The sequence below is a fragment of the Callithrix jacchus genome, chromosome 12 (genome assembly GCF_049354715.1).
Source record: "Callithrix jacchus isolate 240 chromosome 12, calJac240_pri, whole genome shotgun sequence".
In the NCBI taxonomy this organism is placed as follows: Eukaryota; Metazoa; Chordata; class Mammalia; order Primates; family Cebidae; genus Callithrix; species Callithrix jacchus.
Genome location: NC_133513.1, coordinates 110902655 through 111046833, shown reverse-complemented (window position 1 = coordinate 111046833; position 144179 = coordinate 110902655). Strand labels below are relative to the sequence as shown.

General features: G+C 37.4%; 1 protein-coding gene across 3 annotated transcripts; it reads left to right on the top strand.

The window, feature by feature from the left end:
* The first annotated feature begins 62125 nt into the window (after window positions 1–62125).
* On the top strand, window positions 62126–104040 carry RAB11FIP2 (RAB11 family interacting protein 2). 3 transcript variants are annotated; one of them, XR_008475697.2, is made up of 5 exons: window positions 62126–63260; window positions 68482–68924; window positions 69603–70071; window positions 71203–73395; window positions 74105–74515. XR_008475697.2 is itself a non-coding variant. In XM_002756631.7 (5 exons), exons 1-5 carry the CDS (start codon window positions 62908–62910, stop codon window positions 99846–99848), a joined length of 1539 nt encoding a protein of 512 aa, XP_002756677.1. In that variant the 5' UTR covers window positions 62126–62907; the 3' UTR covers window positions 99849–104040. The 3 variants fall into 3 exon arrangements, 2 of the variants coding, with proteins under 2 accessions (XP_002756677.1, XP_054099324.1); XM_002756631.7 differs by lacking the exons at window positions 71203–73395; window positions 74105–74515 and adding exons at window positions 93878–93923; window positions 99621–104040; XM_054243349.2 differs by lacking the exons at window positions 71203–73395; window positions 74105–74515 and adding an exon at window positions 88947–91416.
* Window positions 104041–144179: the final 40139 nt, after the last annotated feature.

Sequence of the window (144179 nt, the reverse complement as noted above, 5' to 3'; positions counted from 1 at the left end):
ATTCTTTGTAGCCTTCACCGTTGAAACAAGCCTTACATCTTATCAGGAAGATATGTTTTTTTTTTTCTTCACTCCTACAGTAATGTAGAATGTAAAGATAAATCAGATGTATAATGAAGCATTCATTATTATAATCATATAGTATTGCCTGCTATATATAATATACATCATAACAATACAGCATTAGTACTGGCCAAAATAGGTGGGCTCTTGAGTGTTTGAAAGTTCTTTATAATCTGGCAAAACTATCATGAAATTCACTTAGAGCATTTTATTTAACAGACCACATCTGTGCCCTAAATGAATAGTAATTAAAACTCACAGCAGCATTCTCATTAGGTGATGGAGAGTTATTACACACGCTCTCTAAAACAGGTAGGCTTTAGACCACGTAGTCTGCCCTTCTATATGGATGTCAAATGCAGGAGGAAACTGAGACTTAATTTGAATTTTTCCATTTTTAGAGGACTAGATATTTTTTTCCAAGTAAATGTTAAGTCTGAGAATCAAAATTCTGATTTGATCATTTTCCAATATAGCATGGAATGGTGGACAAGTACGAGTGGTAGATTCTAGTTCTGGTTCGTTAACTAAGTGGTTGTACGATTGGCCTCTGGTAGGACATCTGTCCTCTTGACCCTTGGTTCCTCATATGCAAGATAGGATGGATTAAATCCTGTGCAAGATCATGTTTGGCTCTAGTAAGCAGTGAAATTCTCCCACCCCAATACTCCTGGCCTCAGCCCCAGGGTATAGTGGTATTTGCTTTAGGTTCTGAGCCTCTCATCCTCACATATCTTGCTTGGCCTGTGGCTCCTGACTCTTCACTGGACAATGGATCCTCAACTGCCTCTGTCATCAATGTCTTCTGGGCCCAATCTGCTGTTGATTGGCAGCTCTGACCTACAACTTGCAATGAATTTCTTGGCTCTGGTGAGACTTCATGGGTCTGAACACTTTATCTTCCTCGTCCTTTCTTTAGTTCCTGTGGTCCCTGGTTCTACCCCTACAGGATGTTCCATTTCCCAAGATGACCATGATTCCCTCAGCAAGGGACATCTTGTTCTGCTTCCTCCAGACACTGACTTTGAGACAAGGGCTCTAATGTAAGTAGTTTATTTGGGAGGTGAAGGAAACAGGAGAAGGGAAGTAGAAAAAACAGACAGGGAGGTGATTTAACCAAAAACAGGGAGCATTATCAAGCAGGCTACTATGACTATGGTGAATACCTGGACCTTAATGCCAAAGAGAACTCTGGAAGCCAGTGGAGAGCATGTGCTCAGCATTACGGCCCTGATGGGTGAGGGAGCTGGGATATTTATGTACCAACTCATATCATTATCCAGTGAAAGAGAGGATTTTTCATTCTCAGGCTCTTTCTACCCATCCATGCTTAGGCAGAGTGGGTTTTGCCCACTGGAGAAGACCCTCAGGTAGAGAGGTCCCAGAGTTGACAATGAAGAGCCCGAAGGTCAATGGTGAGATAGAAGGGATCTGTCCAGGCTCCCCCAGCACACCTGGGGTCAGATAAAGCACCTGGGAGGCCATTGCTTTAAGGATTCTAACCATGATGTAAAAGAACTCAGTGATGAAACCCATCTGTCCGACTCTTCTGCACCAGCTGTGCCCCAGCTTGGCCTCCCTTCCTTTCTCCCAGCCTCTCATTCTTTTAGTTATCTTTCCTTCTCGTGACCTTGTTCTTTCAGCTGCCAACTTCCCTCTTTTCTCAGTAAATGACCAGCCTTTATCGCAGGGCTGAGTTTTCGGCTCCAAATATCTGGCATTTCACTATCATTTCTGTTTTGGTTCTCTCTGAACTGTCCTATGAAAAATCCAGTGGTTTAGGAATTGAAGCACTCCAATATTTCCCCGACTTTTCCTAGTTTGGCCTCAGATGGTCAGGAGTAAGGCCAAAGGGGTCTGACCATGTAATATCTCTTATTTGTACAGCACTTTACAGTTTGTAAAGGAATCTCATGGCACCTTTACAATGGAGGTTAGAATCAAAAGCATTGCACTTGCACCCTGGTTCTTGCAGGTACTAACTCCTCCCAGTAATGTTAGACAAGCCATTTCTCCATGCTGTGTTGCTTTTCTTATCTATAAAATTGGAATAATCATGGTGATACCTGTTGTTCTCACTTCCCAGGGGTTGTTGCCAGGTTTAGCATGGCCATGCGCCCCAGAGAACCATCCAGAACTTACTCTGTACCTCAGTTATCTAATTTTTCACAATTTTAATGTTCACAGAAGCCTTGGGAGAAGGTGGGCAAGACTGTTTTCCTTGTTTTAAGGTTAAGGAAACAGAGAAGGTCTTCTGAGTCAACTGCCAAAATCTGTAGTTCTCAAATGCATGCAAAGAATTTGATGTAGTTTCACATCAAATCATATTTAAAAGACATTTGTAATGTTACATTCTTGAAGAGAAAAGCAAATGCATGACATTCTTTGAATAAGTACAGTCACAAATCTGAGATCTTGGAACAACTGAGAGAGAATGATACTTGGGTCATTTAGAAAAAGTTTTACTCTCCGTCTTAAAATTAGCCACATAGTTAACAGGATCAGTCATTTGAGATTCTAAAAGTACTAATAGGGCTGGCTGAGAAAACAAGAACTATGTACTTATCTGTTATTGCTCTTTTAAAAAAAATCTCTCCAATGATTTTTAATTTCCTAGACAGGGAGCAGCCAGCCTTTTGAAGTAACTAATTTACTTCAGCATCACTCTGAGTTCCTGATGTAAACGTCTTTAGGGGCTGATTTGGAGGAAGTAGGACAAGATATACAAGACATTTCCACTATTGCCTGAAGGCAATTTGCATCTCTTAACGATGAAGAGGCAGAGGTTAAACATAAGCTGAAACTCATCATGACTTATATACCATGAGATTTTTTTATATATCATTTCACACAAATCCATTTTTAAAAGTTGAATGTGTAATTTTTAAAGTCAAATAACTGAAAAGGAAATTGGACTGACCCGAAACTGCCTTCGGTGTTTAATGGTAAGGATGTTGTGAAATCTGAAGCAATTTTGTTTTCCATGCACACATTCTTTTTTAGGAAGAAAATCTTTCTTTGCTCCACATTCCTCTTTGTGCCCACAGAAATGCTTGATTTGGTTTGGTATGAGTCAAACAAACTATTCTCATCACAAGTGGAGCAAAGAAAAAAAAGAGCTTTTCATTCAAGTTATGGGTTCTGGAAAAAAACTGTGTAAAAGCGGGCTATGTAACTGTAGTTGTTGGTCACTCTTTTGTGAACTATCTGTCGAATAGTTATTTTTCCTGCACCCAACAGAAAATAATGGGGCACAAAAAATTCAGCCTATTATAGATTAGGGAATATAGAAAAGTGCTTATAGAACTCCTTTTTCCCCCCATCCTATGAACGTTCATGCATGTCTACGGAGAATTCTTTCCCTTCTCTTTCCATGCTTCCCCCAAGATTGTGCCCTGTCAGCCTAGCAAGTTTAATAGGTGCACTACAAGACAGGAACCATATCTAGTGCTGAATTTCATGTGATGGCATGCACTGCCTATTAAATCACATCTACCACTTGTGCTGTGATTTGGTTAACACATTGTATAGGAATAATTATGATTCTTAGATCATAATATTTAATGGTAGACATTTAATAAGAAGGAAGTTAAGATGAGCCAAAGATAGATGTGACATGGTTAGCTATTCCCTTTACTGCAGAAAGCTTCTTAGCAAATAAAAAGAAAAGAAAAAATACCATCACTAATCACAGGGAAATCAAACTAAAACCTCCACAAATTCTCATAGAGGTTGTTAAATCCAATCATCCCGGATAACAATTTGGAGATAATGGAATAACTTCTCCAGGCACTAGGACAAAACTACAGTCAACTCTGAAGCTTTTAAAACATTGAGCATAGTGGGCAAAACTGAGATGTGAAAATTAGAGCTTAAATAGGCCCGGAGATTGGAATACCGGGGAAGAGTCTCATGGTTTCATTGATGGTGGAGTTGGAAGGCCAAGGGAGCTTCGTGAGTTCCAGAAAAGGACTTGGGAAAATCTCTGAGGATCCTAAATCCAGGAAGCAACTGAAAATGCCATTCCATCTACCCACCTGCCTCCAAGCAAGACCACACTAAAACTTTTTAAAAATCCCATTAAGAATCCACACTGCAATTTAGTAGCATTGTTGTATTAAAAACCTTGAGAAAAATCTTCCCTTCTGATAAACCAACATCGACCTAAAAAGAATTAGTTAATAGCTCTAAAATCATCATTATCTCAGATCAAACATTGTGCAGAAGGGCCATGAACCATCATTCACAACGTCTCCCACCTTTCAAATAAGCTTCAGAAATAAGTCATGGATGTTTTGTCATACTGGTCTGGGATCTTGTTGGTAGAAAACACCAACAAGTAAATGTCAAAAGATGAAAAAAGTTTTCCACTATGTTCTGTTTTTCATCAAAAATATACATTTAATAAGTTTCTAAAGGAGAACAGGATGGCCACACTAGAACACTGCCAAACTTATAAGCTTCGACAGTCCCACATACTGAGATGAACAGGAAAATGCATTTCACAAGAAATAAAATACATTTTTCGTCTTCTGGGTTTGTTGTTGAAGAAGAAAAAAACCCCATCTGTCCCAAATTTCTTTGAAGAAACTGAATGCCATTCAGTTTTCCTAACCCAGCAGGCTTACCCTTTCTACTGGGTTACCGTAGATGACTTTGTAAAAATAACTTTAATGCTATAATCCAACAAAATCAAGGAGACAAATTGAAAAATCTTCGTCTCTAACATCTCAGGAATGGAAATAACATTTTTCTCAGATGTAGGAAGAACATCAATACAGGTAATTAAATTTTTATAGGGTTATTCACCACAGGGTTGCATAAAATAAATAATTATAGCATTTTATGCCTTTAGAGCATCATTTTAAAAATGGGGATAATCATAGCCATTTCATAGTTCTTGTGAATATCATGTAAATTAACGTGTATAGCTATACAAATGTAAAGTGCATTTATTGATATTCAGTTTTATATTAGATTATGGCAGCATAAAGAAATGAGTAACAGCATAGACTCCTGAGCAATACGCCTAGGGTTCAAAGCTCTGTTTCTCACTGCTTACTTAACCTTGGGCAGGTTTCTAAACCTGCTGTGCCTCTGTTTGCTCATTTGAAAAATGGGGATAATAAGAAATCTACCTCATCTGATTATTATAAAAATTAAGTGAGTTAATATGGGTAAGCACTCAGTGCCTGGCCCATGGTAAGCATGCTATAAATTATTTCTAGTTCTACTATTGTTGCTTCTGCTTCTGCTGCTCCTGTTGTTATTGTTGGTGTTGTTTATGTCATTGTTCCATTATAACTGTTCTCTCTGGGGACAAGCTGCAGCAACCTAATTGGCCAATGTTACAGACGAGGGTGTCTGAAAGTAAATCCCAGGGCTCACATTCTCTGGATTTCTAAGTTGGAGATGAAATGAATGGAACTGGGGTTATCAAGTCCAAAGGAGAGAGGAAAAGAAAAGCTATGATTTGAGTCCAGGAAGTATAGGGAAGCCCATGGGAAGGCCCAGTCTGGAAGTGATTCCTGTAGCATGTGGACCAGCAGTGCTTGTGCTTTGTACCTGTCCTGAGGCTGCTGTCCAGGGGGTGCCCTGAAGACCTAAGGGCAAGACGCTGAGAACAGATAAAACCCATCACTTGACCTCCTTCTGAAGGATTTGTTGCTACAAAACAGGAAGTAACTCTCTTAAATGGCAAGGAAGTCAGAATTTGCTGTTCAGACAAATAATGCTTTTTGTGGGTGTAGATACAGGAGTCTTTCCAGATAAGACACACCTTCTGCTCTTCCAAGAGACTATGTCAGTGAAGCTAAGAGTGCTGATTCTGTAGAGTCTCCAAACCATGTTTATGAAGAATTGGATCTATGTCTGCTTAGCTAATTCAGTAAATGTCGTAGGGAAAAGTAAATAAAATAATTGAAGACAACAGTAAAACAAAGGGGCAGTTGGCTTTATGTAGACAAAAGATCTGAGGTGTTCGTTTTCAACCACTATCTGTTTTCTTCATGGATAAACAGAATATACTTTTCTTGTGCTTGAATGTAGGGCTTTTCTTCTTTTAGGAGAAAATCATTTGAAACTTAATGGTACTGCTTATTTTTACTTTTACTTTTCTTCTGAGAAAAAGAGTTAGGGAAAAATTTCCCTTGGATAGTGCCTCTCAAACTTTAGCCAGCTTTAGAAATGTCATAGTCACTGGTCATCAGAGAGATGCAAATCAAAACCACATTGAGATACCATCTCACGCCAGTTAGAATGGCAATCATTAAAAAATCTGGAGACAACAGATGTTGGAGAGGATGTGGAGAGAAAGGAACACTTTTACACTGTTGGTGGGAGTGTAAATTAGTCCAACCATTGTGGAAGACAGTGTGGTGATTCCTCAAGGCCTTAGAAATAGAAATTCCATTTGACCCAGCAATCCCATTACTGGGTATATACCCAAAGGACTATAAATCATTCTACTATAAGGACACATGCACAGGAATGTTCATTGCAGCACTGTTTACAATAGCAAAGACCTGGAATCAACCCAAATGCCCATTGATGATAGACTGGATTGGGAAAATGTGGCACATATACACCATGGAATACTATGCAGCAATCAGAAATGATGAGTTTGTGTCGTTTGTAGGGACATGGATGAATCTGGAGAACATCATTCTCAGCAAACTGACACAAGAACAGAAAATGAAACACCGCATATTCTCACTCATAGGCGGGTGATGAAAAATGAGAACACCTGGACACAGAAAGGGGAGTACTAAACACTGGGGTCTATTGGGGGGAAAAGGGGAGGGCCAGTGGGAGGGGGAGGAGGGGAGGGATAGCCTGGGGAGAAACGCCAAATGTGGGTGAAGGGGTGAAAGCAAACAGAACACACTGCCATGTGTGTACCTATGCAACTGTATTGCATGCTCTGCACATGTACCCCAAAACCTAAAATGCAATAAAAAAATAAGGAAAAAAAAAATGTCCAGGGCGCTTGTTTTAAAATGCAGATTTCTGGGCCCCACACTAAGAATGAATCAACATCTTTCTTCTGTGGGGGAAAGGCAAAAAGGCACATAAAAACATTAGGATAAGAAATGTCTTTCAGAAAAATTAATGATATGTGGACTACACCTCTTCATTTACAAAGTTAGAAAAGGAGTCATGGTGAAATATATTCTGGATTTTTTGATATAACTATCTCCAAATCTAGTTCCAAAATCTTACTCCACATCAGTCTTCTTTATTATATTTTATTATATCTTTGATTATATGTTTTGTTTTTTCTATACCCTAGACTTGATTTGTTTCTAAAGAAGGGCATAGTTTTATGGTAGCCAGTTTGTTTGGAATTAATCCATATATAAATAAAGGAATAAATGACTAGGAAAAAGTTACAAGAAGTATGAGCAGAAAAACATTAACTGGAGACAGGATTTTCCCTCCTTTTTTAATATATATGTTTTACATAACAGGAAATCCCCTAGTTTATTTTTAAAGGGATGTAACATACATGCTTAAAGAAATAACCATAATCTGCTCTTTCATGAGAATAAAGATAAGACCTACTGAAATTCCTAAATACTTCATTTTCTGGAAAGTTCCCAGTAATCACAAAGATGGCCTAGTATGAATAAAACTAACACCATCAGAGAAGAGCTACCATGATTTTTAAATTCATAATCCCCATGTATTCTATTATTTGAGGTGAAGCTTCTAAAGAGTAGGGTATTTCCTGCATGAGAACGGCCCTTCTCTTCTACCTTCGATAAATAAATCCAACCTAATGTTTGCCCAAGGATGATAGTTTCTGTGTACCCAGGCACTCTCCTTTAGATTTTTGGCACCTGTTCTCTCTCCCTCAAGTATATATCTGAGTTTTGAGGATGATCTCCCTCCCTTTCCTTCCTCTATTATTCCCCAGCCATTAACCCCTTCTCAGCTCTCTGTCTGACTGAGGAAATTTGAGCATGGTTACATTCGCAATTACTGATGTACTCCTTTATTTGATAAAAATGGATGTAAATGTGCTTTGTTTCTGCAAAGAAAATTGAATACTTGGATAATATGGTTAAATAGAAATGACACTAGTATGTCATTCTGTTTGAAAACAGAGCTAGGTTAACTATTACTATATTAAAAAGTCATTATTCTCTTCTTACAAAAGAATCCACAAGAAAAGTCTTTCCAGATATCATGTATATTACATTCTAAACACTGCATATTGGTATCACTATTACCCAAGAAACAATGAGAGCCACAATCTGACTGATGCAAAGGATGTTTACTTAGATATATCCAAAACCAGAGATAGACAGAGAGGACCAATTATTGAACTGAATGTCTGTGTCTTTATTGATCCATAAACTCATAAGAAGGCTAATTAATTTATTAGTAAACCTCATGTCATCTGAGGTCATGATTTCCATGTCCACTGTTCATAGATTTGAGACTACATAGCGAGGAAAAAAAAGCTTTTAGGAGGTCTAAGTCCTAATTATGACTTTATGACCAATTAGTTCTATAGTATCCGGCAACTAATTAAGTTCTGTTGGATTCAATTTCCCCTTTGCAAAACAAATGGATTGTATTAAAGAATCCCTAAAGTCACTTCTGGTGTTAGTACTTTAAAATGAGCATGAGTGTGTGTGTGTGTGTGTGTGTGTGTGTGCATAAAATTAAGACATCCTCATTTCCTTCTATACAAAAATTCCATATAAAAGCCTTTTCTCCATGACTAACAATAAAACTAACAATAAATAGCTGAGTAACCAATGACATTTTTCAAATTGTCAATTTGAATTCATTTGAATTATAAACAAAACACTATGCAGACCTTATTGTTTCAGAGAAGCCTTCAGTTTGTAGGGTACAGAAATGAACAGCAGAAAAAGTGAGATATCTATCTCTCAGTCAAACCAAAGCTATCGACAAAATTAGGTTGACATAAATGATAAGGACCTCGGAGCTTCCTTAAAAAATCTCTGGCAGGAAGAAGTGGGAGCTGTGCACTTTCCTCAGAAGGTCCTTTGCAACCAAAATGGACAGTTTGCCTTGAAAAATTACTTTTATACTTCCAAAGTCGTTTATATAACCAAGTAAAAATATACAGAAGTGCTCTAGCTACAGAAAGAAACTAAATGAATAATGGAGGCAATTTTCCAGATATGGGGACAGGGTAACAGAAATAGTGGATGTTTGACTCACTCAGATTGGCATTCAAACTGAGTAATCCATACACTCAATTCCTTATTGCAAAAGAAGATCCTTGTGTTCTTTAGGGCCTTAGACAAAGTAAAGAGAACCATGCCAGCCAAGAAGCACTTTAAAGTGCAACAGATTTTCCTTTTGAACTAAATGTACATAAGACCTTGTGTGGTGGACACAGATATGCTACTGCCGTATAATTTCTGTTAAATGCCCTAAAAATGATGCAATGTGCTTCTTACATAAAGAAATGCTTAAAGTTTATCCGTCATCCTTATTCTTTTCTTTTTTCTGTAACCTCTAACACAACTAGGCTGTTGAAGGCCTCAGAAGCTTTCACTTCAATGCGTCAGTTGGAAGGTACCAGATTAACCCTAGGATTAATGAACTCTAGTCAACACCCATATATACTTCCCTCCTTCAGAGGCATGGTCAATCTCTCGAGGCACCTTCAAGAATTCATTGACCTATTACTGTGTTAGATAGGGAAGTATCAGGTAGGGGGAGGGATGAGGGAAGAGGGAGGGCAGTTTGGAAACATTGCCTTCACCAGAGGCATTGCCATGCAAGTAGGTGGTCTAGGTGGTCACATCCTCCTCCAAGATGAGGAGTAAGTTCTCAAACTCAGGGAATGACACCCAGCCTATCAGTGCATGGAGTCTTTGGAGTCTTATTTTTATCTGATGAGGGAGCTGGAGGCAATGTGTTCCATTTTTTATATAAATGCAGCTCTGTGGGGCATGTAAGCTGACTTTGTATTTCTGAACCACACCAAAGCTGAGATAGTCCCTGAGCCAAAATAAATACAACTAGGGGCTTCTGGAAAATGGCTTAGAAGTTAGAGAAGCTTGGATTTTCTCTTTTATTTTAAAAACAACTGCCTTTTAAAAAAACATTTAGATTATCCTTATTAAAGTCCAATAATTAGTATCCTAAGAAATTGTTAGCACAGGTAATATGAAGAAATGAAAAATTTGGTTATTTAGGAAAATATTATCCTGGGTGCGATATGTAAAAAGATGCACTTCTCTAAGTAGTAGGCTACTTTGTCCGATTTATTCATCCTACATTATCTTTTCAGTCAGAAAGTGGAAAGAATTGTTTTAGAAGCTTGACATCTTTGTAACTGGTAGTTGGACAACAGTTTTGGTATGTGCCAAGATATAATTTCTCCAAGTCTTATTCTACTTACTTTTCTTTGACAGTTCAGACAGTTAACTGTTATATAATGAAGTGTATAAAAAGTTCTGTATAAAAAGTAGTTTTGTAAAAAAATTATTCAACATGGGACAACTAATCCTTGCCCTTGACAGATAGCCTGAAAATGCTTGTCTTCCACCCTTTGCTTAAGCTGTTTCTTCCACCCAGACTGCCGTGTTGATGATATTCATGGATGCATAATCAAATCACATTATTAATTCTATCATTTACTCATTTTCTATCATTATTCATACATACAAATATTTATTGAAAGTATACTATGTACAAGGTACAGTTCTAGATGGCGGGCAATGAACAAGACAGATAAGTATCCCTACCCTCATGGAGCTTATATTCTATTGGAAAGAGATGAATAATATCAGCTTTAAATGCCAGTAGCTAGATAAGCTTAGGTGAGAGGAAGTCTGTGTTATTTTTCCCCTGTTGAAGATCCATCTTTGCCATCATGTCCTCTCTCCTTCCTCTCCTGACATCCCACTTTCATTGACCCATTGTATCAGCACCAGGTAGCTAAGGAAGGGGATGGCCTGGAAACCCCAGGACAGGAACCAATAGAAGGAAGACATGGTTAGCTTGTGCACGGGGAAAGCTAGCTGAACTCTATACGTAACAGTTCCCCAGAGCAATTGCTGGAGTAAGAAGTGGGGCCCAGATAATTTGAAGTAATGTACAAAATATATCTGATAAAGCTACAGAAGACAGTGTTTTAAGGAACAGGAAACAATTGCATCCAATGCTGCTAATAAAACGAGGACTGTCAACAACATTGGAGGTCATGGAGACCTTGACAACCTCATTTCTGTAGTGATGGGAGCCAAAGGTTGATTCATCCACCTAGTCTCAATCTTCCTCCAAATGGCTATGGAAATATAAAACACAAGATAGTTTATGCCACATAACCTTCAAATCTACTTTGGCAATCGTCCTTGGCTTTTCCCTTTGGTTTGAAGGGAGGAGGCAGTTTTCTTCCTAAGGATCTAAGGGTTATCCTGCCCCTTCCCAGCTTCTCAGAATCTTCAACCTCTTCAGTATTCACTTTTCCACCTAGGTACTCGATATGTCCTTCTCTGTTGAGCTTTTCCCATCCTGAAGCTGCCAGAGAGTCTGTCACAGACTGCCTTCCCAACAAGCATAGGAAGCATTTCAACATGCTCAGGTCTTCCCTAGCTCCACGTTCCCTTCTAGCCAAAACTTTATTTTCCATCCCCTTCTTAGCTTGAAAAAGCTTCCAACTTCACCATCTCTATATTCTTACCTCCCCGTCACCCCCTTGTTGTGTATCCTCTACCCCCACCATCACACTGCAACTGCTCTTGCCAAGTTCATCAATGATGTTGTTGCTGCTCCTCCCAAATAATCTTTCCTTCCTTCTCTTTCTATATCTCTTTGTGGCACAAGATTCCTTTGACAGTTTCTTTCTTCCTGACACACTTTCTCCATTTGCTTCTTTACCAATGAGTTCTTCTCTGCCCCCCTTTTCTCACTTCTTTGAAGCCTCTTCTTCTTCTGCTCATGCATCAAAGGCTGGTGTTTTTATCCGTGGCCTTCTTTACTCCTCACTCTGTGGTTTTCCTCTGGTGTACTCATTCACTTTCCTGGATTTTATTACCTATCCGCATGCTGATGATGCCCAAATCCATATAGGTCTGAAACATTCCCTTTTTTGAGACAGGGTCTCACTCTGTTGCCCAGGCTTCTGGAGTGCAGTGGTGTGATGATAGCTCACTACAGCCTGGACCTCCTGGGCTCTGGTGATCCTCTCACATCAGCTTCCCAAGTAGCTGGGACTATGGTTGTGTGCCATGACACCCAGCTAATTTTTAAATTTTTTGTAAAGATGGGATTTTGCCATGTTGCCAATGCCAGGCTCAAGTGATCTGCTGGCCTTGGCCTCCCAAAGTGCTGGGATTACAGGCATGAGCCACTGCACTTGGCCTGAACCACCCCTTGAATTCAGCTTGACCCAAACTGAACTTGAAACTTTGCCCACCTCCTATCGGCAGACCTACCTGTCCTGCTGAGCTCCTAAGTAATAAGGCAATCTATAAACAAATCTTGCCCACTGTAATCTCTAAATTGTTCTAGGACCTGTTTCAGTCCTTCCCAAGTATACAAGCAGATTACATTCTGTGGTCGTGTGCAAGTACAATAGTTGTTGGAGCCAGCATCCATTTTGATTGGCCAGTGACCCAAGAGAACTGATTGCTCAATATTATTAATATTACCTCTGTATACCACGTCTTTCTCAGTAACAGGGGCCACCAGGTATCACTTGGATTGGAGCAACATACCCTGTGCTACTTGCCTTGAGTCACTAATTCATTCACTACTCATTGACCAGAGTCATGTTTCTGAAATGCAAATTTGTTTATATCTTTGTCCTATATAAAACCTGTTGGTGGCTCCTTATATTCTAGATACCTATAAAACTCTCTTCCTATTTTTTTTTTTTTTTTTGACTAAAATGGGACTTGGCCTTCAGGTCTCAATTCACATGTCAGTTCTCCTGAAATCTTTTCTTGCTCCCTCCCCCACCCAAATTTCAGTTGCCCCCATCTTCTCTCACAGAATGCTGTACTCCTTGATTGAGATGTCCTTTCTGGCACTCTGTCTTACTTGACTGCATATTCTATCCGTAATCCATGTTGCTACGCCTTTTAGCCCCACCATGCCAGTGACACCACACATGTCAAGGCCACCATATTACCAAACTCAGTGATGAGTCTACTGTTCTCATGTTCCCGGACTTCTCAGCAACATCTGACACTGTCGGTCGCAAATTCTGCCTTGAAATGCTATGGCTTCCAGGACCACAACGCTGTCTTAATTTTCTTTCTGTCTCCTTTTTAGGTGGCTTCTGCTCTTTTACAAGACCTCTTGGACTTACTATGCCAGTAGTGGATTGAGTTGATATGAGTCACCAAATGATATGTCCATGTCCTAACCCTCAGAACCTATGATCATTAACTTATTTGGAAAAAATGCTTTTTCATCATCTGCCCTGCTAAACTAATTTACTTTTTTTGCAGCATTAATGATCTAAAATTGCATTATGATGTATTTACTTGCTTGTTTATTATCTTCCCTACTAGAATGTGAGCTCCTTGAGAGGAAGTACTTCGTCTATTCATCAAACAACCCCCATTGTCTAGAACAAAGCTTGTCATGCAGTAGACCTTCAATATATATTGTTTGAATGATCAAATGAATGCATTTTAACAGCCTGCTTACCGTCTTCTTCACTGTTTTCTATTCAGTGTTTACCATAGTCCCTAACTATGTATATGTGATAAATCAATAGGCATATGAATGAGTGAGCATTTTCTTGATCACTCCAGCTGGAAGGAATCTCTCTTGCTTCTGAACATATATATGCTATTGCTTTATATGTCGACACATGATTGTGCCTTCATGTCAACTCACTTATCTATGCCATCTCTCTTTCTCACTATAAAGTCCTTTATTTAACTCAAGATCATGATCTCTCTCATCTTTATTTCTCACACAACAAATTTTGCCATATGTTACTGAGAGCGACACTTCAATAGGTATTTGGTGACTGACTGAATGAATAAATAAGTAAATGAATGATTACAAAGGACACAGTCTGGCAACTTGTAAACTTCTGCATGCTTAAGACTGTTCAATTCATTCCTACTTGTCCCAGATTCTCTATAGCTCTCCACCAAATCCACCACTTGAGATATCAGAGGATCAAAAACTTCACTTCTTCCCTTTGAGCAGTGAATACAAGAGGCAGCAAGTAGCGAAAACACTCATGATACCCATGGGTCTATTGGATTCTTTTTTGGCCACTAACTCACTTAATTTGGTGTAGTTTAGCACATTACAAGATTGTTCAAGAGTACAATAAATGATGTCAGACACCATCAGAAACCACTTCAGAAAATCATTGCCTGTAGCCGGATCAAAAGGTGAACACCTGGAAACTAGCAATGCTAGGAAAACAGAATAAATCATGTTTTCTTCTCTACCTCACAGAATTTGCACCTTTTTGCCCTGAAGGATGTCCATATTTTTAAAAACTTTTAGGCTACTATATGTATAAGTCATTTGTACAATAATAAAACATTTGGGTACCTGATTGAAGAGGAATTATTCTGGCTTCTCTTGCTTCTCTTTGCAATTATTCTGGGCTACTTTCAAGTCATTTTATTTATTCTGGTCATTTATTCCAGTTATTTTAATGTGGTACTACTTTCAACAAGTTAATCAAACAAAGACAGTCATATGTATCCAAATAAATAGATAATAATAATGACATTCGAATTTTCAATAGATTGTTGAACTTAAAATATTTTAAATTGACTTTAAAAAGCAATATGGTAGTGTTTAACTGCTCTAAACACACTGGTTTAGGCAAAATGCAGGGCTCAGAACAGTAATACCTTTCTATCTCAGAGCAAGTTGTAAAAATGGGTTGATTAGACAGTCCTTGTGTGAATGATAGTTAATGCACCCCAATTTTAAACCAATCTTTTATTTCTTTGAGTGTTCCATCACTCACTAATGCCTACTTTGTGCCTCACAAAATGATAAATGTGGTCAAAATGACTCCACCAGGAAAAGATAACTTAAACTAAATTATGAATGGACTCAGCCATTGGGCAACAGTGTGTGTCTCCACAGCAGCAACCCTGTCCAGAGAGACAGCAAAGCTGAGCTTCCTAAAAGTAGTGGGAAAAAGAAACGAGATGTGGGAAAAAGAAACGAGATGTGGGAAAAATTAAGACTTTTGAGGGGGGGTCATTTTTATAGCTTGGACGTGGTTTGTCTGAAATTTTGTGAACTTGATATGCTATTGTGTTCAAGACTGCAGAGTTCAAAAAGAGATGGTTTGTTTGAAATTATGGCACCAAAATGTGTTTCCACTTAGGATTTTACAAAACAAATGCTTTAGAGATTCAGTGAAGGGGACAGCATGGGAAGAAAGACCTTTCCAATTTTATTTTAACATTCAGTTTTTGGTACCCAGAGTTCTTTAGTCTCAATACACTATGACAATCACATCTGTCAAGCACCTCTTGGATTTATCTCAGTCTTGAATGGAACAAACAAAAATGCCCAGAAGGATTTTGTTCTTTGAGAAAATGAACCTGCTCTGCTTTGAGGACACTTCTTAAAAGACTGTTACTTCCTTCAGCTGTTCCTAGACTGAAAATATTGTGTTCAAAAAGTGTAAAACTACAGAATTAATCAAGTAAACAAAAATGTCACTAGGTAGACAGTTTTGTCTCAAGATTTTTTTTTTTCTGCTATACTGAATGGCCTGCAATATAGTGGATAAAGAAACTCTGTGTGTGTGTGTGTGTGTGTGTGTGTGTGTGTGTGTGTGTGTGTGTGTGTGTGTGTGTATGTGTTTGTGGTGTAGTACATGTGGATTGGGGGCTGCTTTGTTGCGGCTGGTTCCCCCTCCCTTCTTTGGACCTGAATGAACTAGGAATGCCTAACCATAGTTGTTCTCAGCTGTTTCCTTTGCCTCCACACCATGCACAGTCAGAGGAAGCAGGGGAGGGAATAGAGACCTGTCAAAATGTGTCAGTGGGGAGGTGAGCCTGAGCACGTGTACTTTGAAAAAGTCAGTTCTGGCAAGAATTCACCCTCATCCTTTTCAGGATCACTCCCTTAAACCAGTAAACTTTAAAAAGCTGAAAGTTAAACCTACAAACAGAAGCTCTTCTTAGAGATAGATATACTTCCTAAATTTACCATTCACATATGATCTTCATGATTTTAGACATATTCAAGGATCACTACCTATGAGTTATTTAATCCTTCTTAGCAAATTTGACTCTTTAAAAAAATCTAAATTTATTTATTTTGTTAAGGGGAAATTTCTTTCACTATCATACATAGATGTGCTGGTTACATATATATTTTTATTTTTATTTTTAAGATATATTTATATCATGTATATGTTATATATTATGAAGTGTGAATATATAAAATATATGCATATTATATGTATGATTATTACATTTCTATAACATACATATTTTCTGAAACAGTATATATTAAGTGCATACAGATATATATTTTTTTATTTTTATTTTATTTTTGAGATGGAGTCTTGCTTCGTTGACCAGGCTAGAGTACAGTGGCATGATCTCAACTCATTGCAACTTCCGTCTCCCAGGTTCAAGCGATTCTCTTGCCTCAGTCTCCCAAGCAGCTAGGATTACAGGCATGAGCCACCATACCTGCTTATTTTTGTACTTTTAGTAGAGATAGGGTTTCACCATGTTGGGCACCCTGGTTTCGAACTCCTGACCTCAGCTGATCCGCCTGCCTTGGCCTCCCAAAGTGCTGGGATTACAGGTGTGAGCCACTGCACCTGGCCTGTTTTTTTTTTCTTTGAGACAGAGTCTTGCTCTGTCATCTAGGTTGGAGTGCAGTGGTGAGACCTCAGGTCACTGCAACCCCCACCTCCCGTTTCAAGTGATTCTCCTGCCTCAGCCTCCTGAGTAGCTGGGATTGCAGGTGTGAGCCAAGATAAATATTTAGAAAAATATTTGCCACCTAAAAGCCACTCACTTTTAGAAAGACTGGTTTGAAGTATCCCAAAGTTGAATGATTTTACAAAGATGAGAGGCTCAGGCATCGACATGGCACAAACCCTCTTGTCAGGAGTACATGTAGCTGATGCTGCCTTTCTTTCTTTGGTGATCTCTCTTCTCTTTTTCTGTTCCCTTCTGCTTTAAATTATTCCAGAATCCATTCCCACCATCATGTTTTCCTCTCCTTCAACCCCTTATTTGAAACACTCCACGGAGACCTTTGTTTTCCAACAAATTCTCCCAGGGAGAATAAACAGCCAGTTCTACAAAATCATGGTTTCACTGTGAGAAAAAGATTCCTATGTCCCCAGGTCCTACGTAACTTCACATTCCTCCATGAAACTGAACATTAACTTTATGAGGACATCAAAATATTGGAGGCATGAGATTATATTCTAAAAGTATAGTTAAGACTCTAACCTAGTAACTGAAATAATGACTTGAGGCACAGTTTTCATTAAACAATGAAAGGAAATACACCTGTTAACAACAAAAAATTTCTAAGACTATATTTTATGACTGGGTGATCTAATTTGAATATATGTCTTTGACAAATCTCAATTGAATTGTAATCCCCAGTGTTGGAGGTGGGGTCTGGTAGGAGGTGTTTGGGTCATGGGTATGAATCCCTCATGGCTTAGTGCTGTGTTCATGATAGTGAGAGAGTTCTAACGAGTTCCTTCCCCTCCTCGCAACACACATACATTCTACCTTTTGCTCCTGCTTTAGCCACGTGACATACCTGCTCCTGCTTTGCCTTTTTCCTTGAGTAAAAGTTCCCTGAGGCCTTTGCAGAAGACGATCAGACATGGGCCATGCTTGTACAGCCTGAAGAACTGTGATCCAATTAAACCTCTATTCTTTATACATTATCCAGTATAGCAATGCAAGAATGGTCTAATACAGAAAGTTGGTACCAAGGAATGAGGCATTTCTGTAAAGATACCTGAAAATGTGAATGTGACTTTGGAACTGGGTAACAGGCAGAGGTTTGGAAGAGTTTGGAGGGCTCTGAAAAAGATGAAAAGATGAAATACAGTTCGGAATTTCTTAGATACTGATTAAATGATTGTAACCAAAATGTTGATAGTGATAGGGACTGTGAAGTCCAGGCTGATGAGGTCTCAGATGAAAATGAGGAACTTATTGGGAACTGGTGCCAAGGCCCCGTTTTATGTCTTAGAAAAGAGCTTGGTTGCATTCTACTCCTGCCTTTGGGATCTGTGGGAGTTTGAACTTCAGCGTGATGATTTAGGGTATCTGGTCAAAGAAATTTCTAAGCAACAAAGCATTCAAGATATGGCATGGCTGCTTAAAACAGCACACAAGTAGATGTGGGAGCAAAGAAATGACGGAAAGTTGGAACTTATATTTAAACAGGAACAAGAGCATAAAAGTTTCAAAAATTTGCAACCTGCTCATGTGGCAAAGAAAGAAAAAGCTTTTTTAGGAGATAAATTCAAGGAAACTGTGGAACAATCACTTTTTAGAGAGATTTACACAACTAAAAAGTAGCCATGTGCCAACAGCCAAGACTATGGGGAAAAGACATTAAAGGCATTTCAGAGATCTCAGAGGCAGCCCCTCCCATCACAGGACCAGAGACCTAGGAGGACTGAATAGTTTTATGGCCAAGCACAGGGATACTTCCCCCCCAACTACCCCTGCACCCCTAACCAACCCTCCTCCCACGCCTCCCCCCAGGTTCACACTGCTCTGCACAGCCTTGGGACAATGCTCCCTACATCCTGGCCACTCTGGCTCCAGCCTCAGCTCAAAGGGCCCATGATACAGCTCAGGCTCCTGTTTCAGAGGTACAAGCCATAAGCTTTGGTAGCTTCCATGTGATGTTAAGCCTGTGGGCATGTAGAGTGCAACAGTAAGGGAGGCTTAGCAACCTCCACCTAGATTTCAGAGGATATATGAGAAAACCTGGGCACCCAAGCAAAAGCTTGTAGAGAACCTCTACTAGGGCAGTGCAGAGGGGAAATGTGTGATTGGAAGCCCCACACAGAGTCCCTAGTGGGGCACTGCCTAGTTGAGCAGTGGGAAGGAGGCCACCATCCTCCAGACACCAAAATCGTAGATCCACTAGCAGTTTGCCCTCTGTGCTTGGAAAAGCTGCAGGCATTCAACAACCTATGAGAGTATTTGTGGGGGCTGAACTCTGTAAAGCTGCAGGGCAGAGGTGTTCAAGCCCTTGGAGCCTATCTCTTGTACCAGTGTGCCCTGGATGTGGGACATGAAGTCAAAGGGTATTATTTTGGAGCTTTAAGATTAAATGACTGCCCTGCTGGGTTTCAAAATTGCATGAGGCCTGTAGCCCCTTTCTTTTGACTGATTTCTCCTTTTTGGAATGAGAATGTTCACCTAATGCCTATGCCCCCCATTTTATCTTGGAAGTAAATAACTTGTTTTGATTTTGCAGGCTCATATGTAGAAGGAACTCATTTCCAGATGAGACTGGGGACTTGAGATTTTTAACTGAGTCGATGCTAGAATGAGTTAAGACTTTGAGGGACTGTTGGAAAGGAATGATTGTATTTTGCAATGTGAGAAGGACATGAGATTAGGGGAAACAGGGAAAAAATAATATAGTTTGAATGTCCCCATCAAATCTCATGTTGAATTGTACTCCCCTGTGGTGAAGGTGGGGACTGGTGGGAGGTGTTTAGGTCATGTGGGCAGATCCCTCATGGCTTGGTAGTGTCCTCATGATAGTGAGTAAGTTCTCATGACATCTGGTTGTTTAAATGTATGGTGCCTGCTCCCCAACTCTCTCTCTTGCTCCTGCTTTTGCCATGTGATGTGCTTGTTCTCACTTCATCTTCCATCATGAGTAAAAAGGCTTCCTGAGGCCTCCCAGGAAGCCAAGCAGATGCTGGTGCCAAGCTTGTTGCAGATGCAGGTTGCAGAACCATAAGTCAATTAAACCTCTTTTCTTTATAAATTGCCTAACCTCAGGTATTTCTTTCTAGCAATGTGAGAATGGTCTAATACACTGGGCAACTGCTCAGCCTCCCATTTCATTTAATTTGAGCATAGAAAACTATGGCTGGATTTAGAAATCCAGGTACAAATGCATAAAAAGAGTATCATTTATTCCCTGTGGCTTTTTAAAAATTCAGTTAGAAAATGTTTATGTGATAAAAAACAGAAATTTTTGTTTTGATTTTATGTTTAAAATGACTATTCAACTCAAAAGACGTGTCAAAAGAGAGCAGTTTTAAAGTATTTTTAATGTACTTAATACTTTTAAACCCAACATTTACTTTCTGCTTAGCAGGTTCATTGACACTTTGATGATTTGATGCATAATACAGAAAGTTTCAGTAGTATACAAGAATCTTATTTTATGTAAGACCTAAATAAAATATTCTGCTCATGACAAAAATTGTGATTCAATCAAAAGACAACTGACTCCACCCACTTTGGTCTTATGTTGCCCCATTTGTAAAAGGAGTGGGTCCAATGGGAGGGTCTTCAAGCCCCCTTCTAACTCTAAAAATTTGTAATTCTGAGATCCTGCATTTCCCAAAGATATAAAATGCTTTATCTTAGTGTCAATCAGATAACTAAAGAAGCAAACACAAGTTAAAATATTAGAAAAATTACATGCTTCTGAATTTATTAACCAAACACACTAAATATTTGTGTATTCACAATTTCCATATTTTAAAATTATCTAAAAGTCCAACAACCAGCTTGGTTAAGTGTGATTTTTATATTTGCAATTAAAAATAAAACTACTACTCAATGTTATCATGTACCAAAATTGCATGTCAGGAACAAAACATTAGTGAGTTAAATTGTAAGCATTGCATGTGTCTTATTTCAGTGTTTGATTCTAGTCTGACACAGAGACATATATGGTTCCATATCTCTTTAAAATTAAAAAAAAATTGCAAGTATGTCTTTTTCTGATTTATGTAAGGTTTTAATGTTGATACGCTATTTTATATGCTCCTTAAACTAAAAAAAAAAAAAAAAAAGCTGTTCTAGATAAAAAATGAACTATATATCTAAGAAGTTTACCCTGAATAAAGGCTAAGAGAGGGAAAAAAAACTTCATTATTTTAGCTGAAAAATGGCAGATTAGTCATTGAGTTCTAACCAAGACTAAAATGCAGCATAAGTTTGGGGTGGTATAAGGTGGGTAGGTAGGGCATTGGGGAGCTCTATAAGAGACCCTTATGGCCCAGCTGGGGTCTCAAACATTTTTACTTTTGAGATTATTTCTAAAAGAGATGAAATATTGTTATTCTATTTATTTTGCGTTATAAGCACTAATTAATAAATATCATTTGAAATACACTAACATTTAGGAAATCTGATTTTGACATTTGTTTTTTGTTTATGTATTCAGAAGCCTTGAGAAATGTAGCTGACTTGACTGTGGCTTTATTATTGGTTTCTGGAGCTGCTTATTGGGTACTAACAGAATCTAAGTTACATGTAATCTGGTATGTTTGTCTGTTTCACTCATTGCTGTGTCCCCAGTGCCAAGAATAGTCCCTGGTACACAGCAGACACTCAAACAAAATTTGGTTAATAAATAAGGGAAATTAATACAGTTGTGATTTCTGTTCATGAAATGTCCATTCTTGAGTGAGAGAGAGGACTGAGGGGAAGCCTGCAGGAATTGATTGATAAATAATGTAATATTTCAGTCTTTCTATGGGAAAGCCTTCAAACTGTGTTCTGATCCATTCTTTAAAACAAGAAAAAGTGAATAAGCAAATACCAATTAAAGCAGGCAGCAACAATAGACAACACAAACAAGGATGTAATTTCCCAGAAAAAATCAGAATTTTAATAAAAAAGTTCCAGAGAAAACCCAAGCAGCCTCAGCTTACCAAGCCCTTTCCTTTTGAGAGTGTATTGTAAACTCTCTCTCTCTCTCTCTGTCTCTGTCTCTCTCCAGGCTGTTTAAACTGGGCAGAAGAGAACAGAAAGATGGGATGGATAGATGGATGGATGGATGGAAGGACAGATGAAACAAATAAATAAGATTGATAAAAGCTGAATGCTTTATCTCCCCTTTAGAAACTCGAGAATTACAGCAATAATAGCTAATACAGGGCATACATGGTGCTTATCTTGCGTTAGGCTCTATTCTAAGGGCTATCAATGCTATATATATATCAATGTAAGTAATTCTCATGGCTACCCTGAGACATATGCCCTATTTCTGGCTACATTTTGCTGATGAGGAAATTGAGGTGCAGATATTTTAAGTGACTTGCCCAAGATCACACATTTAGGTACTGGTGGAGTCAAAAGTTAAATCACAGTGGGGTCTTTGGAGTCCACACTCTTAACCACTTTGGTATAATGCCTCTAAGAATCCACAAAGAAACATCTTTAGCTCTCTTTAACCCACTGTTTCCAAAATTATTTGATCACAATGTACAAATCAATATCTCTAGAACATAATTTGGCAAACACAGAAGCACAATATTTCTTTGGTTCTTTACAAGTCAAAATGTCTGACTTTGGGCAATGAGTTATAATTAGAAATGTTCACCTAATTTTAGGAAAGAGTTAGCATAAGTTGAGTTTGAATTCTCAGCTTCCACATGCCATATAACTTACCCATGAAACAAGAGGAGGAAGATACTCTTTGCCATTTCTCAAAAATGAAACAACTTATTTAATTGATATTCATGAGTTGCAAACCAAACAAAACTATGTAAAACAGTGCATAGCTGGCAAAACAGCATGACAAATGATACCATAAAGTTCATGAGGAAAGAATGCAAAGAAATGTTCCATTCTCCAAAGTAACTGAAACCTAGACTTTATCATTGACTCATGAAGCATTCTAGCTGAGAGATTCTTCTCACAGCCACCAGCAGGCCCTGAGTGAACTCCAGTGTGAAGTTTAACATAGAGCACTGCTGTGTTGTGCATGCCTGCACAGGCTCTCAAGAAGGGGAAATGGGTTTGGCTAGGTAAGGATATATTTCTTAGGGGAGTAGGAAAGACAAGATTTCCCCTCTGAGAGGCACACAATCCAGTTCTTCCATACAGAAGACAGAGCTCCGAGCATCTTTATTTTAGCTGCACTGTGAATTCCTGCTCCCATCCACCAATATCAAGTTTAAGGTGGGGAAGGGTGTCAGGTGGGAATGACAGAACAGCAAGACACACAGGTAGAAAGAGAAGCTGCCAAGTCACTCCATTCTCACCCCCTGTCACCTGGGGTTGGACATCAATGGCAGCTTTGTCTTAAACAAAAGCTTTGGTCAAGCAAAGGCCTTTTGCAATACACCAACAGCTTTGGTTTAGTTTTACCACTAATCAGTGCTGAATGGAACATGGATTCAATACACTCTCAAAAGGAAAGGGCTTGGTAAGCTGAGGCTGCTTGGGTTTTCTCTGGAACTTTTTTATTAAAATTCTGATTATTGCTGGGTCTACAAATCAGATAGTAACATAATCCAGAATATAAGGCATGTGAACTATCTTGCAAACCATGCTCTTTTAAATAATGAGTAGAGGAAAACTGTCTTTTAATTATCTTACTAATAAGCTCTGAAGTTTATTTTACTAAATATAACTTTTAACGTCATTAATTAACATAACTTTTGAACAAAGGAAATATCCTATGTTGATGACTGTAAAGAATCACACGCATATCCATTCTCATAGTCTTCCAAAGTTAAAGATACAATATGAGATACATCATTCAAATACATAATGGAATCCTTGAGTGGTTCAATGGACGGCTTGAATTAATAAAAACATAGGGAAATTATTCTTTAAAACCATGAATTCACAACTACAAAGCCTATTTTTGCTTTGCTATTATTAATACAATAAGAGGTTTGGCTTTGACCCTGAAATCATAAACATGGAAAACATTAACAGTATTATATTGACATGTCTGAGCCTCTCTTTTTCTGTATTAAACTGAGGCTTCTGATAAGTTTGAAGGAGTCTCTATGGCACCAAATAAAACTAAACAATTTATACAGCCTGAGATCAAGGAGGTCTAGTGAACCAAAAGATCCCAGCTTGCTGATAAAAGGAAGTCTATTTGAAACCACTGGCAATTATTAACATTTTAAAACTATAATTTAGGATATCATTCTGGTTAAAAATAAAATATTAACCTTTTGGAAAATCTAACCTTTATAAGAACCTGTATAACAGGGTTTTCAAAAACATTTCAGATTCATGTCGATAAAAATGTATTCACATTATTAACCTAGCTTTTTTCCTTCAGCCATGATACATTTAAACTAAGAATAAATTAGAAGGCTGCAATTGTCTTTAATGTAATAACATATCTATTATAATAAATTATCTTTTGAAATGTTACACTTTTTCCCCAGAAGTATTTAATTCTTAAGATTGGGTTTTGGTAACAAACTAAGATCGGATTTTTGTCTTGCAGATCAACACTTAATCTCCTCCGGGCAACAGAGCAGCAGTTTGTTATAATCTGTGAGTTCTTCAGAGCTACTCTGTACATCCCTACCAGAGACACTGCTTGTGGTGTCACAGATACAGTGGAAGACACATGCTGCCTTTCTCTTGCTTTCAATCTTAAATAGACCAGTAGCTATGAGCCATGCTTGAGACAGAACATACTCCAGAGATAAGCATATAACAAAGTGGAGTATCTAGGAAGCAACTGTCACTGGTGGTGATACTCCAATAAGTATTCAAGACTAGCTTTCCCCAAGTGGGATAATAGGCCTTTCACAGCCTGGAAAAAACATGGATGAATCTGAGTGCCTGAAATATTGTTGAATATAGCTTGGTGGTTCTTTGGATATCATGTTTTCTTAGACTTTCTACTGAAATTACCACTTTGGTAAAGCTCGCAGGATAAATCATATTTCCAAAAATAGTTTTTGTCAGAGAAATAAAGCAAAAAAAAAATCACTGCAAATCTTAAGAGGTCATTCCTTTTAAGTCTAGTTAAGTATAAGCAATTTAGAATATCTAAATGTTGTGATATTCACAAATTATTAAAATGGTCATCAATCCTGCTTAATCTTTAGCTACATTACAGAGGCAGTGTGCCATTAAGAAAAGGAAAATACTGAATCCAGTTTTTAGCTAAAAATGTCAGTAAATGTTGCTTTCTTAACAAGTAAGGTGAGCTGTCTCCTCAAAACAATAACAAAAGGCAGTTTGAATTGATCTTCAAACTCTCAAAAGTGATGTTTTCATTTCAAATATATGTATAGTTACAATAATTAATGTGTTCTATTGATTTGCTTGACAACTGTTAATGTACCCCATGTTACCAGGAAAATCTGAGTCCTTTTGAAATTCCCTAAATGAAACTATTCCTGAATATCATGAGGTGTAGTTGATGCCAATTTTTGGTGTCCTTTAGAGTAGCTTAGTATTCCCAAAAAGCTGTTTCTCAATTTGGTTTTGGCTTAAAAAATTAGTGTTTAACTAAGGAAAACCTTAACCTTAAGGTTGAGTTGTGGCAACACAGAATGAAATGGGATTTTTGTCTTCCAGATAAATGGTCATTAAGTTCAGCTCACAAATCTCTTTAGTCTGTATATAAGTATAGCAAGTGTTAACAATTATTTTTAAGAGGGCTTTGAAAAATGTTTGGTCTCATTAATTAAACACTTTCAAATATTTAAACTTTGTTTATTAATTTAATATTCTATCTTTATTTGTAAGAACTTCAATTATCAGAATTATGAAAACTGCACCAGATACTTAAGAGACTGTTTTATATCTTGTACTTTAAACTTAAAGACAATAAAGTTCTCTTAAATGGTCCAGTATTGCATATGACTTCAGTAAAATTTCAATTTAAAATTTTAAGTCTAAATAAAATTACCAACCATCCCTGACTGAGCAGGTGTCTGGGATACAGAGCTTTTCTATTATAAAGTGAAGATAATTCTGAGCAAATCAGGACAAATTGGTCACCCTAAGTCAAAATCACACAATTACAAATTTCCTTTTTTTTTTTTTTTTTTTTTTTAGAATTACAGCTTCTTTTTTTTATTGTATTTTAGGTTTTGGGGTACATGTGCAGACAGAACATGCAAGACAGTTGCATAGGTACACACGTGGCAGTGTGATTTGCTGCCTTCCTCCCCTTCACCCACATCTGGCATTTCTCCCCATGCTATCCCTCCCCAACTCCCCCCTGCGCTGTCCCTCCCCTATTCCCCCCAATAGACCCCAGTGTGTAGTGCTCCCCTCCCTGTGTCCATGTGTTCTCATTGTTCATCACCCACCTATGAGTGAGAACATGCGGTATTTCATTTTCTGTTCTTGTGTCAGTTTGCTGAAAATGATGTTCTCCAGGTTCATCCATGTCCCTACAAAGGACACAAACTCATCATTTTTGATTGCTGCATAATATTCCATGGTGTATATGTGCCACATTTTCCCAGTCCAGTCTATCATTGAAGGGCATTTGGGTTGGTTCCAGGTCTTTGCTATTGTAAACAGTGCTGCAATGAACATTCGTGTGCATGTGTCCTTATAGTAGAACGATTTACAGTCCTTTGGATATAAACCCAGTAATGGGATTGCTGGGTCAAATGGAATTTCTATTTCTAGGTCCTTGAGGAATCGCCACACTGTCTTCCACAATGGTTGAACTAATTTACACTCCCACTGGCAGTGTAAAAGTGTTCCTATTTCTCCACATCCTCTCCAGCATCTGCTGTCTCCAGATTTTTTAATGATTGCCATTCTAACTGGCACGAGGTGGTATCTCAACGTAGTTTTGATTTGCATTTATCTAATGACCAGTGATGATGAGCATTCTTTCATATGTTTGTTGGCCTCATGTATGTCTTCTTTTGTAAAGTGTCTGTTCATATCCTCTGCCCATGTTTGAATGGGTTTGTTTGGTTTTTTCTTGTAAATCTGTTTGAGTTCTTTGTAAATTCTGGATATCAGCCCTTTGTCAGATGGGTAAACTGCAAAAAATTTTTTCCATTCTGTTGGTTGCCAATTCACTTTAATGACTGTTTCTTTTGCCGTGCAGAAACTGAGGAGTTTGATTAGATCCCATTTGTCTATTTTGGCTTTTGTTGCTAATGCTTTTGGTGTTTTGGTCATGAAGTCCTTGCCTACTCCTATGTCCTGAATGGTTTTGCCTAGATTTTCTTCTAGGGTTTTTATGGTGTTGGGTCTTATGTTTAAGTCTTTAATCCATCTGGAGTTAATTTTAGTGTAAGGTGTCAGGAAGGGGTCCAGTTTCTGCTTTCTGCACATGGCTAGCAGTTTCCCCAACACCATTTATTAAACAGGGAGTCCTTTCCCCTGTTTTTGTCAGCTGTATCCAAGATTGTATGGTTGTAGATGTGTTGTGTTGCCTCCGATGCCTCTGTTCTGTTCCATTGGTCTATATCTATGTTTTGGTACCAGTACCATGCTGTTTTGATTACTGTAGCCTTGTAGTATAGTTTGAAGTTGGTAGTGTGATGCCTCCCGCTGTGTTCTTTTTGCTTAGAATAACTGACTTGGCTAAGCAGGCTCTCTTTTGGTTCCATATGAAGTTTAAGGTGGTTTTTTCCAGTTCTTTGAAGGTCATTGGTAGCTTGATGGAGATAGCGTTGAATCTGTAAATTACTTTGGGCAGTATGGCCATTTTCACGATATTGATTCTTCCTAACCATGAACATGGAATGCTTCTCCATCTGTTTGTGTCCTCTCTTATTTTGTTGAGCAGTGGTTTGTACTTCTCCTTGAAGAGGTCCTTTACGTTCCTTGTTAGTTGTATTCCTAGGTATTTTATTCTCTTTGTAGCAATTGTGAATGTCAGTTCGTTCTTGATTTGGCTGTCTTTAAGTCTGTTATTGGTGTATAGGAATGCTTGTGATTTTTGCACATTGATTTTATATCCTGAGACTTTGCTGAAGTTGCTTATCAGTTTCAGGAGTTTTTGGGCTGCGACGATGGGGTCTTCTAGATATACTATCATGTCGTCTGCAAATAGAGACAATTTAGCTTCCTCCTTTCCTATTTGAATACCCTTTATTTCTTTTTCTTGCCTGATTGCTCTGGCTAGAACTTCCAGTACTATATTGAATAGGAGTGGTGAGAGAGGGCATCCTTGTCTAGTGCCAGATTTCAAAGGGAATGCTTCCAGTTTTTGCCTATTCAGTATGATATTGGCTGTTGGTTTGTCGTAAATAGCTTTTATGATTTTGAGATACGTTCCATCAATACGGAGTTTATTGAGGGTTTTTAGCATAAACGGCTGTTGAATTTTGTCACATGCCTTCTCTGCATCAATTGAGATAATCATGTGGTTTTTGTTTTTGGTTCTGTTTATGTGGTGAATTACGTTTATAGACTTGTGTATGTTGAACCAGCCTTGCATCCCCGGGATGAATCCTACTTGATCATGGTGGATAAGCTTTTTGATGTGCTGTTGCAATCGGCTTGTTAGTATGTTATTGAAGATTTTTGCATCTATGTTCATCATGGATATTGGCCTGAAGTTTTCTTTTCTTGTTGAGTATCTGCCGGGTTTCGGTATCAGGATGATGTTGGTCTCATAAAATGATTTGGGAAGGATTCCCTCTTTTTGGATTATTTGGAATAGTTTCAGAAGGAATGGTAACAGTTCCTCTTTGTGTTTCTGGTAGAATTCGGCTGTGAACCCATCTGGACCTGGGCTTTTTTTGTGTGGTAGGCTCTTAATTGCTGCCTCAACTTCAGATCTTGTTATTGGTCTATTCATGGGTTCGACTTCTTCCTGGTTTAGGCTTGGGAAGACACAAGTGTCCAGGAATATATCCATTTCTTCCAGGTTTACTAGTTTATGTGCATAGAATTGTTTGTAATATTCTCTGATGATGGTCTAAAGTTCTGTGGAATCTGTGGTGATTTCCCCTTTATCGGTTTTGGTTATTCTCTCTTTTCTTTTTTATTAATCTGGCTAGTGGTCTATTTTGTTGATTTTTTTAAAAAAAACAGCTCTTGGATTTATTAATTTTTTGAAGGGTTTTTCGTGTTTTTATCTCCTTCAGTTCTCCTCTGATCTTAGTTATTTCTTGTCTTCTGCTAGGTTTTGAGATTTTTTGATCTTGCTCCTCTAGCTCTTTCAATTTTGACGATAGGGTGTCAATTTTGGATTTCTCCACTCTTCTCATGTGGGCACTTATTGCTATATATTTTCCTCTAGAGACTGCTTTACATGTGTCCCAGAGATTCCGGTATGTTGTGTCTTTGTCCTCGTTTGTTTCGAAGAACTCCTTTATTTCTGCCTTCATTTCATCGTTTATCCAGTCAACATTCAAGAGCCAGTTGCTCAGTTTCCATGAAGCTGTGCAGTTCTGAGTTAGTTTCTGAATTCTGAGTTCTAACTTGATTGCACTGTGGTCTGAGAGACTGTTTGTTATGATTTTCAGTTGTTTTGCATTTGCTGAGGAGTGATTTACTTTCAATTATGTGGTCAATCTTAGAGTAGGTGTAATGTGGTGCTGAGAAGCATGTATATTCTGTGGATTTGGGGTGGATAGTTCTGTAAATGTCTATCAGGTTTGCTTGTTCCAGGTCTCAGATCAAGTCCTGGATATCCTTGTGAATTTTCTGTCTGGTTGATCTGTCTAATATTGACAGTGGAGGGTTAAAGTCTCCCACTATTATTGTGTGGGAGTCTAAGTCTCTTTGTAAGTCATTAAGAACTTGCCTTATATATCTGGGTGCTCCTGTATTGGGTCCATATATATTTAGGATTGTTAGCTCTTCTTGTTGTATCAATACTTTTACCATTATGTAATGTCCTTATTTGTCTCTTTTGATCTTTGTTGCTATAAAGTCTATTTTATCAGAGATGAGAATTGCAACTCCTGCTTTTTTTTTGCTTCCATTTGCTTGGTAAATCTTCCTCCATCCCTTTATTTTGAGCCTTTGTGTATCCCTGCATGTGAGATGGGTTTCCTGGATATAGCACACTGATGGGTTTTGGCTTTTTATCCAGTTTGGCAGTCTGTGTCTTTTGATTGGTGCATTTAGCCCATTTACATTTAGGGTTAATATTGTTATGTGTGAATTTGTCATTGCCATTTTGATGCTAGCTGGCTGTTTTGCTTGTTAGTTGATGCAGATTCTTCATTTTGTTGATGCTCTTTAGCATTTGGTATCTTTTTGAAGTGGTTGGTACTGGTTGTTCCTTTCTATATGTAGTGCCTCTTTCAGGAGCTCTTGTAAAGCAGGCCTGGTGGTGACAAAATCTCTGAGTACTCAGTTGTTCATAAAGGATTTTATTTTTCCTTCACTTATGAAACTTAGTTTTGCTGGATATGAAATTCTGTGTTGAACTTTCTTTTCATTAAGGATGTTGACTATTGGCCCCCACTCTCTTATGGCTTGTAGGGTTTCTGCCAAGAGATCTGCTGTGAGTTTGATGGGATTCCCTTTGTGGGTGACCCTACCTTTCTCTCTGGCTGCCTGTAGCATTTTCTCCTTCATTTCAACCCTGGTGAATCTGACGATTATGTGCCTTGGGGTTGTTCTTCTTGACGAATATCTTTGTGGTGTTCTCTGTATTTCCTGGATTTGAATATTGGCCTGCCTTTCTATGTTGGGGAAGTTTCCTGGATAATATCCTAAAGAGTGTTTTCCAGCTTGGATTCATTCTCTTTGTCACATTCAGGTACACCTATCAAACATAGATTAGGTCTCTTCACATAGTCCCACATTTCTTGGAGACTTTGTTCATTCCTTTTTTCACTTTTTTTCTCTAATCTTGCCTTCTTGTTTTATTCCATTGAGTTGATCTTCGACCTCTGATAGCCTTTCTTCTGCTTGGTTAATTCGGCTGTTGAAACTTGTGCATGCTTCACGAAGTTCTCGTGTTGTGTTTTTCATCTCCATCAATTCACTCATATTCCTAAGTTGTCCATTCTTTTTATCATTTCATGAAATCTTTTTTCAAGGTTCTTAGTTTCTTTGCATTGAGTTAGAACATGTTCTTTTAGCTCATGGAAGTTTCTCATTACCCACCTTCTAAAGTCTGATTCTGTCATTTCATCATACTCATTCTCCATCCAGCTTTGTTCCCTTGCTGGTGAGGAGTTGTGATCCCTTATAGGAGGCGAGGTGTTCTGGTTTTGGGTGTTTTCCTCCTTTTTGCACTGTTTTCTTCCCATCTTTGTGGATTTATCCACCTGTCGCCTGTGTAGTTGCTGATTTTCAGATGGGGTCTCTGAGTGGACGTCCAGATTGTTGATGATGAAGTTATTTCTGTTCCTTAGTTTTCCTTCTAACAGTCTGGTCCCTCTACTTTAGGACTGCTGAGGTCCACTCCAGGCCCTGCTTGCCTCGGGGTCACCTCCAGAAGCTGCAGAACAGTAAGGGTTGCTACCAGTTTCTTCTTCTGCTATCTTTGTTCCAGAATGATGCCCACCAAATGTCAATCTGGTCAGTCCTTTGTGAGGTGACTCTTTGGATATATGGGAGCTGCTTGAGGAGACAGTGTTCTTTATAGGAGCTCAAGTGCTGAGCTGTGAGCTCTGTTGTTCATTCAGAGCTGCTAGGCAGGTACGTTTAAGTCTGCTGCAGCAGAACTCATAAACCCCCTCTTTTTCCCCAGGTGCTCTGTCCCAGGGAGTTAGGGCTTTATTTATGGGTATCCATTGTGTTGCTGCTTTTTTTTTTTCTTTTCAGGGCTGTCCTGCCCAGCAAGGAGGCAGTGTAGTCACTGCCTGCAGAGGCTTTGCTTAGCTGCTGTGGATTCTGCCCTGCTGCTGGCTCTGCCCTGCTGCCATGTGTATTTCCCTGCAGTCCTGTATATATGGGTGTGGTTAGAACTGCCTCGGCAATGTTGGCCTGCCTCTGTAATGGCGAACTCTCTTTGTTATGGCGGGTTGCCTCAGCAATGGCAGGCTGCATCAGCAATGGCAGACTATCTCCATAGGGGTGGAGTGCCTCGGTAATGGCAGACACCCCTCACCCACAGAGCTGGGCCATCCCAGTTTTAGCTGTGCTTGCTGTGAAACTCTCAACCCCGAGCATTTCCAATTGCTGTTTTTGTGGGCATGGGACCCACCGAGTCTGATCACCTGGCTCCCTGCCTCAGAGCCCTTTTTTTTTTTCAAGTTGAATGGTTGACTCTCTTCCAGGTGTTCCAGTCACCTGCTGAAAGGGTGCCGGGATCTGTGTGATTTCCTGTGCGGTGACCCACTGTGCCACCTGAAACAACGTGGCTGCCCAGGAATCTCCTGGCCTGGCTTTATGTTTTATGTTTCAGTCCTGTTTAAACAAATGAATGGGCTAATCTGCCTTCCCGGCTCTCCAACTGCCAGTTTAACAGTGCAACCAGACCAGTGTATTTTGTATGGAGAGCCGCTGCACTGTGGCGCTGGCCATAACAGCCGTGCCAGCCAAAACAGCAGCGCCGGCCAAAACAGCCATGCTGGTGATCCACCATAAGGCTCCTCCATTTGGGAATCTCCTGGTCTGTGGGCAATAAAGATCCATTTGGAAATGTGGCATCCACTCACCCTCTGTGCTTTCACTGGTAGCTGCAATCCTGAGCTGCTCCTACAGCACCATCTTCCCCGATTCTCAATTACAAATTTTCAACTCAGGTTTCCCTAATGATTAGTGATGTTGAGCTCACCTTCATATTTTGAAGGCCATGACATTTCAACCATGAAACAAAGTTCAGTGAAACTCAGGATCTTTAACAATAATCTAGTCCCTATGTAGGCCAACATCTCTATGCATATGTGACCTAAATGACATGGCATGGTAACAGGTTTCCTTTAATGGTTAAGAATCTTTTAACTCTGGGGAGATTTAGAATTAAGTATAGGAAGGATTGCAATAATTAAAATGGAAGTAATAATATTTGGATGTTAAGAAGAAAGCTGTTCATATTTCTTATTTCACTAATTTATCTTATTGGAATGACAGTCTTACAACTTCAATTGAAGTTGTAAAAGATTCTTACCCATGGTAGGAAAACTATCAGTGAAACGTGTGCATAATGGGAATTGCAGAAGGAGAAGAAAGGAAGGAACAGAAGAAATATTTGAAGCAATAATATCTGTGAATTTCCTTGAATTAATGTCAGACAGCAAACCACAGATCTAGGAAGTTCCAAGCACACCAGGCAGAGCACATGCCAAAAAGAATACACATAGGCATATCATATTGAAACTGCAGAAAATCAAAGGTAAATAAATCTTAAAAGAAGCTAGAAGAAAAATGAAGTATTGGTATGCGCTACAACATAGATGAACCTTGAAAATGCGCTTAGTGAAAGAAGTTAGTTACAAAAGACCACATATTACATGACTTAATTCATTTGAAGGTCTGGAGCAGGAAGGTTTAGAGCGACAGAAAGTAGTTTAGTGGTGTCTTAGGGCTGGGGGGAGAAAGATGCAGAGTTAGGGAGCTGGTAGCTGTAGGGTATAGAATCTCTTTTTGAGGTGAAAATGTTCTAAAACTGACTGTGGTGATGGTTGCACATATCTGTGAATATACTACCACTAAATTGTACATTTCAAATGGATGAATTATATGGTGAGAAATATATATCAAAAAGGCTATTTTTTTTAAGTGAAAGTGGTTGGTCTCAGAGTTTACATTGCTTAGTTCTTTGACTACTCACAGAGATTTGCAACTCTTACCCAGTTTGAACCCTTGCTTGAATTTTGCATTGTTTTGACTTTTAGAATGTGTCAAATTCTAAAGACCTTTGGCTCTAATGAAGGCCCTAGATTTGCAAATGTATTTTCTATCTGACCTGATGAAATCTTGCATTCTCTCATAGTCTTAGGACCATCCAGCCCTTAGGGATATTTAAAATAGTATCCAAAGAATTCTGGAGACCTCTTCTAGCTTGTCATCACCATATACAAGCCATTCTACTGCCAATTGTGATACTGGTGAGACTATGACTATTCCTAGCATGCTTTTCTATGGCTGAGTAATTTATAAATAATAAAAGGTCTCTGAATCACCAATTTGCCAAATTTATAAAATTTACTAAAATTACTTGAAATCTGATGATTTTGCCTAGCACAAAGTTTAATCACAGGGAGGGTGATTTATCAGACATGTTTCTTATAGCTTAGTAGGAGAGTTAAATTTGTCAAAAGCTAGTGATCACAAAACTATTCATTCTTATGAATATATTTAATATACAAAAAAGGAACCAAAATTTTCAGCAATTCTTAATAAATAAATACATAGATACAGGTAACTGCAGGATTTATGACTTTTTTACATAGGAATTTTGTAGTTCATACTGTTATAAACTGAACTGTGTCCCTTTCCAAATTCATATGTTGAAGCTCTAATCCCCGAGGTGACTATATTTGCAGATAGGGCCTTTAAGAAGGTAATTAAGGTTAAATGAGCTCAACAGGATGGGGCTCTAATCTATGAGAACCATTGTCCTCACGAGAAGATGAAGATGCACCAGAAATGGTCACACAGAGAGGAAAGACCATGTAAGGACAGAGAGAGAAAGCAGACCATCCACAAGCCTGCATGGGAGGCATTGCTGGGAACTAACCCTGCTGGCACCTTGAACTTGGATTTCCAGCCTCCAGGAACTATCAGAAAATAAACTGTTGTTTGATCCCCCCAGTCTGTGGTATTCTCTTACAGCATCCTAAGCCGACTAATACAGCACCAATTTTTCAAAATGATTTTGATGCCATTTTCTACTTCAACAGACTCTTCAACATTTTTTAAGATTATTTTGCCAGTTTCCCAAATGGCATAGCAACTTCAACATACTGTTTTTAATCAGTTAAAGGTCAGAATTTAATTTGCAATATAGTAGCTCCTGAATCTTTCTAGTGATTTTACGTTTGTGTCTTTATTCATCTTATTGCATTCCTCAGGGATTTGCAACCATTTTTCTTGCATAATTCTTTATTTATGGCTAATGTATTTCAAATTTGAAATTCTATTTACAGTATATATGGTAAATCCCTTCACAGAATCTTCACTTCACTGTTGCATGTACACCATGCTATCAAGAGGACATAGCCCCTGTTAGAAAGCAAGATTTCAGCAAATTGTGTGGCTGAACTGTTCAATAGTTTATCAAAGTGTTGGTTTTAGTTCAGCTTTCATTTTGCTGTATTCTTTTCACTCTAGCTATTTGTAGTGAACTTGCCAGTTTAGTTAAGTTCATTTGCATTTAATATTGAGACACTGAGCACTTCTCAAATGTATAAAATGTGTACAAAATGTTCATATTGTATTGGGTTGATTAACTGGTAAATTAAGAAAAGTACAGAAGGCTGGACTAAAAATATGTTAGAAAAAAAACCCATCCCATTGTTTATAAATCATAAGACATTCAATACAATTTGTATTTGAAAACATACACTTTTAGGCCAGGTGCTGTGGCTCACGCCTGTAATTCCAGCACTTTGGGAAGCCAAGGCGTGTGGATCATGAGGTCAGGAGTTCAAGACCAGCCTGGCTAAGATGGTGAAATCCCGTCTCTACTAAAAATACAAAAATTAGTCGGGCGTGTAGTGGTGGGCACCTGTAATCCCAGCTACTCAGAAGGCTGAGGCAGAGAATTGCTTGAACCCGGGAGGCAGAGTTTGCAGTGAGCCAAGATTGCACCACTGCACTACAGCCTGGGCAATAGAGTGAGACTCCATCTCAAAAAAAAAGAAAATATATACTTTAAATTTTTGATTTCCCAAAGTCAGAGTATGATAAACCCTGTGATAATCTAGGTTGGCTAACCACTGGGCTGCAAAAAACTAAAGCTAAATGAAAGCTTGGAGAAAAAAGTCCCTGAGAGTGTTACACCTATCTTATGCATCATGGTTACTGATCAGATTAGACAACATTAATGGAAGCCATTTGATTTTCAGCCAATTACATATTCAACAACTGGGTTTTCCAGAAAGTTTATTTTCTCCTCTCCCTTTTTGAATATATGTGTGCCACAAAAATGCATCCATACAGAAGTTTAAGCAGTAAGGTAGATGTATTCAGGAATTGTGAGTTTTTTGCAATGTGTTCTCTCCACAATTGAAACAGAGGAAACAACCTTTCTATCAACTAAGATGATACATCTGCCATCTGAGGAGACAACTATCAAGTTTGCAAAGTTTTTAAACTTAACTGAGATTACTAGTGACAAATTTAATCTTATTGGAAACTTTTTTGGTGTCCTATCCTAACTAGAAAGACGGCTTTATTCAGCTGGACATTTTAAAGCACTTAGGAAAACAGCTACTTGACATTTAACATTTTCCCTTTTGAAAACAAATCTATCTTTATAAGAGTTTGAAGTGATAAATACACTGAATGTAAATGAATACTTCACATGGTTATCCACCCTACACCATTAATGTGTAATAAATAGATGTTTTAAATATTTGCTCTGAAAGGTCTCTTCTTGAACTTAAGCATAAGTTATCTAAACAGTTGAAAAAAGATTTATAGTTATGAAGAGGCCTATATGTCAAGGAAAGTTTTATGATATGTTCTATAATAAATTAGCAATAAATGGATACAGGTGACTGTGGAATTTATGACCTCTAATGCTTTAATACTGCACTAAAGAAAAACTAATTATTAAGGTCCTAAAGGGTAATAAAAGAATACCATCTACAAATTGTCAAATTAAGCCATTAGTGCTAGGTATTTGAGGTAGGTGCTTTTTATTGTGGCTCAGCCAGAGAGGTAGAGGCAAATAAATGCAAGAAAACGCAGTACTGTCAAGTAGTAGAAAAGCAACAACAGTCAGGCTTTCCAGCTGAAACTGAAGGATTCCCTCTACATTTTTTTTCTGCTGCTTTAAAATAACCATTCTTTCAGCACTTTACTGAAGTGCTATTTTTACTGCAAAAAATAATAATTTTATTAGATTCTCACATAGCATTTGAGTATTTTCCCCCAAGTGCCCATGAAGATGCTTGACTACAAAAAGTCCCAGCAAAAGTTAACTGACAAAAAAAAAAAAATTTAAGTTACTTGCAGGTTTTAGAACTGTCCTTTCCGCAAGAAAATGCAATTAAAGCACTAGTTGTAGTGAGGCATCTCCACTTTCATCTTTAGTTTTTCATAAGAAAAAAAAGAGCTCACCCGTTTATTCCTAATTTGAACCTCACCAGGAGGTAGATGAATTTATTTCCTAGAGGGAAGAGGCTATTGTGAAAGTCAGCCTCTAAAGTGATCTTCCAGTTTCCAGTCTTTTACCCTTCTAATCCATTCTCCACGCTAACTCCAGAATGGTCTTTACTTTTAGGGGGAAAAATGTGATTATATCACATCCCTACTTAAAATCTTTTGATGGTCTCCAACTGCTTAGCCCCAACTCCTTAGCAAGGCGTTTGATGCCCTTTGTGATCCAGCCCCCCGCTATCTCTCCAGCCACACTCCCTCCCATAACCCTCTGTTCTGATGCAAGAGGCCACTGGCCATGCTTGCTGGGGTGCTCCTGACTCCAGGTGTTTACAGCCTTTGCTTCCATTGCTTAAACACCCTTTCTCCCGATTCTCCCTTTTCTTTCAAGGACCAGCTCAGATGTCACTTCATGTGTAAAAACTGTCTTGTCACACATGCACACGAATGTTCACTGCAGCACTGTTTACAATAGCAAAGACTTGGAACCAACCCAAATGCCCACCGATGATAGACTGGACAGGGAAAATGTGGCACACATACACCATGGAATGCTATGCAGCCATAAAAAACTATGAGTTCGTGTCCATCATTCTCAGCAAACTGACACAAGAACAGAAAATCAAACACCACATGTTCTCACTCATAGGTGGGTGTTTAACAATGAGAACACATGGACACAAGGAGGGGAGCATCACACACTGGGGTCTGTCGGGGGGAAATAGGGGAGGGACAGCGGGGGGTGGGCAGTTGGGGAGAGATAGCATGGGGAGAAATGCCAGATATAGGTGATGGGGAGGAAGGCAGCAAATCACACTGCCATGTGTGTACCTATGCAACAATCTTGCATGTTCTTCACATGTACCCCAAAACCTAAAATGCAATAAAAAAATTGTCCTGTTGGAATCAGTTGCTTCCTTGATGCTTCTGTGGCATTGCATCCCTTTCCCTGCTTGTGGTTCCTTATGTAGGTGTCTGCCTTGTTACTCAATTGAAAACCGTGGATGGCAGGGACATCATCTCCCATCTTTTCTTTCCTAGCCTCTAAGTTTATAGGGCCATAATAGTGCCCAGTAAAGATTTATTGGATAAAAAAGCTGGGGAAAGGGTATTAAAAGGGGGACAGGTGATGGGAGATGGACTGTAGGCTTGAGAGATGGATTGGTAAAGCTTTCTTCTTCTTAGGTAGCCAGACAGTCAGCATCATCACCAGAATCTTCATGTTACAGTGGCTCTCTGTGGCTCAAAGCTTGCCTTCCAACTCTCAGAAAATCCCATCCATCACCTATGATCAAATAAAATAAATAAAATAAAATATTGTTCAAATAAAATAAATTATTTAAAATGTACAATGTAAAGATGTACCTCAGCAGGTTTCTCTGTGGTGATGGAACAGCTCTGTATCAAATAGTGATGATGGCTACATGAATCTGTCCACCTGGTTCTCTTTCCCGCCCACTGCTAGTCACATGCAAGAGACAGGAAGCTTTCCAACAGCTGGATATGCAACAAGCAGATCTAATCCATGGTGGTTTAAAGAGGACAACTGTATCGAGTGGAGAGTTAAACTAGCTCGGTGATTGTTAAAACATACAGACTCTGCTAGCACAATACGACAATTTTTAGCTGTCTGCTGCAAAATGAGAAAAGAGGATAACAAGATACACTAGTCATTTTAAAGTTGATCTATCAAGAAAGGATCACTCTTTTATCCTGACATTATGTCCTCTGAATTTTGTTTGTGCATGTTGAACTTCATTTATAAACCCTATTTTTGTTTTGCACTGCATTTTATGAAACAATGATAGTAAATGATTGTCTAAACTTACTCAGCAAAATTTAAAACTGGCAATTCTAAGTCACCCTCCCCATTTTTTCCTTATAATTCCACCAATTTCTGAAATCCCAAATCCATATTAGAGCATAATAACTATGCTTTAAAAATTCTTATAATTTTTCATTTGCTTAATCATCTATCCAGAGCCTATTATTTGCAAAACACAGTCCTCAGTATTATGGGATTCTGCCTTCTAATAACAGAAGATAAGACAGGTGCAGAAATAAGAAGCAAAGTAAAAAGTGAAAAGTCCTGTGTGAAGTTTGGAAAATGAGCTGGAAATTTATTCAGATACCTGCAAACATGGGTAAAGCTGGAAACCGTGAGGACCAAGATGTCAAGTGGCAAGGAAGTCACTGGTTAGACCTTTCTATAGAAAAGAAGCCTCATATCAAAACTGATATGAATGAAGGCTGGGAAAGAGCAACGATTATTAAGCTTGAAATAAACATGCACTATACTCAAGCAACTGTAAAGGGACACAGACAGGAACCAGAACACATGTCTCAGGGGAGTGTGCACAGCATGAAGGAAATAAAGTCATTAATCTTTGAGCAGTTTAGCAATCAAACTTTTTTCCATGCTAAATCTGAAAAACTACTGAGTCTGACCAAATAATTATTTGATGTTGCATTTTTTAAGCTGAATCCTTATAAAATCAATATCCTTTTTAAAAAGTAGTACCTCAATGTATAGATTATATAATGATGAGCAAAAGGAAAAGTGAAGAAAGAAAAAGAAGGACAATGTGAAAGAAAGGACAATCACAGAAGTGACCACTGCAAGAACGAGGTGGAGGGAAAGCACAGAAGGGATGGTGATGGAAAACTCAGAAATTTCTCCGGAACAGAAGGTTTTGTTTTCTCACTTTTTAAAGTCACTTAGATCTTCATTTATGAAACATATAAGTAACTGCGTGTTTGAAAGCTCTAGAGTATTTTGGGAGGCTGAGGCAGGCAGATCACAAGGTCAGGAGTTCAAGACCAGCCTGGCTAACATAGTGAAACCCCGTCTCTACTAAAAATACAAAAATTAGCTGGGCATGGTGGTAGGTAGCTATAGTCCCAGCTACTTGGGAGGCTGAGACAGGAGGATCACTGGAACCTGGGAGGCAGAGGTTGCAGTGAGCCGAGATTATACTACTGTACTCCAGCTTGGGCAAAAGAGTGAGACTTAGTCTCACACACACAAAAAAAAAAAAAAAAAAAAGAAGAAAGAAAGAAAGTAAAAAGAAAGCTCTAGAGTAGATACTGTATTTGTTTCAGTGTCTACACAGGTAAAATAACAATAATCAGACTCATAATTAATTATGCTAGGTGTTTTATGCAATACAGTTCCACGAGTTTTAAATCTTGATCTAATAGCTTATCCCAGTTTCTAATGATTTACTCTATTACATTAATAATACAACAGCAAAACCTTGAAACTACATTTTAAGAGCTAGAAAAACATAAGCATTTTCTCTATCATATAGTATTATACGTATTACCCCATAGCACATTTTTCTAATATGATTATTTACAATGCCAAGTGACGAATAATTCAATCTCTAGTTCTTACTATTTTTGCTCCTAATGATGTCTACATATATTTCAAATGGGGGTGCTATATTAGTTATCTATTGCTGTGTAACAAACTACTACAGATTTAGCAGCTAAGACAACACACATTTACTACCTTAAAGTATCTGTGGTTCAGGGGTCTGTGCATAGCTTACCTGGATCCTCTGTTAAGAGTTTCACAAGGCTACAGTCAAGGTACTGGCTAGGCTGCATTCCTATCTGAAGACCCAACTGAGGAAAAAATCTGCTTCTAAGCTCCTTTAGATGGTTGGCAAAATTCATCCCCTTATGGTTGCAGGACTGAGACCCTCAGGTTGTAGAGGCCACCCACTGCTCCCTGCCACGAGGACCTCTTCACTGGCAATGCACAACAGGGCACCTTATTTCTTCATGAGTAACATGAGAGTGAGAGCTAGCAAGTTGGAGCCTTATATAATGTGATGTAATCATGAGAGTGACAGCTCATCACCACTGCTGTGTCCTAATAGTTAGAAACGAATTATAGGTCCTGCCCACACTCAAAGGGAGGGCATTATACGAGAGTGTGGACACTAAAAAGCAAGGTTCATTGGGGTCACTTTAGGGTCTGTGTGCCACAGGTGCTAAAGTAAACTTTTCATATTTGGTTACCTTTACACATGCCAAAAATAGACATAATTTCCTCTGAATATAAGAAGATAAAAATTAGACATAATTTTGGGCAAGCATAGTGGCTTATGCCTATAATTGGAGCACTCTGGGAGGCTGAGGTGTGAGGATCACTTGAGGCCAGGAGTTTGAGACTTGTCTGGGCAATGTAGTGAGACCTCGTCTCTACCAAAAATATGAAAATTAGCCAGCATGGTAGTGTGTGTTTGTAGTCCTAGCTACTCTGGAGGCTGAGGTGGGAGGATTGCTTGAGGCCAGGAGTTTGACATTAAAGTGAGCTGTGATGGCACTACTGTACTCCAGCCTGGGTGGGAGTGAGATCCTATCTCTAAAAAAAAAAGACATAATTTAAAAGGTGAAAGTGATAATGTAAAATAACATTCTAATAGGGAGGGAAACATTTACAATAAAGAAAAAAATTAAAGGTACTTTTTGTCAATTCAGAATAAAATAAAAGCCAAGCTTATGTTAAAAAATTATTTAAATAATAATTAATGTGGAACTGAACAAATAAGTAAAATGAAAACTAATTAAATAAATCAATGTGTGAACTGAACCAGCAATTAGCTAGCTGCTTTCTTGAAATTTTAAGAAATTCAGCAATATTGTTACATGCTGAAAGTTTTCAGAAATAAACAAAATTCAAAAAAAAGCAACAGACTGGAAGAAAATATTTGCTATATATTTAATATCCAAAATACGTAAAAAGCTTCAACAATTCACTAAAGAAAAAAACAAACAACCCCAAAGAAAAATGTACAAAAAATAGAATAGGTGATTCAGAAATAAACATAATTAGTAAATAAACAGACACACAATTGCCCATATAAGTAAATAAATATTAGAAAGATATGAAATGTAAATGTTCACTCACACAGTTAGAAAGATAAAACAAAAATGTTTATAATATTAAGAACTTTCAAGGATGTGAGAAAACGGACATGCTTATACATTTAATGAAAAGATAAATAAGCTTTTTGGAAGGCAATGAAGTAAAACCTTTAACACTTTAAAAAGGCTATTTGACTCAGCAATTCCATTTCTGGGAAGCTATCCTAGAGAAACACTCTCACTTTTTAAAAAGTAATATACAAGGATATTCATTGTAGCACTTTTATAACAGTGAAACCATGGAAATAAATGCAGTCTAATAGAAAACTGAAATATGATATAACCATGCTATGAAATTCTATGTAGTCAGTAAAAAAAGTGAGAAAAAAGTTGACATGTGCTTAAAAAGAGCTCATGGCATATTGAGTAAAGAACAGGCTGAAGCACAATATATAAATTATGATCTTATTTATGTAAACAAGATATGTACAGATATGTACACACATGCGTGAAACCCACAGAGAAGACTGAAAGAATGAACATCCAACTCTTGACTACCATTTCTTTGGCAGGACAAAGGAGGGAGTCAGAGAGACTGTCATGCTGTGTGTGTCTGACTTGATCTGTTTGGCTCATGTGCACTGAGAATGCACAGTGACAACAGAAATAAATGAAGTGGTATCATCTTTGTCTTTGCCATTCTAAATGGAAAAAGCACTTGAATAATAAAATTTACAAATATATTTTTAAAAATCAACCACCTACATTATTTTGTGACCTTCCTTGCAACTAACTAACGATGCTTATTTTCTGGCTTACAATAAATGTAAAAAAAAGATTCAAAATTAACAAGAAAATTCTATCTATCTATCTATCTACCTACCTACCTACCTACCTACCTATCATCTGTCTATCTATGATTAATCTAATAATTCTCTAACCCTGCTATTTATATGCCCGATCTGTTCTTGATAGTTTATACTAGTATATTCCAGTCCTAAAATGTTTACCTTTTCCCTCTCAGGTTTATTTTCCAAAAATCATGACATAACAAGAAATAGAAGACCTGTGTCAATATAGCTGAGCATTTTAGCATCATCTGGAAAACCTTTTTAGCCTATGTTCAGCTTCCCCATATAAAAGTTGCCAGTAACTATATTTTCTTAGCAAAATGATAACAAGCTATAAAAGGTTTACCATACAATTCCAATTTACTTTGTCACAGGGAAGGACTTTTTAATGCCATCTTGTGTCACTTTTTGCTGATATGAGTGTTATTGTAGTCAGTGCATTTTATTATAATATGAGCTTTACGGAAAGCAGCAAGTAACATTTATTTTTTTAAAAAAGGTTAATCATAATTCTTTTACATCAAAAAAAGCAAACAAAAGAGCTTACAAATTAAACCAAAAATTAAAAGCATATGGTTTGGGGTCTTTGTATTGGATTGGGTAAATGTATATATAAATTATACTTTGACCTGAAGGTTCTCCTTGCCCATTTTTATTTTATGATTACCTCAAGTCAATGTGGCGTCGTGTAAAAGCTTACCTATGCTGTAGCCATTCCATAAACTGCATGAAATAAAACACATCTTTCTGGCTCAATGAAGTTCAGAAAGCTTGGGTCTTCACTCCTATAAATGTATCATATTGCATTTACTGGCTAATAAAGTCTCCAAGAACAAGATTGCCCTTCTTTTCACGACTTGATCCTTTACAAATTTACAAATGTAATGCTTTAACCTACTTGAACTCAACTCTGGCTCGCTGAGGAAGATGGAACCAAGGGAGGGTGTCTGTTCCCAGTTAGCAGGGCTCCAGCAGCCAGACCAGGAGGGGCAGCCTCATGCCTGAGGGGTGTGGCTGGCCTCTGCTAGAAGTTTGTATAGCCTGAGTTACTGAGGTTAATGAACCAAGGTCAAAACAAAAAGACAAAAGGAGAAAGCACAAAACAGGGACCTGGTACCAGAAGGCTAGGTCATGAGGTAAGGGCAAGATCTGTTATCAGGCTGGAAACCAACTCCCTGAAAACCAAACAGAGATAAGAGCTGAAGGACAGGTAACATTCTTGAGACTCTAGGTGTTTGTTCTTTCTGAGGCATCAGATGTTTAGAGAAAATTTCCCTCAGAGCTTCTGTAAACATTCTTAGCCATCCCACCTGAGGAGGTTATGACAGTCAAGTGGCCTGGAGGGTTCTGCAATAACAAATTCTTGCTCATTCAAAGCCCACTTAGAGAAATTCACTTTATTGCCTTAAAGGATACAGTTTAGACATAGAAGCTCCAAAGGTGGTAAATATGTAAGGAAAAACTGTAACAACATTGTAGGCCGTAACTTGAATGTGACCTTGAATAAAAGAAGTTTTTTAAATCAAACAATAAAATGTTTTGTCTACACAACTGAGAGCATTCCCGACTAGGAAAAGCAAAATAAGTTTGTGTAGGAAGTAGAGGGTGGGTGGAGAAAAGAAAGACTAAAAAAGAGAGAAGAATAAGAGGTGGTGGGAAGGAGGGGTGACGAGTCCCCTCTGAGCAGCAGAGGTGTGCACTTCAAACACCAGGTAGAAGAATCTATTCCCATTAAACCTCAAAGGTTTGAAAATTATCCTCATGTAAAGCTGGATATTTTCTGAATTTCCTGGATATTTGACATTGAGTCTATTAGTCAAATGGATAAAGCTGTCTGCTAAATAATTCAAATAATTGCTTTAGTTTCAGTGACAAACACAAAAATATAAAGCATACATGTCTAGGTAATTTCAAATCAAGGCATTTGTGCCTAAAGTAATTGCCCCATTTTCCATTCCACTCTGCTAGCTGATCTTCACTGGAACCATCAAACAGATGGCTTTTCGAGTCTGAAATGTGTATACCCCTTTTGTATCGACATTTTTACCAGGGACAACACACCTACTACTAGTGATTAAAGTCACCTCTACTTGCTTCTCTGCCTTCCCAAAGAAAATACATCCCATGATCACCAGTCCAATGGTGACAGTAGAGTCTGTCACTGTCCCCCAAACCTTCTAAACCACTGACAGCACTCAGTGACCACTGGCCACCTGTGCTCAGTACTGCCATTTTAAAACAATTTAGAATCTTATTGAAAGCGAATCCTTTTAATTAAAATGGTGGTAGCGCTGGCTCTCCTTAGATGAGTGTGGAAACCTCAGGAAATAACATTGTATAAGGTCCCCAGTTGCTAACATTTTTATCCAGCTAAAAAATCAAGTTACATGAAGGGCAGTCTGAAGGTGGTGTGTGGAGGTCAGGAAGGTTATCGAGAACGTTCTCAGGAAAATAAGTCCCCTCCACCTTTCTCTACTTCTATTCCATATCCTGTGACAGAAGAGATGCATTTTAAAAAGAATAAAAACATATATGGGGACAACCTTCACTATTCTCTGAGTTGCTGTCTTTGTTTTTACAGGTTAGGGGACTGAAACAACACAGAGAACTGAAATGCCAGTTGTTCTGTTTGTGTAGTCTTATCTTTATTTTTGATGCAGTTGAGACACCACTACACACACACACACACACACACACACACACACAAATTAGAAAATAAGTGAAACACTTTGCAGTGAAAAATCTGTTTGCAGTGGTACTATGCTTTCCTGAACATTTTGGGTAACATTTGCTTGTTCTTCACAGCAAATATTTGGCAGACCAACTGTGGCTTAAATAGCAGCTAAAATTCTGTAGTGGAGACATTGTTACTGGAGGACTGGTGAATACTCAGTCCAGTTAAATGGAATATTGAGCTTCTACTCTGTGCTTAGATATCTCTAAGTGCTGGGAGAAACAAAAGAAGTGTGAGAAGCACTTCTGGCTTTTTTTGACATTTTTGAAAAGAGGAGACAACTATACAAGACAGTATGTAATTGAGTGGACCAACATGTTTCATGTCAAGGGCATGTTCTTGTTTTAAGCCCTTAAGGAAAAAATAAATTGTATCAAAGCTCTGCTAAGAAACAAGGTTAAGCTTTCCTTGGAGTATTGGGTGTCAGGGAAGATGAGAAGGGAAGACTTTAAAATTAGATAGTACCAATCCAGGTCATCAATGGGGCAGCAAATATCTCACCCAGATTATCCTCACACAGACTGGGTTTGAATCCTTACTCCTCAACTCATTCATTTTGTGATCTTGGACAAATGTTTAACTTCTGTGAGCTTCCAATTCCAAATATGATGTAATTAATTCATCTCAAAGCCTCAATGAAGCAGGGGCACAAATGTAAAAGAGTTTTATTTTTGTCCAATCACCACTTTTAGCATTGCTTTCAGAAAATCTGCAGTTCTTCTTTGAGAACTAAAACTCCTATAATGTCTCGTCCCTATGTTAAAACAGTACTGAGACCAGGAATAATTTTCTCTCTGTGTTCAACATTACTGAAACTAAGCAAAATAACGTGGCTGCTTGATCCAGAAAAGGGCTGTTCTGAAAGAGAGTACTATAAACCAGTTCTCAAAGATAAGCTGGCAACTAAACAGTTCACAGATTAAGTCTAGCAACTTGCTCAGAGGATTCACTTCAAGCCCTTAGCCTTGCTTTAAACTGATCAAAGCTATTATATCCTACTGCCCAAGCTCATTCAGTTACTCCTGCACCTGCCTTGCAATATCCACCTTAAAACAACCAACCGAGATCCCAACACCTTTTCCTCATTTCCCCATTTTGAGGTAACACTAAGACTCCATAGATCTAATAAATTTCTCTTGGCTGGATATACAGATTTTCTAGTTTTTCTTTAAGAGTTTATGGTAGACACAACCCTTAACAATATCTTCAACAGGTTTCATAATATTCTGAGCACAATGGAATTAAAACACATACATATATATTCTGGCTTATGAAATTCAATTTCTATGCTCTTGAAAGCACTCGCCCAACCTTTCCTCACCCTAGATGTGTGGCTTAAGGGACTTGGAATGGGGAGGTAGCTTGGTCTTCTCTTTAAATGGGGGTGAGATAGGAGGTGGAGGGGATATTTGGTTTGAGATGATCCTACTTCCTTTGCAAACCTAACACTTCCAGGGAAAAAGGATTGTCTTGGGTAACTGGTTACTTACTGGTCAGCAGTGTGGAGAGGTTCTTTTCCATTTTTCTGCTCTGGCTGGTTCCAAATGTTCTTATCTCCACCAGTAGGGTGGCCACTGTGTAGGTGGTGGATTGGCTTTTTCTGATCGTAGTCAGCATCACGCTGGCCCCTCCATCACTATGTCTCACTCCTTTTCTTTCTTGTTTCTTTTTTTTTTCTTGAGATAGAGTCTCACTCTGTCATCCAGGCTGGAGTGCAGTGGCATGATCCTGGCTCACTGAAACCTCCATCTCCCAGGTTCAAGCGATTTGTCTGTCTTAGCCTTCTGAGTAGCTGGGACTACAGGTACCTGCCACCATGATCAGTTATTTTTTTTTTTTTTTAGTAGAGACTGTGTTTCACCACGTTGGCCAGGCTAAATTCAAACTCCTGACCTCAAGTGATCTGCCTGCCTTGGCCTCCCAAAGTGCTGAGATTACCAGTGTGAGCCACCGCGCCCAGCCAGATGTTTCATTCCTAAGGGATCACCCTCTCCATCAGTTCTTGCCTTCAAAATCTTTTCTTGGTGCACTGTTGCTCCACTCTGCCCCCTCTTATAAACTCTGTGCTCCTTCTATGGAGCCACAGGAACTCCTGAGAAACTGAGGCTAATAACAGAACATTGTAGTGAGAATTAAACACACTACTAATACATGCAGCGCATAGGTAATAAGTAGTAATCTTTCTTCCCTGTTACATGCAGCGTACTGTGTTAGTGATGGTGCCTTTGGAGTAGGAGTGAAAATATGAGTATTTTTTTTTTAAGTATGTAAGAAAAGGTTCACAAACATACTTTAAAACCAAAATCTAACCTACTGTGGTTTCATTAAACTACAAACTAATGTAGATTTACCATCAAGTCTTTGAAAATTCTAGTCAAGACCAATGAGGAAGAAAACAATGACGCCACGGTCATACCTCGTTTTAACGAGTTTTTGTTGTTGTTGCTTCTATTTTTTGTTGTTGTTGTTACTGCTGTTGTTGCTTCTTAATAATAATAAAATATTTAATTCAGCCTCTGAGAAGTAGATGCTTTATTGTTGATGACATTAGACTCTATTCAAGGTGTGAAATTAATATGTGCCAATACAAAAGTGAGACATTTCCCTTAACATTTTCTATGACATGTCTTAAACATTATTGCCATTTAGGGAGATTCAAAAGAGAAGAGTGAGAAATAGTTAGAGCATATGAGTGTAATAAAAAAGTTAAATCATGAACTACCAATACACCAAACTGGTAGGACAGAGTTTACATTAGATCACAGGAATGAATATCAAAAATACAGGCAATATTTTTGAAAAAACAACCAGCAGTGAAAAATTTATTTATAATATAAACCAGACACTCCAAAATAATTTGTGGTTTACTTAATTCTTACCGTTCATCCTATATTCTTTTGAATAAGCTGAAGGAAGGCACCCGAGTAACTACCTCAGCTGTTTTTGATTTTCGTTCTGAATTTTCCATGAGATGAAAACTCTAGTGTATATAACAAAAAAAGATGGCATGTCGTTTTTTTAAAGTTAGATTTTTTTCCTTCAGTGTAGATATGTATTAAAAAGAAATGTATTACAATAAATTACTATATTTCCAAATTGTCTCATTATTTTTGGGCAAACAATAATTGCATACAAATTCTGAATAAAGGAATATCACATTGCATCTTATATATTCTGCAATATGCACTCATAGAAAATCATTACAGTAACAAAACCAGCTGCATGTAATAGAAAGCAAATGATTTACAATGTTACTGTGAGAAACTACTTTATTTCATATTATCATAAAAAGAACAGAACTGAATATTTGCATGACAAACAGAAGAATCCAGAAATTCCAAATGCAACCCAGTTTTTTAAAATTTAAATAGGTATTAATGCTGGAAGGTGATTTGAAAAGTCATCCACTCTAGAGAATATTAGCAATTATAATTTGCAAAGTCATTATTAGTTCAACAATTGAAAGAAAAATTCTACAAACATTAATAGAATATAGAAAAAATGGAGGGATATGTGCTTCTATCATACAACATCTAAGTTAAAGAGCTTATACTCAGTGATTTTGAACACTATATTTCATTTAAACTGAGAAGTATAATGCATTTTTGTTCTTAAATAAAGCTTGACCCTGAAATTTGAACCACACCAAAAGCTTTCAATGACTGTGTTTGAATGTTTTATATATCAGTCATTGCATCTGCCTACCACTGCTCCATCCACATGAACTGGCCCCACCCACATCCCTAAGAAAAGGGAAATCCTTTGTAGACCTCAGAGTCCTAGCTCTCTCCCTCTACCCAGCCACAGATACAGGTCATGGAGCCAGAGCTGCTATGATATGTCCTGCCCCAAGAAAAACTGACACTTCTCTCAATCATGGAAATTAATGCTAAAAGCTGTAAGTCAGTGCCACAATAAGTCCTGGCAAGAAGAGGGAGAATTAAGAGGAGGAAACAGAACAGGACTCCCTGGGAGGGAGAGACAAAATACAGTCCTAGGTGACAGTGAGGAGATGGAGACACAGGGAGAAGCAGACAGCCTGGGTAGCCAGGCATGTCAGGAGTGGATTACTTGTGTGACCCTGGACTCTTGCTGCCAAGACCCCTCAGACTCCAGCTCAACTCCAGGATGCCCAGGACTGACTCCTAGGCTTAAATATTCATGAAATTCCATACCTCTAATTTTGCTCCACATATATCAATATAACAAACCATTCTAAACAAATTGACTGGCATGAATCTCAGGTCCTGCAGCCAAAGAATATATAAATTATAGACATATGGATAAAATTCAACATATTAACTATATATGCCTATGACATAATAATTAGTATGTATTATATAGTGATTATGTTATATATTTCTGAATTATAATAGCATACCATGTAATATTTATATTTCTAATAAGTTTATAATACCCAACATAGAAATTATATAGTATATATGTTATTATTATATATTATGTACATAAAATTGTAGGTTATTATATATGTCACAAAACCAGAGAAAAGTTCCAAGACTCAAATATTTATGCCTGAAGTCCCGGCTTCAAATCCCTTGTTGGAGCTATTGAGTTAGAGTGCTCTTCAGCAATCATGCTTTTTAGAGAAGCAACTCATTTAAGTTATCTAACAAATTTTATAGTGGGTGCACTGAATGAATAGAAAATAAATTTTAAATATAATTGAAAAAAATACATTAAATAAGCATAGTAAACCCACTTTTGGTTAAAGTCTTTATTACTTATCACTGTGTATCATAATGACACTGAACTACAATACACCAAATATTGAAACAGAGCAGGCTATCAATCCAAACCTTGGAGCTCTCCTAAGATGGCCTGCTTTACAAATGTAAACACTGATTTTACCTAACCAGTTAAAAAAAAAAAAAAGTGATAAACTGTGTGAAATGCTGCTAATTGGCCAAATAAAAAATGGACTGTGACAATGTGTAGCTGGAGATGGGTGAAGACAAAAATTTGACTGATGTATGTTCAAGAGAAAAAGAGCGGAAAGAGAAAGCAAACATGAACAAGTCTTTCATTCAGTAAGTGTTGCTCTAAAAAGAAACAGGTAGCCAGAGGTGGTGCAGGGGTGTATGCACAAGTAATTTTATTTTCTTTTTTTAATATGAGAAATACCAGATAATATTTGTATGTTGAGGAAATTGATCCAGTAGAGAAAAAAACTTCTGAGGATGCAAGAGGGAGAAAGGATAATGGCAGACGCAAAATCCTTGAGAAGACAAGAAGAGATGAAGTCCATCGCCTGAATCTCAGATGGGAAGGAACACAGACAGGTGATCTACTGTAATAGGAGAGGAGAGGCAGGGCAAGTATTGGGGTAGCTTCATGAACTATATTTCATTAATTCATCTTAAATTTTCATTAATTTATAATCTTTTCCCTGTATGTTGGTAGGTCACCTAACCAAAATACTCTTAATTTTTTTTTTTTTTTTTTTTTAGTCTGAGGCTGCAGTGAGCTGTGATCTTGCCACTGCACTCCAGCCTGAGTGATGGAGCAAGAATCACCCACGCTTTTTTTTTTTTTAAGCAAGAAAGAGAGAAAGAAAGAAAAAAAGAAAAAGGAATGAAGAAGAGGAAAAAAGAGGAGGAGGATGAGGGAGAGAGAATGGGAGGGTTGCTTAATTGCCCAGGCTAGAATGCAGTCTAAAAATGGGTATTGAAAACCTCCCTTATACCATCAATTGTGCTTAATAATGGCCAACCAATATTTCATTTAAACCTGTGAGTAGGTGTGATGTGGTACTGATAAGAGTGCATATCTTGTGTGTTTAAAGTGGAGAGCTCTATAAATGTTTATTAAGTTTACTTGTTCTGGATCTGAGTTCAAGTCCTGGATATCCTTGTTAATTTTCTGTCTCATCGATCTATCTAATACTGATGTTGAAATCTCCCACTACTACTATGTGGGAGTCCAAGTCTCTTTACAAGTCTTATGTATCCTGTATTGGGTGCATACCCATCCAGGATTGTCAGCTTTTCTTGTTGCATTGATCCTTTTACTATTATGTCCTCTTTTGATCTTTGTTGCTTTAAAATCCATTCCATCAGAGGCGAGAATTGCAACCTCTGCTTTTTATTTATTTATTTATTTTTGTTCTCCATTTGGTTGACAAATCTTTCTCCATCCCTTTGTTTTGACTCTTTATGTATCCTTGCATGTAAGATGGGTCTGGATGCAGCATACTGATGGGTTTTAGCTGCATCTTTTGATTGGGGGATTTAGTCAATTTAAATTTAAGATTATTGCCATTTGATGTTAGCTAGCTATTTTGCCCATTAGTTAATATAAATTCTTCATTATGTTGATACTCTTCACTTTTTGGTATATTTTTAGAAAGGCTAATACTGGTTTTTCCTATGTATAATGCTTCTTTCAGAAGCTCTTGTAAAGCAGGCTTGGTTGTAATAAAATCTCTGAGTATTTGCTTATTCACAAAAGATTTTATTTTTCCTTTGATTGTAAAGCTTAGTTTGGCTGGATGTGAAATTCTGGGCTGAAAGTTATTTTCTTTAAGGATGTTAAATATTGGCCCCCACTTTCTTCTGGCTTGTAGGGTTTCTGCTGAGAGATCTGCTGTGAGTCTGATAGGCTTCCCTGTATAGGTAACCTGACCTTTCTCTCTGGCTGCCCTTAGTATTTTCTCCTTCATTTCGACCCTGGTGAATCTAACGATTATGTGCCTTGGGGTTGCTCTTCTTAAGGAATATGTTTGTGGTGTTCTCTGTATTACCTGGAGTTGAATATTGTCCTGCCTTGTTAGGTTGGGAAAGTTTTCCTGAATAATATCCTGAAGAGTATTTTCCAGCTTGGATTCATTCTCTTTGTTGCATTCAGGTACACCTATCAAATGTAGATTAGGTCTTTTCACATAGTCCCATATTTCTTGGAGACTTTGCTCATTCCTTTTTATCCTTTTTATGCTATTCTTGTCTTCTCATTTTATTTCATTAAGTTGGTCTTCAACCTCTGATATCCTTTCTTCTGCCTGATCAATTTGGCTGTTAAAACTTGTGCATGCTTCATTAAGTTCTCGTACTGTATTTTTCAACTCCATTAATCCACTATATTCATCTCTATATAATCTATTCTTGTTAGCATTTCATCAAACCTTTTTTTCAAAGTTCTTAGTTTCTTTGCATTGGGTTAGAACAAGTTCCTTCAACTCCCAAAAGTTTCTTATCATCCACCTTCTGAGCAGCTCACTGTGCCGGCTAAAACAGCGGCGTTAAGATTGATGGTGCTTTTCTGACTCTGCACCAAAAACTGCCGTGCCAAGGCACCGGCAAAACTGCCACGCCAGCCACAAGAGTCACAGTGGCGACCCGTGGGGCTCCTCCGTTGGGAATCTCCTGGTCTGTGAGCAAGAAAAATTTGTCTAAAAGTGTGGCGTCCTCTCGTTTTCTGCGCTTTCACTGGGAACCAAAATCCTGAGCTGTTAATGATCAGCCATCTTAGATCTCTCTCCTCTTAATTTTTAAGACCACATTCACTAACGACATCACTTCAGGTTTATGTTAATACATCTGGAACATTTAGTTCTAATGTTCTACCACAAGATAATAGTATAGGGGACCAAGACCATTTCATCACATCATAGAAGGCTCCTGGAACTCTTGGGCTCTGGCCAAGACCTCACTTTGCTTACAGTGTATTCCTTGTAGTAGGTCCAATATTTCAGGCCATATACTCAGATGATAGGCAAGAAATATAACTCTACTTCCCTATTACTCAACATAATTTCTATTTTGATTCCCCTAGTTCTACTCTTGTCAAAATATATCCAGAAAATGTCTTATCTGCATAAATTCAATCATTTCAGGTTTTAAACTCAGGTAAAATTTTCATCTCCCTATCCTTCTCCCTGAGACCAAAACTAAGTTCTAAAGGCTGGACTGAAATTGAGGCCCCAAGGAGAAGCTCAGGAGGGTCTATGGCTGTCAGCATCGATTCCCATTAGCAAGTCATATGAAGTGATATGGCTGGTCCCTGGTTCTTTATCCACGTACTCTGAATTTTCCCAATCCCAACCCAAAGGACCCTAGTCTATCAGCCCTCTCTCAGTCATTTTCACACCTTTCAGGGGAAGATGAAATTTTTGGAGGTTCTTGGTACCTCTCTGATGGCAGGAGGCTCAGGGAGTTGCCTGTATCAAAACTATCTCTGCCTTGAGACTCCTGCCCTGTTGCTGCTATTCTACTGTACTGTGGTACCTGGGATTAGGGAGGTCCAGGAGTTTGCTCAATTTCAAGGTCTTTCTTGAGAAACAAGATTAAAGTGATATTTACTTTTGGATGCCAAAATTTACCTGGATGGTCTATCATCAATCTGCCCAACTCCGATGCTCAAGAAGTGGGGAGGCAAGTGGAGGGGTCTTGGAGACAGTCCACCTGTCCAACTATCTTGATCTTCTTTACAAGCTCCCTATCCTTCACTTCAACCAATGAAATCCTTGCCTAGTGTAGCTCTTTCATCAACTGCTTTCTTCCCTGATTTTTTTCTTTACTGCATACGTTTTGGCTTTTGTTCTAGCTTCTCCTATTGTCTACTTTGAAATGGGAAAGCTGAGAATTGACTCTGCTGTATGCCTTGGCCTCGATTCTCTGGAGCAGTTAGTCTGGCTCTCCTAGCTACTGCCTGAAACTAGAATGAAGGTCATAAGGAGGCCAGTAATTACTAGGAATAAGAAAAACATAAGTTATTATCAAGATATTATCAACCTTACAACCATACGAGCTTGTTAAGGCATGTTTCTCCAAGAAGGCACTAGGTTTGCCATTTCATAATAAATTTAAATTTAGTCTTTTAATACCGTATATGGTTATAATCAATTTGACTCATCACATATATTTATCTGCATATATTTATCTTCTTAACTATCAAGTTCTTATTTATCCTTCACATGTTCCTTAGCTTATAAAGTTGAATTGGATTTAACATAATTTGAATGATGGTAAATTAGAATTGTCTTGCTTTTAAATGTTCCTCTGTTATTTTAAGCAAGCTTTGATGCAAGAAGAAAAAAGTGTGCATGTTAATAGGCATACATTTAATAGATAACAAAACTAAAACTGTGATAAAATTTCATATTTGTAAAATTATTTACAGTTTACAAAATGGTTTTACATGCATTATTTTTATTCTCCAGCAAGTGTCTACTGTAGGTTGCGTTAGTGTGTGAGGACTGGTCTCCTGAATGAAAACTCAACATTTTTCCACAAGGAACAGATTATTAGCATTTTCGCCTTTGGTTATGAAAGCAGAAGAGTTGAGTGATATCCTAGGTCACTGTCCATGCATAAAGTTTTTAAATATTTTTCAATTTCTCTGCAGTTTATGGATGCCAAACACCACAGTATTTGATGCTGCTGCTCACAGAGTATGTCATGGGGCACAAAATAGATCAATTATGTTTTGCCATTGTTATCTCTGTGCTTTCACTGAAGCGGTGTTAGGCCCTGGCATCATGTCAAGGATGCTCTGATAATGCTTAAAGCCAATTGAAGTCTAAGAGTTGTCCAAAGGATATGAAGGATCTATTTTTCAAGTGTCCTGATGTGAGCAATGCCTAAAGAGAGCTCTGCAACCTCACAATCTTTGTGATGAGATAGGAAAAAAAGTGGTAATGTGTGTATTGGCTGTGGCTTCACCTTTTTCAAATTAAATGAGATTGAGATGTTAATGAACGCAGTATAATGTAAGTCATCAGCAAATGTCAGCTATTATTATTATTAACATTGAGATAACAGAGTTAACATTAGAGTAGCAAATGGAAGTTAGAAAATATTGGTTGCCCAAGGTGATGATATTGGGGGGGGGGGGCCTGGCAGAGCACTCTTCACTGGGATTAGCACTCTTACAAAAGACACCCCAGAGAGCTGGCTCATTCCTTCTACCCTTGAGAACACAGTGCAAAGACTGTCATCTAGAAGGAAGCGGGCCCTCTCTATACAACCATTCTGCTGGTACTTTGGCCTTTTGACTTCCCATCTCCAGACTTGTGAGAAATAAATTTCTGCTGTTTATAAGCCAGGAAGGAGAGGGGAAGGGAGGAGAGGGGAGTAAAGGGGAGGGAAGGGGAGGGGAAGGGAGGAAGGAGGGAGAAGAGAGAAGGGGGGGAGGGGAAGGGGAAGGAAGGGAGAGGCAATGGGGAGTAGAGGTAGAGAAAAGGGAAGGAGAGGATGGATCCACTGATTAGCAGAATGTTTGTTATAAGATTCACATTTTAGATTTATCATAATTCTCTCTGAAGTGAAAATCTAGAATATTAAAATACTACCTGGTATATGATCTATTACATAAATTTCTAATTTTGCTACTTGTAGGTATATAATATAAGAAGTTGTTTTTCTTCAACTCAAGGATCTGATTCATTTTTATGAAGTTGTTAAAATGATACATAGAAACTCATTATTGAATTTTAAAAGGTTTGAAATATATTAAGGGCTTATTTTATGTTACTTTTGTTAAGAAAAAGAGTGTCCAATAACACTGAGTTTGGCTTGAAACAAAAATAACTCAGGGTGTCCATTTGCTGTTTCTCACTTGCTGGGTTAGAGGGGCAGCTGCCGCAGCTCAGGGTCCTTAATTATTTGGTGAGGAACAGTCCAGACCAATTGTTGTGGAGCCTTTACCTTCAGGTAGGAGAAAAGTAGTTGGAAAAAGGAGGGGGACATCATCAAGCCAACAGCAACAAGCATCTTTTGAGCAGTTCCTATATTTCAGGCCCTCTCTGCATTTTTACCTGACTCCCTTATTTAATCCTCCCAACAACCACTTTGTAGATGAGGAAACCTAAATTTGGAAGGTTTACATAATTTGCCCAAGGTCACATTGCTATTAGTCTCCAGGGGACAAAAATCTATCACAGGGAATGTATTTAATAGTGTTCATTAAGTGTCTCCACGCAAGGAACTTTGCAGCAAATCTTGTTTCAGAAAGTGTTACAAGCCCTTGATTCCTGACATGCCTAATACAGAAGACTTCGCTTTTACAAAACTAGCTTGCTCTATTTTTTTCCCCAGTGTCCAAGTGTAGACAGAAAGGAAAACAAAGACCATTGAAGGAGGTCACCTTATAAAGGTGATTTGGGCAAAACCTACCTTGGAAATTCATGCAACACACTTCATACTTGGAATAGGGTTATTTAAAAAACTTCCTTAATTTTCCTTTAAACCTCAGGTTAAAAGAACACAGTTATAGGCACAAATTACAGAATCCATATACCTTCTAATCTTGCATAAACTTGATTACCACAGTAAAATGCAGTTTCTCATTAATACGAATCTATTGGGAAGCCACTGTGGATAACCTGAGATCCAAGTTTGGAGAGAAAAGAAATTTAAAATTCACTGTTTTCTGGAAGAAGAGTTTAAGTTGCTCAAGGTCATAACATTATTTTATTGAGCCAGATGACTTCTGTCCACTATACTATACAATTCCTGAAAGGAGGAATTTCTTTTAGGTCTACATTGCTAAGCAACACCTTATGCTCAGCTTTGGCTATGCAGATCATCCATGATCATTCCAATAACCAGAAAATGATTATAATACATACTTGCAACAGTCCTTTCCTATATTACAACTTACTGGTGCTCTGAAGGTGACCTAACCCAGAATGTATAAAAGATAAGCACATAGTTCTAAGCCCAAAGTGCTTTTATGATCAGATATCCAGGTGGACTAAAACATGGTTGAGGTCAGTTGAAAGTTGATTTAGGAGTACTGTTTAAAACTGGCTCTGGAACAAGAAGAGTTGGATCTATCCCTCAAAATGTCACTTTCCCCCTGGGCTTTATATCAAACACAAAAAATATAACAAATAAAACAAAACACAACAAAAGACCTTACTTTGTTTAACATAGATCAAATAAGTAGAAAGGCACAGAACCCTAGATCTCACATGGAGGAAAAAAGCACCACCACCAAATGCTTTTGCCAGCTGTCCACCAGTTTAATGTTCTCTAAATGAACATATTTCCAGAAATATTATCCCAGAAATTTTATAGATTCCAGACTGTCCCAGAAATACTATAATTTGAATCCCTTATTCTTTGTTTAAAAAATAATCCCATATTCGATTTTTTTTAAATTGCATTTTAGGTTTTGGGCTACATGTGAAGAACATGTAAGATTGTTGCATAGGTACACAGACAGCAGTGTGATGTGCTGCCTTCCTCCTCATCACCTATATCTGGCATTTCTCCCCATGCTATCTCTCCCCAACTCCCCACCCTACTCCTCCATCTTCGATTTTAACTGAACATAAAAAAATTAGCAGATGTTTACAAAGTAGAAATATAATATGTTTATATAACTTTGCTAATCATTGCTTTTAGGAATAATTAAAATTCTCTAGCCCTTGTTAACCTCACCTAAATCCACAGAAGTAAATGTTCTGGAAGATTTCAGAAGTACTCATGATGATGAGACAATTGAAACTTGAAGACCAATATCAAAGTAGTCACAAAATCATCTTCCAATAGCAATAATCTCTGCTTCTCAGTAAATATAATAAAACAATTTGAGAATTCTGGATTTGGAAGGGATCTCTGAGGCATAGACAGAATACGGCTTGCCAGGCCTATAACTCCTTAGTTTATAGAACCAGGATTAGAATTCAGGTCTAATGCTCAGGCCCATGGATGTTCCATACTCTCACTCACAAACTCCCAATAATTTCACTGTTGATCGTCACAAAATAAAAATAAAAAATCCCTGCATATATGCATAGGAAACACATACAGATGTTTATGCAGCATTGTTTATTATAATTGAAAAACTAGAAATAACTTAAACGTCCTTTGGAAGGAGAAAAGATCAGATGGGGCTTATTCATCTCACTCAATACCATATACCAGTTAAAGTATATCAATTCATGTTCTATACATTAATATGTATTGATTTTGTTGCAGGAATAAAAATTATACAACAGAATACTATGAAAACAAAATTAAAAGATGTTCCCCACAAAACCTTCTTACATGAAAATGTATATTTTGCTCTGTAAGTTCTTACCAATCTCAGCATGTTTTCACAGTTCAAAAAAGCTACAGACAATACAAATAGAAATTATGTTTATCACTATAATTGGAAAGTTCAAGGCTTTTCAAAACCACTTGCACCTACATGTTATTTCTTCTAAATCTTGAGCTGTTGGTGTCAATCTCCTCATGTAGGGCCTATTAATAAGACTTACATTTACTTGCTTTCTGTGATCATTAATTACCTTCATTTGTGAGAGACAGAGTTCTCAGGACATCTTGAAAAATATTTTTTTCTCCTGAATTAGAGAATTCTTTATTAATAAGTTACATAAACAGGAAATCTGCTTTAATATATTGAGCAAATTCAATTAGATGATTATAATGCAATTTGCTTCTTTGTGATGTGGAAATACTATGCAGAATCTTGAAATGTTAGAGGATGTTTTGGTAGTTGCTATAAAAGACCACTTTACAGATGGCCCAAAGAAGAAAAATGACTTCCCTAAAGAAATGTAGCTAGTGATAGGCAGACCTGGGATTAAGACCCAGGCTGCTGATTAGAGCTCTTTACACTACATACCACGTTACTTTTGGGGCATCACAAACTATATCCACACTGCCCAATCCCAGAAGAGAAATTAATCAGTCCAGAGATGAAAACAAAACAATCACCAAAAATCCCCAAATGCTAGTTCATTGCTCTAATAATTTCAAGTCCAATATTTGCCAAATATTCTTTCACTTTTCGACTGGTTACGTGGAAACTGATCTATCTACGTATCTCCAATATAACTCTGGGGCTTTGTCATATGTACATGTACATGAATTTTATATACATCTCAGTTGTGTATATATTTGAGGTGTGTGTGTACATCTGAAGTCTAAAGACTGTAACGATACCTTGAGAAAGCTTCTTGTTGTCCTCATGTTCCCGAATCTCCATCTGGAAAATAATTAATATCCATTACGTAATATATATGGAAGCATTAACCCACTTGCCCCAGTGGGCTAGTTAAACATAAGAGCATTATGATTGTTCTGCAACAGATTTGCAAGACCCGCTTTCAGAGATGCCTTTGTCCAAAGGGAAAATCTCCCACAATGTTTGGAATAAGTCTCCTTATGGGACTTTACCGAAAGGGGCAACACTTGGTAAATATTTTCATCTGTGAAATCCTCTACTCCTGGGGAATACATACTGACTATTTTAACTTTCTGGTCAAAGCATTCTTATTCATTGCTGTAGCCATTGTTAACAGTTTAAAATTAGAATGTTCAGCATTTTTCTTCTAAAATATATTATTTTCCCAAGACTTTGATTTTGGAATTGTACCAAATATTTCTGGATATATCATTAGTCATAGCAGAATTTTTTTTAAAGTGACTCTCTTCAATTCTGGTATGTTGTCCTTATGCATGCAATCCTTTCTTTTTTAAATTGTTGTCCATGTATATCTTAGAATTAGTAAAAAGAATGTTTAAAACCGTAAAACGATAAACATTTTGGGAGAAGCACTTTGATCTCAGATCTTCTGTAATTGGCATTATTTTTCACTATAAGCCAACCATATCTTTGACTCAACTGTCATGTTTTTATTCTCTTAATACAATCAAAAAAGAAAAACACTCTATAGAAAGTAATTTCCTTTTTATAATGCAATCCCAGATTCTATTTAGCTCATTTAGGTTTGTTTTCTGTTTATTTGCTTTTCCAGGGGCAAAAATATGTTATTTTATTATCCTGGCTTAAAAAATATTAAGTCATAATTTCTGATTTTAGCAGTAAAACTAAACAATTTTGGCTCTAGCCAGGTATTGTGAAAACTCAAGACATTTAGGTGCGACCGAAAGAGATGTTAGTAATTCCAATCGTTCAGTTCCTGCCTTTAGAGTATTCTCTGAATTGTGTTGGAGTATGTTATTGCGTTGCTATGAACTACTGCTGCCAACTTCCACCCTAGAGATGGCTATATTTCAGAGATGAGTGAAATGATACTTGTAAATAAGTTTATAATCATTAATAAAGCTTATCAAACAATTTAAGCTCTTTGGAAATACACATCCACTATTATAATTGTCTCTTGCTTAATTAAAACCTTTAATAAAGACATGAAGACTTTTAAAAATGTATAAAAACTCTAAAAATTAAATTTGATTTCATGATGCTTATTTGGTTTTTGTAAGTTTCAGGTGTCAAATTATTTCTCCTTAGAGATCTTGGGGCAATTCCAATGTACTGTTTGAAAATCCCTAAGAATATTTTTCTTTAAAGTTGACAACTATGCACTCTGGGATTCATATGCTATATTTGCAGTATGACGATTTTGTTCTGTTTTCCACCATGGCCTTTTCATACACTGTCTCTCAGAAATGAAAAATTCTGCCTTGAATGAAGAAGTTTTAAACTTTCTTTAAAATAATAAACACGATATTTTACATGTTTATGGCCACTTAAGTTAAAAAAAAACTCTGCATTTACACGTGTCATACTGTTTCACTCTCAAAATTAGTCTTGTAAAGGGAAAAAAGGCATTAAGTTATTCAATAAATTGAGTGCCTGCTGCATGCTAGGCTCCATGAAGGGGCTGCGTGATAGACAAGGCGGTCCCAAAACATAAAATTTCCTTGGGAAGGTAAGACACGGACAGAATTAAAGGCAATAGGTGTAGTACGTGTCTCTTCCAATTGAGAAAGAGAGGGGCAAAAGGGGACTTCTTTGCCACTTTGTGCCAGGAAAGGCACATGTATTATCTCCTAAAACTCTAAAGTCATGTTTGGGGCGTGGTCTCCACAGGATCTGCACAGTCTACTACAGTGTGAGTCCTCAGAAGGGTCCTTTTAACGTCGTGATGGAGTCTTAGACATGATGTGGAACTGGCCTTTTTTACTCGTGAAAACACTGAGGCTCAGGGAGGTGAAATGACTTGGCCAGGGTCACACATAGTGATAGCCGCAGGAGCGCGGCTGGAACCAGGTCTTCTGACGCCAGCCAAGTGCCTCCCTACATCTCTACTCCCTGTGTTAGTTTTGGAAGCTATTTGCTTCCCTCTCGCCCCTCTTCTGGGTGGGGGATGTCACTTTCAGTGAATTGACAGACTTTTCAAAAATAGAAGGGTGGAAAAGACGTTGGAGAAAAGTTTGCTTTCGGCTAGTGAAGAGGCCTGATTCGTTCCAACACCATTTATGGACCTGCTCGTGTCTGGCACTGGGCATCCAGGATACAGCGAAAACAGATTCCCAGCCCTCAAAGACTGAAAAGGGGTCTCTCCCTAGTTAGGGGCGTCTCCAGGTCCTTGATGATCTCCTCTAAGGAGCGGTGCCCAGGTCTCCCCAGGGCTCACCTGCCGGCGTCTGCAGTCCCCCCAGGTCCCGAGGACCCGCGCCACTGGGCCAGGCCCAAGCAGCACCAGGCCAGGAGCCCAGAGTCCCCGCCGTCGCGCCAGCGTCGCGCGCCTTCAGTCGCCACGGCAACCAGGGAGGTGCTGACCCCTGACCTCGAGGCCCCGCCCCTTCGCGTTCCCAATACCAACATGGAGAAAGCCAACCCGGAAGTGCCGCCGCAGCCGCCCTTCGGGTGCTAGGAGCCGCCAGCCGGGCCAGGCCGACGCCAGCGCCGGTTGCCCTCAACTCGCGGCCCGCCCTGCGTCCCGCAGTCGCCTGGGCGGCCGCGTCCCCCGCCCACCTCCACTCCACCCCCCCGGGCGACCCGCCCTCGCCCAAGAGGAGGAGCTGAGGCGAGGGGGAGGAGGAGGAGGGAGAGGTTTGCTAGAGGGAGCGAGGCCCGGTGAGCCGCCGGCGGTTCGTATTACCGGGGTCGGGAGGAGGAGCAGGGCCGGGCCAGCGGACGAACGCGGGGCGGGCGGGAGGCGCTGAGGCGTCTGAGGCTGCCCGGCCGCAAGGAGGCAGGCGGGAGGCCTGGGGTGCAGAATTGGGGCGGTGGGCTCCCTCCACCCCCTCAGCCCTCCGCCCGGGCCCCGGTGGCCAGGCCTCACGTGCCCGCAGGCCTGGGGAGGTGGAGACGCCAGGAGCGGGGGTTCGCGCGGAGGCCTTCACGGCGCGGCCAGGTGATGGTGGGTCCCTGTGTTTCTCCTGACGAAAGGGGACCCTCGGAGCGGCCGTGCCCCTGGGCTGCCCCCGAGAGGCGTTTTGACATCGGCCTTAGGGAAGTCGGGGAGCCCTGAGCCCGCCGGTCTCCGTTAAGTGCCCTTAGGATGCAGTGATTAAGGAATTAGGCTCTCCCTCCGGGAGGGGCACTGCCTGTGCGTGTGAACTCGTGTGCAGAGAAACAGGACAGGATGATGCTGTCCGAGCAAGCCCAAAAGTGGTTTCCAACCCACGTGCAGGTCACAGTGCTCCAAGCCAAAGATCTAAAGCCAAAAGGCAAAAGTGGCACCAATGACACATACACTATAATTCAGCTGGGCAAGGAAAAGTACTCCACCTCTGTAGCTGAGAAAACCCTTGAGCCAGTCTGGAAGGAGGAGGCCTCTTTTGAGCTACCTGGATTGCTAATGCAGGGGAATCCAGATAAATACATTCTTTTCCTTATAGTCATGCACAGGTCCCTGGTGGGTCTGGATAAATTTTTAGGGCAGGTGGCAATCAATCTCAATGACGTCTTTGAGGACAAACAAAGAAGGAAAACAGAGTAAGTTATGTAATTTATTTTAAATTTGGGGGAGTTTATGTCTTATTTATGGGTTTTCTGTTCCTGGAAATTATCCGCATACTTCGGGCGTTGGTTTTCGGACTGAAATATGACCCAGTTTTAAGCACCATATTTGCATGAATCTGAAGTAAAAATAGCACTCGTGGTGAAATATTTTTTAAATGGAATCATTTATAATCCAGCTATTTCTGTTAGAGGTAAACATCTGTCAGATTGAGTATTCTGCGGTGGATTTTAAGTAAATTAACATTGTTTCAGTATAAGAGGACTGGGTCACAGTATTGACCAACTAGAACTTCGTATAAATTGTTATGGATTTTAAACTTTACAATTATCAATGAAATGGAAGATCAGAAATTAAATTTGCCAATGAAATGTTTATGTGTTGCACTTTGTAGCTGTCAGAAGATAAATTACCAGGTTTAGAACTCAGTATTTCATTTCAACATTATAAACACAGCCTTTATTTTAGCTCAGCCATTTTCAGGGGCAGTACGCCTTGATGGGAGTTCATACCTGTTAGAAGAAAAGAAAGTTTTAAAAGTAGGTAACAACATCCTCAACTTCAAATGCACTAACATTTTCCTTTGAATTTGCGATTAGATCAGAGCTATTGTATTACCTCGGAATTGGTTTTGCAAAGCTATTGTGTTTAGACCATATTAAATGCTGTAGGATTGGAGACAATGATAAATTCTTGTGATGAAATGATTCGATGACATCTTCAGTGGCCTCTTCAGCATAACTTTTGAGCTTGAGTTAGATATATTTTAATGTAAAAAATCATAATATAAATTAACACTAGGATATTGTGTCTTAAATTGAAAAAAAATATATGCTTTTAGAGATAGGTATATTCACCCCCTCCTTAAACTTAAAAGAACATTAATATTAATGAAATTAATGAGAGAAAAATACTGGTTGAACTTCTTAGGACTTTCCATTTTCAAAATAGTGTTGGTGTTTCATTCAGTCATAAATGAATTTATTTACTCTTTTAAAAACTGTCTTATAATGATATTTTTCTTCAAGGTTGTGTTAATTCCTGACATTTTTAAAGCAGCTATCTCTTGTTCTTCTCTTTACATTTCTGCTCTTAGGCTTCTCTTGATGGTAGTTTTTTGTTTCATTTTAAATCAAGTCATTACCTAAGATCTAATATATGTAGAATAAAAGTGTAGAGAGATCTCTACACTTTCCTCTGGGAATGCAAGAGGAAAAAGGATAATATTTAATTGAGATTAAAATATTTTAGAAGGAGAAAGTTTTTTAAGAAGTGTAAAGTTGAATATATATCAGTGATTTGAATAGTAAAATTATTTGATACCTAAAGAGTAGCATTCAGTTTCCTCCGAGGGATTCTTTATCAAATTGAAAGTGAAAAATGGATCATTACCAAATAATCTGTTTCAAATTGCCAATTTTGGGTGACACTTAGTAAATATTTAAAGTGTTTTGAATGTAAACCATTAAGTATATTACAACATCGAATTTCTCCCTTGATTTATAGTACTTTAATGTTAATGGATCATGTATTTCAGACCTCTGAAACATAACTTTTCCAAGTGAAAATAGGCCCAAATGTTAACCCAAAGAGTCTGAGGATGAAATAATCTTTTGCAGTTTCTTCTAGTTTTACTCCTGGTCATGGGCAACATCACAGTTACAATACATTTGATGTGAGCAATACTCTAATATTGTGGTCTCTCCTTACAGAAATTCTCTACTGGCTATTATATAAAATTGGTTAGAACTTCAGGGGGACAATGCTTTTAAATGTTATCAACAGGGTTTGTGATGTTATTGCATTCAAAGTGACTTTCATACGTTATTAAGACCTTAACATTTTCTTTGTGGATAAATGGGGACCATGTATTTGATGAGGTATCTTTATTGGTAATATTTCTAGTTTTTTAATATATTTAATAGCTTCCTTTTCTAGCACAGCTGTACATGTGGCCCAGTAAGAGACAGACTTGAGCCACCGGTATATTGCAAGAAAGATATTTAATATTCTGTACATTGCTAAACCATGTCAGCATATTCCCCAGTGCTTTTTAGAAAACTGTTTTGAGTGATGAGGACTACCAGCTGACTTAGAAGTCCTATGAAACTGCTGGGTGTGACACTTTTTGCTTTTTGACACTGAAGACATGTATTTACAGCTTGTCTTCCAGTTGTGTCATGATAAAGAAGTATGACAGCTAAAATTATTACTTATTTTCTTACCTTGAAAATGAACCAATCTCTCTCTCTCTCTCAAGGAACAGAACCCTTTGAGTGGGCCTGGGAAGAGAACTTCTCTGTCTCCTCCTTTAAAGGATGTCTGGGTTGGTTCTGGCATGAGATTTAAAGAACTAATACAATGTTTAATAATAGAATGTTAACATCATTGATGCTGTTATGTAATATCCATTGATTTTTTACAATAGAAGTAGGCGATGTTGATTTTTTTTTTAATGCTCATGAAAAGTAATAACAACCAGAGTCTCTAGAGTTATATATGACTCAAACATATGCAGATTTTAGGACATGTGTGTCTCTGCGGTGCACCTGTGTCCTGGCCTCTGGCACCCTTACTGCCAATTTTGTCCCATTTCTGACCACACAGCACCAATTGCTTGGGAATCGTTCCCACATGTGTGCTGGTTTTTGAACATAGACCTGTGCCCACTAAAAATTGAATGGAGGCCATGTATAGTTTAAATCTAGCACTCCAGAGGTGAAAAAAAGTCAGCTAATCCAGTAAGCTTCAAATGCTGCGTCTTCATTTATCTTTCTGAAGACTGGAAAAAAACAAATGCTACCTCCAAAATGATTCTTGAAGATCTCATTAAGACATCCCTATTACATCATTTTCAAAACAAAGCAACTAAGTTATTTTTCGTTCCTACATTTTCGATGAGTATATTAGTAAAAGTTCTTTGCAGTTTTTCTTGGAGGGTGGGGAATGGACATGATAGTGTATTTACAGTTTGTAGTCAAACACTGATTTGCTTTATTCAAGTTTATCCTGGTCTTCACAGTTCCCTACTGGAAAATAAAACAATATTAAAAAAATACACAAAGTTGTAGCTTATTTGTAAGAATGTAGTTCTAGAAATAAAACTTGAATAAACATTTGATGCAAGGCAGCCTGCCTTCTAGGTGCTTATAGTCTAGCAATACAAAATTTGCATTGTCTTTCTCTTTAGCTCTCATGTCTCCTGATTAAATACAGTGTCCTGCAATATGTGCTAGCCATGTGGTTAACCTTATTAACATGTGGTTCATCAAATAAGAAAGAACTATTTTCCTGCAGATGTTATTCATCAACTTTAGATTTTTTTCCTTATTGACTTTAATCTGACATTGGGAAGTTACACATCATTCCTTGTGCCTCAGTTTTTTTTATCTATGAAATAAAGATGTTAAAGTAAATGATTGATTGGTCTTATTTCTTAAATTCTATGAATTTTGACTACCCTTACCTCCTTCTATTTTGGGGGTGATTCATTTTTTTTTGCCTCATATTTGCTTTGATTTATTATATACATGCTCATTTTTGCTTGCATGTTTTTTGGTACATTTCTTGCAAAGTATATTCACCTATATTATATAAAGCCTGAAATACTACAGAGTATTTCTGAGATACTGTTTATCAGATGTGTTTCTCTCCTTATTGAAAATGGGACTGTTTTCCAAAACTTTGAGTTAACTGAGTATATAATCTGCTTCATTTTCAGGCTTTTGAGCGCTCAATTGTATGTTATTTAATGTTGTCTATTTCACAGAGTTTATTGCTGTCATTTCTTATTTCTTCAGATTTAACCCCTGTTTCTTCAGATTTTACCATTTGCCTTACATAAGGGATTTTCTCTGTTTAAGTACTCAGGCTATTGCTATTATAAAATATTGATATTCTAAAAAATTGCTAGTTTTGATGCAACTATATCTGAATTGCTCCAATTTAATCAAAATATTTTTCTTGTTACTTGCTAAGATGTAGCTGGTATTTATATCAAGTGCCAGTTCTCTGTTCTTCCTGGAAGACCTGTGAACCAGTATTTCAACTTGATATACAGTAAATGTAATCTTCTCCTAGCATATCCGGTTGGTAACAATGAAAGAACGAATGCAAAATTAGATCAGAGTTCCTTTGTAGCTAAGAAAATGCGTTACACTCGATTAGAACTATATTTAAATAATAACCTGTCTGCAGGAATGGATATTATGCCTCATTGCTAAGTTACATGAAAATATTGTAGAAACTCTCAGGCTTGATTTTGTAGTTTTTTGGCTGTTTTCCTACAGAATGACCACTTGTGACATGGACAACTGGAGAATTTCTCATGTATAAAAACACTATGAAACCAAAATATTGCTTCTTGTAAATCATTTAAACATAGGTAGTGCAATACATTGAAGTGACTAAAACGTAAGAGTTGGCTTCATTTGCAAAATAATTTTTGTTTGTTATTGTCACAGTAGCAATAGTAAAATGAAGCAAATAAATTCAAACAGGAAGAATTCTAGCTTTTTTTTTTTTCTTTTGAAGACGTCACAAGATTATTTTTTGTCACTTGCATTTTACTTATTTTGCATATTCAGGAAAAGGCTTTGATCCGTTTTATATCAATCTAAGTGACATCATATGCTGTTTTAATGATTAGCAAGCTATATGTAGTGATCTCCCATATTAACAAAATTCTTTTGCTACTTTTACATAAGTAATATTTTGGGATGGAGCCAGGTATTTATTATTGTATTAAAATGTCATCAGTATTCATTTTATATTGCTCAAAACTATTTGTATTGATGAGTTCTTTAAAAGTCTCTGCCTCGGTGTCTTTTAATGTCACAAAATATCCTTAGACTATGAGCAACACTTAATCCCATATGGAAAACTTCTATCATTGATACAAATTTTTTATGTTGAGTGATTTTCAAATCACAAAAGAAAAGATTATCTAAAAACATTTTCAAACTTGCTAAAGACCTATTCCTGCAGTATATTACATCATCTATTACATCGCAGAAACAGTGATCATTAAACTAAGCAATGAGTAAACCCAGAAATACCGTGGCTGACAGATTCTTGTTAAGGGCTTTGATTGCCTTTATATATAGTTACCTTGTCTAAAAAGCTATTTGTATGTAACAGAACTCAGTATCCTCTTTTCATTATGTGTTACAATCCATTTTTTTTCTTCTGTTTAAGGTGGTTTAGATTAGAATCCAAACAAGGAAAACGAATCAAAAACAGGGGTGAGATAAAGGTCAATATTCAATTTATGAGGAACAATATGACTGCAAGTATGTTTGACTTATCAATAAAGGACAAAACCAGATCTCCTTTTGCAAAGTTAAAAGATAAGATGAAAGGTAGAAAAAATGATGGAACATTTTCTGATACGTCTTCTGCAATCATTCCAAGTACTCACATGCCCGACGCCAATACTGAATTTTCAGCTGGTGAAATACAGATGAAATCCAAACCAAAAAAGCCTTTTCTTTTGGGTCCTCAGCGACTCTCATCAGCGCATTCAATGTCTGATTTATCTGGGTCCCACATGTCTTCTGAGAAACTGAAGGCTGGCACCATAGGTCAAACACATCTTCTCAGACACCAGTTAGATTCCTTTGGAGCAGTTCCAGAAAGTGGTGAGTGCCACATTCTTGTGTCCTCATTGGTCTGAACTACCCTTTTAGTTTTTAAAGTTTAATTTCTAAATTCAGAAAATAAAAATAGCAGTTGCTTTGTAGTATTTTCTAAATTTAGTCATTCATCAAATATTGAGTACCTACTATACCTCAAATTGGTAAGCTCATTGAAGGCAGAGCTTGTCTGCATTTGTATTTTTATTATTAGATGATAATAAAATGAGTGCCAGTCTCCTTTCATGGCCTGGCTGCCTTTTTTACTGCTGTTTCTACTGTCTCAAAACCCTCAGCATAAATGAATGTTCCATTCATCATAAAGTCCCTAGAAGAAAAGTTTTACATTCAGAAGTAAGTTAAATTTAATGCCAATGAAAAAGTCTCTGAGAATTTTTAGCATTATCATGCCAAGCAGAACCTCTAGTTTTGACGTTATAGTTTATATGATTGTGAGCTGAATAAATTACTGATGGTCTAGCAATATGCTAATTGTTATTAGCCCAGGTACTTCAGACTGCTATACCTTAGCATTTTAAGATTGTTTTCCTTGATTTTTTGAAGGTTAATAAGTTGAAGTAGCTAATTGCTCTCATTCTAAAAGCAGCAGAATAACACAGAATGTGTCAAGTAGTGTGATGTCATGTGTCACTGATTATGTACTAACTACAAAATTGTTTGTAGGAAGTCTCAAATCTCCACACAGAAGAACATTGAGCTTTGATACTTCTAAAATGAACCAACCTGACAGCATTGTGGATGAAGGTGAATTGTGTTTCAGAGGACAAAATGACCCATTTACAAATGTGACTGCTTCATTACCCCAAAAATTTGCAACACTGCCAAGGAAGAAAAATCCGTTTGAAGAAAGCAGTGAAACATGGGACAGCAGCATGAGTTTATTTTCAAAACCAATCGAAATAAGAAAAGAAAATAAAAGAGAGAAAAGGGAGAAAGTTAGCCTGTTTGAAAGAGTTACTGGAAAAAAAGATAGCAGAAGATCTGATAAACTTAACAATGGGGGATCTGATAGCCCTTGTGACTTGAAATCACCTAATGCATTTAGTGAAAATCGCCAGGACTATTTTGATTATGAGTCAACCAATCCATTTACAGCAAAATTCAGGGCTTCCAATATAATGCCATCTTCAAGGTAAGCTTAATATGGGGGAAGTTCTATTTGGGAAAATCTTGTACTTGAAACTATCAGATATTTCTTTTAAATACTAGAATGTTTTCAAGTTGTTTTATTTTCCTTGAAGAACATTTTTATTTCTATAATTAAATTATAGAGCCAAGCAAAGTTGCATATATATTTGGAGCTGAACTTTTTTATCATAAGAAGATAAAAGACACTTATTCTCTGTCCTGGTCTACTTCCACTTATGTGAGCCAGAAACTCACCGAAACTTAGAAAACAACATGGCTTGTGATGAAACATGGAGAGAGTGAATTACCAGTGGGTATTATTTCAAGCCAGAAATTTAGGTGATATGTTTCTAGGGATTTGCTCATGAGCTATCTGGAAAGGACCAGCAACAGCCCATGGGCTACTCTTTAAGAAATACCAGCTTCAGTAGTAATGGTTTTCCTAATAGATGTTAATTATTCTTAATAAATGGCTATTTAGAAGTAGTTTTTATTTGAGAATGTTTGTTATTGGAATTCAGTGTCCCTCATGGGTTCTGTAGGTAACACCTAAGGGATCTAATGATAATTTCTAGTCAGAAATAATCACTCATGAGAAAGATTGGATTTTCAAACTTTGAGTTTTCAGTTATATATATAATGGTGCTTTTCTTATTTCTTAGTATATCTAAATTTATATCTAGATATGTAAATTTAAATCTATATAAATATATCTATATAAATTTATCTACATAGATATAAAGTTAGATCTGCTAAGGAATAAATTTAAATATGGTTATGGATTTTACAGAAGTAAATGATGAAATAGCTGATTAAGGAAACTTCAAGCAAAGGATACATTTATTGCCATCTTAAATATAGTTGGCCTCCCCGTATTTGCAGGTTCTGCATTTTTTGATTCTATCAACCATGGATTGAAAATATTTAAAAAATAAGAAATAACAATATAGGAATTAAAAAAATACAGATTTAAAAAACAGTACAGTGTAACAATGATTTACATAGCTTTGTATTGTGTTCAGTATTCTAAGTAATCTAGAGATGATTTAAAATATATGGGAGGTTGTGTATATGTGCAAATACTGTACCATTTTATATGGAGGACTTGAGTGTCCCTGGATTTTGGTATCCTCAGAGTCCTGGAACCAGTCTCTCTCAGATACTGAAAGACGACTGTGATTATCTTGGAAGAGCATGCTAGAGTGTTTGCCACGTAACAGAAGATTTTCTTCAAGACAATAATGTAGAATATACAGACCTGAATGGGAATGCTGGCTTAGAAGTGCTGTGACCTCCGTAAACCTCAGCATCTCCATCTTTGAAACAAGGAAAATAATCCCGCTTGATAGGATTCAGTGAGGATAAATGATATTATATATAAAGTACATAATACAAATGCAGGCCCTAAATAGAGAACCCATAAATGGTGACTTCAATTATGTTTGATGTATTGTCATGTTATATTTTACTAAAAAACAGTGCTTTGTTTTGTCCCACTAGAAACAGCAAATTCAGTATTAACAGTCAATCACGCTTTTAGGCTGTGCCCTTCCACCTCTCTTACATATCTTACATGATATTTTAAAAACTTGCTTTTAAAATTTTCAAAGTGAAGTGTACTTTTTTTTTCTTTTGCCTATAAATGGATATTTGCCATGGTTTAAAAGAGTATTCAGTTCTGTTTATAGACCATACTCCAGAAAAATAACCTTTTTATCATATGCTATCAATATTTTATTGAAGACTTCATAGGTTTGATATGCCATTCAAAAATATTTTGATATTTTATATAGCGTACTTCCCATATTACATTGTCTTAAATTATATGGGCAAATAGAAATATATTTGCTTCTTTCCCCCTTTACTAAACTTTTTTTTAATAGAAGATTGTTGGAAACAACTGTCTGAGATAACTTGGAGATTGGGCAGTTTAGCTAATTTTAGAGTCAAGGAAAACCAAGAAAATGGAAAATGGTAGGAAAATAGTGTTTTTACATTATGGGTACGTATGGGAAAAGAAAAAGCTTATGAGTATTCTCAAATCTTTGATTACCCTATACTTGAGCTGTTTACATGGACTGTTACGGGTTTTAAAAATGAGTGTGGCATTTTGACAGATCTAGGCTTTGTTTTTAGTTACTTTATTATTAATGGCTCTTTCTATCAAAATTAGAGATGTTTTATGATGTATAAAATGATTGCAAGTATAAAAAAGTTGTTTTTTGTTTTATGAATTTCTCTTCTTCATATTTATGGGATGCCAGATATGAGGACAGAACATTTGTGGATTCCTAGGAAGTTATTCTTTTTGCATCACAAACCATCCGTGTGGTAAATATGAAACATTTGCAGTAAAGGGATAATTCTAGTTAATCTTATAAAAAAGAAGAATTGAATATAAATAGACCCAACAAGAGAGTGCACTTCACACTTTTGGCAAGCAGCTTTATCTTGAGTGGAATTTGGGATGATATTGCCAAGGTAGCGTTGTCATTACATAACGGTATATTCCTATTTTTCCTCCCAGTATCAACCCTCAGTTATCTGGGACATTGTAAATTTCTCACGTTAACATCCTAACCGCATGCACTTTTGGAGCTACGGACTCACATCAGTAGGACACGTGCTGTGAATTTTTTTCAGGAGGACTAAATAGACCTATTTACGGTTTCCTGGCCTCTTGTGGCCAGTGTTTGTGAGAATGCTGAGCAAAGTTAAGGGTAAAATACATAGCTCTGGAATTGCATTTCCTTCTTGGTGGGTGAACTGGCTCACTTGTGACTGCAGATACCTAGGAACCATATTGTTACCCTCTGGTTGAATAATGTATATGATTAAAACTGGAGAATTTTCTTTATGCCAAAAATTTTAAGATATACTAAGGTACACTTTTTTTTTTTAAAGTTAGACTTTATTTCTTAGTGTAAGTAAAGTCTACCTGAAGAAAGTATTTTGGAAACCACAAAAAATACCACATTTTGATTCTGTCCTTGGAATAGGTTCCATAGTTTTACATAAAACTGATAGAGGAAATTAGGCCTTTTCTTGGGTTACTTCAGCAAAGAACAGGGCTCTTTGAAACACTTTTTCCCAAAGTTACTAATTTGCAGTCGCTTAACGCCCCTGTTTCTTTGGAGCCTTTCCTGTTCTCATAGGGAGACATAGTTGTTCACTGTGCTGCAGCATTTGCTTACGTAAGTCCTACGTGGGCATGACATTGTTCACTAACAGCTTAGTCTCACTTTTCTTACCCACTACCATGAAGAGTTTGGTGGCAGGATCTGCATTTCATTCCTCTTTTTGCCCTGAGTCTCCAGCGTGATGCTTGGTAGGTAGTGTATTAGACATTTTGAATAAATGCACACAGTATAGCAGACCCGTTTCCTAAAATGCTACTCTTGTTCAGTTAGCCTCCTACTTCCACACCTGCTTGTGTGGGCTGTGAAGATCTTTCTGATAGACTGAAAACATATCCATAAAGGCAGATGTATGCAGTTCTGTGTAAAACTGAACGTTGTTAAAAATGTAAGTTTTAAAGGATTACTAAAATGTGATATTCAATCTAAATAGTACATTTCTGGAGTCTATTTAGAACTGTGTATAAGGATAGGTTGTCAGCTGTAATAACCCCAGGTATCAGTGGCTTATCACAGTAAAAGTGTATTGCTCACTCTTGTCACAAAGCAGTTCACTGAGAGGGTGATAGGAAAAGTGAGTGCTTTGTTCTATGCATTCACCGGGCTTTGCACAGTCTCAGGAAACAGACTTCTTCCTTCTTGTGATGCTACCATTTAACACATAGCCTCCAAGATCAGTGCAGCAGGGGAACAGAGAGAGGATCAAAGGAGGGTCATTTCTGTGTGGCAGGCCAAGCACAGTATGCATTACTTCCACATATGTCCCATTGGTTAGAGCTCACCCATGTCCCAACCTCACTTTAACTTGTGAAGAACTGTGACTTAGCTGTTTACCCAGAAGGAAGCTCAATTGGGTTTAGTGAGCTTACAATATTGTGTGTGCCATTGATGCCAAATCAGCTTGCTACTAAGAAGTCGGGATGCTGTCCAATGCTGGCATGCTGTAAAACTCCTACGACACATATACAGTAAGTAGAGTTGGAGTTCTTGTAATCTTCAAGAGAATATTTTCTCAGTTTATTATTGGCACTAAGTTGTATTTTAAAATTGCTATTAGTCGTGCTTTTTAATTGTAAGTCACAGGTAGTTTAGCATCATCAGTATCAACTAATTTTTTTTTATCATTTATCCAATAAATTGTCAACTAACTTATATGGTTTATCCCATAATTTGCAAAGTAATTCTTTTTTTAATCAGCAGTATATCATTTGCTAAAAACAAATGTGCCCAGATATTTGTTATACCATTTTCAATAATTTGTTCACAACAAATTATCTTTTAATAAATTATAAATAATGTAACAAATTATAAATAATGCTATCACTAGGCTATTTTTTCACTTAAAAGTGGAAATGATGGGCGTTTTCATCAAGCCAAATTTGTTGATCCTCCCTCTTTCTTTTTCTTTCTTTCTTTTCTTTCTTTTTCTTTCCTTCCTTCCTTCTTTCTTTTCTTTTCTTTTGTAACTAGGACATAGCAAGTTCTGGCTTATTTAAGACTTCACGGAAGAGAGGTATACCACTTCCAGGTCTGACCCATGGAATGTCCTCTTAACACAGTCCTCCATTTTGCCTCTTTCTCCATATTATCCTGTACCAGGGATTGGCAAAGTAAGATTGGAGGCCACATCTGGCTTGATGCCAGTTTTTGTAAAGTTTTATTGGAACACAGCCACATTATGGTCATTATTGTGTTATAGTGGTAGAGTTGAGTAGTTGTGACGGAGACCATATGGCCAGCAAAACTAAAAATATTTATTATTTGGGCTTTACAGAAATGGTTTGCTGACCCCTCAGTAGCTGAATGGAGAGGATCTTTGAGATGGGCAGAGCTATAAGTAGGAGCAGCCTGGGTCTCTGCATGCAAGTAGAAGGTCCACCTGACCAGGAATAACCAAGTGGCACTTGTCTGAATAATAAGTTCATGGGATATAAGTTACTGAGGGGTGTGTGTGTGTGTGTGTGTGTGTGTGTGTATGTATGTATATATTTTATAGCACTTAGCATTATTTGTACTACTGAGGAGGGCACATGGACCATAGTACCTTTTGTTATGTTTAAGAAAGCTGTAGTCCAAAAAGTTTAAGAGCCACTGCTTTGCAACACCAAATCCAAACTCCTCTTTTTAACTTTATAAGGCTTATGGTATTTTAGGCTTTTCTTAACCTTCCAAGTTTTCTTTTAATATTCCTCACTAACCTGTTCTAGGTAAGTTAATTTCCTTACTACATGTGATGTCCTTATAAGCCATGCCATCTTCATTCCTGGGCTCAATTGTGGGGTGCACTCTCAACTCATCTCTGAGTATCCTTTTTTGAGTAATAACCTCATGTTGCCCTTTGGACTTCTGCTGATGTAGAAGAAGTAATTACTGTACAGTGTTTATTGTGCCTAGGTCTTATATTAAGCTGTAGAAGCTTAACTGTGATGCAGAATCTTCTTTCTTGGGTGCCCCACAGCACCTAGATTTGTGCAAGACCTCAGTGCTGATCATCAGGAGCTCCTAGAGATTTTGGGGTTTTTTTTAGTTAGTTTGTTGGGCCTCCCCTCTGACTAAATTAGAATCTCTAGTGAGTGGATCCTGAAATGAAAATCAACAATTTTAACAACTTCCCATTGACTATCAGGTTTAAAAATTGCTGATTATATTATATCACCTACAGTGGTCCCCTTTAATCTGTGGGAATACGTTCCAAGACCCCCAGTGGATTCCTGAAACCAGGCACAGTGCTGAACCCTATATATCCTATGTTTTTTTTCTATACATATATACCTATGATAAAGTTTAATTCATAAATTAGGCACAGTAAGAGAGTAACAATAGTAATAAAATAGAACAATTACAACAATATGCCAGTGTCACTCCTCTTGCACATTGGGGCCATTATTAAGTAAAATAAGGTCTACTCAAACACAAGCACTGTAATACCGCAGCAGTTGACCTGATAACCAAGATGGCTACTAAGTAACTAGTGAGCAGGCAGTGTAGACAGCATGGATACACGGAGCAAAGGGACTGAACAAAGGAATGATTCACATCCCAGGCAGGACAGAATCGGATGCCCTACCCTTTCATCAGGCTATTCAGAAAGGCATAGAACCTAAAACTTATGAATTATTTCTGGAATTTTCCATTTAATATTTTTGGACCATAGGTGACCATGGGTAACTGAAATAGTGGAAAGTAAAACCACAGTTAAAGGGGTGGGGCCACTTTATTTCCTAAGCTTTCAGTAAGTATTCATTGTTAATGGGAATCAGGAATTGCGCGGGCAAATGCATACTTAAATTAGTCAACTTAGTCATATTAGCTCTGCTTGCAGGTCCCTAACTAAGGTAGAGGGTACAGTAAGGAAGTTAGCTTGGCTAAAACAGAGTTGTGGTGGAAAGGAGTAAAAGATATGGCTAAATAGGTTAAACACACACACATACACCCCAATTATAGTGAGCATTGAAGACCAGGCAGAAATTTCTGACTATGAAATATTTATGGCATCTATGGATGAATTGTTTCTCAGGATGGAGGTAAAACCTGAGGGTCAATAGTGATGAATGACACTTAAAAATATGCTTCTGTTTGTAAGCTACCCATGGTAAATCAAGGAGAAACTCCATAATGTGGATTCTTCAGAGGTCTAAGTTCCTCAAAAAAGTTCAGGACAACAGAACTCCACCTACTGAAGGGAATTCTGCTTGAGAGAATAAGGAGAAAATTGCTTAAGTATGTCTTATTTTGAAATAAAAAAAAATCAATATAAGCCTACTACTCTGTGTGATGTGTTTCTGTTGTTTGATGTTAGAGGGGCAGCTGTTCCGAGGGCAAGAATTTAACGGGAGATATTTTTACCAAAGAATTTTGTTTGGGAACTGTCCTATTTGTGACGCGTGCAAAGAACATGCTTTCGTTTCATTATTTTCTGCTCTACTGTAGTTTGAATGCCATGTAGCAAATTCTTAGCTACTTTAGGATAACTAAATATATGCTCTGTAATATTTCTAGTATTACTGATTTTACAAAAGCAGGTATTTTCATTTTTAATGGTTGGTGGAAGAGCCGTCTTAGCAGATGATCTTACACCAAATAGTTATGTTTTAGGATGGTACAGAAATAGTATCTAAGATCAAGACTTCCTATTTATCACTAATGTTTTAGTAATTTTGCATGGCAGTGTGCTTTCCACTTCTGAGGTCAGGTCTACCTACTTCCCTCCCTCCCTCCCTTCCTTCTTTCTTTCCTTAACGAGTCAATTCCTGTCTGTGCTTGTGTCATACCTTCCTTAGGAGCTCCAAAAAAAATTGGTTACCTAGAATGTATATTTAAGTGTGTTTCTGATTTTCACAAATCACCATAAGCTTATAAGCATGTAGCTATTTTTATGAAATTATGTAACATGTTCATTAAAAATCAAAGACTACTGTGTAATTTACATTTTTATTTTTAAAAAGTATAGTAAATAAATGATCCTGAGTAAAAGAGTCTATTGATAGTTTTTAAACCTTTATTTTTGTAATGTCTCTTATGGACATTTTTTTCCCAAATGAGTTTAAAGTTCAATTGTTGGCATCATAAACCTTAACTTGCAAAGGGTTTGTTTCCATAGCAATATTTACTTTTTTGCTTATATTTGTCTAGTATTGAAGATAATTTACCTGTTATGCATGGTAGGCTATACATCTTTTACAGACCTGAAAATTTGTGCCTTCATTTAAGAGACAGAAAACAAAAACTTTTGAGATGATTTTTAGAGCCATTAATCCATTAGGGCCCAGGGATTTACAGAATGTATCCAATGAAGCAATGACTGTGAACACAAAATATGCAACGTGATTAGTTCCCTTAACACTAACTAGAACTTTTATGTTTAACTCCCCAGATACTACTTGAAACTTTTTTACCCTTTGTCATCCTAATACTCATTATAATAGCTCTCATTAATTGGTGCATCTCCCAGTGGGTTAATTTGCAGATACCAGCCATGGCATCCTTGTGCTAATTCAGTAATGCAAATTGATATTTATAGTCTTCAAAATTGAAAACCAAAAAAAAGCTCTGTAACAAAAAAGACAAACTTTGCCTTTTTTTTTTTCCTTGAGAGAGAGATTGAGATGTAGCGAGATTCTGAGAGAGAAGAAAACAAGCCAAAAAAGTTCACAAAAACTATTGTAGGCTAATAAACTGATGTGAAAATTTCTCAATTTACAGCACTTGACAGGTGCTAAAAGAAAAGCATCTTTAATTTTAATGTGTTGTTAGGACCTCTTTAGAGAGACTGTACAAGTTATTAACAAGGTCCTCTGAGACAGGAGACGGGTAATTAACAAGACCTATGGAGATATAGTTTAGGTAATTAACGAGCTCTTAGGCACTGGACACAGGATAACACATAGCGAGTCCAATAGTTAGAGAACAGGTTGTTATGATATGATCAAATATAAGATACAACATGTAAGCCCTCTTGAGGTTTCTGATAGGAAAGTATTAAGATTATATTCCAGTGACCCCAGTGCACTGATTTTTGTGAACCAGTATGTAAGGTTTTTGGTTTAACTTTTAAGCAGCATTTGAGAGAATTGTTTTTAATTGTTCTTACATGTAGATTAATAATCTTTGTTGATTGCCATTAATAAACATTTATATTTTGAGAAAAATACATTGGAAACACATCAGTTGTATGATTCTAAATTGTCTTAAACATTTATTTTCAGTGTATTTTTTACCTGTGGCCTGTCAGCTAAAATTGCCTATTGGAAATTAACCTTGTTTTCCTTGTCTGCTTTAAAACAGTCAGGATCTAGGCAATGAGGAGACACTGCCCTGACACCAGTTTGGTTTTTACCTTAGCATTAGACTATTATGCACAGGTTCCTTCAGTCACGCCCCTGTGCTACCTTCACGTCTGAGATTTTATATTCCCAACTTCAAATATTTGGTCCAGTTATTTCCTGTGTAAATTTGAAATTGCTGAGGTATGAATCTTGAGTTTTTCCTAGAAAATTCCCACTTTCAGCAAACATTTGTTAAGAACATGTTATACTTTAAAGGTTAAGAATATAAAGAAGGCCCTTGTGAGGCTCCTGATTCATTCTATTACCTGCTGTCTCAGTGATGCTATTCTAGTCCATCAGGATAATTTTTTTCTGAATTTCAGCTCTGAAAATCAAATGATATTTTCATTATTATTTTTGGAATATTTGCTGTATATAAAGAAGTCATAGTATTGATCCTGCTTTGTGTGCTCGTAGAAAAAGATGTGTAAATATTAGGTCTGAAATCTATGCTAAGGGTTGGACATTGTATAGACACTGGGGAACCATGAAAGTGTTTAAGTTGGTTTGTGATAAGATTGAATTAATGTCTTCTATCATGAAGTAGCTGTTGAGGATTGAGAATGGGAAGGGAAAGGAGGACTTGAGGCAGGGAAACTAGTTAGGAAGTTAATATAATTTTTGTGGTGAGAGTTGATGGAGGTCATTTGGCAGTGAGGAGGGAGAAGAAAGGAACATCTTTGAGAAATATTTCCTCATTATGGGACTTACACATTCTGCTTTTGGGTAATGGACAGTGTGGGGGACTGGTAAGGGAGAAGAGAATAAAAAGCCAGTGATATGTCTTCAGCTGATGTCTTAAGTTTAATGAAACGTAGCATTTTAAAATCCATTTGGTTTAGTACAGCAATACCAGGTACAACGATATAGTCTTTGAATCAAACTTAGGATTGAAGTCTTGATAGAAAGGTTTGAATTTTTTCTTTTTGTTTTCTTAGTGAGGTGCTATCTTGTTTATTTTAGGGTTTTTTTTTGAGACTAGGAATTATGTGTTTTGAATTTGTTTGAGACTGAAAACAGTAGTGGCATTTGAAAGTTTGTTTTTCAACACTGAAATACTTTGGCTTCCTTGAACATAAGAGTGGTAATTTCAGTCACTGTGGATGTATGCATTTAAAGTGTTTTCTTCACCTTAACATTGAAATTACTAAATATATTTCTCTGAGGTGGTTTTGGCTTTACCAAATCTTGTCTCTGTTGGACGCTTTTTGTTTGTCACTAAGAGGATAACATCTATTTCTTATATAATTAGCCCTCACTTCTGTGGACACTACTTTTCCAGGCTTCTATGCCTAGAACATTTCCAGTTGGGCCACTGTGATCACGTTATCTGTAATTACTGTTTTCCCATGACAATGCTTTAACTTTTGAAATACAGGTAGCGTTCCTGTATATTTAATTTATGGTAATACTGTTACCTTGTGGCCAAGGTGTTTTATTCATGTATTTATTTTATTATTATTATTATTTTTTTTTAGGTGGAGTTTCACTTCTTGTCACCCAGGCGGGAGTGCAATGGCGCAATCTCGGCTCACTGCAACCTCCGCCTCCTGGGTTCAGGCAATTCTCCTGCCTCAGCCTCCTGAGTAGCTGGGATTACAGGCACACGCCACCATGCCCAGCTAATTTTTGTATTTTTAGTAGAGATGGGGTTTCACCATGTTGACTAGGGTGGTCTCGATCTCTTGACCTTGTGATCCACCTGCCTCGGCCTCCCAAAATGCTGGGATTACAGTCTTGAGCCACCGCACCTGGCCTGGCCAAGGTGTTTTAAATAGCTGCTGGTGATACAAATTAATTATGAAGTGATTTTTTTTTTACATGCATGCAACTGGTTTCTAAGACTGTTAGGATCCAGATGTTTGACATTTGTGTCTTTGAACTTACATTTTAAGGATGAATTCTTGCTCTTTGTTTTGATATATTACATAAAATATATTGCTATGTAATAAGTACTTATAATTATTAAAATATTTATTATATATTTAATACAATATATGCAAAATAAAATGTTCTTATATATTTTATATATTGAAGCGTAGAAATCTTGGATGTAAAAAGCAATTAGTTGAATCAGCGTGGCCTTCTTAGAGTACACCTTAATTCAAATTGCTATTAAGAAAAAAATGTTTAACTAATGTGTGTGTTAAGCTCTGCTAGGGTTGGGGAAGTATGGGGGATGACATTCTTAGCCACACCAGCTATGGAGAGGGATGTGTAAGAAATGACCTATAATCAAAGCGGAATAAACTGTGTTAAACAGAAGTACTTGGAGCTTATTGTGGAAAGGTAGACGACAGAGCAGTTCAGTCTACTGGAAACTGGGAAATGCTTCTTCAGTGGGGAGCTTGATCTTGGCCATGGAACATCATTTTGTAAGTTGGGGAATTAGTAGATAGACCACTCTGTTTTAGTAATGGCAATAAAGCGCATTTTCAAAATTATTAGGTATGTTTTGAAGGGATTATTTACAAAAAGTGACTAAATACTCTTATATCATTAGCTCTTTATTAACAGCTTAGTAATTTTACCATTTCTTTTCTAGTTGGAGTCATGGAGCTATATTCCATGTCATTCCCTGACTGGTAGGTTCCAGAGGAAGTGTGTTTGCTACTTTAGGGCTACCAAGGAGCCAATTAGTGAGTGCCCTGCAGCAGCTCTGCATTAAGTATAATGAACTCTTTGTTACGGAGCCTGGTATGGGAATGGGGGTGTTCTAGTTAATCACATATTTTGTTTACTAGAGGTATACAATGCATTTGTTTCATAGAGATTTTTTATCTTCAAAGAAATTAAATGCTTCAAATAATTAAAAGTGAAAATCATACTGAACATGATTTAATATTTGTTTCAGAAAGTACATTTGATTCACTTCTTTTACTGAAAGGTTTTACAGTACAACATGAAAACATTGAAATACTAATAATAGGATGTTCTGAAGGGAGTATAGGATAAGTATTAAGAGTTCAGATTTAGAAGTCAGGTCTGCATTTGAGTCTTTGTTAGCTGTGTGGCCTTACTTAACCTCTACACCTCATTTTTCCAGCTGTAAAATGGAGATAATAACCTTGGTGTAAGACAGATTAAATAATGTCTTGTACAAAAAGTGCTGAGGGTAGCGTTTGATACATAGTGCACCCAGAAACAATAGCCCTTGCTGTGATCTTAATATACAGCATCTACACAATATCTAAAATCGATTTAAATAAATTCAGTGGATTTTTTTTCCAAGTAATAATATCTTCCTAACTTAAAAAATTTTAAATAAAAATAGAATTTAGAAGCTCATGTTTTTCGCCAACTGATAAAGGATATACATTTGGCAGGAAGGAATATACTGATAGTTTTTCTAGTATCTTTCAAGACATATGTTCAGCAATAATCTTTGATGAGATAAAACTAAAACCACATTAAAATTAAGTAAAAATGTTCTCTGTATTAAGCAGAAAATTTACAAGGCAAAGTTATCATAGTAAATATTGATACAAAGTCTTATGTTCAGAAATTCTTTCATAGCACTAATAATATTACAGGGTAGATATCTAAGCTGTGGCTTTTATTAGGGCATGGTGACACTTTCCCAAACTCAGATGACTGAGTTCAAATTGGATTGTTAAAGAAGGCAGTTCAGACTATGATAGTAAGAAAGATAAAGGCTGCTTATTGAAAATTCCTCAGAACACTTCAGTCCCCTTTGGGAAAAGAGCATTTGCCTTTGGAAATTCACACAGGCACTAGTGTCTCTTCCAACCAAGATTCAGAGGTTGACTCTTTTATTTCTATGTCAGTGCAGGTGCCCTCTTTTCTCTTTGTTTTTCACCAAGAATATAAGATCCTTCTCTAGTAGTCCCTGAACTCATGGTTATTTAATATATCAGAAATAATATTTATTGTAGTTTTAATGTTTTGTCATCCTGGTTTTAAAAGTTAAATATTCATTTAACAGAAAAAATATATAACCAAAATTTGAATGTTAAATATTGTTGGACTGTCATGTCATTTTATGGAATAATATCTCTTGTACTTACAGAGATGGATAGGATCTTATAATGTCATCTCTTTGTGCCTGCCATCTTTAGACTACCAGGCAGTATGTATTAGGATGACATTCTAAAATCCAAATGTTTATTTTTGAATTTGATAATAAGGGATGGAAATTTTGGCCCTTCCTTGGTTATATGTATTATTGCTATTCTTTCTCTGTGAGAATTATTTTGACATTCCCATATAAAGGATGCACAAAACAACTTGAAAACTTCTACTTTAAAAGTAGAAGCAGGTAGATACAAAACATGTAATTAATTGTCCTAATGGGTGGTGCAGTTGGAAAGTGCTCAGAAAGATAAAAGGTACAGATTAGTTGGGTAAGGTTAGGCACTCTAGGCATAACAGAAAAGGTAGAACTAAGAGTCGAAGGATGGATCTATGAAGACAGAGGAAAAGGCTTTTATAAAGGGAGATAAAAATGAGAAAAGGTAGTGAGGTAAAAATTAATGTGTTAAGTGGTTCTCAGGGATGCAGCCTGCCTAAAACCATTAGAGGTTGGAGGTAGTAGTAGAGATGTGACCTTATTAGCATGAATTTGGCATACTAGAATGAAGAATTTGCATCTAATTCTATAGAATGTATGAAGACTGATGTGATAAAAGTACTATTTTAGGAAAACCCAGAGACCAGTGCCACTGCTGTTACATACATAATAATGCTGGAATCGGAAGAGATGCACATGGACTCAGAGAAACTGCATTTCTAAGCATGATTTTAGATTCCAAACAAAAACTTTTTGTCATGAAACATTTTAATGATATAACTTATAGAAGCAGGACAATAGTGAAATTATTTGGTGTAAGAAATTTGCAGATATTAATGTGTATTAGAGGTACACTCTTTAAATCAGTGAGTACCTGTTTTAACTGTTCTTTGAATAGTTTCTTTTTTTCTTCACGCAGAAACATTTAGAAATAGCTGACTGAAAGTTGTATAATGTACAATTTCTTATAAGATCATTGTATTCTTCTGTTGGGGAATGGCCCTGGAAAGTGTATCTTACACAAAACAATATATTCTTTTCTGGCAAAAATTTATAATTTAATAGCTCCACTGAAACAGACTCTTGACTACCAAGAATGTTCTAAGGCTGGGCTTCTCGGCTTGGGTTACAGAGTAGTGGAAATCCCCCAGTAACCCCAGCAGTTGCTTCTAAGAAACAGGTATAGGAGCCTGTGGCTTGCATCACCCAACTGGGGGGGCCCCTGGAAGTCTGGCTGCCTTGATGTCTCTTCTTGAAGGCTCTGAAGAAATGGCTTGGGCTGGGAAGGTGGGTGCTTGTTGGCCAGGGTCTTCATTCATTGCAGGCTGTTCTTAAACACCTGAGGCCTTTCTGGTAACCAGAGGGCACTGTGGCTTCTCCAGAACATAGCTTTGTCATAGGCCTACATAGAGCAAGCTTGGGGTGCTTTTGGCCAGGGTGTTGTGGGTCTTCTGGCTTATTGCACCTGGTTCACAGGGACCCAGGGATGCCTTGCTTGCACCCTCATGGAATTGTCACATCTCTCCAGATTATCCTTATATTCTCTACTTGCAGGAAAAGCTTGATCAAGGCTACTGGGTCTGTCTTGATCACATAGACAGACAGAGTCTGTGCTGAGTTTGGCCTGTCAAGGGGGGCTGCTGGTGCCTTGCTCTCGTCACTGCTGCCCACTGTTTTGCTGCTAAAATGAACAGGATATGATTACACACACACACACATAGATGATGATGACTAGTGGATATGTAGCAGGTGGTGGGCAAGGGTCTACTCAGAGTAACAGGTCAAATACAACACAACTTCCCAAAGTGACAAATTTCCTAAAGATCTAGGGAGAAAAGATTCATTTTATAGCAAGAGACACATGATTATATTAGTAAAATGCAAAAATTCATCTGAATTTTTAACTTAAACTTGAGATGTCAAATTTTATGCTTATTGTTGGATTTATTCTTCTTATGTATTAGGGCTATTAAAAAGAAAAAAAGGATGAGAAGCTCAGTTTTAAAGGAATGGAGAACTTTTGGAATCCATAGGCCTTATGTTGAAACTTGTGGGTCGTTTGACTGTCTTTGAAATAATTATTTCTATTCTTTTTTTTTTTTTTTTTTGAGGCAGAGTCTCATTCTGTTGCCCAGGCTAGAGTGCAGTGGCGCGGTCTCAGCTCACTGCAGTCTTCGTCTCCCAGGTTTAAGCAATTCTCCTGCCTCAGCCTCCCGAGTAGCTGGGATTATAGGTGCATGCCACTATGCCCAGCTAATTTTTGTATTTTTTAGTAGAGATGGGGTTTCACTATGTTGGCCAGACTGATCTCGAACTCCTGACCTCAAGTTATCTGCCCGCCTCAGCTTCACAGAGTGCTGAGATTACAGAGTTGAGCCACTATTTCAGTGCTGTCCCTGGAGAAATTTGTAAGTTGGACCTGATTGACTATTACATCCTTGACGAACCAGGCTTTAATTTCATAGATGTCTTTAAATAATTTCATAGATGTCTTTAAATCCTCAAGTTCTAGGGCTTTCATCAACAACATATCCATTATTATTCATTATGAAAAAACAGCTAGGTCTGAATTTGTTGTCTATGATCTTTGGTGTTACTGACCACAGTTTTTAATTGTCTTGCCTCTGAGAGCTCATAAAAGATACCCCATGAGAATATTAATAAGTAAATTACTGTTAATCCCTGTAGACGTTTATGTATTAGGTTCTGTTTTGTCATCCAGGTGTTTAATGTACATGCCCAGTCCCAGGAGACAGAATATAGTCTTTTCGTCTATAATATCATTAATTTGATTTGATAATGAATATTTTGCCTTTTTCTAAAAAGAAAGAAAAAAACGTTGTGTTTCGTCTTGCCTCTTAAACCTCATTTGCATGTATAATAAACATAATTGGAATGTGCTAAAGATTCCAATGAAATTTCTCTAGTGGAATCTCTTTGGTCACTTCACTTTTTTAGAGCTTTGGAAAGAGGATTATTAAAGAACATTTAAAAAAAACTTTAACATGTAACCTCCGTGGAATAAATGTTGTTAGGATTTACGAGAAAAATCTCTAATTAATCTGTATTGTGTCAAATACCTAACCTGATAGACCTAGTTGGTATACCAGATAAACTGGTAAATTGAATTGATTCTGTTGGAAGTCCACTAATTTGAAAATGTGCTTTAGTTCCAGTTGACTTTTGTAAATAATTATTAGAATAATTCTTTCTATCTTCAAAAGAACTAAAAAACACTCCACATTGGACCATCGGGTATAAATATAAATTATCTTTCTTATTCAGGAAAATTATTTATTCTACTCTTTGGGGACTTGGTATCTTGTGGGTGGAACTTACATTGCCCTAGCATTGATTTACTCAGTCAACTCAGCCCAGTTTTTACACATTTTTTATTAAGTACTGGTTATTAATATATTCAGCATACTTTTGTTAAGCATCTTTCATGCTGGCACTGTGTCAGATGCTGGCACTGTGTCAGATGCTAGGAATGAAAAGAGGAATGAAATATGGTTCCTTCCTTCAAGTGGCTTACCGTAGAAAGGGAGGGGAGACAGGGGTAAGATATATACACAGAAGCAAACTTTTAGACCATATATTTGAAAAGTATTTTGTCAAACAAAACATTTTTATACTCATTTCTCTTAACCCTCTTTTAATCTTAATTCTGTGAATTAGATGGTAACATTTCTGTTTCTTAAATATGAAATTTAGAGCAGTTAATTAGATTGTTTCTAGACATTAGGGGGTGGGCAGTAAGTCTGGAAAGGTAAATTGGGTAAAATCCAATGGGCTTTGAAAGCCAGTCTAAGAAATTTTGTCATTATTCAGGAAGAGGTTAGAGGTCAAAAGGTTTTTGACAGATGAATAGTGCAGTTAGACCTGAGCATGAGAATACGTATTCAGTATGCACAGACTGGACTGGACAAGGAGGGATGGGCAGAGACTGTGAAGAGACTGTTGCAGGAGTCTCGACAGAAGGCAGTTTGGTCTTATGGTCAGAAAAGTAGCAGTAAAAATGAGCAGGGAGTAAACACTGAGAGTTCTGTGGCAGAGGCTGAATAGTGAGAACATGGCACTTTATTTGTGAGTCATGTAAGCCAAAGACTGGAGTGAAGGGTATCTCTAAGGCTTCACCTTGGGTGCCTGGGTGATTGGTGGTAGGAGGAGGAAGACAACCAGACAGAACTGATGTAAAAAACATGATGATTGGTCTTTTAGGGACAGGTAGGATATTCAATCCAATATTTTGATCAGACATTTGTAAACATCTGATGGTATTATAAAGGGTAAAGAGATTGGTGGTAGAAAAGATTTACTAGTCCTCTATCCAGTAGGGCTGGTCGTTGGTGGTGAGAGAATATGAAATCACCAAGGTGGAGTATAAAAGGCCTGAAAACAACCTTAAGAAATATCCAGTGTTTCCCACCTAGGGATGAAGAGGAAGATAACAAGGAAAAGGACTGGAAATTAGGAGAAAAGTTAGACTACTGGATAGCATGGAAGAGTGAGTCTCAAAAAGAAGGAGCAGCCATTTGGTATCACATGGAGCTGAGAAGTTAAGGAGAGTGAGGTAATTTTAGTGAAAATAGTTCACTGGTGGCCTTCCTTAAAGAAGCAGTGAGTATTGGTGGCAGGAGATGTGTTTCAGATTAAAGAATGTGGGTGAGTAAAGTCAGCAAGGGTTACTTAGTAGGGTTGAGAAATTGGCAAAATAAAAATGGTAGAATGTCAAAGAGATAATGGACTGTGGATGGGTTCTGGTGAGGGAGATGAGTAAATACAGGTGAATTAGGAGACAATGGGGATGACAGTGGGAGTTCACCAGCAGGTCTCCAGGAGAGAGGGAGTGTCAGAAGTTGAGACTGATCAGATGGGATTCTGACTGAGATTTTTATGGTATAAGATTTTATTGATTACTCTTCCTTTGGAAGCATGTTAAGAGAAATTCAGTTTGTAAAGATGTGTTATAAATTGTAAGGCAGTATGTAAATACAAGGTGGTATTATTCAAATCCAAGTCACTTGAAGTAATTATACCATTTTAAAGCAATGAATCTTTAAAAATGCAATCCTAAATAGGAAATAATTTTAAACAGAAGAACTCTAGCTCTGTGAATATGAAAAGAACATTGTTAAATGAAGGCCAGGAGAGAGAGAGAGAGAGAGAGAGAGAGAGAGAGAGAGAGAGAGTCTGTCTAGCAGTGAATTATCATTTACAAAGTCAGAAGAGGCTATGTATATTTTGAAAAGATAAAAATAATATTAAAATAAGTAGTTATGGAGCATAAACCAGAAATTGAAGGGATAAGGGAAGTATAGGTAATTCATATGAGTAATTATTTTTCTTTGGTTCTTTTTTTTTTTTCTTGTAGAGAAATAGAACAAACCTTTGTCCTTAACATTATTTTAAATTATTAAGTGAATAGTTTGTGGCATTTATTATATATTCATGTATCAGTTAAGGATCTTAATAGAAAGCAGACGACACACTCAAAACGGATAACTGAGAAAGGTAGTGGAGAGGTGCAGGCAGGGTAAGGGCACCGAGAAGGAATAGTACAGCACCAGGGACCAGCAGTGTCTTAGAGACACTGCATGCTTAGCTGCAGCCCAGCAGGGAGGGAGGGAGGTGCTGGTGGGATGGGGCTGGGGAAGGAGAGTAAATACCCTGCTTCCTATGCTTTCAGTACTCCAGCCTCTTGGAGGTGCCTCCCAGTGGCAGAGCATAAAAAGCCAGTGGGCAAGCCCAGGTGATACTCTTTCCAGAGGTCAGAGTCCTGGGGTACAGGGAGGGGCAGAGTGGAGCAGGAGGGGTAGAGTGGAGCAGAAAATCAAGAGCGCAGTTATTTCCAAATGCATTTCAGCCATTATTCTGTCTCTTTTAGACTTTATAAGTCTAAGACTTTTCTGAATCATTTCTGATTGGAAGAAGCCTCATGAAATTGCACGGGACTCCTTGAAACCAGCCAGCAGTGAGCTCACAGGAACTGACAGTTTAGAACAGCTCTGTGGAAGAAGGAGAGTTTATGCCTAAAGAGCTTGGACTGTGGAGTGGGGCTGCCTTTTTTGCATCCTAACTCAGCCACTTACTAACTGTGTTACCTTGGATAAGCTTGTTACCATCTCTGTGCTCATTTCCTCATCTGTAAATGAAGAGAAATATAACACTAATGTCGTAGGATTGTTACAAGGATTAAGTGAGTCAACAAGTAATGTGCTCAGAAAGGTGTCTGGTACTATGGTTAAAGTCCAATAAATATCAGTTGCTTTTAGGACATTATTCTGTACTTCATTATCAACGAAATACATTTCTCTTTTCCTCCTTTTAGACTCACTGAAGATTTTTGTTTCATTATATTATGTCACAGTTCTGAGTATATACCCCTGCCCAACTACCTTTGCCATAAAAATGAAGCCCCAGGTCTCTAGAGCCCACTTGGTTAAACAAGATCGATAAGACACGCTCCTTCAAAAATAATTAGTGTCAGTTCTTCTGTGACAGTTTGAAGTTATACTTACTTTCCATACACAATAAGGAGTTGACAGGCGTTTGAGAAAGTTACTCCTCTTCTGCCCCTTCCCTCTTTCTCCTCTTTCCTCCTCCCAGCCAGGTGACACACCTCCTGGATTTCACATTTAATTTGAATTCACTTCTTAATACAAAATGAATCAGGGTATAGGCCAAAATGGACTTTGCTTTATAATTCCAGCAGTAATGGGGTTTGGAAGGAGATATTATGGAAGGTGTAGTAATACTCAAAATATTCCAAAAGTACTTGTTTTTAAATGCCCTCCAAAGAGCTTGTTGTTATGTGACTTCTCATTGAAAGATTTAAAATCCTAGAACCAGGAATTTATGGTTTGTGTTGTCTAATAAAAGCACTATTAACCAGTTTTAATAGATCTTTGTTCTTATGTAGGTTTTTTTTTTTAAATCTTTTCAAGCACTGTATATTTTTTACTCTGAATAGTTTCTTCTCCTGAGGTGTTCTTCTTCTAAAAGAATCCATATGTTCAAGAAAGAGAAACAAAAGAAAAAAAAAAAAACACTTTGATCACTGCCACAAATGCCATAGTGATTACTATAGTGATCAGTTTTATTTTGCTTTATAATGATTGGGTTATTTTTTGGCCTGTATATGGAAGATTAGTTCATAGCACAAATTAAAGGACAGTTTCAAGTTCTCACTGAATTACTTCTCTCTTCACTTATTATTTATTTAAGTTTGAGGTAAATTAACAAGTGATGTTGAAGAGGTACTAATGACTCCTAAAATATTTGAAAACATTTCAAATATTAGAATTTACTGGGAAAAAATCTTTAATATTTGGAAATATCACAAAAGTAAAACTATTGACACTTGTGCATAAAAACTTCAGAATGTTAAAGTAAATCATTTTGTTTAAAATATCTTTTAAAATACTAATTTAAAAAGTTCAAATTCTGGAGTTTCATTTCACATAGACTACTTTTTAAATGTGAGTGTGTCTAGGTTTATTTTGCACCTGATTAAAAACACCATTTTCCTTAACCTGTCAGCAGCTCGGCTGAGCAGTCAGACTGGATTATTCGATATCTTGTCTGACATGAGGACGGCAGTCCAAAGAGAAAGATATCACAAATTGGTGCCACACTTCAATAAATAGAGACATTTTATTTTTCGCCAAGCTAATTCAATCCAGTTCAGTTAACTCTTTTTTCCCCCTTAAGGACAGATCAAAAAAGGCAGCCATGAATGACTGAGTTTGTCAAGTGTTTGACACGTCAGTGTGTGAATATAAAGCAGACCACAAGGGAGGGGTTCTGCCTTTAGACTTCAGACAATACCCAGTACAAGAGCCTCTCCCTCAGATCTGCTCAGTGGGGAGCTGGAGAGGGTGGCTGAGATCACTCAGACTCACTCAGGTAGAATGGGAAGTAGCCGGGCTCACCGCACTGCAAACCCTTCCCCTTAGAGTTGTGATTTTTCAGCATTCTTAGGAATTCTCAGGCATTTTTGAGCAGCCATTGAGTTGCATTTTAGTTCTATAAGCTGTGACTGGCTACTACATATTGTTAGTTTTGTGATTTTGATAAAATCTTTGTCCTAAATGTCTGTTCCTTGAAAACTCTTATTGCAACAAATGTAATACCATTCTGTTTCTTACTTCAGTGATTTCTTCCTGAGACATATACTGAAATGTATAGTCATAATATTGTTCAATCTCAGGGATGCAATGGGATGGATGATGCCACCAAACAGAAAATGTTTAAATAATATTTGCGAGAAAAGATTAACACTGCCCAAATATTACCTCCTGCTCTTTGGATCGGGCCTGAGGAACATGTCATCAGAACCTTTATGGGTTCCTGCCCATCCTGCTGCCTGGGCTGCCAAGCTCCTCCGTGTCCTGCAGTGACGCTACTGACTGACAGCCCCAGGCCATGCCATATGTTTGCAGAGCCCTCCTTGTCTAGCCTGCCAAACATAGCCTTCATGTCATTTTAAATCCTACTTTTTCCATGAATTAGGCATTCCTTGACTAATTGCTGTGATAGAACATTTCATTTCTCTCTGAGGTCTAAAAATTTAATTATCCAGAGTGCTCTCCCCCGCCTCCCACAAGTACATCTCTACCATGCGCCTTCTTGAAATGAGACGTTGTTATTCTCTGATTCATCTACGTGCTCTATATGTTCAGGGCTTCTGCAGTGCAGCCAGTGCTCACTAAGTAAATCTTTATACAGGGAATGGGGCTAGGGCTGTGTGTCATAGGAGGACAGAGTGTAGAGCCAGGCAGCCCCACCAGCTGCTAACAGAATGACCACATGCAAATTACCTAACCTCTCTGTGACTTCTTTCCTTACTTTTAAAATAAAGATGTGGAAGGTATTGGACCATAAAACTACCATAAGGATCATGAAGATTAAATGAGTTAATTTTGGTAAAGTGCTTAGAACAGTGTCTGGCACGCATTAAGGGCTGTGTAAATATTTATGACATTAAATTATTTCATTATTTTATTTATGAAATAAAATAAGGTTCTGTCTGGTAGTCACAGTGCTAAATGTTTTACATGTTGTTAACTCATTGAATCTTCACAGGAGTCTTATGTGGTAGATACTGTTGCCATCTCCATTTTACAGATGAGGGAACCAAGACCCAATCAAAGTTAAGTAACTTGCTCAAGGTCACAGGGCGGAACGAGGATTTGAATCCACACCACCTGGCTCCAGTCACTTCTCTGCTTTCAAGCACCTTGTGTGCTGTCTGGACTGAGTGTAAATCATTTTGTTTTTTAGACTATCACAGTCAGATGGGAGATGTAGCAGAATGTGTTTCTTGACCTATTAGAAAACATGCTGTGAGATAATGGGGTAGGAGAGATTAGTCCCACTGGACCCCCTGTTGGCTACCTTGGATTGAAAATCAGAAAGGATGGAAACCACATGTGTTAGCAGCTGCTCCCACAGCACTCTAGCCTAAGGTGGACTATATGAGAATGCTTTTTTGGATTTAGATTTTGTCTTTTAAGCCACTCCTTTGTGGGCTCTTGATGCTTTGCTTGTATAGTGACTTGAGTCCAGGGCCATGCAGAACACCATAAAGATGTTGAGAAAATGTGCCAGCCACACAGGCCTTTAACTGGTGCATTGTACGTTTTTAAAACATGTTTCAGTCTTCTCTACATGCCACCCAACTCCGCTGAAATACTTAATTCATCCACAGGAGTTCTAATTAGAAAAGTCTAGTAATCAGTTCTGGAAGCCAGTGCTTTAAATCTTAGTCATAGCCAATGAAATCTTGGTTACATGGGAAACTCTGTGAAGGTGGTTGTACATGCCTGTATGCCCTGTACATCTTAGAGGGTAGGATTTGTACACGTAATTACAGATACTTTGCCAACATTACATCCAGTGTCCAGACTTTTTGTCACAAAATCAAAAGTTTTAAAAGTAAATTTCTTAAATTTTGAAAGGATTCCAGTCATTTTACTGTCATGGTACAGATAATGAAAACATACATATTTTACAGTTGTTGTTTTGTGTATGGAATAAAAAGGTTCCGAGGACACTAATCCTTTGTGAAAGTTTTAAAGGCTAATACCGTTAAGTGCTGGGTAAAAATTAAACTTGAAAAGCACCGATGAAATATTTATTCATCAGATGGCTTTGAAGTTTAGCGTCTTTTAGTTACAGTCCTGTCTAATGGATATGTTTCAAAGAAGAAATAGTTATAGCATTCAGCTGTGATGTTTTCTTCTCTGCGTGGAGGAAATCTGTGTTGTTTTGGTTCATTATTTAAATTTTTAAGACTAGCTACTTAGAAAGCACATGAATGAGAGAAATGGTTCCCGCAATTCTGAATTTATTCTTATTGATAATGTGTGAAAGCCGATTTTTCTAACACGGCATTTTTAAACAGAGATTGCTTTAACTCTTTTATTCTATAATCTTTCCAGCCTAAATTTACTTAATTCTCTCTAGTTTTATATCAGAGGGCCTAAGGTGAGTGACTGTGCGTAAATGTAGTGGGAAATCTGTTATACAAATTAGTTTTACAAAATATTTTGCTGGATAAAATTGCTATGTTTAAAGATATTTAGAAACTTCATTCTTCAGTTCTGATAACTAAAAAGCTTTTCTTCAAAGTTTAAAATTGTAGATGCTTTAAGCATCTACTGGATTTTTTTCTACATATTGGGTTAAATTTCACTCATCTGAATAATGTAGGGCTTTAGAAATTTGTATTACATGTTGGCTAAAATTTTTCTATTTTTGTGTTTCCTCCCACATGAGTTATGACACTTTTAACATTTGTTTATGTTTTATTAGTTTCCATATGAATCCGACAAGCAATGAAGACCTCAGGAAAATCCCGGTAAGTTGCTGAAGGGGTTAGAGAGTTGTCAAAGAATACGCTGGTCTTTTTCTATGGCATACATTTCTAAAAATGTCTTTGTCTTCTTGCCTTCTGTCTCACTTAACTAAGGATTGTAGCTTAGCATAGTAATTTTAGGAGAAAGAAAGAAAGCAAAATGTACTCTTTGCCTTTAATATACAAACGGGTGTAACTCATGATATATGAAAGTTTAAGCAAAATAGGTTATAATTGAAGCCAATTTAGGATATGCATATTTTGTTTACAGATTGTTTTGAAATTAATATGCAAGATGTATGTCAGGGTCAAATCTGTGGTTATGAAATAAGAGCATGTAGAAAAGACTATTTTTTGTTGTTGTTGGGACAAGGGTTGAAAGAATAAAGCTGCTTGTTAACATTCAACAATAGAAAAGCATCCTGGCAGGAGAGCCAGATAACCAGGAAAGTATTTGAAAGAACAAATACTTTAGGACACTTACCTTTCTCATCAGAACAAAACCAAGTATGTTAACAGGATTGGTAGCGACCACCTAAATCAACTCACGTATTTTGCAAGGATTATTCAGATAATCTTAACTTTATTGTAGTATTTGAAGTCCAGTACTTAATCTCTGTTCAGAGTTCCATTGCATCTGCAATCAATTCTAACTATATTAAACAGAGAATAAATTACCTTACCAAAATATAGGCAAATGTTCTTGGTAGAAAACTGAATTCTTACTGAATAACAGAAATAGGGCCTTTATTCCAAGAGACTGGTGGTTGCTGTTCCAGCCATCTGTCCTTGATACGTGTGATCCAGATGTATAGTAAGAATTTTTTTAGGCAACATGGCTAGAAGAAGCTAAGGTGGGTTTAGGGTTTATTTTCTAAGCCATTCTAAATGCAGTTGTTTATCTTTAAAATTGTGGAAACTGTCGTAGAAGCACAGGACTTTGTACTATGTTCTTACTGTTTTATTTAAATGATTCGTAAGTTTTGATGTTTTATAAATTCTCAAGTCTTTATAATATGGCAGTCTGCTGAGAAATGTGAGAAAATATGAAGTCAGCCTTTGATCAGATAGTAAAATGAATTCTATCAGGCAGTTACTTAATCTCAAACAAAATGCAACATCAAAAAAATCGATTTAATGTGTAGCTATTGTTTATTAAGTAACCTTAATTACAATTTCGATTGCTTGTAAATGTACTTTTCCAAATCTTGTAATTTATTGCTCTAAAAGCATCCTTAGAATTCTTTAAAGAAGTAAAATGTGAAAATTGTTTTAGTTAAAGGATTTAAAGGTGATAAAAGAATCCTTGATGTGTGATTATTTTTCTCTGGAATACTAACTATTCTAAGTGACAGTTAAAGGATTACTAGGTGTTGTTAATTTACTGCAAGATACAATTAAGAGGAGGAAGCGCATCTTCATACTGATCATGGTTGAAGAAAAGCGTTCGAACAATTTTTATGTGGAAGATTATAAGATGTTTGAAGTAATTTACATTAAGTTCTCCAATAATAGCCATCCACCAAGTTATTTTTTTCCCTCTGGACATAGTATTTTGTAATTAAGTTTGTATGTCTTATATGCTAGTGCCAACACCTGTCTGTGAAAGCACAGTGTTTAAACAGGAGCAGTAGCCAGTTGAAAGGGCAGTGTGAGCTCTTTAAGGCCTAATTAAGAACTGAAAGGGAGATGAAGGGAGTAGGACAAAAGATGTGAAAGTAGCTGAGATGATATTCCCAGAGCAGAGTTCCTCATTAGAACAATAATGAGATGATCAGAGAATGCCAAGCCTTCATTTTTTTCTCTCTCTCTCCTCTAGTTGCCTTGGATGTCAGTTAGTACCCCACCAATATTTGGTTACCAGGACAACCTTTCTTTAAATCTTCAGTTATTTTGAGTCCTGATAATTTGCTTTTGTTTAAATTTAAATATTGTAAAAAATGTACATTTCCTAGTTTAAATGGCTAGACTGTGTAAAGCAAAAATAGATCACTGTGAGTTCTCAAAATCTTATGCATAACTGCATTATTTAAAATTCTGGGTTAGAAAACTTCATGTAGTAATTCTAGTGTTCTCTAGTCCACATCTTATGTCTGCATATGGACAGTTTTAACAGAAGAGGGGTAGAAATGAGAACGGTTGTAAAAAGGGAAGAGAAGAAAAATTTACATTAAATTTCAAAATTAAAAAAACATCTTAAAAACATTAATGTTGTCTGTATAGAGTGCTGTAAGAAAAAATATTGAGCACTTTGGAGTAACCACTGTAGGTTACATTTGGTCTTTGCTAGTTTAAAGAGTTCTGAATTTTGCAAGCTTTTCCAAGAATAATAATAAAAGTATCTTTTGAAAAAAATTTTTTTTATATTTACCTGAGAGTTTTCCTCTTAAAAAGTAATTTTTGTAATGAGCACATATTTTAATTTTCTGTTGTTTCTATTAATTGTTACTATATTTGGAATTATATCAACAAACAGAAATATATATGGAGAGAGAGAAAGAGAGTATCGTCAATTTAAGAATCTTATGCCTAAACTTAGAAGGTTTACATTGTTTTCAAACATAGGATAAAATCTGGAACTCAGCATGAAACTGTTTTTAATTATTTTATATTCTTTTCCAGAATGTAGTTCATAGTACATATGTTTCTAAGATGTTTTCCTGCCTAGAAATTTGATGCTGAAAGTTGGGGTAAAATTTTCACATAAAAGGACAAATGGAAAATTTATTGAAAAGACCAGAAATGTATTTCCCAGAAATCTGTCTACACATCAGTGTTAGGTTGTTGTAAGGAAAAAATAATAATCCAGATAACATATCTGTATATTCTAGAGTATGGCTATAAAGTACGACCAGTAGTCTGAAATAGTAATTGATTATTTTGAAAGATTAATCTGTTAAATTGATTTATATGATGGCATTCGTTTAAACTATATCAAAATACAAAGTTTTGACACATCTTTCATCTTCAGTGTCTGTAGAGAAATGCTAAAAATAATTTTAACTACATTAACTGGTTAACTGGTAATAGTGTTAAATATAACAGTGCACATTATTTTTTTTAACTATTTCATTGCTTAACTAGTTTGGAGAAACCAGTTTGTATATGTATAATTTTATTAAGATTAGAGAGACTCGAATAGATGCTTTTATTATGTTAAATAAAGAAAAAACAGAAAGCAGTCAACTAATCAGTAATGCATCCCATTTAGCTTCCTTTCATTAATCCCTGCAATTTTCATAAGAACCTGAATTTCTCAGTAAATGTTTTATTAGAAAAGTGAAATCACATTAATTAAACTTCATTACTTTTAAAAGTACAATTTAGAAAAATCACTTGGTATACCAATTTTAGAGTCGAAAGGGACCATGGAGAACATCTCATCTATCAGATAAGGAAAGTGAGATCTAGGTTGGTTTCTCTCAGATTTATGCAGAATTACTACTTAGGTTGAAGTAAGAAACTTTAGCTTATTTTTAACAAATTTCAAAAGTACACTGAACGCCGTAGTTTGTCTTCTCTCTACTGTAGAAAACTGCTTAATATAATCTTTTATAAGAATGTATTAATAGTTATATATCTCTAAACTATATATCATGACCAATTAAATAAACTAGTAGCTATGTGCGTGAGTGTGTGTGTGTGTGTGTGTGTGTAGACTTAACGATTAATTGATCTGAGAGAGAATAGAAAAGTAAAACAACACTTGTCTCTTTAATTGTGCTTTAATGGTTTTAGAACAATATTCGAAACGTTTTTAGAGAGGGAGGAAACATAACTGAAAGCTGCATCTGTTTCCAGTTTCTAATGCTAAAATAAACTAAGTTGTTTTAGATATATTTTATAGAATTTAAACTCACTTCCCTTTAATATCCTCTCTGTTCATTCTTACTAACTCTGGTCTTTCATATTTCAATAGCCATATAACTAATCTTAACCCCCCAAATGATTCACTGTTGCCATTTTACTTTTCCTAGAGCATAGCTTTAATCACAACCTTTCTCCGTTTAGAAACCTTCAATGGCTTCCTATTTTTCTCAGCAAAAGTCTAAAAATTCTTTATACTACCATTCAGCATCCTTGGTGGTCTATTTCAAACCTACCGTTTCAGCCCCTCTCTGCTCCCTGTCCTGTACCAGAGCTCACTGCTTGAAAAGCCCCATTACACATTTCTGCCTGCAAAATCTTGAAGGCCTAGTGCAAGCTGTATTTTCTCCACAAAGCCTGAGAGATTCTATGAAATTGGAAAAGATTTTCAGTCCTGAATTTTTTCACTTATCCTGGAGAAGGGGGTGTGCTTCAGTGACCCAAGCATCAAATTGGTATCAGTACTATAGCTTCTCTTTCTCTGGTGTGGTAAAGTCCTGGGTTCCTTGGGCTGAGGGGCTGGGGAACTCGGGAGGGCCAGTGAAAAGTTAAACTTTGTCTTTACTGGTGAGAACGCTCAAACACATACGGCTATTAAAGTAGATCCTGAAAATAGGGAAAGACAAGTTTAATTCTTATGGGGAGAAGGTCATTCTGCATTCACCAGTCCCCATTCTCCATCCTCCACTGAACAGATTAGGTGGTATTCCTTAAGAGCAAGAAAACCAGTTTCCTCAGTATTTTAGTTGATTTTTCTTAAAGCCAAATGGAAATGTTTTGAAAGATAGTGATGAAAATCATTTTAAATTGTTGGGTTTAGTGAGAGAACTATGATTTAAAAAGAATAAAAAATTGCTTAGTTGTATTTGGGCATTGTATTTTATGGAATGAAAACTCTAAGTGCTATATACTGTAAATAAAAGGTGATGTTACAGTGCCTTGGTTAAATTCCTGAGAAATATTTTTCTTTAGCTTTTGATGTAACAGTAATATTAGAATGCTTTGTACTGATAGTCAGTTAGTAAATGCCTTTAAAAAAATTTTTTTGGTTATATTTATGCTTTTGCCTAAAAAGAATTTTTGACAACAAAGTTAACTAAATAGATGAAATGGGAGAGGATGCAAATATACTAACCATAGTATTACTATAGTTGAACTCTTGAGTTTCATGATAACCAGGGTCAAAAAGAGAAAGAAGATAAATCAGGTATTATTACTAGGAGAAAGAACTAGACCAGTTACTCAGGGGAGGAAAAGTTCTGCCTGTTTCTAAATTATAACAAGAAGTTACTCCCGTGGGGCTTCTTACAAGGATACTCTTTGATTTAATTCCAAGTGCTTCCATTTTCATAGCAAATTGGAAAATATTTTTGCTCTTTCCATCTTCACTAAGAACTTCACATTAAATCACAGTTCAAGGGAAGCAGCTTCATAAAGACACATGTCCAAGTGTATCATTTTCAGTTGCTTCTTATAGTTCCTCTGAGTTCACTTTTAGAGATCTTTAGTTTTTATCTCTTTTAGTTGTATTTATTATAGAACATTTCATCTCTTAATCTTAAATGAAATAACCAGTCTCAGATATTAAGAAATTGCCCACAATGTTAAAAAGAGCTTTAAGATTTAGAGTTACAGCCAAAACTTTGGTGCACCTGCCCTAGTCCTGGCCTCAGGACTGGCTAGCCTTTTTGTGAACTGTCTCATCCACTCTAAGCAAGGCTAGCGAAAGTCTTTGTCAGGGTTTGAGAAACAAAAAGTTGAAGTTCTAGAGAATTCTTGATGTTTGTCCCAGATGATATATCTACAAAAGTGACAGTCTTTATCTTGTTCTAGGACAGCAACCCCTTTGATGCCACTGCAGGGTATCGTAGTCTGACCTATGAAGAGGTTCTGCAGGAGCTGGTGAAACACAAAGAACTCCTTAGGAGGAAAGACACCCACATCCGGGAACTTGAGGACTACATTGACAACCTCCTTGTAAGGGTAATGGAAGAAACACCCAGTATTCTCAGAGTGCCATATGAACCATCCAGGAAAGCTGGCAAATTCTCTGACAGTTAATAAAGCCAATTATATTGTATTTATAATTGGACAAAGAGAGAGAAGGAAGGAAGGGAGGGAGGGAAGGGAGGGAGGGAAGGATGGAAGGAAGGAAGGAAGGAAGGAAGGAAGGAAGGAAGGAAGGAAGGAAGGAAGGAAGGAAGGAAGGAAGGAAGGGAAAGGAAGGAAAGGAAGGAGGGAAGGAGGGAAGGGAAGGACTTGTTAATGGAAAGAGACTACACTATCATGTTTCATCACATATTCTCCTTCATTTTGAAAAATCGTTTCACCTGTAAATATTATCAGGAACTATCAAGAGTGACCTTTGAAGCAAGCTAAATAGTGAAAACTTTTAAAGTGAAAATGGGCCAGATTCTCAATGAATAAGTGGTTCCTTAGGACTCACTCAGGTGCTGGTACTGACCCACTAATCTGCCATAGGCCCAGAAATATCTTCAGAAGTACATGAGTTGTTCCTCAGGAATAGATTTTTCAAAAAGCAGAATTGATACTGTGGTGGTTTCTCAGAAATCAATTTGTAGAAATATTTAGCTTCAGGAATACTGCTCATTATAAACACTACTGAAAAAAAGTTTGTTTTATATACACATATGTACGTGAATATATATTCATGTATCTTGTATATAATATATAGGCATATACCTCATATATACATGTGTTTTTAGAAGACTTAGAAACAACTGGTTGCCTCTAAAGTTAGGCTACCAGTTTCTTAATTTGAAGATGTGTGTGCTCTATCAATGCAAGACGAGTCATCGTCCTACTGTCATGGTTTGTGATAGAGAAGCTGCTTCAAGTCACTCTTGACTACATGGACCTTGGTTTCAAAGTGAGCTGCTATGTATCATTCTAGCAACAAAGTTTTTCTCTTTTCCCAAAAGTAATGATCTCACATTCTTTTTTAAAGAATGACAAATTTTAGGAGATTTGATTAACTTCACAGCAGCATGAATTTCTTTGAATTAACTATCTTAACATTTGAGTTTGTTTAAGGTATAAGCAGAATATAAGCTAATATTGTTAGTTTTGTTGAAATTCTGCATGCCTTTAAATCACTAGCAAAGCAAATATTATAAAGTTATATCTGATAATAATTGTGGGAAGTAAGTGATTATCTGGTGTCTGATAACCCAAAGCAGTGGGCAGATTCTAAGAATGAAGAATTAGGCTTGGTTTCAGGTTACATAAATAATAGAGCAGATGGTTGCTTTTGGGTCTTGAACCAAAATAAGACTTACTAAAGGAAGAGTGAGTTTTTAGAACAGACCTTCACTAGCGTGACATTATGCATCACTCCGCATCCACCCTTTAAGAATTGATTTATTACAAACTTACGTTTTATTTTAAAGCCTGCCTCCCCAAAATGTTGATTTCTTCCCTGAATAATTTTTATATGTTTTGTACAAAATTTTTCTAAAATTTAAGTTGAAAAGCAATGTTATAAAAATATTGCTAATCTTCTGCTTATTTTTCAGCCTTAAAAGTCTTAAATACTGTAAAACATTGAGAGTATCTGTGTCTTTCTAAATTTAAAATGAAAAATTTGTCTCCATATGGAGACTTATATATTCCCCAATCCTTCCATGAATTGCATTTTTTTTCTAATACTTATATCTGTTTAGATTCCATTGAAAGTTAAATAAGAAGCAGATATAATAGTTTTGGGTTTTTCTTTTTTGCTTATTTTAGTTTTTGGAATCAGAGAATACTTGACCAAGCTCATATTCATAAACTAAAACCCCTTGTTATTTGTATCTTCTGCATTTCAGTTTTACTGTAAGAACATGCATTTTGAAATTATGAGTATTTTTTTCATAAAAATTAAATGCTTTAAGAAATGGAAAAGGAAAAATAGCTTTTACCAATTTTTTATTTACTTAAAATTGTATTATAAACCTCAAAATCTGGTATAGAATGATCTTTCTCCTTTGAGGTCTTGGTAGTTATTATTTTTTTTAACGTGGTGCCACTTTTAATTAGCTAAATGTTACAAATTCTCAGCATTAGTTTTTTCTGGTAGTATTACTGAGTCTTTTTCATACACTTTTTAAAATGCCAAAATCTATGTTTTTAGCATTATGACATTATCTGCAGACACTATAATAATATGCTTTGACCAAGTTTGCTGTTTATTGAGTGAACCAAGATGTCAGTTTTTTACTGGGGTTATGTTTTACATAAATAGAGCTCATGTAAAAGTATGGTTCAAGTACTGCTATTCTTTTTAATGAAGACATTTATTTTTAAGGAGTGGTTTTTTTTCCTACATAAAACCTATTAAGGTTTAGGTCTATTCGTACATGAGTGATTTGGTTATAACTCAAATCAAAATTTTTATCTTTAAATCTTAGACAAGTACTATATTTAAAACTGGATCTGTTAATACATTCATCACTGCCTGAAAATTTGCTGTTCTAATGTTTATGAATTTTCACTCATTACCTAGAGTAAACTTACTGCATATTTTCATAATCAATCAAAATAATAAACTGAAAACGAGTTCCCAAGTAAACATATCAGTGTTTCCTGTGTTTGAGCAGAAGTGCAGAGTAGTTTTAGTTTCTAGCATTGTAGAAAAAGAGGCCAAAAAGGTCACCTTAGTTTATTTTTCCAAAATGTAACTTTAAGTATTTTAATGATATATTTTGTTAGTTGCTTACAAATGGAAATAAAATATATGTGCTCATTAAATAATGCACAGCACACTAGATTATCATAGATTTTACTTTTCTTTTATGCTTAAGAAAATGCATGCCCCAAAACACTTTTACCACCAAGAAGATTTTTTTAAATCACAGAATTGACATTTATCTCAAGCCTGTCTTAAGGTAACATACTTCTGTTATGTAATTAAACTATTTCTGCTATTATTTTTAAAGCAGTATTATTTTATAACCAGTTCTAAAATTCAGCTTTAAAAATATTGAACGTACCTTCCTACCACTGATGCTTCAGGTTTCATATACTGAATACCAGGGTCATATCTTAGAATTGTATATAACGTAACATGTAACCCATTCATGAAAAATATTTAAGTATTACTTTTTGCTGCTATGTTCTGCATTGAGCTTAGTTTTGCCATCGTCCCATGAATGTAGTATTATCCATAGATTATACATAACTACATCTATTGCTTTTGGCAGTAAATCAAGATTTAGCTGTAGTTTTCCAGCTGTGAAAACCCTTGTATTTAAAAGGGTTTCATGAATGGAAACCTAAGTAAAACTAAGCTCATTAGTGACAGACTTGCTTTCTTCATGTCACTCTTCCACCAACTCCCTCACCACCACACATTCCTGCCTACCATCCCTGTAAGGGTGCTTATTATTCTTCAACAAAGAGAATCTAAAAAAAGCAAAAGTAAAAACTGTTGTCTAATATATCTACAGTAATTGTTATAGTAGAGCTTTTATTTTTCTCTGTAGCTTTTCAGAAAAAGTGATCCATCTTGGATTTGTAAATGAAGTTGAAACTTTTTTGATCTTACAGCCCTCACACTCTTATGTCTTGTAGGTGGTAGGTGTCACTTGTGTGTATATGTAAGTGAAGTATGATGCATGCTCATTCACTTGGTCTCTTTGAGTAAGGGAAAGGATCACAGTGCTGCTGAGCCATGAAGGTAGATGGAAGGGTCTGTCAGCACACATGGAAAGCCCCCATTTGCACAGATGTAGAACTTTAATAATCCAGATGCAATCATTGGAAGCATTTAATATGCAATTGATAATTAATCTGCATATGAAGCATTTTCTGATATATTTAATAAGAGGTGTAGAAGCTCTTCAAGCATTAAACTAGAGTTGATATTTTATTCCATTTATTTTCTCCATCAAAAAATGTACTCTCACAGTGGAGCTGAAGTCTAATAAATGATACATGTGGGCCTGTTAATCTTCGAAGCTTCCAGATGGTTTGTGTTTTGAGGTACAAAAAAATGCTGCAGAACTAGAAATGCATATATAGCAGGTATTTGAAAGATAGAAGCATTATTTATAACTGAAGAGTTTGACACTTAACCTTCTTAAGTAAATGCTTTCATAACTTGTATACATTTTTGCAGGTACAAACTCAGAAGTATGTAAGCATTGTATAATGTGACAATTGTATAATTTATGTAATCTGATGCATGAATCAGAATTTTTATATAATATATGATTATTGACTTATAGTTGATTAAAGTGTTTAAACTTAATTCAGTTGTCAACATTTATTACAGATACAACAGTGTTACCATAATGGATTTATATATGAGTCCTCCTTGTCTTTTAATAATTATCTAGGATGCCTCTTATGTGGTTTATTGTAGCACATATTCTGTAAGACCTGCACACTTATTTTACTATGAAAATAGTTCTGAAAAGTCATTCAAAAGGGTAGTTTTTAAGTATAAGTGAACATTCTTCAACAAATTTGTGGATGCCCTCTACAAATAATACATCCCCTCATAGGGATGGAGCTTGCAATTTAGTAGAAGTGATATTTCAGTATTTATATATAGGCTAAAGTCTCTGTCGAGCCCTTTCTATTTACGCTTTATTTCTCACAACAACCCTGTAAGGTAGGGAATGCACAAGCTTCCAGAGGAAATGTAAGAAAACCCTTTGTGGTACTCAAGAAAGTAGAATAGGATTGGTAAACCCAATAGCGTTTCTCACCACTTCTTATCCTCCAGCTTGTACCAGAAGTCATTGATCAGTCACCACTTCCAGTCCCCTCAACACAGCAGTGTAAGTGCACCCCTCTCCATCCAATGTATGGGTACATTTTTATGGCAGTGTATTAGGTAGTTGTATTCTAGATTATGGGACATGAACCATATGGAGTCTTAGACACAAATCATACATATTTGGCACAAAGGATTTCTCAGCAGGCCAGAATAACTTTCTGTTCTGGAATTGTAGTCCCTTCTGGAGGGCCCGTTTAACCTGCCCCTTTATTTCTCCCAGCATGTCTTGAGATTCTTCTTTCTACCTACCCACAGCATACATGTTTCTTTTTCCTTACTCTGTGGAGACAAAAATATTTGGGGTAAATAATTTGGAAGTAGAGAGCTATTATGAATCTGTTAAGGTAGCTATTTTTTATGTAGGGCTTGTAACCTAAATTCCCAACATTTGACATTTTTCCTCAAATAAGTTTACATGATACCACAGCTTCATACTTTTATACTTATAAGCAATATTTAATTCTGTATTTATGTACCTATAATTACATGAACAAAAAGTGCTTAATTTTGATCTTATAGTCCTCACACTCTGAAATTTGATTCTTTTTTTTTTTTTTTTTTTTGAGACGGAGTTTCGCTCTTGTTACCCACGCTGGAGTGCAATGGCGCGATCTCGGCTCACCGCAACCTCCGCCTCCTGGATTCAGGCAATTCTCCTGCCTCAGCCTCCTGAGTAGCTGGGATTACAGGCACGCGCCACCATGCCCAGCTAATTTTTTGTATTTTTGTAGAGACAGGGCTTCACCATGTTGACCAGGATGGTCTCGATCTGTTGACATCGTGATCCACCCGCCTCAGCCTCCCAAAGTGCTGGGATTACAGGCTTGAGCCACCGCGCCTGGCCCTGAAATTTGATTCTTAAATGTTCAATGGTTTCATCATTTGTTAGGCATACTAAAAAGCCGAATTTATGCTAGGAAGCACAAAATCAAGTTTCTCTGTCAGAGGTTTTCAATTACGGTGTGTTGTGGTAAAATGTAAGCTATAGTGTGATTGGTCACTAACATTAGTACCAAAGTTTGCATGTGATTTAAAAAAAATAGAATAAAGATTATTGTTCTTACAGTGTTACATTCTGCTATGCTCTGGCAAATGACGGGAAAGTGTGTTAAGAGTGGGACTGGGGGTTATGTGCAGTTCTCAGCAAACTTTCTCATTTGTGCTATAACCCTTACTGCAGGAATTGCAAACTCAAACATTTACAGAGCCAGGTAGGTACAGTGGATGATAGGCAGGTGGAACATAAAAGAATAGGGATTGACCGGGTGCAGTGGCTCACACCTGGAATCCCAGCACTTTGGGAGACTGAGGTGGGCACATCACTTGAGGTCAGTAGTTCAAGACCAGCCTGGCTAACATGGTGAAACCCCATCTCTACTGAAAATACAGAAATTAGTTGGGCATGGTGACATGTGCTTGTAATCCCAGCAACTCAGGAGGCTGAGGCAGGGAAATTGCTTGAATCCGGCAGGCGGATGTTGCAGTGAGCCAAGATTGGGCCATTGCACTCAGCCTGGGTGACAGAGCAAGATTCGTCTCAAAAATGGGATTACTGAGGACAGTGGCAATCGGGAGAGCTCTTTTTTTTTTTTTTTTGCACTAAAAGGGAGCAACAGCTGTTCAGCTCCAGCTCATTGTGGCCATTCAGTAGTGAATTGTAAGTCCAAGATTGCTAAACTGGTCTTTCTAGAGAAACTGAAAATAAAACAGATTATATGACATGATTTCCAAATATTGACACTAACACATTTTCTTTTTAACAAAAAAAATTTAAGGGCCACCACTTTGCAATCTGTTTTTTTTTTTTTTTTTGGAGATAGAGTTTTGCTCTTGTCTCCCAGGCTGGAGTGCAGTGGCTCAGTCTTGGCTAATTGCAACTCCACCTCCCAGGATCAAGCTGTTCTTCTGCCTCAGCCTCCTGAGTAGCTGGGATTGCTGGTGCCTGCCACCACAAGTGGCTAATTTTTGTATTTTCAGTAGAGACAGGATTTTACCATATTGGCTAGGCTGGTCTCAACTCCTTACTCAAGTGATCCATCTGCCTCGGCCTCCCAGAGTGCCGGGATTACAAGTGTGAGCCACCACACCTAGCCTGCAATCTCTTCTTAGTGAGTCAGTATTTCTGATGTATCATCAGTTATCGTCATCATCATCACGGTAAGAACAGTTTGGAGGAGGTTTGTTGTTTACTTTCTCCCCAAGTGATTTTATGTTTAATAAAAAAACTGGGTTGGCTGAGGAATATGTGGGGTGTGTGTGATATGTAAGACTGAGAACCACAGCCCAAGACTTTCTCAGGGGTGATGGGGTTGTGTTGAGGGAGGAAATAGAGAGTAACCATTCGATAGTCATAAATTTCACTTGGCACCATAAGTAAATTGTAGATATATGCTGAACAACATTATGCCTCTAGTTAACAATACTGTATTAGACACTTAAAAATTTGTTGAGAGGGTAGATCTCATGCTAAATGTTATTACCACAATTTTTAAAAATGCAATTTCAAAAAGACTTTCTCCAGTGTACCTGTCTCTGAACCTGACTGCAGTTACTTTTCAGAGAACAGGACAGGTAACCTGAGGTCCAGTCTGAGAGTCACTGCTCTAATGTTTAAAGCATTTTCAAGTGTTACCCTGTGATCTGTCACATACTCTTTAGTGGTAGTTGTGACTTTTCAGTATCTTACTTATGATGATCTAGCCTTTTTGGTAGAAAATACATAAAAACTACTAGTGTCCCAAAGATCACTTCACGTATATTGTGCTGTGTTAAGGTCAAATCACATATATTGTATGACAGTTTTCAGTAATAGTGAATAAATTCTCATGTGACTTTTAGTGCATAAAATACATACTTCAATTAAAACATAATAATGGCCATTGATTTCCTAGTTTAACCTTTACATCGGCTATTTAAAATTCAGTCATGCTTTTTAATCCCAGCCCGGTCACTGGCTCTCAAAGCGTCATCCCCAGGGCAGCAATGTCAGCATCACCTGGGAACTTGTTAGAATACAAATTCTCAGGCCTTACCCCAGACCTGCTGAATCAGAAACGCTAAGGGGAGGACCCAAAAAGTCATTTTAACAAGCCCCCCAGGTGGAGCTAATACATGTTCAGATTTGAGAACCACTGAGATCGGGACCCTCTCCACTTTATTTCTCTTAATCTGGTTTGGAGAATACTGTTTTGTTTGTTGGGTTTTTTTTTTTTTTTTTGGCCGAATGTAACTTTCCCTGCCAATTTGTTTATAAACTGATTTTTTAAAAGTATTTTGGTGAATATATTTTAAAGAAAAACATTGTGTATGATGAAACTTGATGTAGGTAGAATGTTCATAAGTACAATGTGCTATGCAGAGTAGATACATGATAAATATTGTAGATTATTGATACATGTTTTGTTTGTGCAATAAGATTTGGTATTGTGATTGAGAAGAAAAAAATACACGATAGGCCTTAATGTAAAACTGCTAGAATAGTCTTCCAGTTGATCTGACCTGACTATGCAAAGTTTGGTTAAGGAGGGCTTCTTTCTCAACCTCACAGAGGCCTTAACTGAGGTAAAAGATATTCATGTAGAAAAGGAAATCAAGAATGCAGCTGCATAGGGAGTATGACAGAATCAAGTTTTCAATATATGCCTGAAATTGTGTAATGGACCTCAAGATAACAAATGAAGCCCATTTGTGACTTTAGATGAGACATTTTATTTAATGCATACATTCTAATGTTTTTTTTTAGACGATGTTTTGCTCTGTCACCCAGGCTGAAGTCTAGTGGCATGATCTCAGCTCACTGCAACCCCCGCCTCCTGGGTTCAGATGATTCTGATGCCTCAGCCACCCAAGTAGGTGGGATTACGGGCCTGTGCTACCATGCCTGGCTAATTTTTGTATTTTTAGTAGAGGCAGGGTTTAACCATGTTGGCCAGGCTGGTCTTGAACTCAAGTGATCACTAACCTCGGCCTCCCAGTAAATAATTTGCTTATTAAAAATCTTACGTTCTTTTCACAGTCAAAGCTGGGTTGAGGTTTTGTTTCTAGAGAGATCTAGAATGAAATTGAAAAGTCCTGTTAGGTCTTGCATGAAATATTAGAAACCCTAAATGATTAGGAAAAGATCATTATGCGTTCAATTAAGTAACATAATTTAAAATAAGGGTGGGGTGAGAACATCCAATAAGGAGAGTATTTTTTATTCCTCAATGGATTAATGTCTGGAACATTGACACTATGAAATGAGTTCAAAGTTAAGGCAAAAGTTGTTAGGTTTGATTTCTTTGTTTTTGTGTTTATTTGCTGTTTATTTTAATCATGGAAACCCTCAGTGAAAACTTCGATGACAAACATTAGAGTAGCCTGTTGTACAAACCTAATATTAGGAAACTGGAAAGCACAGATATTAAAACCATAGTTAATTCGGAATCCTCAATTTGAGGTTGAGAGAGGTTTCAACCTCTCAGCAAAATGTTGCTGCCAATCAGTCTAAACAGTAACAAATTGATTTATAAGTTTCATCTCCTTTCCTAGTTGCAGGCATTAATGAGGGGGAAAATGGCAGAGAAAACTGGGAGCTGGGTGGAGAAGGGAAACAGTAGGTCTGGTTCACTGGAAACTAGTTGTCAACCTCAGATTAATTTAGTTTATAAGAGACTGTACAGGACAGACACCTCTTTTAAAGAAATTCATTTGTCATGAGCAGTGGACTGATCCAGTAGTTGCATTTCATGTTTTTATGTTTACATTGAAGAATTTTTTTCTTTAATGTACTGTTATTGAACATCTTTCATGAATTATAAGCTGTAAAATATTTTAATCCTTGACTCATTTGTTTACCAAGCTATTCATTTAATGCTATGTAATATGTAGCACTTGAAACCATCTGTTAGGAATATTTGAATAATATGCACACTGTGAAGATATGCACAGCAAATAAAGCACAAAACACATGAAATATTCAGGAAGAGTTTGTGATGAAGACAGTCCATGTATTTTAATTTTTAAAAATGTAGTCTGAAATCTAGCAGTAAGTCTTTCCAAAAATGAAGCCCTCTTCTTATTCTGGGCAAGTTGCTGTATTGAGATGGCATTAAGGTGTCATCTTAACTTTTAAGTGAGCAGATTTTACATAAAAATACTGGAATTAATGCCAACTAGAATTGTGCTTCTAAGAGCTCCTCATTAAGTTGGACAAGGTATTGCAGAATATCTGCAACAGTCACAGGGGAACCGTGATAAGCATTTTATTTTGTGAAGCAAGCCAAAGAGGAACACTGTGATTAGGGGATGACTTGGGTGTCCTGGGGTCATCGTTGGAGGCAGCTGTTTGAGGGGAGCATCAGGTTTCATTTGTAGTCTTAGAAATACTAAGCTCGGTGCAGCGATTGGGCTACAGAACCCTAGGTCTTGAAAAGTTCTTTTTAATCCTATTGGAGGCTGAGGCTATGTATTTCTTTTGTCTGACTTGGTGTAGGGTCAAAAGGAGGTTAACATCATGCACAGGTACCCCAAAAGCAAGGGACCTTCTGGAAGACAGAAAATTGAGGTTTCCTTAGTCAGCTATATATAGACACCTGGTCTTTTTAAGTCAAAGACTTACCCACCTCTCAGCTCTGACTGATTCTAAGGAGCCTCACTCCCCCCTGGCAGGCTTGCCGTCCAGGGTTACACCACTTGGTAAGCTGTATGCCTCCTGTGAGAATGGACCAGAGTGGTATATACATGGAACAAAATGTGCTTTCCTCCAGACCAAGGGGGAACGTCTGACCAATTAACAGTTGCTAATCGTAGTATTCACTCTTGAGCAGTGGCTTCCCTAACTGCTTTCAGCTCTGGTGTTTTGATGCCCAAAGCAGACCCCCTTGGAATTAAAAATAGTCTACTTTTTAGTTTTTGTTACTGGTCTCACAATAGCAGAGCAGTGCCACTCGTGGGTGTCCCTTAAGCTCCCAGAGCACATCCCCTTGTTAAAAGCCATAAAAAGACCACAGCAGTGAACCACACCTTAATTTCTGATTAGCTGTTCCATATACATATTATTAGGATAATAGCATATTATTTCAACCTTTTGTCTTTACTCTTTTGACTGTGTTACAGATTTTATAATATTGGTTATTATCCATTAATTATTTCTTTTTTCTTGATTCCCACAGTCTGGCCAATCATTTTTTAAATGCCTTTCGGTTGTCTTTACACTTATTTCTTCTTTTTTTGAGACAAAGTCTCGCTCTTGTCACCCAGGCTGGAATGCAATGGCGCTATCTCGGCTCACCACAACCTCCACCTCACAGGTTCAAGCAGTTCTCCTGCCTCAGCCTCCCAAGTAGCTGGGATTACAGGTGGCCCACAACCAAGCCAAGCTAATTTTTGTATTTTTAGTTGAGACAGGGTTTCCCCATGTTGGCCAGGCTGGTCTTGAACTCCTGATCTCAGGCGATTTGGCTGCCTAGGCCTTCCAAAGTGCCGGGAATACAGGCGTGAGCCACTGCACCCGGCCTACACTTAGTTCTTATCTGTTGAACAAATTGATGTCTTAAATGGGTAGTGTGCATCTCTAAATGGCGAATATACTCCTACCTTTATTATCTTCACATCCTTATTTTTCTTTGCCCTGACTCATTTACTTCATCATTTTAAGTTGAATGTATTTTTGTAAGTCACCTCAGATCTTTGGTGGGATTGGGCATCTTATGGATAAATGTTTTAAAGCTGGCATTGCTTCCAATCCTGCTTATTCCATTCCATCAGACTCCCATCTGATCTTGGTTGACCTCCAACAAACTCCCTTATGCCTTTTTTTGTCCTTGCTTCTAGGTCTAATAGTTATTTTATAAAAATATACTAAGAATTCCCTGAGCCTCTAGTCATTGTGGCCCCAAGATGGACACTTAGCACAGTGCCTGTAATATTGTTGGCACTCAATAAGTATTTCTTGTATAAGTGATCAAATTATTTTTATCAAAATCTATATGAAAATGTATTATTAACCATGGTATTATCCTATAAAGGAACTCCCTTCGAAGTGATTAAAAATAAAGCGTTTTTTAACAGGCAGTGGGAGTTGGCACTAGAGAACAAATGATTGCTGCAAAAGCATTGCAGAGTGAACTGGGAAAAAGCAAAAATTAATGTTCGTCTCAAATTATAGGCAGTCTACCAAAATTTGGTGAGTATGCTTTATCAACTTCTTCATTCATTCGTTTATTGTAGTGAGGACTTGTCATATCCTCCTGCAGGTATTTGTTTCCTTGCTCATCTGTACGCATTCTGAGCAGAACAAAATATCTGCTCACTTTTGCTTCCCTATTGCTTATAGGTCACAGGTCACATTCTAGGTCCTCAGTAATGCATATTAGAGAAAGGAGTAGAGGGAAGAGTTTAGAGGCTGATTCTTTGAAACACAGTGTAAGAAGGTTTACTTTTTTGTTGTTTGTGATTTGGATGGCAGCATGCTGAGATTTTAATTATCTGTACTTTAAAATATTGCAACCATGGTTATTATAAAACACTTTCTATTGTCCTTGATAAAGGGAGGAGCTCCCATTCTAATTTGACTTAAATTTGTAATTAATGAGAAAGAAAGAAACGTTGAGTGTTCCCTCATTGAAACAGGGTGTGCATTGATCCACTTTTGTTTAGGAGTTTTATAGAAACTCTAGACATAAAAAATAGTTTTCTTAATTATATCATGATGCAAGGATAAATACAGTATTTTGATGAGAATGCTAAGCAAGATAGGCTTTTCCACCTGAAGTCTTTTATTTAATATACATGTCTTTAATTGAATAGAAGAATGAATCCAGAGTAAAACCTCAGTGCAACATGCAAAGTAAATTTCATCTTGAGTGTTAATGGATTGATAACAGTTGCTGCTGTGTTCTGGAAATGGATGAGACTTCATTTGGGCTCTCCCATTCATCCATTGATCCAGTCTAACATCCATCCATACATCCTTCCTTCTTCTATTCAACAAATATATTATTGAAAATCAGCTATGTGCAAAGCACCATTTTAAAACACTTACGGTACAGAGTTGAACTAGATGTGCAAAAAGAAATCATGCCATGATTAATGATATCTACCAAGTGCTCATGAAGTTCATGCTCCCCCTACCCCATTTTTTGAGGAGTAATTTTGAATGTTTTAAGGCCTGCTCATGTGACCAGTTAAGTACTCTTGAGTTAATCATAGCAGCAGCAACTCAGAGAACTTGAGTGTTATCTTCTGTGAGGATGAAACTTCATGTCATCTCACCAATGCCGATCTTAGACGTGAGGTAATCTAGATGCACTTTGTGGTATGAAGAACTAATGATGGGCTCACATGAATTTTTTTCATGACTCTCTTAGTTAACCCGTGGGCTTAATTTTGAAAAAAAAAAATAATTAAAACATGGGAGATGTTTCTAAGCAAGATTGAAGGAATGCTGAATTATCTTCGCTACAGGGGCAGTTCTTTAATAATTTAAGTAGTAATGTAAATGGACTGTTGTGATCCTTTTCTGTGTTACAGAGAACTCACTACCATTCTCCACCTAGAATTGCAGTCATATAATCTAGAAATGAAAGATAAAGTAAATTTTATTTAAGAAATATGCGTCAACATTTATGACACACGAATTCTTTGGAGAAAAATAAGTACCAAATTGCTGAATGTATTGAGAATTATATGTAAGAGGACGTTTTCAGTAGCTTCTAAATTGAATATACTAACTAAAAAATTTTCATACCCAGAATTTAATGATGCTTGATTTAGCCTTTTTAAAAACAGAGTAATTACCTTCATAAGATAAAATACACTTACCATCAAAAACAAACATTGACTCATGAGGAAAGATGTATTAATAAAAAATCTTGAGGCAGCTAAATGTTGTCTGGAAACGTATAAATTCATATCCATGCCTCTGTCATTCTACCAAAAGAGATTCAGTATGGATTAAAAATGTAAACATAAAAATGACGACTACCAAATGAAATGTTGGTTATTTTGTTCTGTTTTGTTTCTTAATAATCTCAGAATAGAGAAAACCTGTCCATTCATGTCACAAAATCTAAATTTCTGTAGAGAAATATATTGATAGAGTTGACAGTATAAAGTTTTTTAAATGTTAGAACAAAAAATGCTGTAAACAAAGTCAAAGGCAAATGACAAAATGGGGAAAAAAATCATGACACATGACAGACAAGGTCTAATTTTTCTGTTATATCAAAAGCCTTCATGTTCCAATAAAGGGACAAACCCTTAGGAAAATATTCAGAAGACAAAAAGGCAGAATAAGAAAGCCAGGTAACTTTACCAACATTTGAAAATTAGAAAAACAAAGAAGATGCTACATTTCACTGACCAGTCATGTTAATACACAGCTTCGCCAGGAGATATGTGGGCATTCTTAATACATCATTTGGAATGTAAATTGAGACAAGCTCTTTGCAGGGTATTTTTATAATGTTATTAGTATTTTAAGTGCATACTTTTGTCTTAAAAATATCTGGGACATGTATACAAACATGCACTTGGAGCATTGTTGGTAATAAAAAAAATTGGAAATAACTAGTCAAAACAGTTTCTAGTATCCAATTGAATACTATGCAGCAAGTAAAAAGCATGAGGCCTGTATTGCTGATGTATTGCCAGAATACCCAAGATACATGGTTAATGGGGAAAGAAAAAGAAAACTTTTAATATGTAATTTCTTCAGCAATTTACACCTTAAAATATGTGGATGTGTGGATGTATGGATCTGTTTGCTGGAACATTCCTGGAAGAATATATAAAACTGATAGTGATTATTTCTGAAGAATAGGACCAGGTTTTTCATAGGAGACAGATTAACTTCTCATAAACCTCTTATAGTCTGTTTCAGTTTTTCATCATATGCATGTGCCGTTTTTAGAATTAAAGCAAGATACATCTTTTGATCAATTTCAAGACTCTTTGGCTAGTTATTACCTGGTTTTAGACTTTGACCATTCTTTCTGTATATAATTTGGTTCTGTATTTGGAAAATGATATGTATAGAGCTTCAAGTAAACCACTGCCCCTTCAGAGGTGAGTGGTTCACCATCTGGTCAAGAACAGGAGTCAGGTACCTCCGTTTTCACAACTGTTACCTTTCTCACTGAAACATCTGGCATCCAGAAACCTGGGGGGTCTGTCCAGCCCAGCACAGAATCCCTTTAAGTCAGGTTCTCCATGAAAGACTGATGCTGCCTCTGCTGGGGAACCACAGTGCAAGATGCTGCCCATCATGTTTCTTAAAGTGATAAATTCCCTATGGAATTTAGTTCTTTAGTGCAAGAATTTCTTTTTGGATTTTTCTGTATGAGTTGAACAGTTAAGTTCTAGAATTTGGTTTCTTTACCAGACTTTTTCTTTGCCTGGAATCTTAGCATCAAATTCAGCATTAAGTATATAACTGTGTGTTTAATAATTATTTTAATGATCTTGTTATGACTAAAATATATTGTAAAGCTTTTTCAGGGAGAAACCACAACATCGACATATATTGTAAAGAAACGAACAAGCGTAATGCTACTCTATTGAGGACTTTTTGTTACATAGGTGAGACACATCCCTTTGAGGTATGACTTCCTTCTAGGAAAGGCAGTTTCTCCTATATAGTATTCTTGACCAAGATACTCAAATTTAATCTAATCATCTGTCTGAGAAAACAGTCAGACAAATCCAGAATGTGGCACATTCTAGCCGATTGGATTCAAAAACTTCTGTGTCATGAAAAACCAACAATGAAAAAGGGTTCGTTCCAAATTAAAATAGGCTAAAGAGATAAACACTAAATGTACTGCACAAATATTGAATTCTGGATTTGAAAAATAAGGCCTGAAATATTTGGGGACAACTGTGAAAATGGAATATGAATTATAAAATAAAATTAGTGTTAATTTTCCTAGGCCTGTTTATGACTATGTAATAGGATGGCCTTATTAGAATTGCATGTGAAAGTATTGAGGATTGGCTGGGCGTGGTGGCTCACACCTGTAATCCCAACACTTTGGGAGGCCGAGGTGGGTGGATCGCTTGAACCCAGGAGTTCAAGACCAGCCTGGGCAAAATGGAGAGACCCTATCTCTAAATAAATGAATGAATAAATAATTAAATGCCAGAAACCTGACTTTTTTTTTTTTAAAGTATTGAGAAATGAAGTGTTTGGATGTTTGCAACCTATTTTGAAATGGTTCAGGGGGAAAAGGCTGTAGCTAGTTAAAGCCACTGTAGCAAAACATTAACAGTTGGTGAATCTAAGTGAAAGGTAGATGGTTAGAGAGTATTTTTCTTTCGTTCTGTAAGTTTGAAAGTTTCAAAATGAAGAAATGGGGAGACAAGAAAAATCCCATTTGGCTTTCAAAAAATATCGTTAGTAAACAATAGCAAAAAAAAAAATTGTTTTAAAACGTCTTTTAGGTTAGGTTCATCTCTTTTCTGCTGACCTTCCTAATTTGACATTTATCCCTTATTATACCCAGGTGAAGGCATGCTCTTGGTTAACTGTCAGTATCGTGGGTTTTTTCTAGTTCTTGTGACATCTTTGGACTGTCACAAGTCCAAAGGCTGCCCCCTCTGGCACCACCATCTTTGTGCTCTGGTTTCTGGAAGCCTCCTTGACCTGCCCCTTTATCCTATATCCTGGGGGGAATGTTCTATCAGCGGACCCAGGTGGCTTGTTGACGCCACCTTTGCCCCCGATCCCCCTTTGCTTTTGCTCCCCAGGTGTCTCTGCTTTCAGGCCGAACCCCACCCCCAAGCCCTTGTCTAATTAAACTGAAGTGGTGCCACCTGGCAAAGTCTTCCTTCCTGGGCCTCTTTGGGCGGGATTTTTTTTTTTTTTTCCTTTTTCCCCTCTGGGGTTGTCAGGAGTTTCTTGTCAGCATCTTTGGCCTTTCCTGCCCTCTTTTTCCCTGAACTGGGTCTGTGGTTTCCCCAGGTGTCCAGTTCTTAGATGTCATGTGAATTGCTGATGGCTTTTTCAGAAACAAGACTGGCCAATGCCTTTCTAGACAAAAATTCCAAACATAGGTGCTCTGGGAGGTGTTTTTCAGTCCTTTGCCCCTGCTTTCTCTAGCTGGGGCATGATCTGGGCTTGCATTCCCCAAGTCCCTGCAGCCTGTGTGCCCAGTGGGGGTGCTGTGGTCCTGTCCCCAATAGGGGCCCTCCCTGCTCCTTCCCCTCACTTACCCTTGCCCTTGACTCTTTCACACTTTGAAAGTTGATGCCAAAATCTTTCCTGTCTTTCCACCAGAATCCCCAGAACCCTCCAAACAACTGCCAAAACAAATCCTACACTATTGAGGCCAATTTAGTGATTTATGCTCTTGGTCTGTTTAAGCAAGGAAGCAAAAACTCGGGGATCAGTTTTTATCTATATTTCCTAGATTTGAGCTGTGTTCTCTTCAGTGGAGTTGGACTATTAGTATTGTGACCATCGTATAAAATATCTTGAGAAGAGAAATGAAAGCTGTCAAGCACTGGCAAATTGTGTGAACCAAGGGACAGTCTTGGCTTCGGGCTAGGATGTGGTATCTACAACCAATTGCAGACCTCCGTTAATACTCCAACGAATTAACATGATACACAGAATACAGGCAACTAGATAGAATCGGGCTACCTTCTTTTAAGTCTTGGGTATTCGTCCCTAAAGTTTTCAACATTTGAGAAGCAGTGATTAATAAAGATAGATGGAGAACCAGATAACCAGTTGTACCTCTGACCTATTTTCTGATCTTTGTAATTTTGTTCAAGTTACTGAATTAGTTTGCTTCTATTTCCTCTGTTTGTAAAATGAGGAAGTAGGTTGGGCTGAGGTGTTTGATTTGATCTCTACAACCTCCCCCAGCCCTAAAACTTCATGGATAAAATACAGTGGTCTGGGGTTTTACATTCTTCTGTGTTTTTTTTTTTTTTTTTTTTTTTTTTTTTTTAGAAAATGCTCTTTTAAGCACTGAGAAGAGGCCTCTGTATTTTTTTGCAATTCTAGTAGTTTGGTTTTGAGCAGTCAAACCTGATCTGAATCCAAAGCCAGGATAATACGAAAAGAACCGTGTGGAAATCAAAGACTGGCACATGGAAGACACCTGCAGAGTATCAACACCGAGGGTCTTCCTCATTGATCTCAATCTCAGAGGAGCCACTCCACAAACACCCTGGATGCCTTGCCTGCATCTACACTACAGAGCTATGTCTGGTGTCATCACCTATTGCTAAGTGTTTGATGCTGGTACCTTTGATCTGAGCCCGAATCCCCAAATCAAAGTAATCGTTTGTTTAATATTTGTCACACATCCGGAAATTCTAAAACCCCAAACAGAATGGAAGGCACTATAACAAGGATTTTTCTTTCCAGCCAATTAAGGTCATTAAAGAACAGTTTCCCAATTTAAATACTTGCCTAAGCTTAGAATTACTGAGTTGCCCCAGCAACAGGTTACAAAAGGGCATACAAAATCATGGTGGAGAATACAAAGAGAATGCAAGCATGTAAGTAAAAGTATTCAAGTAATTCCTTTGACAACAACGTAGTTTAAACAGAAGGCAGATTTAAAACATTGATCTAAGCAATGGAATGAATATTAAAGTTAGCTGGAGGGACATTTGTCAAGTTTTCCTCTTTACTACAAGAATAGAGTTGGAATACTAGCTTTAGTGGACCTTTTATAGAATAATACAACATATAATTGCAAAATAATAATCCCCCCCCCCATTTTACTCCATGGTTGTATGTTTTCAGAGAGGGACAACAATTCCCATTCTGCTCTCAGAAGCAAAAGCATTGGGAACACTTCCACCTTCCCCTCCGTCCCTCTGCCCCTCTGCCCCTTCCTCATCAGGAGGGGCGTGGCTTACCTGATTGGTAGATCTGGGAAGGGAGGCAGCCTGTGCGCAGGATGCTTCCATTCTGAGATGTGTGGGTCACGGTCATTCAGTGAGCTCAGACAGGTACAGTGGGACTGCTAGTTGGCCAGAGCTACCCGTGACTGAGGGGCCAATCCCATCTAATTCAGGATGAAGAATTAAGAGGCATGCTGCAGTCATGTCCTCTAATTTAGTTTTATCTTCAACAAAAGCTGACCTTTTTTGTCTCCAGTTGTCTGACTCCGGTGTGTCTCAGGTTGGGAAAAAAAAAGGTGTTTATTCATTGTGGCCACTGTGATTCTGTAATAATACGTCAATCAACATTTACCTACAGGAAGCCAGATTCATTCCCAGGAACTGTGTCTATAAAGTGAGACTTGGTCCCCGTCTGAAGGAACTTGCAGTCTAGGATTATGAAATTCAATTTTATTCATTTTAATTGTGAGCAGTGTCTGCTTCACTCTTCTTTTGATCTCTTTAGGTGTTATTCTGTCTTATAAATAACTAGCATTGCATTTCTAAGATGAGTTATGAAAGAGCTATTTTGGTCACTTTGTATTACTGTAGGGTTTTAACAGCTCACATAGAACAAATTTGATTATGTTTATATTTAAACCTTCTTAACAAAGGAAACAGAAGGATTAGATTCAATAAAAACAGGAGCAGCATTCTGAATGTGTTTAAACAAGTTTTCCCCACTGATAAATAGAATAAATAGTATCATTTTCAACCAGAAAAATAGCTGACTGCCAAAACACACACACACAATACACACGCACACGCTTGCACACAACAAAAAGTCACCAGTTCCCCTAAAGAATTTGTACAATGCTCAAGGCAAGTTACAACTGGGTCCTCTTAAAGAAATCAATCTTTTCTAGTAAATTACTCATAAGAACATTTAAATCTGTGAAGCTTTTCAGTAAATTTATTCAATTAAAAGGATTTTCAATGTTTTAGCAAATATTAAATTACACGTAATTTTCTTGTCATGTCAGAAGAGAAAACAAAGCACACCACACCCCTAACAGCCACTCTGCAGAGGCTGCAGCCCTTTCCTCGGCAGTGGCCTTCCAGCCTTCAGGCAAGTGTCCCTGCAGAGGGTTGGGAGTTCCTCTGGTACAGTAATGCTGACAAATTTACTTATCATTCATGATCATCAGTCCTGCTGCTTTAGGGGAAAATGTTTCGAGTACCTAAGAGGTGGAGGATGACATTATGCCATACTAAAAAGGAAGAAAGTAACCCCCTCTAAGGACAAGGCAATGTCAGTCAAGACTCGGGCTAATCTTATTCTCTTAGGAAAACAGTCACTTCTCTGTGCCCAGAATGTATTTCAACTCAAGTTGGGACTGTGACTTTTTCTTTCTTTAAAAAAATCATTTGAGAAGATTCACTCTATAGACTATGCTTTGATTTCTGTTTATGTGACTTTCATTTTTGGACTCGACAAAACACCGTACTACAAAGCATGTCTTTTATTTCCACTCAAGAAGCATATTCTAGTGATTAAAATACTGAGGTGAATTCATGAAGGAATACAATCAGAAGAAAGGCAGTCCTCAACTCTTCCTCCTTGCCAGGAGTTGGAGGTCATAGAATCTAACAGGTAAGGTCTCAAAGCACCCACTGGGAGGAAAGATTTGGACCTTGTCTTTTGGTGTGTAGTTAGTCACCTATAAAATGAAAAGAATCACCTACCTTTCAGGTCTGAGGATGAACACAAAGAGTTTCTGAAGTCTTCTGAGGTTCTCAAGAAAAAATACTATGTTAATTCTGGAAGTACACCTTGGAATCTTAGAGCAATGAAATATCACTTTCCATTACTCAGGAAAGAAGAAAGCTGGATGATGCCACGTGTTGGTGGGGATATAGGAATGTAGGCGCCTTCCTGTACTGCTGGTGAGATGCACAGTATGCATGTGCACTTTATGGTCCAGCAGTCCTGTATTTCAAGGTGTAGCCCAGACAGATGCTTAGACAGGTTTCTAAAGGACTGGTTCAAGTTTTTCATAGTGAGTAAGACCTGGAAGCATCTGGGGAGAGTGGGCAGGTAAAACATGGTGCAGGCATACCTTACACACACACACACACACACACCAAGATAAAATGACTTGAGTAGAATGAGATTTATAGAATAGCACCATTTTTGTAAGTTAACAGTATTTGCATGCAAAATAACTATGCATTTTGCAAGGACACATACAAGCAAAAGATCCCAGTCAATTGGAATGGTGTCCTATGGCAGGGTAGGCAGGTGATGGGAGTAGAAATGATGTTAGAAGGAAATAAATAAGATGTAATTAAAAAGTACAAAAAAAGGGAGCCATGCAGAGAAATGATAATAGTGTACTAGAATGTGGTAGGATGAACTCAAATCTCTACATTTTCAAGTGCTGTTCCTCCCCAAAATGTATAATACACACACACACAAACACAACACACAGAAGGTGTTACAAGGTAGTGACACATGGGCCAAATCAGGCCCTCAGATATGTTGTGTTTGGTCTATGCAATACATAAAAGTGGTTTGAATTAGTTGCCAACACTTAAAATAAGAAGATCCAACAAGCTTGGACTGAAGACATCAATCCCCAGTTGTGCTTGGTGGCTTGCCCCATCCATAAAGAGCCTGCAGTCTCCTGGTCACCATAGTTCTTACCCTTTCTGCCCTGAAAAAGGAGGAGGGTAGGCTCACACTTTTTTTTGCACTGTGAGCTGAACCAGATGATTCTCCTGTTTGATTTCCCATCTGGCCCCTGACTGGATACTGCTTGATACAGAGGTCAGCTGCCCTCTCTGTCTCTCATCCTCTCAGAAATTTGGTTCAACCATATCAAGTGGTTAAGGCAAGTGGGTGGATTTGGCCTTGTGCTGAAATCGGAGAGGCAAGACAGGAGCAGGCTTGGGGAAAATTCAGAGCCCCCTTTCTACCATGACATGCTTCAGATGCCTATTACACATCCAGGCGGTGAAATTAAACAGCACTTATGTGACTGTGGAGTTCTAGGGAGAGGTCAAGGTTAGAGGATAAACAATTGTGCAACATTGACATGAATGGTAAAGGTGTGGGACCAAATGAGATCACTCAAACCAACTATGGAAATAGAGAAAAGGAGGAGGATTAATGAAAAGAGGAGGTGTGAAATGATCTCTGTTGAGAGGGGGAATGCGAACAAGATATGAAAACTTGGGAGAATTCCTAGACAGCATGTTTTTTTCTCGAGAGCAGTAATCAGTTGGAGAATCTCAGAAATGTGTCACTGATTGCAAGAGTTTGCTGCAGAATGACGTGTAATATGGTAGTATTTTTGACTATTGAAAAGAATATACGAAACAATACAGGGCATTTTTTCATGCATGTATAAAGTCTGGATGGATGCATAGCCTCTTGAGAAAGACAGAGGAGAGCAGGGCCTGGGAGGGGAGCTTCAGGGCTGTAACCATCTATAGTGTTCTCTTTTATTTATATTGTTTTATTTTATTATTTAATTTTAAAATCGTTTTAAAGTAATTTTAAATTTTAAAATAATGTTATTTAAATGTATTTATATTTTAAAAAGCATTTCAAAAGTAACTATGGCAATGAGCAATTTTAATGAAAATGAAGATGAAATTAGGAATATTGGAAATCTGTACAGTACTTTGAATTAGGGGAATTTGCACATAAAATACATGTAAACTCTGAATAGTATGTGTCATGGTTAATTTTATGTGTTAACTTGACTGGGTCACTGGGTGCCCACATATTTGGTCAAATGTTATTCTGGTTGTATCTGTGAGGGTGTTTCTGGGGCTGAGATAACATGTGAATCAGTACCCTAAGGCAAACAGGTAGTCCTTATGTAGGTGGGCTGTAGACAATCGATTCAAGACCTGAACAGAACAAAAAGCTGAGTAAGAGGAACTTTGCCTGCCTAGTCCTTGAGCTGGAGCATTGAACGAACATCTCCTGCCTTCTGACTGGAACTTACACTATCTGTTCTCCTGGTTCTCAGGCCTTCAAACTCAGCCTGGAGCTGCACTGATAGCTCTCCTGAGATCCAGATTGCCAACCCCACATCTTGAGACTTCTTAGCCTCTGTAATCATGTGAGCCAGTTCCTCACAATAAATCTCTTTTTCTCTATATGTATATCCAATTAGTTCTGTTTCTCCGTAGAACCTTGCCTGAGACAGCATTTAATAGCAAAATTACCACCTTTGTTTTATTCTCAGCAAACTGAACTCGGCTGCTCAACATACCTTTTAATTGCTGATGTGAGTCTTTTTGTTTTTTCTTTTTCTCAAAAGCATTTCATCAAAGGAATATATGCATATAATTTTAAATGTCAAAATCACCGTGAGGCAAAAAATCAAAAATAATAGTCCCGTGCCCTCCTTGCCCACTGTCCAACCCTGTTTTAGCTCTCCAGAAGCTTCATTTATTTCTTACTTCCAATATTTATCTCCATTTCTCACAATTAAACTTACAGTGCACACTGTTGGATCATCACTTTTAGACATTCTCCATTAATTTCCTGTTTTGCAGGATGAAGTCAGTTTTGTCTTACTGTTCCATTCTCAAAATACAGGGATACCACAATCTTAGATTAAATTCACTGTTAATGGTTTAATTAGTATTATTCTACAGATGTGGCTCACCACTGAGCCAAGTAGAATACTAGGATTATAATGACCGTTTTGTACTAATGTTTTGTTTTTCCCAGACTTAATCCTTCCTTTCTTCCTTCTTTTTATTTTCCTTTCTCTCTTTTTTTTTCTGAATTTACTTGCTTTTCTTTCTTAATTTTCTTGTGAGGCAGACTAATAGTTTCTAAAGTCCCATTCCTTGGGTTTGAAACCATCTCTGCCCTTTGCTAGCTGGGTAATCTTGGACAAGTTACTTCGTGTTTCAGAGCCCCTCTTTTTTTATCTATACAATGAGGTTGATAATGGCATGGCCTTACAGAATTGTGATGTGAATTAAATGAGTTAACATAAATGAAGCACACAGAACATAGTTGAGTCTTTCCTTTTTTTAAAATCTACTTTGAAAATATCCGTCTTTAAGTGGAAGTTGAATGCATTAAATGTTAATATAATTATCAGTATGGTTAGAATTAGGCCGAACATTTTATTTGTTTTCTAACTGTCACCTCTCTTTTTTACTTCTGTTTCCCTGCTTCTTCCTTCTTCAGAATTATTTTAATAATTTGCCTTTTGAATTTTTAGATATCACTCTATGCAGTTTATTTACTTTTGTTTTTTATTTTTAGTGATTGTTCTTTGGATTTTAAAATCCGTTTTTTACTTTCCACAGTCTGCTTGCAATTAATATTGTACAATTTCATAAAAATTATGGAAATCTTGCAACTATTTTGATTCATTTACTACCTTACTGCCATCCTTTATGCTATAATTGTCGTTTTCATTTACATACATTATAAACGTTACCATATTATAATTTGCATTTGAAATAGTCATGTGTTTTAAGAAAATTAAGAGAAGAAGTAATGGTAAAGACAGCCATTCACAAAAGGGAAGATCACAACCCCAAATTTCTATTTCACAAATAAGGTAGTTGCTCACACATATGCCTGCAAAATAAATGAGACGGCACCTCTCCTCCCATTTCACACCACCACCTTTCTCCCCTTGGTGACTGCATTTGTTATTCAAAGTCATTCTCAAACTTCACTGTAGCTCGATCTCACCTGGGTAATCCTAGCAGGGAGAGGGGAAAAGTGTAGTTTGAGCTGACTTTGCCGCACACCTTCCTGGGTAATACCCTACTTTGCAAATTCACTCCTTAAGTAACAGTCTCTTTCTGAATGACACCATAATGTTATTAGTTGCTTTTCAATGAAGCAAAGTATATTAGTTTGTTTTCATGCCGTTCTTAAAGACATAACTGAGACTGGGGAGAAAAAGAGGTTTAATTGTACTTATAGTTACACATGGCTAGGGAGGCCTCAGAATCATGGCAGGAGGCAAAAAGACATTTATATGGTGGTGGCAAGAGAAATTGAGGAAGATGCAAAAGCAGAAATCCCTGATAAAACCATCAAATCTCATGAGACTTACTCACTACCACAAGAACAGTAGTATAGGGTATGAAACCACCCCCATGATTCAAATTATCTCCTGCTAGGTCCTTCTCACAACATGTGGCAATTATGGGAGTACAATTCAAGATGAGATTTGGGTGGGAACACAGAGCCAAACCATTTCACAGAGTACCCACAGCCTTATCAAAGGCAATGAAGATACGAGTTTTGATTGTATCAAGCTGTGGGGTGGGGTTGTGGGATTGCACCACATTTTTCAATGAACTTTTCCTTCCAGGTGACTTCCATTGTATTCTTTCCTAGACATCAGTGATTGTAAAAACACCTTAGCTAGACCTGTGTGAGTTTCAGCGAATCCATCCTAGACCCCAGAAGCGACCCCACATCCATGAGAGAACAATAAGAATAACGTTTCAAAAACGTATCTCAAAATATTTGATACATATATTCTATGCCACCACTACCTCAAGGAGAGATACCTCTTGCCCTGTCTTTAAAACTACGGTAAAATGGGCCAGGAATTTAGTAAAATTTCTTTTTTTTATTTGTGGGTACACAAACAGACCCCAGCCGTTCTTGGGAAATTGATGCCATTGAACATCTGGGCTCACCTTCCTTTTCTAAACAAGTAAGCAAATCAGATTCTGAAAACAAAACCCTTCACCTGAGTTTTTTCTTTCTCTTATCCTTTTTTGCTGACTTCCCTTTTATATATGACAATTTATATTTATGAGGACTATAGTACAGGATTTATTCATGCTTGGGCTTCAGCTTTTTTATTATTATTATTAATCTTTGCTTTTGCAAAGTTTCCAGGTAATCTTTACTTTGGCCCAGGGTTTTAAGCTTTTTCCTGATAGCCCCTTGCCTCGGATTACTCTGTTTTCTGTTTTATGGCATCAGTGTTTACTTTCTTTTCCTCCCTACCTATGAATCTGAACTTTCTGCTCTTGTGATTTCACCTTTATGTATCTCCGTGTCTTTACTTTCCTCCTCTTTTATTTTTCTCCAGTGATTTTATCATCTGGAAAGGTGTCAAAAAAGTGTTAACATACTCAACACCTAGTCTCTTCGATGCACCGTCAACTGAATGTAGTCACATTAAGGTCTAATTATGGAGCTAAACGGATCATGATTACATACTCTACTGCTTTGGTCTGTGAAGTATATTTTCAGTACAGGGAAAACTTGCCACATTACCTAGGAAGAAGTTAAAACAAATAGATGTTAACTCTTCATAGTACTCATTTTTTCATTTGTTGAATATTTATGGAGCTCCTATTATGTGCTAGACATTAGATAAACTTTTTATTATGTGAAAATTATTCAGACTATACTGAGGAATAAAATAAACATAGGCTCTGCCCTTAAAGAGCTTAGAGTCTAGGTGGGGATAAGACAGTAAACAAATGCATCCATATATGCTTGAAAATCATGGTGAGTGAATGAAGGACACAAATAGGGCAACGTGGTTGAGAATAACAATGGAACACATTGGGTGGTCAGTAGAGCTTCCAGATCTGTCCAATAAAAATACAAAATGCCCAGTTAAATTTGAATTTCAAATAAACTATGAACACATTTTTGGTATAAGCATGCCCTATGCAATATTTAGGACTTAGGCAGACAAAAATGTATTTGTTTCTTATCTGAAATTTAGATTTAACTGGGTATCCTGTATTTTGCCTGGTAACCTGGCTGGTCAGAAAAGGCCTCTCTGGAGAGGTGACATTTGAACTGGGAGCTGAAGGATGAATAGTGGGCTGAGAAAAGCACTTTGAAGGCTGGACATGGGAGTGGGCTGTGGCGAGGGCCGCTGATTGGGCTGGAGCCATGGGCAGAGGCCAGATCATTGCAGCGCTCTCTAGGCCATGGTAAAGAGGGTGAATTTTATTTGAAATATACCGCGAAGACTTTGAGGCATCTTAAGCATGGGAATGGGGTGATAGATCAAATTTTGATTAAAATGATGAGTCTAGTTGTAGCATGGAAAAGACATTGGAGGGGTAAGAGAAGAAGTGAGGAAAAAAGTGAGATGGGTATTGCTGTTGTCCAGGGAGGGATAAGTTGTTGGAGTGAAGGTGGAGATGATGTGGGTAGATGGAAGGTCACTTTGCAGGCAGAACTCGCTGTTGTCGCTCAGGTACCAGATATGGAAAGCAGTGCGGGAGAAGGGGGAAACATTTTAAACAAGAATCACTCTTGTTTAAAATGGAACACCTACATGGGTTGAGGAGCCAGGCCTGAGATGAATGAGGCAGGAGGGAACTTTGATGGGGGTGGGCTGAGGTGAGGTGATCAGGAACTCAGAATGACAAGGGTTAAGGTTCTGCCAACCGTGAGACATCCGGTGGCCACCAACGCTGGAACATGCACAGAGCTATGAGGTTCATTCATGGCTCACACCTGTGTTATCTCATTTGACATGGCACTTCCTTAATTTGGGTGTTATTTGATTCCTGAAGCCCTAAGCTACTGTTATTATACCTGAACCCCAAACAATCCTTGCTTGGCATCTTGCTTGGCATCTTGCTTGGGTCCCAGTGATTTGGGCCCTGAGTAGTGTATGATGTCTGTGGTTTCATAAGTGGTAGAAGTTTCCTTTCTTCTGTAAAGCTAGTTTATCATGGTCTTCTAATATGTAGATCAGAATTGACCCGGTGCTCTGTCTGGTGCTCTGTCTGCACACTGGACTTCATTGGAACCAGCTATTTGGTGTGTCAGTTTTGGGAAATGTTAAATACTCAGCACCTACCCACCCTCTGACCTCCCACCGTGTCATGAACTCCTGGGGCTATTTATGGGTAGCAAAAGGCTTAATGACAGAGAAACTCTGATTTTCCATATATATATGTATATATATGGAATCATGTGATTTCATATCAGACCACCTTTGGATCAGACCACATCTGAGGTTAAATGCCTGTAAAATATTTTAGTTATGTCAGCAATAAATTCTTAACAATGAATTGTTCAAGCCACTTTGAGTGAGCTTTTTCTCCCCTTGTGATCGTGTGAGTTAATACTCCTTAATATATATGTGGAGTTTATTAAAGAGTATTAACTCACACGATCACAAGGTCCCCCAATAGGCCATCTGCAAGCTGAGGAGCAAGGAACCCAGTCTGAGTCCCAAAGCTGAAGAATTTGGGGTCTGAAGTTCAAGGGCAGGAAGCATCCAGATGGGAGAAAGATGTAGTCTAGCCTTTTCACGCTTCTCTGTCTGCTTTATATTCTACCGTGCTGGCAGCCGATTAGATAGTTCTCACCCAGATTAAGTATGCATCTGCCGTCCCCAGCCCACTAACTCAAATGTTAATCTCCTTTGGCAACACCCTCACAGACAATACTTGGCATCCTTCAATCAGGATCAAGTTGACACTCAGTATTAATACTGTAAGTATAATTAATACTGAGTGTCAACTTGATCCTGATTAAGTAACTGGTAGTTACTTACGGTATTAATCAACACCCACCCACCACACCAATACCAAAGTATTGATTGAAGGATCAATACTTTGCATCCTTCAATCCAATCAAGTTGATGACCAGTATTAACCATCACAGCCTTGAATTTGCAGCAAACACCATTTTGCTATTCTGAGAGGAGCCAGCCTGAGGCAAAGGCATAACATATAGGAGAACAGAGTCAAGAGAATTGCAGGGAAACGTAGCTGGACCTCAGAGAACACCATGAACCTTTGGATCAGACCACATCTGAGGTTAAATGCCTATAAAATATTTTAGTTATGTCAGCAATAAATTCTTAACAATAAATTGTTGAAGCAGCTTTGAGTGAGCTTTTTCCCCCCTTGTAACCTGGCTTCTTCCAGACTCAGAAATCTGATTTTTCAGCCCGAGCAAAGATCTATCTCATCATAGCCAGTCTCACAAAACTAGTATTTTTCTCTTGAGCCATTGCACATGCAATGCCCACTTGTAATGATAAGATTGCTTGATGTGTGTGGGATCAGAGAAAGGGAGTTATTTATGTGAGTTGAATGTTTTATGACATTAAAATATTTCTAAGTATCCAGTTTTCATTCCTGAAACCAGATGCAGTCCTAATAACCGCTGAAGTCCTTAGGGAGCTCTGTCCTAGAGAGTGTGGATGTCATGTCAGTCAGGATCAGCAAGGTTATGTAACTCTCAGGAGCTTAAAACAACCAAGGCTTATTTCATCTGTATGGTTTGGGGCTCTTCTCTGGGTTGTTCTTACTCAAGGATGCTGGCTGATGGAGGTAACACTCTTTGGAGTGCTGTTGATTGCAGTGGCAGAAGAAAAGAGGTTTCTAGAAAATCTAGTTAAATATCTCGGCCTAGAAGCAATCCGTTATTTCCACTCACAACTTATTAGCTAAGTTAAATTGGCTATTTAACTAAATAGCTCTACTTCAACCACAGGAAGGCCAGGAAATGCAGTTTATTATGTTTCTGAAAGGAGAGAGCCAGAAAACATTTGGCAAACAGAATGGCTACCTTGACCTCTGTAGACCTCCTTTTGTCCTGGCTGTTATGACTACACAACTCCTTTTTTTATTAATTCATAATTCATGTACAGTAATAGATTCAGTTAGGCTACAGTTAAATAATGAAGACACAGGAGACATTTTGTCTTTGTTAGATGACGTTGCATCTCTCTTTTCTGATTCATCATTACACATATAATAATGTAACCCTCCAGATTCTCTAAGGATGAGAATACTGTTGCTTAGGTCATTCAGTCCTTTGCTTGTCTAAGACTATGTTGTCAAATTTCCTACCACCACACCACCTTTTCTCTAAATTGTTGAAAAACTTATTTTTCTGAAGTGTGATTGTGTTAGCTTGACCAGTGGTCTTCAAATAACTTTGCTTACATTCCAAATAAAAGCATTGTGAAAAATTATGTACTTTAAATAGAATTATCGGCTGATTGATCATAATAAGTTGTTACTGATAATACTATGTGACTTTTGTCATATAATTCAGAAGGATTTTAAAGAATTGAACAGCATAATATAACAACACAGAAGGCAAGTGATATCACTTCAAGAAAGGCAGAGACACCATTACCTACCCAGGCTCAAGAGAATGGCTCAAGATAAGGTAATTATTTTCCATCCTTTTCTTTCCCAGATGCATTTGCCAAGGATGGGCTAAGGCTTGGTCTCAGCTCAGCTAGAGGGAATCTCCTGGGGAAAGATAAAACAAGATATTTGCATGGAGAATTCAAGCACACAGCTGGTTTGTCCACTGTTACTAAATTCTGATGTGATGTGAGAAGGTGACAGGATAGGCTGAGAGCTTCTAAAAGGCAAAATAACATCTTTCAAAGATTCATGATGCTTGGGAGGCAAAGTCCTACCAAAGGAAAAAAGCCTGCTATAAATACCTAGCCAGCCCTCCCTTCAGGACTGTGGCCAGATATATTTTTAAATTAGACTTTATTAAGTAAACTATGTTTTTGGAGCAGTTGTATGTTCACAGCAAGATCGAGAAGATACAGAAATTTCCCATATACCCCTCCATCTCCAAGCATGCATTGCCTCCCCACTATCAACATTCTGCACCAGAGTGGTTCATATGTAACAACCAGTGAACCTACGTAGACCTATTATTTCTGAAAATCCAATTTATTTACAGTAGGCTTAACTCTTGATATACGTTCTGTGGATTGTGACAAATGTATATATAATGATGTGTATCCACTATTACACGTTTCATACAGAATAATTTCATTTCCCTAAAACTCCTCTGTGCCCTGCCTACCCATTCTTCCCTCCACAAGCCCTAGCAACCACTAATCTTTTTATTGTCTTCATTATTTTTCCTTTTCTAGAATATCATATAGTTGAAATCATATGGCATATGGCCTTTTCACCTTTTCAGATTGGCTTCTTTCATTTAGTAGTATGCATTTAAGTTTCCTTCATATCTGTTCATGACTTGATAGATTTTCTTTTTTTAGTATTGAATAGTATTCCATCGTATGGATATACCACAGTTTATTTACATTCACCTATGGACAGACAGCTTGGTTGGTTCCAAATTCTGGCAATCATGAACAAAGCTGCTATAAATATCTAAGCACAAGTTTTTGGATAGTTACCTAGGAGTGCAATTGTTGGATCATAGGGTAAGAGTATATTTTGTTTTATAAGAAACTGCCAAACTGTGTTCCAAAGACTTCCATTTTGGACTCCCACCAACAGTGAATGAAAGTTCCCTGTTGCTCCACATCTTCATCAGCATTTGGTGTTGGTGTTCTGGATTTTGACCATTCCAGTAGGTATGTAATGTCGTATGGCATTGTTTGGGTTGACAATTCTCTAATAACATATGATGTTAAACATCTTTTCCTATATATATTTGCCATTTGTATATCTTCTTTGGCAAAATGTTCGTTCAGGTCTTTTGCCCATTTTTAATCAGCTTGTTCATTTTCTTATTGCAGAGTTTTAAGAGTTCTTTGTGTATTTTGGATAACAATCCTTTATCAGACAAGTATTCTACAAATATTTCCTGGACCATGGCTTTTCTTCCCATTCTCTTGTCAGTGTCTTTCATGGGGCAGAAATTTTTAATTGTAATGAAGTCCAGCTTATCAATTATTTCTTTTATAGAGTGTGCCTTTGACATCTTGTCTAAAAAGGCATCACCATACCCAAGGTCATCTAGACTTTCTTCTATGTTATCTTCCAGGAATGTAATAGTTTTGTGTTTTACATTTTGGTCTGTGTTACATTTTGAGTTAATTTTTGTGAAAGGTAGAAGATCTATGTCTAAATTTTTTGTGTGTGTTTTGCATTTGTATATCTAATTGTTCCAGCCCCATTCCTTGAAGAGATTATTACTGTTCTATTGTATTGCCTTTTCTCCTTTGTCAAAGATCAGTTGTCAATATTCATGTGGGTCTCTTCTGCACTCAATTCTGTTCCATTGATCTATTTGTCTACTCTTTCATCAATGTCACACTGTCATGATTATTGTAGCTTTATGGTAAGTCCTGGAGTGAGGCAGGGTGCGAGCTTTGTTTTTCTCCTTCAGTATTGTGTTGGTTATACTGGGTCTTTGGCCTCTCCACATAAACTTTACAATCAGTTTGTTTACATCCACAAAATAGCTTGCTGGGATTTTGACTGGAGTCGCACTTAATCTGTAGATAAAGTTTGAAAGATTGGTCCTCTTGACAATAATCTGTCTTCTTATTTATGAACATGAACTATCTCTCTATTTAATTTTTCTTTGTTTTTTTTAATCACAGTTTTGTCGTTTTTCTCAAATCAGTCTTTTACTTTTTAAGATTTGTACCTAAATATTTCATTTTTGGGGGTATTAATGTAAATGATACTGTATTTTTGGTGATACATAGAAAAACAAATGACTTTTGTATCTTAACCTTGTATTTTGCAATCTTTCTATAAATAAAATACTGCTAAGCAATGAAAAGAAGCAGACTACTAAAAGAAGCAGTTACATAGTTGACTCTCAAAAATAATATGTGGAGTCAAAGAAGCTTTGTACAAAATAGTACGTATTGTATACTTTCATTTATATAAAATTATGGAATAGAGAAAATTAATTTATGATAGAAACAATATTAGAATAATTTGTTGTCTCTGGGAATGTTAAAGGGAGATTGATTTAGAAGGCTAGGAGTCATGAGGGAATGTTCTAGGTAATAGTGTTTTGTATCTTGTTAGAGGTTGGGGTTATAACGTGTATATACTTGTCACTGAATGATACATTAAAGGTTTTTTCATGTCACTGTATGTACATTTTATCTTAAAGAAAATTGTGAACAAATATTGAATTCCAATAATTTTGTACATCTTTAAGTGAGTAGGGGTGAAGTGTGTTGGTGTCCTTCCTAGTTTCTAGGATCAATGCAAGTTTACCCTTTTATTTTTCTGTACTTTAGAGAAAGTTTCTAATAAACACTTGTACTTTGATACCTTAAACATGAATCCTTTGTTCATTCATTTATTTATAGAGCATCTCTTGTGCATTTAGTACATATTGACTTTATGCTTCTTTCTACAAAGAAGTTAACAAGACAAATATGGCCCTTTTCCTAGTGCAGTTTGAAAACCAGCAGCTTTATTATGTCCTTTTCCAGGATCCTAGATAGACTCATAATAGACAATCAATATAATCTAATAATCAAGATATACCACCTTGTGTTACATCTTCCATGTTAGTGATACTGTACTCTGCACACAGTAAGCTCAAAACCACCTCCTATGCCCCACCTTGATCTCTTGTCTAAATCAGTAGGCAGAACTCTTCAGTGATGTCATCATTGTGCTGTGATATTGACACATCTGGATATTTATATTTTTTGTTTCTTTTAAAGGTCACTGAATTGCCAAGCCCAGTGTACCCAAAGAAAGTGCCAGAGGATGTGTTCCATTCACTTAAGTCCGAATGTGGCAGTTTTATGATCTTTTCTCATTAGACATCTTCTCTCTAAGTGCTTGTAGTGATACATCTGATGAAATGAAGGCTGCCTGAACCTCACATCCACATTATAGATGGTGAAAACTGAGAGAGGACAATATTGAATCCGAACAACCAGATTCAGTGATACTTAGCCGAGCTGCAGAAGCACACCACTTTTTGTTGATTTTGGTGCAGAGCTCTGGAATCCAGCTTTAAAAGTGCCTTACTGGTGGAAGCCAGGAAGATTGCAGTTGTACTCTTGGCTCCTTTCTGTGGCAAGCTTGGTGGAAAATTACCTGTCTGTAATATTGAATTTTTTCTGTGTCATTCTTCTATGAGATCTTTGAGCTTGCCTTGTGTTTTTCGTGCTTCTTAATGTTACTAAGCCAGAACTATAGGTTTGGGGCCGAAGTAGGTGATATTTCTGAAAGAAGCAGACCACTTATTGCTCCCAGGTGGCACCGAAGCTTTTGATCCTAATACAACCAATTTTAAAGCAATGCCTGGGACTTGTAAAATTGGTAATTTTATTACAGAAATACATTATGCTTTTGGTTAGAAAATACCTTCATTGAGAGCTGCCACCTGATTGGCCGATGATGTAGTCAACTTCTGCAGTTGCTTTCTAACCAAATAATGTGTTAGATTTTTACCGTGCTTGTGTAGCTTAGGGAGAGAATAATCATTCTTTACTTATAATAAGATACAACTTAGCACATTTAGACAAGAAAATTATTAAGCAATGTGACAATTTATTTTAAATGACAGTGAAACAAATTTGATAGTTCATAAATTATTATTAACAGTCCTACCAATGCTTTGCAATTGTCACTTGTTTATTATCTCACCATCTTGTTTGATCCTCGTAACAGCTATATGGGATAGGGAGGTCAAGAGTTGTTACACCTGCCTGCTGGTCAGATGAAGAAAATGAGGTTCTCAGAGCAGAAATGATCAAGTCTCCTATGGCTAGAGACAGAGATGGATCTAGAATTAATGCTTTCATTCCGATTATCCTTCCAGGCCATTTGTACAGGGGTTTTGCCAAAGCCAAAGACGGATAACTCTGGGAGCATCTTGAGAGCAATCACATGTTCTAAGGGTCTGTGGATGAGTTGAGAAGACCCCTCTGGGAAAGAGTAAGGGCCTTAGGTAGGGATACAGGCAAGAAGGCGGCAACATGGGAAATAAGGAGACCCTTCTCCTTCTATTTTTACTTCTTTATTTGTTTTACTGGCTGATGAGAAAGTGGTGAAACTTGAAGACCACCAGAAACACACCCTCTCATCTGGCATTTTGCTTATAAAGGACCAACTCTTTTTAGTGACCAGCCCCACTTGATTACCATCTTTTCCAGTGGAAATATTTCTGCTAAGAGCCATCCTCCTCTATGAGTGCACCTTTATGGCGCAAACCAGAGGGAAAAGTAATTGAATTTAATAAAAGCTGTTCCCAATATAAAGCCACAGGGAAATACATTTAACTTCAAAGTCAAGATGCATGGTTTCTAAATATAATTAATTGCCTGGCTGTTTCTTCCATCAAATCTCAATTTGATGGTAAAGAAGTGAATTCCTTGGCATTTTTTATTTTATAGTAACATGAATTCTTCATTGATAGTTATGGCTAGATTGAGAAAAGTCATTCTCAGAAATGTCGTTTTTTATATTTATCAAAGGTGCCAGAGCTGTAACTTTGTACCCGCTTTGCTTAGGAGAGCTAGAAATAGTATTAGATAATCTTAACAGACGTGTCAAAGGTGAAACTTTTGAGAATGGTGCTTTCTGCCCCATAAACCTCCACCCTATCTCTATTTAAAAACTTTGCTACAAAAGAAAATTAAAATCTGCAAGGAAAAGTCTCTAAGCAACCCCATGAAGAGAACACTTCTGTTCTCAGTGTCTTTGTTTGCAAATGTTAAGGGTTCCTTAAATGTGGGTTTAAAAGTCATAAAGTTTGTGTATCATTATCTCAACCTGCATAGGAATGACTGCCTCCAACTCAGCAGATTAAGGAAAGTGAGTGTAGACTGTCCCAGGTGCTATGGTCCGAATGTTTGCATCCCCTCCCTAACCCCAATTCATATGTTGAAATCCTAATCCCAAAGATGGTGGTGTTAGGAGGTGGGGCCTTTGGGAAGTGATTAGGTCATGATGGGATGAAAGGCCTTATAAAAGAGACCCCCCAAGAGCTCACTTGCCCCTTCCACCATGTAAGGATATAGCAAGAAGTTGCTGTCTGTGAGCCAGAAAGTGGGTCCTCACCAGACATGAATCTGGCATCTTGATCTTGGACTTGGACTGTAAGAAATGAATTTCTGTTGTTTATAAGCCTCCAGTCTCTGGTATCTTGCAATAGCAGCTGGGTCAGACTAACATACCAGGGTATGCAGACCCATAGGCCACAACATGCTTCCTGGAGGGACTTCATCTTGCATGTCACACCATGCTTCTCTAGGTCAGAGCACCTTTTCAGGTAACAGGCTGTTGTTGTCTAAGGACAAGCCCCTTCCTATTCTCTCTCTCCAAAGGGATGATTACATTTTCATTCTATGAAGCTGCCTAAGGAGAGAAGCTAGATATAGGAGAGAAAGTTGTTGAAAGAACGGAGACTGCAGAAGACCTTCACTACAAATTCTATTCCACAAGGCAAAAGCACGTCAGATGAGGCTGAATGGGAAGTTTGCTGAAGCACCATCTGTGTATTTAGCATTGCACGCGAGTCATCGTGGGAGACGGTGTTTCACCAGGAAGCAGTTTCACAGTAAGTCACTTGCATTTAGAAGTGAGTCTAAGAAAAATAGTGGTCCTTTGAGCTGGAGCCATAAGAAAAAGAAAGCAAGAAAGAAAAGAAGTAATGGACAGTTGAAAAGGAGAGAGATGGTAACAAATATATTAAAAATTTAATAGTATCAGATTTCCAACAAAATGTGAAAGAAAAAAGTTATATACATAAAACTATCAATTGCTTCATTGTCCATCATAGTAAAATACTAAAGTCATATAAATGTTCAAAAGAAAGGTATTGCTTAGATAAATTACAGTACAGTTACTAGGTAGTATAATAATGCCATTATTAAAATGTTAACTATAAAGGCTGGGAAGAATATGGAAAAGTGTTTATGACATAATATAAAATTTAAAAACACAAGTATGTGCAGACATGACTACAGCTATGTAGGGAAGTTTTAGGGCAAAGGCCAGAAGTAACTATATACAGAAGAAAATATTTATGTTGGGGTTGTGACATTACAGGTGGTTTAAAAGTTTCTGCTACGTTTGATTTTATGGCATGGTTTTAAATATGTATACACACACACACGAAATATAATAGAAATCGAAGCTGCTGTAAGCATTTATTAGTTTCTCCTTATCAAGAACTTCCAGTCTGATGTGCCCTTCATCCATAGTTGACCGTTGGATTTTAGCTACAGAACCAGAGAGCAGAAGGGTCTGAGTCTTATTGGAAAAGCATTACTTTCTCCATCTGCCCTGTGAGCCAGACAATCCCTTCATTTCCCTCTGTTCACAGCTCGACATTCTTGGAATTATCTAATCTCCAGCTGGCCAGATGGATGAGAGTCAGACTGGGCCTGCACTGGGTTTTACACAACGCAAGGCCTTCTGGATGGCCTGAGATGATTGCATGCTTTCTGACTTCTCAGCTTCCTTGGCAGGAATTTATGATGAGTAAGTAAGGACTTGGGGGACTGCTGACCTTTGGGACCAGCCAATCTAACTACTTTCCCTGAACACCCACTCCCTAAATAACATTTCTGGACAGAAATAAGATGTCCTTGGATTGAGAGTATATCACTAGGGCCCCGAAGGAGGCTAATATCATCAAAATGGGAATCAGTGAGTTCCAGGGCTGGCAGTCCCTGCAGCAGACCCTGGACTGAACTGGTCAGTGTGTCTCTTGTGAGGCTGAACAGAGAACTGGTCCTCTGAAGTGAGCCCATGTCATTTGGCAAGAACAGGAGGAGAAGGCTGGCTGAAATGGTCTTTATTTTATTTTACTTTTATTTTTTTAGAGACAGGGTCTCACTGTCACCCAGGCTGGAATGAGTGGCATGATCATGGCTCACTGCAATCTCGACCTCCTGGGCTCAGGAAATCCTTCTGCCACAGCCTCCCAAGTAGCTGGGACCACAGGCATATGCCACCATACCCGGCTAATTAAAAAATTTTTTTTGTTGTTTTTTAGAGATAGGGTCTCATTTTGTTATCCAGGCTGGTCTCAAATTCCTGGGCTTAAGTGATCCTGCCTCCCAAAGTGCTGAGATTACAAGTATGAGCCACCACGCCTGGCCTTGACATAGTCTTTAGACCCACATGCTGGGCTAGCAGGTCTGTGATCTATGGAACGGGAACTGCATGGTCTTGCCCACTCCATCCACCTCACTGGGCTTGGCTCCGTTTATCTGGAAACTTTTATCCACTTACTTTTCCATTTCCAGGTATTTGATCTCTTTTTAATTCTGAGAAGACCCTCTCCTCTTTCTCTTCTCCGTGCGTGCTGCTTTTTATCCTTCCTGACAGGGCACTGTGGAAGGGTCTCTCCAGTCTCCTACTTAAAGTATATTGTTTCCCAATTTGGTTGTTCTTTATTTCGATTTCCTGTTTGTTTCTTTACAAGCTCTTGGCCAGAGACAGTGTCGTTTTTATCTACTGGCAAATTATGCTGTAATAAGCAGTATTGTATGTCTTTACATATGTATTTGTTCTCCTAACAAACTCTGGGCTCACAAGAATCACACATAATGGGAAATGTTAAAATATTTTATCATAAAACATAGCATACACATGAGTATATATAACACATATACAGATGAAACAATAATTACAAAATTAACACCTGTGAACTCACCACCCAGCTCAGGAATGTATGTTACCAATTCATACAAAACTCTCCCTCCCCCACCCCCGCTGTGCCCCTCTTCTTCCTCCAGAGACAATCACTATCCTGAATGTTGTAACTGGCATCCCTTTACTTTTCTTACAATTTAACCACTAATGTATACATTTCCTAAAATATACATATATGCATTTCTTAGGCTAGTCAATTGAAGCAATGGGAATATGTATATTTTCATTTTGCATGTTTTGACCCGTATATAAATGAACCTATAACCTCTATGTTACTCTGTGACAAGCTTTTATGTACTCAGTTTTATGTTTCTAAGATTTGCATATGTGGATACATGTCATTACTTTTCATTGCTGTATAGTACTCCTTTGAAGAACTATACTACAACTTATCAATTATACTGCCCTTAGAATGTCAGCTGTTTCTCATTTTGGCTTCAGAAGCAATGCTGCATGTGAACATTTTGGCCATGTCTCCTGGTCCACACATGCAAATGTTTCTCTAGGAGAGGAATTTGGGTTCCTCTCCTAGAGAACATGTTCATTCTATGCATGTTCAAATGTAACAGATAACTTAAATCTGTCTTCTGTAATGGAAGCTTGGGCATTTATATAGCAGCAAGGGATAGTTCCACGACAAGAAGTTGAGACAAACAACACAGTTGACACACAGACACACAATATTCCTAGTTCCTCCTCTGCAACTCTTGCTGCCTACCTACCTTTAAAGGAAGAGTTACTTTTGGCCCAAGTGGGAGCCATGGAAGATCTGGCGTTTCCTGAGTTGTGAAGTATGACATCTTTATCCTTAGTGACAAACAGGCACAATCCCTGAGTTGTGGGATGTGATATCTCTTTACTTAGTGACAAACAGGCACAGTACTTGGACCAATTTCTGGGAGCAGAAGGAAGGAAACACACATTTACTTAGAACTTCAACTGTATTAAGCAAATTGTCAGACACTTTACTTGTAGTATTTTATCTCATGTAATCATCACAACTATCCTTTGACGTTAGAGAATGTTGACCCCATTTTGCAGGTGGGCAAATTGAGGCTCATAGAGATTGAGTTATTTGTTCAAGGTCACTGTCAGTAGGTGGTGAAAGTGGGATTCCAATCTGGCCCCATCATTTCTTCTCATAGGTAATAATGCCTGGGACCTGGTTTTCGCTTCGTAAGTATTTGTGAACAAATGGAGGAAGAAACACATGGAATGGATGACTGCTTAAAACCAAAACCAAAGCCAAAGAAAACCAAAAACAACTCTGGCAGGCCCAGGGGTCCAGCTTTAATCAGCTGAAGGCTGCAATTATCCTTTGGACCCCAAAGCTGAAGAACAGGTTAGAAATTGCCAAAAGTGACCAGAGCTGCACAGCCACCCATCTGGGTGAATCGGCATGTTTTCTGGCCTTCTGAACGACCTGAAGTGAAGCAACAGTGGCGGGGCAAGTGTTGCTCATTGTTGGTGAGGACACAGTGCAGGCCATTCTGTGCATGCGCTGGTGCCAAGCTGGCCCCTGGTCATCACGGCAGGATTTCAGATACTTAAAAAATCCACTCAAACCCTGGAGAGAGAGGTGGGATTATCTCCAGGTTGGGATGGGGAGAGGCTGGTTCCTGTGGAAGTCATAAATCACTGAGCCGGGTAACCAAGGGCAGCTGAGAACTCTCAGTTCTCTGACAGCCCAAGATGTGTGCCCAGAGTCCAGCCACAGCCCTCAGGCTTCCAATGACCTAGGCAAGCCCCAGGGTCAGGCCCAGGTCCTGGGTCCCAGGTGTCCTCTCCCTTTTGGTACCTACCAGTCTATCCTTAAGTGTTCTTTGTCATTCCCCAGAGCTCAATACACAGCCCCTGAAGCCAAGTAGGAAAAAAAAGAAGCAAACAGACAAGGACCATTATGATAAGTTATATTGATGCTGAGGGTAGAAAGGAATGGTATATCCTTTAGAAGAATTAAGCTAATTTTAAAATGTGGATTTATGTGCAGGGGCTTCATAATCAGCCTACATTACTACCTGAAAGAACCAGTCATTGAATAATAATAAAGATATGTATGTGTATTTGTATATACATATACCCACATATGTAGAGTTATACATTATTTAAAGGTTTCCAGGCCTTTATTCTTGACAGAGGTCAGTTCTTTTAACCTTGACCCCCTTGGGTTCTTGTCACCTTCATATGTGAATGAGTATTAATATATTTTTGTGTACTGTATTTTATATAAGTATATAATTGTATAGTTATATAATTATATAATGGATTTATAAATGTATCATATAATTACATATAAAATATATTATTTATACTTACATAGTTTATAATTATATAAATATAATATTTAACATTTTATATTTTTATGCTTACGTAGTTTATATATGTCTATAAACATGTTAAAATTTTATATATTCATACACATTTAAATATATATTTAATATACAAATCTATACTAAATGTATAATGTAAATTCATGCACTTTGGCATGGAAATTGGGGTAGGGGTGATCAATACAAATGTAGCTCACATCCAAACAAAGCTGGGTGATTAAAAATAAGAGGTGTGGGCTCCCCCCTGTTGTGCAATAATACCAACTCTCCAAGGCAGTTCAGGTATTGCCTCTGGGCTCTCCTCACTGTGCATATCAACCTTACAACTCTTGTAAAGCTTCAGGCTTGTTAATCTAGAAGGCTGTACAGATGGACTAACTGTAGCTTTAGTCATTATACTTAATTGGGCGAGTGGCCCTCTGAGCTGTCTATAAACTGTGTGTTCACAGTGAGGTAATTAATAACGCCACTTCCTTTTGAGAGACATATCATTAGCCATTATTTCTAGAAACATGACATTGATCTCTTTATTCAGAGAGGTAATTGCAGGTTTCTGAAAAGAGTGTATGGTTTACCCAACAATTCCCCACAAATGACATCATCTCTGAAAAGTAAAACCCAAAAAATCTGTCATTTTGAATCCATAGTTGGGATTTTGTTCCTTAGGTGGTAAAAGAAGACTCTGGAAAAAAAATAATGAATTATTTTGATATGAAAATAAGAGTGAAGGATCAGCTTTGTTTTTTTTTTTTTTTTAGATATTAGTAGTTTCTGTTAAGAGGCAGGGTAAGGGGCCTAAGTTTGTGCTTGTTAGGATTATAGCAATAAACGAAACAAAATAATACTAAAAATTTTCAAAAAGGTTTCCAACTGCCTTTTGATAATAGTTTTCTTATTGTGTCTTACAACATGCTCACAAATGAATTCAATTTCAACATTAACGTGTGAAAACTCATGCATTCCAAAATCCAATTCTTAACATTAAAAAAGAAGCAGGGAAATTCAGCAACACAGTACTTGACATTTTGTATTGATTAGACTCCATACTGTTGAGCAAGAATTAAATGAGAATTTCAAAATAATTTTTGCTAAAACTTCTAGCTAACTTACCATCAACAATTCTACCTTCAATATTCACATTAAATTGAAAAAAGAGCTCACTGCCACCTTTCACTTCTTTTTGAAAAAGGACTTTATAAGGTAATATTAGGATTAAAGGGAAACAAGACCTTTATTCATTTGGATCATTTTCTTGCCAGTTTCAAATCCTTGCCTGGTTTTTAGAGCATGAGTCCACTTGAGAAAGAGAGGTTAGCAATTTAGTAAAAGGTAGCATGTTTGAATCAACTGCAAGATAGCCTGCCTCCAAATTCTTTTGTATATTTCACACTGTGAAACTTTCAAATTGCTGGTGAATTTACAAACCATGATTTTTCAAAGCATCTTTCTTCTTATAAATTTGTTTGGCACTAGGCTGTTTGCTTTTTTGGGTAGAGTTTTCAATGAAAGTGACAGAACCCTTGGTTTTGCTATAAATCAGTTGACTGCTTAAACTTTAAACTTAGAAACTGTAAACTTTCAACTTGGAAATTATTGAACATCACAAGTATGAATTAATTTTTCAGACATAAAATAATTTGTATTGTTAGTCAAAATTGGTGAGACGGCATTGATAAGACTAGATGTACATTTAAAAAATGGATGTTTTTCATTAAACAGTTTTAATCACCATGAATTTAAGTTCACAAAAAATAAACTCAAAATTCTAAGAGAAACCTGCTGAAAGAAAATGTCTGTCTTTTAAATTGTAGGTTCAAATGTATGAATAAAAAATGATGTTCAAATGCCTGAATAATTATTTTAAAGATAACACTAAAATGTCATTTAATATCTCAGCACCAAATGGGTATATATTGGATTGGATAATTTGGCATTTTAGGGTTTGGGGACTTGGAGAGAGTATTTATGGCTTATGGGTTTTAAAGCCCTAATCTCATGATGAATTTGGTTAACGTTATTAAAAGCAACATACTAAATATCTATGCTTTGTTTAATATATTAGATTTATTAATATGGTTTTCTGTTGGATTTTGTTTTTAACCTGGCAGAAGCATATGCATTTTAATCTAAAATTAATCTAAATGCTCAAATCTATCTTCAAATGCTTTACTTAGTTAATTATGCAGACATATCTTGCTAATGCAGCAAACAATTCCATTCAAGATGTACTTTTGATGCCTAATTATCTATAAGAATTAAAAATCCTTTGACTAAAAAAAAGTACTCCCATTGAGAATCAAAAACTTCGTTTTTCTTTCTCAAATTTAGACGCTGGATGTCCTTGGTCATTGTGTGTTTCACCAATGCGGCTATGCTGGGAGGGATGGTAACACCGCAGGAGAGTCTGAGCCAGCACTGAGTGACAGGTGCTGTGAGTAAACCCCTGAAGGGCACGCTTCAGAGGTTTATTAGTTTTAGAGATATTAAACTATATGGACGAATCTAATGCTTTCCTAATGTCCTAGATTACCCTATGTGTGGCAAATAAATAAGTAAAGTCCTCTAAGGGGTATTTAAGTTAAACAAGTAAATTCTGGCTATGTCAACTTAGTGCATTAAGATGTTTTTTGTCTTCCCTTTCCTGCCTTGGTGGGTCTGATAAAATCAGAAACTTCTCTACTCTTTGGATTTTTAAGTAGGAAAGAAAGACCAGATTAAGGAATGGATGCCTCTCCCTGGGCCCACTGAACCCGAACCAAGTGGTTGTGGGTTGCAGTAACAAGAGCTCCTTTGTCGTCTTCATTAATCAAACCCACCAAGCCAGATGAATGGGAAGCATTTTTTAAAGTAAAATAATTCACTAGAATTTGGATGTGTTTCTCTTTAATTATTTTGATGAGCCCCAAGTCTGAGGACTTGTCAAACACCTGGTATTAACCCTGCACTACTGACCTAGGGGAAAAGGCTGGGGAGAGGCAGAAAAGATAGGCAGGTGGAATTAGCTGAATGAGAGCCCTTTTCAGTGCAGCCTGTGCTCCAGATGAAAAGAATCATTACCACAGTGATACCTCTAATTATACTGTCATTAGGGTACTTCTTCAGTTGGCTGTGGTGCGGGGAACGCTGCTTTTAGACAACATGATCCAGGGGACAGTGGAAGCAGGGAGACCTGGGAGGCATTTAACCCTTTCATTAGGCACAACTTCAGCCCTTAAAATTGAACTTAAGAGTTTTAAATTTGCTTTGCACCGTGCTTCCCATAGTGCGCATAAAAGGTGTCAAAACAAGCAATATATGGGCCTCCATGGGAAAACCTGTCAGTAAGGAACTCCCAGTGCACCCACCATCAGCCATAGTGGCATTTCTAAGCTTGCACGTTCCAAGTTCCATACAAGCCCAGCCAATGGATATGCTGTTTCCTACGGAATGTAGCATTCTAACCACCTCCGTGCCATTGGGTAGCAAATAACCAAACAAGCATACTCTTGCATTCCCAATTCTAATGTGAGTTTACAAAAGCAAAACTGGGTACCACAAAATTAAGATTAAAAGACATTCTGTTCATGGAGGGTGTAGCTTATCAGTTCCAAGTATGAGTTTTGGAGTTTGATGGGCTTCCGTTGGAATATCCACCTCATAACTTGCTAGATCTTAGGCTTTGAGTAGATTACAGCTTTCCAAACCTAGAATTCTTCATCTGTAAAATGGAGCAAATAATAGATATTGCCTCACAGAGCTGTTAGAAGGAAAATATGAGATGATTCACATACAATGCTCACAGCTAATAGCAAACACTTAGAAGATGGGTGTAAAGAGGTCATCTTCAAAAGTTTTCCTGAGGCAAGTTCACATTTTTCTGAAATTACCAACCTATCAGAAATACCTGCCTGTGCTAAATAATGAGAAACTTCATGTATTGATTTCCTTTTTCTGGAGTTAGATGTTCATCACTTTCTGTAGATTCCAGTTGCAGAGTGCCTAAGAAAGGCTGTCTGATCAACTAAATTCTTTATTTTTCAAGTGTACAAATGATTGCAATAAGTTCTTCAAGACAGTTTCGGTATAAGT

Excerpts from the sequence above, each read along its gene's own strand:
- RAB11FIP2 (XM_002756631.7), top strand. The coding sequence starts at position 62,908 with ATGATGCTGTCCGAGCAAGCCCAAAAGTGGTTTCCAACCCACGTGCAG. Across the intron at positions 63,261-68,481 it reads AAACAAAGAAGGAAAACAGA|GTGGTTTAGATTAGAATCCA; the intron begins GTAAGTTATGTA and ends CTTCTGTTTAAG. Across the intron at positions 68,925-69,602 it reads TGGAGCAGTTCCAGAAAGTG|GAAGTCTCAAATCTCCACAC; the intron begins GTGAGTGCCACA and ends AATTGTTTGTAG.